Source organism: Felis catus, chromosome C2 (genome assembly GCF_018350175.1).
Source record: "Felis catus isolate Fca126 chromosome C2, F.catus_Fca126_mat1.0, whole genome shotgun sequence".
NCBI lineage: Eukaryota > Metazoa > Chordata > Mammalia > Carnivora > Felidae > Felis > Felis catus.
Genome location: NC_058376.1, coordinates 64,557,205 through 64,701,383, shown reverse-complemented (window position 1 = coordinate 64,701,383; position 144,179 = coordinate 64,557,205). Strand labels below are relative to the sequence as shown.

The window sequence follows — 144,179 nt, the reverse complement described above, 5'->3', positions numbered from 1 at the left end:
TTGAAGGTTCTGTTGCTACAGAAGAAGGAAAGAATGGGTATTAAGGGACATTCAAACGTCTTAGTCACAGTGCCTTTTCTGTGATGCAGAAAGTGGAAAGTGAAGACTCTAAGTAGTTTTAGTTTGTCTTCATATTTAATCCTATTTAATCTTATTAACACGATTCTCTGTAGATCCTTCAAAGTTACTCCACATTCCTCTTAAAAGTTGGTTATCAAAACTAGGCACAGAGTTGTAATAAGGACCTCACCAAATCCTTAATCTCTGTTTCATCATTTGCCAAATATGAGCCTTCCTGTTACCATCATTGGGATTAGAGTCCGGTCTTTTAAAGAGCATGAATGAGTCATCTGTTTTTGACAGCCTAATTTTTCTGCTGTTGTTATTTTTGTGTTGTGTGACTCTAATAATGTTTTCTTGGAAGACTGTCTCATATATTCTTTTTTTTTAATTTAATTTTGTGTTGTTTCCCTTCAAGCTCTTTTTAATGAGAGCATTAAATCTGAACAAGAGCTAAATTGTAAGGGATTTAACAGAGTAAGTATCATAACAGCATTAATAAGGCCATTCTGTGAGAGCCTGCAGGATATATTTGGTATTTGCCTAGATATAATGATTCCTTGATTCTTTTATTCATTCAAGAGATATATGTTGAGTGCCTACATTTTGTGTTTATACAATACCTGCCAGGGCCTGGAAATTTAAAAGCGTCAAGAGACATGGCTCCTGACCTCATGGATCTTACTTTCTAGCAGAAGGGAGATAATAACAAATAAAAACAAAGAAGTTAATTATTTATGTCTTGTAATAGGAGTTCTAAAGAAATGAAAAAAGGGTTCTGAAAGAGAGTAATGAGGATGGAGGTCTACCTTAGGGAGGATGATATCCACATAGGGCTCTCTAAAGAGATGGCATTAAAACTGAGGCTTGAAAGATGAGAGAAGCCAGCTGTGTGAAGAACCTGGGGAGAGCGATCCAAGCAGAGTGAATAGCAAATTTGAAGGGGAAGACTTTGGCCCGATAGAGATGGTGAACACAGGACAGCACGGATGGTGTGCTGGGAGGGTTAGTAGCTCTGCTGTGATGCTTGCTTTCAAAATGCAAATTTGTTCCAACACGATCCAGAGGGAACAACTTGAACATAACACGGATTTTGCATTTGCCTATGTGAGGTTTTGTCTGTGGGGAATACTAGTGAATGTAGAAAACTGCGTCCTGGTTAGCCAGTGTAGGAATATCCTAAGTGCACACATGCTTATACCTCAGACATGTACCAGCTGCCTCAGTTCACCGCGTGTGTGTGAGTCACACCCATCCATCCATCTGGTGTTACAACTTTTCCTTCCGATTTCAGATAACTCTCCTGCCGTCTCTTGGCAATAGTTCACAAGCTGCAGCTCTTCTGCACCTACTTTCATAAGCAAATTTCAAGTCTTTGCAAGGTTAAGTGTCGTATTTATTGTAGTATTGATGTGTCTCTTACCCATTTAAGACGTGTAAAACTGTGCCACTATTTTTATTTGTTCCTACCTTTTCTTAAAGTGCCACTGATGATGTTTTTTAGTGTCTTCTCCATCCACATTTCCCCCATAAGCTCTGCGGTTGTTTTTGCATGATTTTGCATAGTGTAGCAAGTTTTAGGAGTACATATGTACCAGGGGAGGTTGGAGTTGGCAGGGGCCAGATCCTTATACATAGCTGTACATACTATGTAAAGAACTTGTATTTTTTTCCTCGTTGTAATGAGAAGCCCTCAAAAGATTTTAAGCAGAGGAGTAACATGATCTGACTTGTGTGGTGGTATGGTTTAGAGTTGAAGCTAAGAGTTGAAGCAGAGAGAATAGCTGGGAGGCTATTGTAATGGCCCAGGGGAGAGATGGATATAATTTGGACTAACGGGGAGCACTGAAGTTGGAGAGGAGTTTTTGGAATTCAGCTCTGGTTTGACTAATTGTATGGGTGCTTGTCAGTTCTTGCTTAAGGGTCAACACCAATTTCTAACATCTGAACAGCATCATTGACTCAAAACCTCTACAATCTGTGGTTAATGTGGCCCCATCTAAAAAGAGACACCAGCCATTTATGAGGGAATCTAGGGCATTCTATTGTTTCTCTGCTCCTGTATTACTACACAATGCAAGATCACTTTCAAGAAATGAGAATGCCCTTGAAGGTATCTTTTGTAATCAAAAATGCTAATTTATTTTCATTAATTTCTATCCTTTTTTTTAAGATACACTCAGGATTAATAAAATAAATTACAAGATACAATGACTTGAATCCTGGGATGCTTAAGGAATTAACTGAAACAAAACCTTCTGAAAACTCTGAGAGGCTTGCCAAGGGGCCCATGATACCAGATGCCATAAACCAGGCAACATAATGTTCATATCTAGAAATACAGGAATAATAGGAGGATTAATTTTCAAAGTCTGAGAGGGATTACAGAGTAGTGGGGGAAAATCAAAATGACTCTTAAAAGAACTAATCTTGTCAAACTAATATAACTTTTTTCTACAACAGCATGAAAATTATAATGTGCCTTGGTGCTTATTGTGCTTTTGATTAGGCATTTGAATGGTATTTTCCTCAACAGTCTGGGCAAAGGGAATTTAAATATTTTCTCCCTTGGGGGTACCCGGAGTGGAAGGAGGCCTAGCCTCACAGAGTGAGGATTCCAGTCATCAGCGGTGGGAAGGTCTGGCTCTGAATAAATGGAGAGTAAAAAGTCTACATTGAGGATCCACTTTGTGAGTAATAGCAGGCAGGCCAGAGTGGGCTGTGAACATCTATAGTTATTGAATCTCATTAAGGTAGTAAGGAGTTGAGATGGAAGTCATGACTGGGCTCCAGGGTGTGGGGAGTGGGCAACAGGATGTCAAAGACTGAAGATTCTGCCCTTTTGGGTTTGGCCCACTGTCCTCTAAAAGAACAGGGAATGCTGTTGTGGAGAACTAGATACGCAGAATGTAGGAACTTGGGATGACCTTGGCATACTTCTAGGGTGTACTTGTGTTTTCCCCCTATGTAGTTGAAATTAATCACTAATAAAGTCAGGCAGGATAACAAACAACCTTAATGAATAAGTAAGAGTCATTTGTGATTAAATTAACACTATCCGATTACATACAAATAATTAAAGTGCAAAGGATTTTTAACAGTTTGTAATCTGTACTCTGTAACAGGGTAAAAGAAGGGAAAATACTGCTTTTTTCATTTCTTCATCTCTTCTTTTTCATGCTTTAAGTTAAATTTGTAATTGTGATTATAACACCTGGTTTAAATCATTCTTAGCAACAATATTATATAGTCTGTAAGATGGGGTTATGGTTTTCATAAAACAAATAAATGCCTTTTGGGGGGATAAAATAAGTAATAATAATTACAATTCATTAAATACTTATTATGTGCTATACCCTATGTTAAGCATGTGTTACTTATTATTTAATTTAATTTTTATTCCCTAATATAGGGATTAGGACACTGAGGCTCAGAGAGGTTCTATAATGTACTCAAAGTCCCAGAGTTAGGAAATGGCTAATGTAAATGAATTCACAACTGGTTCACCCCAGCATGCAAAGTAAAAAAAGAAAACAAGCCTCTTCTCTGAATACTGTGAACACTTTTGGCAGTGGTACCAACTATTGGTCTCTTCCATTATTCTGAGGACACGATACTTTTAATGTCTGGGAATTTTTTTTTTTCTTGAGAACAGAAGTAGTTTAGGGCCCATGTGATATCTATGACTATTTTGGGGCCATTGTTTGGCTATTCTGACTCCCTATTTTCTGGGAAAGTCAGAGGCTTACTGTTTGGCCTTAGGAGTGAGTAGTCTGAAGTGTGGAAATGTATATGGGTAATCCTTGCAGCCTGTGCTTGCGATCAGGTTCAGACCAGTCACAGTCAACACCCCACATCTCATACCTCACCCCACCTGAGAAATCTTAACCACACACCAAAAATCTTAACCACACGGTCCTGATTGGTCCGTCTTCTGTAAGGCTGTTCTAAGGAGGCAAGAGCTGCTTGCTGGTGTGCTTATTTCCTGCCAAAATGCAGTAAAAGGAGTAGAGGCAGTAATTCCTATTTGTTCAGCTGTTTTATCTTTTTTGCTAGAGACAGGATTTTGATTTCTAAGGGTTTGTTAGGCCTTAGGAATAAAAATACTCTTTTAGGTAGGTGTTGCTGAATAATGCAGAGTTATCTGTTTATTTTAAACTAACTCATATTATGTTTAAAATATATCCATTGTAGGGGCGCCTGGGTGGCTCAGTCGGTTAAGCGCCCATTTCGGCTCAGGTCATGATCTCACGGTTCGTGAGTTCGAGCCCCGCATCGGGCTCTGTGCTGACAGCTCAGAGCCTGGAGCCTGCTTCACATTCTGTGTCTCCCTCTCTCTCTGCCCCTTCCCTGCTCATGCTGTGTCTCTCTCTGTCTCAAAAATAAATAAACATTAAAAAAATAAAAAATAAAATAATTTAAAAAAAAATTAAAAAAATATATCCATTGTAAATATTAGTTCTAAATATGGTCACTATGGTTTCATTTCTGGCGATACCTGCCCATGTACTCCCTGTCCTCAAACCTGGAGAGATGATCCTGAGAAATTTTTCCAAACCCAAGAAGCCATCTATTTTTATTTGTTGTCATTCTACCCTTATTAAGAGATTATGGTTACAAAGAGAGTTTTAAGAATTCTCTTTCAAGTAGCAGAGCTGGGGGGTTTGAACTTTGGTGTAGCTAATGTTGAAGTCCTGTTATTAACTATTATTCTTTTCTACCTTCTGATGAGATGACTGTCCGTTAGGTTCCTTAGATTTTAGATTATATAACTAGAAGTTGAAGCTTTCATTTACTGAATATAAGTGAAACCAAAACTGAACATTATATGAATATGTGTATAAAACTCTTCATGTAAGTTTATGACATATTGGCAGACATGTGTATATATCAATGCAGAGGTTCTCTCCCTCCACCTCCTGCTAGGATAGTGTGTGTGTGTGTGTGTGTGTGTGTGTGTGTGTGTGTGTGTGTGAGAGAGAGAGAGAGTTAATTCTTTATTCTTTACATGCCAGGATTTTGAAAAACAATGAATTTTATTTGTAAAAGTGCACTTAGATTTGTTTAATGAATCAGAGATTTATATAAAGCTGAACATCTTTTTAGCATTTTTCTAAGTATACAAAATGAGAGCAAGGGAGCCTCTTTTTATTGGAATCTCAAGATTTGAGTTCTTGTTTGGCTAAGCCACTAACTGGCTGGAGGAGTTTGAGTGAATCATTTTACCTTTATGTAGGCTAGTAAATTTTTAGAGTTAGATTAAATGTTTCTAAGGTGACTTTGAGTTCTAAACATTCATACATTTGTGGAAATAATTATCTCCACCATGAACAAAAGAAACCTATTTTGATATAGGAAAGTGAGGTTTATTGACACAATGCAGGAAAGGGGACACCACAAAGGCAACTTTGAAATGGCAACACATTAGGGAAATAATGTTTTTTATTGCTTATGAGTTGGGGGTCAGAAGTTCTTAGGGTAGAATATCAGAAGTGGGTCTTTGAAGTGATTGATTTCTGAAGGTGAAGGTTGATGTCAGTGGATAAAGAAGTTAGTGTTATACAAACATCTGTAGTGTTATACAAACATCTGTAGATGTTTGTATAACTGATGTACATGATTGTTCCAGTTTTCACCTATCCTCTGTAGTAGTCTGGGTTCTCCAGAGAAACAGAACTAATGTATACACATACACACAAAATATATGCTAACATATAATGTATACTTGTATAATATGTTTATTATAGAATTAATTAATTAATTCTAAGGATTTGGCTGATGTGATAGTGGAAGCTAAGAAATCTTAAGACCTGTGATTTTGCCAGCCACAGGAGGGCTGGAAATCCAGAAGGGTTGATGAGATAAATTCTAGTCCTAGTCTGAGTCCAAAGGCAGAAGACAGATAGATGTCCCTAGTCAGTCAGATACACAGAATGAATTCTCCCTTACTCTTCTTTTTTGTTCTCCTCTGGTCCTCAGTGGTTTTGATGAGGCCCATTCACCTTGTGGAGGGTCTCCTGCTTTACTCAGTCTACCAATTCAAATGTTAATCTTATCTGTAGTCATCTTCATTGACACACCCAGAATATTTAATTAAATACCTGGGCACCCTGTAGCCCAGTTAAGTTGACACATAACTTAAGCATTGCACATACTATGTTTTGACAAACTGCACATTTCTCTGTGACTTCTTAGTGACATAAATTGTGACTGGCTAATACCTAATGTGTGCATAGGACCTGGTGTATCTATCTGTAGTAGGTGCTTAATACATATTTGTTAAAGAGGAAACAAATGAGTGAAAAGAAATTGAAAAGAGTGTTTTAATTTAGGTTAGATTAGGGATGGGTAAGTGTGGGAGTTGGGTGGAGGTTGAGTTTTTTGCCTTATAGCAATTTGATTTCATTATCTTTTAAGGAAGGGGAAACCTTTCAAAACTGCTTCATTTACTGTTGCTTATTTGAATAGATGTGACATTCCAAAGTTGATATTCCTTAATAGCTGTGATTAGCATATCTAAATACTTCTCCAATGACTTCTGAAGCATTTTTCTTTTGTTTGAAGTTTTATTACAATTTCAACGGGTAGTTTTCAGGAGCCAGGCTGTAAATTTTATTCTTATTCTTGGTGATTGAAACATCATTGTGTAAATAGATGGGGTATTCTCTCCTCCAAGGAAAAGAATCAGTTCAAAATCCCTGTAATTGAGAAAACATAATTTGAAATACAATTTATGATTAAAAAAATCCTGGTAGGTCCCATAAGGAAATCAACTCTACTCAGGGTCTCCCCTTAAGCATAAATTGAGTTTAATTTTCTTGGCCAAGCTTTTCTCCATGCATACTGCAAAGGGAAACTTCAGATCAGCCCAGACCTTGTCACAGTGCTCAATTAAAAGTCTGAACTAATAAAGCTGTCTTAATTGGTCTGACAGAACTAGCAATATGACCTCATCACCCAGCTACACCTCTCTGATCTCCTGGATTTAAATTTCCGTAAAGGACAGATAGGAATTAGCAAATTCCTGATTTCTTAATAACATACCACATTCACAGTTATAACATTCAGTGCCCCAGCTCACAACTTTATCTACCAATCTAGAATATGTTCTGGAGCTAGTTCAATTAACTTAGCTATCAAAATGCTAAGCTTGATAGCTCATTTATCTTTCTGTCCCACAACTCGACATTACAATACGGTGGTGATTGATCTTGCATCTTCCAGGTACCATATAGTATAAAAACTAAGAGAAGATTAATTAAAAGCTGTCTTACCCAGACAGGTTTTTAAATAAGTTTTAGATTTACACTATATATCAGCTGAAGCAGAAAGAGATTCTAAGACCAGGAGCTCTGTAACACCAATTGGATTTTTCTTTTATGTAGAATATGTATGCAGTAGTCCTGATGACCATTATTATTCTTTCATACGTCTTGAATACCAAAATAAAGCAGAAAGACCCTGCAACAAATGTCCTCTAGCTGTCTCCGTTCCAGTGTAGCATAACACATAGCACAAGTGGAGAACGTGTTGCACAAATAACCCACATGCACAGTTACCACCACCTAGAAGTTAGTCCTGTATTTTTTCTAGGAATTTGGAAGTTTGAGAAATGTTAAGTGAATATGGGGGAAAATGAAACCTAGCACTGGGAAAAAGGAAAAACTCAAATAAATGTATCTTACATTTAAGGGAGAGTCTTTTATGAATTGGTAAAAGGTACCTACAATAATCATTGTAGCTACCACTGAGTGATTTACTGTGTCACATAACTTATTTACATGTTCTCCAATCTTTATAATAATTAAGGGTTAATTATTTGTGCCCATTTTACAGATGTCCTCAAGTGTTAAGTTTCATGGCCAAAGCCTAGCAGTCAGTAATCAGCAGAATGGGGATTTACATTACAGGCCAGTTTACTTGACTCCAAAGGCCACTGCACCATGCTACCTTCTACCTCCCTGCAGAGCAGCAAATGCACCCACATTCATTTTCTGTGTTAGGTTGTTTGGGCTGTTATGACAAAATACCACAGATGGGGTAGCTTATAAACAACAGAAATTTATTTATGATCTGGAGATTGGAAATCTAAGATTATGGTGTGGTGAGGGTCCTCTTCTGGGTATCTCATTGTGTTCTTACGTGGTGGAAGGGGTTGGAGAATCTCTCTTTTATAAGGGCACTGATGTCATTCATGAGGACTCCACCCTCATGACCCAAGAATTTCCCAAAGTCCCTACTTCCTAACACTGTGAGATTGGGGGTTAAGATTTGAGCATGTTAATTTGGGGGTAGGAGAACATTCATTCAGACCAGACCAGCACCAGCATATCACCAGCAGAACTTTTGAGAGACAAAAAAATATTTGATTCATTGTAGGCTATTCAAGCTTAAGTTCTCTCTTTATAGAAGTTTGTGGCTTCAATGGAATATGCCTCATCTCCAAATCAGTGTTTCTTTCTAGTCACCCAGGGGATTCCTTGTGGACTTGAGACCCCCAAATTATATAACAGCCTTAATGGGTGAAATTTTCCAGTTTTCATTTAAATGCTTTAAGTTTTTTGACAAAAACATCACCAAATTCTATTTTTTTTCTACATTTAAAATGAATAGCTGAGCTTTCCTTACAAAGCTTTAAATTTATAATCCCAAAGATTCTTAAAAATTACTGTATAGGAAGTACTGTTAACAGTCAAACCCTTACAATCATAAACACTTATCATATGCCTTGAATGATTACACTGATAACATCTATAGGTTTTACTTTTAAGAAGGGAAGCCACCTTCTGTTGTTTTTATCTAGAGGGAAAGGGAAGGAAAATAAAATTTAATGTTAACACCTCAGAATAGTAAATAGTGGTCCTTGCAGCCTAATTAATGCCAAATAATTAACTGAATTCATCAAACATTTACTGAATATCTTCTGAATGTCAGGCACTGTGGTAGGCACTATTGTGACCACAAAGATTTTTTAAGGAACAGATCTTTTCCTGAAGGATCTCCTAGTCTAATAGGAGAATAAGTTTAAATTTGCACATAAAACAAATAGGTAAAATAATTATTCAAGGATATGATCTATGAGAAAATAATTTTCTTCAATAACCTAGACATTTGTCATTAAAAAAAAAATTAACGTTTGTTTGAGAGAGAGAGTGAGAGAGAACGAGCTGAGGAGGGGCAGAGAGAGAGGGAGACACAATCCAAAGCAGGCTCCAGGCTCTGAGCTGTCAGCACAGAGCCTGAGGCAGGGCTTGAACCCACAAACTGTGAGACCACGACCTGAATCAAAGTTGGACACTCAACCAACTGAGTCACCCAGGTGCCCCTACCTGGGCATTTGTCTTGTTGACTTGAGTCTCAAGTTAGAATTTGGATGCATGTCCATGAGGTAGTGAATCCTGGACCCTGCCCACAGTAGGATTTCTTCTTAGGGACGAAGCTTACCAATAGATACGGTGCAGCAAGGGTGTAGAGCAAATCCCAGGGTTCTCTGGAGATAGAAAAATAGTCCCCAAATTATGTGTATGGATAGGGGGGGTATGATAACATGTACATTTTAGGAATCATTGACCTTGGGAATCAAGTGAAATTCTAACCTTCTGTGGTAAGCAGAATTCTAAAGATGTCTCCTTTACCCCACCTCCCTGGAGAGATTTCTAATCCCTGTTTATTCAATCAAATGCTAATCTACATATTTCTGTGAAGGAACTTTGCAGATATAATTAAATCCCCAAGTCCCTTGACCTTTAAACACAAGAGATTATCTGGGTGGACCTTTATCAGATGAAACTTCTAAAAGCAGAAAGTTTTCTCTGGCTAGCAGCAGAAGAGGAAGTCATTGCTGGCTTAAAGATGGAGGGAGCCAATGACAAGGAGGGGGTATGACCTTTAGAAGCTGTAAGTGGTTCCCAACTGACAACTAGCAGGGAAATGGGGACCTCAGTTCCAAATCACAAGGAACTGGATTCTGCCAACAACGTGGATAAGGATTGGAAGATTTATTCTCAGAATGTCAGCAGAAGAGTCCAGCCTGGTTAATACCTTGATTGCAATCTTGTGATACCCTGAGCACAGAACCCAGTGGAACCCACCTGGATTTTTGGTGTACAGAGTTGTGAACTATTAAATGGAAATTTGTATAGATTGCTGGGGTAATTTGTTATACAGCAAAGGAAACAGATACACCATTAAAACTCATGGAGGCTCTGTGCCTAATATTTCCAAGTTAAGGAGATGTCAGAGCCTCTGCACTCAGGGACTATGTTTTCTCTGATGAATGGGAGGATCAAAGCTTTGTTTTATGTGACAGTCAACACAGAGTAAAAGGAAGATCCTAATCTTTGGGATCTCACAACCTGGATTCAAGTCCTAGCTCTGTGATTTATCAACTGTGTTACCTGGCACAACCTCTCCCAGTCATGTTGGCTACATCTGCAAAATAGGCTTAATCTTTCTTGGGCAGCAGTATCAGGCAGATGAAATGAGATAATAACATGAAATATAGTAAATGCTCAATAAAAGCTATCTTTAATAGTGTTATTTGATTAATTGATTTTCAGCATTTCTTCTTGAACTGTGTAACTGTGTGGAGAAGCACCTCATCAAGGTGCTGATAGCTAGAGAGTCAGTATCATAAAGTTCTCAGATTTCATGGGAATAGGTGGCCAAGGGTAACCTCTTTAAAATTTCCCCCCAAGGAGGAAAGGCAGTTCATTTCCCTGTTATTTATGATACTTCTTATAACTAGTTTAATCTGGGTATTTACCAGGTGCTGGGTGGTCAGGATTTACATTGTTTCATTTTCTGAATTTACGTCTGAGTTAGTCTCCTGGTGGGTGGTGATAAGGGTTTATTAAATATGTTTTTGAGGAAATAACTATTTTTTGAATTATGAATATATCTCAGCACAGTTTGAAAATTGAGGAAGAATATTGCAGGGAATTTTTATTCATCTCTACTCTGGAAATTCCCTAAGCAGTGGTCTTCAAAGTGCATTCCCTAGAATTCCTTTAAAATGTCCAATCTTGGGCCTGACCCCAGGCCTACTGAGTTAGAACTCTTGGGGGTAGGGCCTTGCAATCTGTATTGTAACAAGGTCTCTTTGTGATGCATCTCAGACTTGGAAACCACTGCCCTAAGAGAGTAGGGTGACTCCTAGCATGTCCTCAAAATTTTAAGTAGAATTCTTATTTTTATTTATTTATTTTTTTTTAATTTTTTTTTCAACGTTTATTTATTTTTGGGACAGAGAGAGACAGAGCATGAACGGGGGAGGGGCAGAGAGAGAGGGAGACACAGAATCGGAAACAGGCTCCAGGCTCCGAGCCATCAGCCCAGAGCCCGACGCGGGGCTCGAACTCACGGACCGAGAGATCGTGACCTGGCTGAAGTCGGATGCTTAACCAACTGTGCCACCCAGGCGCCCCAAGAATTCTTATTTTTAAAATGATGAACACAATTACAGAGCATTAATGAGAAAGATAATGAATGATGCAATCCTATAAGAAACTGAGCACAATCTTAGTTGATATGCCTCCTAAATTTTGCATGTGTATTAAAATTTTGTAAAATGAACCACTGTATAAATGTATTAGGAAACTAGTTTTTTAAAGAAAAAAAATTAGGTGGCAAATTCTTTTGTAAAGTTAAAACTCTGATTTATCTGTTTTGTAAGCAGATTTTCATGTATTGAATTTTCTTAGGAGAAGGCAGATTGTATCTGGTGGTTTTATGCATTGGAAATGCTTCTGAAGAAATATTTGATTAGTTGATATGGGAGTCAAAATATGCTAGGTTGTAGAAAACTGAGAAAATTGCCATTTTTACTGTAAATGCTTTTAAAATGGAATTTGATACTTCTTCCATAGTTTAATTTCCAAAGCTTCCCCTACCCCCTCTGAAAGTGGTGCAAAGAAGGGTAAAGTAGCATGATTTACTGCTAAGAAGGTGAGCCAGTGTTCTGGGTTCTCCCACTTACCAGCTTTGTGACCTTGGGCAAGTTCAATAAGGAGATTGTCAGGTTGTGGTCAAGCTTCTCTAGGCCAGTGTTTCTCAAATTTGAGCATGCATCAGAATGACTTGCTGAGCTGGTTGAAGCACAGATTGTCTGGGGGGGGGGGGGTCTGTAGCAGTAGCCCTCTCTGCTCATGTCTCGGCATTGGCTAATAGCCCAATTTTAGTTTGAGCTGGAGAAAATAGCTGGTTGCTGTGTTCCATGATCTGCCTCAGGAATATGGCAGGAGGATGAGTCACAAACTGGTTTAAGGAACCGCTTCCTAAGAAAATCCCTATGGTTAAAGGAGACACTGTGTCTTTTTTTGTGAATGAAAGCAGTTGATACAGGAAGTATCTCTGTAATACTTTGTCCTTCAGGGGACTGTGGGCTGAATAAATACATGTACAGTAACCTTTCCAACACTATTGTAGTGCAAGAAGTGTAAAATATATATGAAATTGTTTCAACAAGTCAATTGATAATAATGTGTAATATATTTTTTTTTTAAATTACTTATAAATTTTAATTTACATTTAAGCCTTACTTTGAATTGGGAGATTCTAATTTACTGACCTGATATTACTAAGGAAAAAGCAGAGAAGTAAAGGTATCTCCTCCAATATAGAAAGCACATAGGGTTATTAGGCATTGCAATATAAAAACATAAATTCCTGTGGCTAGGGTTCTATTTACTAATCCATTGCTATCTCTCACAAATAGTATCAAGTATGCTAATAAGCAATTATAATAGCTCATATAGAGTGCTTACTATGTACCAGGCATTTTTCTAAGTGTACATTTGCTCATTCATTTAATCTATGCAACAACCCTTTGAAGTAGGTGCTAGCCTTACTTCTGAGAGAAGAAGGGTTGAAATATTTGCCCAAAGTCACAGAGCTGCTAAGTGACAGAGCCAGGGTTTGAACTCAGAGAGTCTTTCTTGAGAGCCCCTGTTCTAAACCCTTGTTCTGTATCAAGCTCTTGTAGCAGAATGATTTCTGCTTTAGTGCTCTGTGACTTGGTCAGGCAGATCTTCCATCTCCAGGAGGCCAGCGTGCCTCACAAAGAGCTTCCTTTTCCTGGCCTGTGCCACACACAGACCTTTCCACTGCAATGCCATCTATCAACTAGTGATACTTAACATATGTACATATGTACTGTTCTCATCACATTATTTTACTGCATTAATTTCTCCTTTTGCTTTGGAACTTTCTCTAACTTTGGGAAACTGTTCACCTCAAATCTATGTCTAAACCAGGCCCCTTGCCCTGTGGGGTCAGGGCGCACAGAACAGAGCCAGTATCTCTTGCCTGTCTCTATGACTCCTGGGGTCTTTTCCCTTTATTTCACCCTTGCTTTTACTCACGCTGCCATCTCACTGACTGCCAGCTCTTCTCTCTGGTCTCACCCCCTGTATCTACCTGCGTCCACCTGCATCCTGGCCCCCCCGGACTTGAAGATAAAAATAGCTCCCCTCATTTGCCTCTTGATCCTTGGTAAAGACTTTGGATTCACTAACTGAATCCTGTCCTTCTGAGCCACTTGAGGGAAATATCCACACAGGACCTAGTTCTGTCCCATTGTGGTCCTATGCAAGGGGCAGGAATGAGACAGGGATGTAGAATCTCATTCAAACAAAGTTGTTAATAACTTCACAGCACCTCCTCCCTGCGTAAGTACATGAGCATTTTAACACTGGCCTGCCATGGTCCAGTGGTTTATTGGAGGCACAGAACAGACTCCAGGAAGGTCAAGTTAGCGGCACGTTTTCCAGTGAGTATCCTTCAATTCAGACATAGTCTAACATGCATAAGGCATCTCTGAAGCTGACTCTTAATATATGTATATTTTTTAATTAATGGAAGTGGAAACAATCTAACATCACGATTTAAATGATTATATTTTGTTAAATTAATTTGTCCTGTAGGTATTCTCTGATAGATCGAACAAACCTGGCCTAGGAGCAGTCTTTCCTAAATCTTTTGAGTCAGGCATTCACAAGACCTGGAAAAGGAAATGATGGACAAATTACATCTAAAGTTCCTTTGTTTGTTCAGGTCATTCAGGATATCATTATCACATTAATGGAATTTTCTTATTTCTATTTGCAGATCCTTTTGTGTGCACACTGTGATCTGATTTGAAGCGAAGAGGGAAAAAACCCTCCTTCATTTTCATCTTTTCTGAAAGCTTAGCTCAACCTAGATGTGTTGAGCCAACAGATTTATTGGTTATCATGAAAGAGATGCCCTTTACTTTTTCATTTCTGCTGCCTCTAATTTTCTGACTTTTATTTAATTCTTATTTTGTCAATTGATTATAACTTATCCATGTCCTGGTGTATGCTTGGGGGAAGACCTTACAGGTCCCTTTAGTCTAAGGTAGGAAGTAAAAGCTAAACCTAGTTTCTTCAGCGTTTAGGGATAACTCAGGCAAAAAAAAAGTATGCTTAATTTTAACTGTATTTAAGTGTGTGCCTTCTCACTCCATCAAAGTAGTTAAATTGACTGTAAGGATAGTCCCAGGTTCACTGCAAAAAAACTTAATTCTTCATTTGATGTTACCCAGAGAGAACATTTTTATAGTGTTGTGATTCAGGAATGATCATTTCATTCGCAAATGGTGTGTTTTAAGCAGTAAACAAATATTACTTTCCAGACCCAAAGATAAGTTTAGGCAAAGCTCAAATCATCTGGTGCTAAATCTGGAGCCCAATTTCAAACAGGTTGACTGTGTTTCTTTATGGTGCAATATGACTGTGTCAGGATGTGGAAATTTTATCCTGTGCTAGCAATGATAAGAGGGAGCAACAACCTTAACAAGAGTTGATCAAAGGTTCCAATCAAATACCATGTCCGCACTCTTGGAAAATTACAGCTCATATAACAGATCTTATAGAAAATCTTTTCATTTCTATGAATTTCACTAAATCATAGAATTTCCTTGCTACTTTATTTGGTTTCCTTCCTTCCGTAAGTAATTACTCTTTATTTTAAGTGACAGAATCACTTTAATTTTGCATTTTTTCATCTTTATATAGACTTTGGCAAAGATTAATCTGTCCAGAATATTCTGGGTACTTGGCTCCAGTGTTCCAGGACTGTAAATGGGATACAGCAAGCAGCTTGCCTTTCCTGCCTTTTAGTTTTATTTGAATGTAAATTATATGACAAAAGGGTGTCTCCGTGCACCTTCTCAGTCCTTCCTGAAGACAGAAAGAACTATGCTCAGAGTTGCTGCATGTCCACCAATAAACTTGCTACTACCCTGCTGGGGCTTAGGAAATACCTGATGCTGTGAGAAAAAAAGTCAGTAAAAAATTCACCCATGGCTAATTCCTTCTCTCGTCCATTGTCTTGACTGTTTGTCTCTCCTCTTGCCATCTCGTTCCTCTTCTCATTCTTTTTCCATTTGATCTCCTCGTTAGTTTTCCTTTTTAAAAAGTTTAAGTTTATTTATTTTTGAGACAGAAAGAGAGAGAGAGAGAGAGAGAGAGAGAGAGAGAATCCAAAGCAAGCTCCAGGCTCCATGCTGTCAGTGCAGAGCCCTATGCGGGGCTTGAACCCACAAACTGTGAGATCACGACCAGAGCTGAAATAGAGAGTCAGACACTTAACTGACTGATCCACCCAGACACCTCTGGTTTTCCTTTTTAAAAGATTTTTTTTCTGAATACTTTTCCTGTCCCCTTTAAGTTAGTCTTTCTTCTCTTTGGGCCCCATCTCCCATTCTTCCTCCTTGATTCTGTTTAACCCTTTCTCTTAATCAGGAGCAGAGATGCTTTTACTCTTGTGATCTGAAGTGAACTGGATTGGTGTGAAGGCTTCACTAAAAATCAACTTCCATGCCCAAACTCTCCCCAACCAGTCTGTTCCCTCTATGGTATTTGACCAGTCTGTTCCCTCTGTGTGTGCATATACATGTCCTAAGGAGCGTGTGTATGAGTGTCATGTGTGCATGTGCATGTATGTGTGTGTTGGGAAAATGGGAATCAAGGAAAGAAAGTAGCATGAGGTTGATTGCACCATCTCCTTTTGGGTACCAATTAAGTGGGTCAGAGTCCTTGGAGGTAGTTAGTAGCCCTAGTCTAACATGTTTATTTTGCTCTTGGGGTAAATGGGAAGAGGACGACCCTTTAGCCTCTTCTCTGTATCTTCTTGGCTTTGGATTTATACGTGTCTTCTTGCTCCTACTCAAGCCATCAAGATGCTTCATCATTTAGAAGCATGGGTTTAAACTTTAGATAATGCTGTAGTTTGTATACTTTGGAAGGTGCTAGAGACAGAGAATAACTGCCTTCCTTGAACTGGTCACACTTAATGGCTTTACCTCCTGAGGTGGTTTTGGCTTTTGGGAGGTGGTCCAAACCTACAGAATCCCATCACTTTCATTTTCCTTTACCCTCAACCCGAATCTCTCTTTTTTTTTCACATACACATAGTTTCACTCTATGTCCTTATAGAATTTTAGAATTTGAAGGCAAGAATAGAGTTAACTTAGAACTTCATTTTATACATAAGGATATTGATTTATATAAAGATTAATTTATCTAAGATCATTCAGGAAATTGGTAATAATTACAAGGACTATACTTTCCAATCTAAAACTGAGACTCATAATCTGACAGTAATGGTCATAATAACAACAAAGACAGAAACAACAACAGTAATTATCACTGTTAATTGATCATTTATATTGCCAGGCATTGCACAAGGTACATGTTTTAAAAAATTATTCATTAGGATGCCTGGATGTTAAGTCAGTTAAGTGTCTGACTTTGGCCCATGCCATGATCTCATGGTTTGTGAGTTTGAGCCCCACGTCGGGCTCTGTGCTGACAGCTCAGAGCCTGGAGCCTGCTTTGGAATCTGTGTCCCCATCTCTCTCTGCTCCTCCCGCTGTTTGCACTCTCTGTCTCTCTCTCAAAAATGAATAAACATTAAAAAAATATTCATTATTATTATTATTGATTTAAAAATTTTTAAATTGAGGTACGGTTGACATATAACATTGTATTAGTTTCAATAATTATTATATTGAAATATTATATTTGTATAAGTTACAAATAAAAATGTACTGATTTGTTATTTGTATACATTGGGAAATGCTCACCACAATGTCTAGTTAACATCCATCACTACACATGGTTACAAAGTTTTTTTTTCACGTGATGAGAACTTTTAAGACCTGCTTTTTTAGCAACTTTCAACTATGCAATACAGTATTATTAATAGTAGTTGCCATGCTGTACATTATATCCCCACAGTGTATCTTATTTGATCCTCCTCCAACAACCCTCTGTGTGGTAGGTTATTATTTCTTATTACAGTTTTATAGATAATGGAGGCTGAAACAGAAATCCACTTCATAAATAATAAAAGAGCAAGTCTATGTTGTAAACCCAAGTCTCTCCAGTTCTAAAATGCGTGTCTTGGTATATGTATGGGAGCCATCTCGTACTCCTTCATAAGAGCAGATTGTTGGCATCTCCTTCCAACTCTCATTGTTCAGTGGCTTGAAATCAACCATGATAGAAGCACTTACACCATGGAAATTGGCAAAAACCACATATCAGGGCATGATTTTTATTTACCATAGAGCTGAGACTTGTTAAGCATTTATCAACATACTGCTGCCTACAAGTGTTTTTATAATGTGCTTTTAACAATGTAATGAGATTTTTAAACATCATGACTTACCTAGAAAATATGGATTATCTGATCAGTGTAGTGTTGGTAGAAAAATCTAAACTAAAAATCACATGTCTGCACACTCCTGAGTTAGTGCTGTTTTTGCCATCCCTTGCTGGAATTTATTTTCTGTTGTGATCTTAAGTCCACTAGTTACGTGTTAGCCAAGGCACATTTGGTTGAAGGAACCAGGAACCCATTGAATAAGTGTAAGCTGATCAGGGAAAATGTATTGGGAAGATCCAGGGGCCCTGGGGATCTGCCCCATAGGGTCCTACCACAGGAAGTATAGCTTCCTAATGGAGTGGGGCATGGACTAGAAGGGCAGTCCTGCACCTTTACTTCCTTACTCCTGAACTTCCTGCTTTGTGTTGTCGTATCTCTCTGTACATCCATGTCTGTGAGCTGCCTTTTCTGCTTTGGTGTGACATACCTTAACACCCTGATTCACCAAGATTCTCAGTCTAAGCAAGGACAAGCAGCCTTAGTCTTTTTAACTCCATTTCCCATTTTCTAGGAGAGAAACACCTTTCAGCCCCACACGAGTCATTTGTCTAATTGTCACGGACAGGTGTAAAAAAAACAAAAAACAAAAAACAAAAAACCAGAGCATCTTATACACCAGGCTGTGGACAAGGAGGTTTCTCTAAGAAGAGAAGACAGGAACAGGGAGGAGAGGATTCCCAACTTTAGTAAGTTTGCTTGGGAGGGGGAGGGTGCAGAATGAAGAGGAAGAAAGGCTACATTGTAAGCCATTTGAGGGGAGAACCTGGGTTTTTACTCATTTCAAAATATCTGTGACCTTGCCTTATACTTGTATTTAAAAGGAAATAGGGGCTGAAAGAGAAGAAGTGACTCTTCTCGACAAGAATACATTTCTCCAAACTCTGAAAAAAAAGCCCCTCAGTAAGAGAGAAAGAAGACTTAAGAAATATTCTACAAACAAAACTGTTTTGGTGCTTGGTGTAGATTGTTACCAATCTGCATGGATCTGTATTGGTCATCAAAGAGCTTGTGATGTCACTTCCAACATTCAGATGTGACTTTCTGTTGGGAGTCCACTTCAATATAAATGTTTAATATTTTCACATACCCTCCCACATTGCTTTACCCCCTTACAAGGTTATGACTAAAACAGAACCAGTCTAAATATAATCATTTTATGAAATTACATACAAATAGAAGAAATCATACCCAGATTGAGGAAAATGACCATGTTTTTCATAGTCAATCTTTAGAAAATAGCTTTTAAAATAAGTGCAATACCACCCTTACTTTTTTTATAAAAGTTAACGAGGAGCAAAATAACGTGCCCTCAGGATCAGGAGCTCTAGAGTTCAAATGATCAATGCAATTGGAAAAACTTCTTAGCCCGCATATTGGACTTAAAATCTCATAAGGATTTGTTTGTGTTGTTAGAATGTTACTGCCTAATGCTTTCACTTGTCCTGGGAAGTGTTGTTAAGATTAAAAATAATTGCACAAAAGCCAGTCTGAATTTTCCAAGATTTTAGGAAGAACAACAGTTTAGTCTGAAGGCTTGAATTTATTTTATCCTTTGCAATATATGAATTTATTATTAATACATTATCTTTGAAATGCTTTAAATATAATACAATCGTCTGTTAATTTGGGAGGTGCTGATTATCCACATCGAGATTTACTCACAGCACATCTTATTTCTAACGTCTCCGTAACGTAACCTTTTCTGCTTAAGCAACTCCTCTAGTGACATTATCACGATCTCACTAAGTTTATTCTTACATGGAATTGCAGCCTGCTAGGAACTGGAGGAGGTACGTTCTGGTTGACTTGTCGTAAGATAAAATAAAACAGTGACTCTAGTTTTACTAATTTCTCTTTCCGTTTCTCTTCCTCTTATTCCCCACCTTTTCCTTGCCAGATGTGAGACAGATGGCCATGCAGTGGGGTATAAATAAAGGTCCCTATAATCCAGCTGGTGCTTTTTTTCTTTCATACCTGTGGTGTTGCATTTATCCAGCCACTAGTGAGGATCAGGGAGAACTGCGTGGCAGGAATAGGTGGGGACACATACTGGACTGATATTCCCCCCTGTTGTACACTGCAATGGCCATGCAAGTTGTTAAAATACTGAAATACTTTCATACTTACTGACAAACACTCATTGGTCTCAGCCCCTTCGCATATAACTGCTCCTTTTATCTACCACTCTGGCTTCTAGTGTTCCATCTCTGGGATATCCTGAACTTTCCCACAGTCAGTAGGATTGATCTTTGGTATAGAAAGGGGCCTTAGGACTTCTTTGACTGCTTTTTAAGCTACTCTGTTTGTTTTTATCCTATGTGCAATCCAACCTAATCCTTGTATATTTCAGACACGTGGTCAAAGCGTAACTCCACTAATATGCATGATTGTTCTAGTATTAAGTCCAGTTTATCTTCTTCAAGGAACTGAAGAAATACTTGACCATGTTTTAAGTGAAATATTTCTGCCCACACTCTGTCCAGATCATCTCTTTCTTGCGCTTTGGTTCTGACTTGGTCATTATTTCAGCTAGAACACTCTCCATTGCAAGTGACAGAATGCCTAATTCAAATTCATCTGTGTCATGCAAGTAAGCAACTACAGGGAAAGGCTTAAGTTGTGGCTTGGTCCACATGATGTCACCAGGATTCATATTCTCTTTTTCTGTTTTGGCCTCACTTCCTTTGTAATAAGCCCCAACCTGTTCTCAGGGTCATTATAGCAGGTCTCTCATTTATTTCCTGAGAGAGAGACCAGGAACATTCCTCTAATGTTTCCAAATGAATGCTTTAAAATTAATTGAGTCTTTTTGACCCTTCTTGGCTTGATGTAGGTCCAGTGTCCATCCCTGAACTAATGTGACCAGAGGAATGGTGTGTTCTTTTTTTTTTTTTTTTCAACGTTTATTTATTTTTGGGACAGAGAGAGACAGAGCATGAATGGGGGAGGGGCAGAGAGAGAGGGAGACACAGAATCGGAAACAGGCTCCAGGCTCTGAGCCATCAGCCCAGAGCCTGACGCGGGGCTCGAACTCACGGACCGTGAGATCGTGACCTGGCTGAAGTCGGACGCTTAACCGACTGCGCCACCCAGGCGCCCCAGGAATGGTGTGTTCTGATTGGTTTAACCTGGTTCATGTGGTCCACTTTGATATCTGGGGTTGGAGATGCTTCACTGAAAATACACAGATTGATGTGGGGAGGGTGGATCCTTAAATGAAGGGGGTTCTCACTGACTAGCACTTGAGGGTAGTAGATGCTGATAGGAATGTGTCCTGTGTTGATAAAGAAGTCTCTTTTTTTCCCCATATTATTTATATCCTGTCTCTAAGGACAGTTGTTTGTATGGGTAATTTTACTCTAACTATAAAGAATTTTCAGTCTGTTATAGCCACTCAGAATAATACCCTAACTGAAAAACTTCATAAACTATGTTACTTTTTTTTAATATGAAATTTATTTTCAAATTGGTTTCCATACAACACCCAGTGCTCATCCCAACAGATGCCCTCCTCAATGCCCATCACCTACACTCCCCACCCTCCAACCCCTCATCAACCCTCAGTTTATTCTCAGTTTTTAACAGTCTCTTATGGTTTGGCTCCCTCCCTCTCTAACTTTTTTTTTCCTTCCCCTCCCCCATGGGTTTCTGTTAAGTTTCTCAGGATCCACATAAGAGTGAAAACATATGGTATCTGTCTTTCTCTGTATGACTTATTTCACTTAGCATCACACTCTCCAGTTCCATCCTGGAGGCCGTATTTCATTCTTTCTCATTGCCAAGTAGTATTCCATTGTGTATATAAACCACAGTTTCTTTATCCATTCATCACTTGATGGACATTTAGGCTCTTTCCATAATTTGGCTATTGTTGAAAGTGCTGCTATAAACATTGGGGTCCAAGTGCCTTTATGCATCAGCACTCCTGTATCCCTTGGGTAAATTCCTAGCAGTGCTATTGCTGGGTCATAGGGTAGACCTATTTTTAATTTTTGAGGAACCTCCACACTGTTTTCCAGAGTGGCTGCACCAGTTTGCATTCCCACCAAAGGTGCAAGAGAATTCCTGTTTCTCCACATCCTCTCCAGCATCTGTAGTCTCCTGATTTCTTCATTTTAGCCATTCTGACTGGCATGAGGTGGTATCTCAATGTGGTTTTTTTTTGTATTTCCCTGATGAGGAGCGACGTTGAGCATCTTTTCATGTGCCTCTTGGCCCTCTGGATGTCTTCTTTAGACAAGTGTCTATTCATGTTTTCTGCCCATTTCTTCACTGGATTATTTGTTTTTCGGGTGTGGAGTTTGGTGAGTTCTTTATACACTTTGGATACTAGCCCTTTGTCTGATATGTGATTTGCAAATATCTTTTCCCATTCTGATGGTTGCCTTTTAGTTTTGTTGATTGTTTCCTTTGCTGTGCAGAAGCTTTTTATCTTCATGAGGTCCCAATAGTTCATTTTTGCTTTTAATTCCCCTGCCTCTGGAGATATGTCAAGAAATTGCTGTGGCTGAGGTCAGAGAGGTCTTTTCCTGCTTTCTCCTCTAGGGTTTTGATGGTTTCCTGCCTCACATTCAGGTCCTTTATCCATTTTGAGTTTATTTTTGTGAATGGTGTGAGAGAGTGGTCTAGTTTCATTCTTCTGCATGTTGCTGTCCAGTTCTCCCAGCACCATTTGTTAAAGAGACTGTCTTTTTTCCATTGGATATTCTTTCCTGCTTTGTCCAAGATTAGTTGGCCATACTTTTGTGGGTCCAGTTTTGGAGTCTCTGTTCTATTCCATTGGTCTATGTGTCTGTTTCTGTGCCAATACCATGCTGTCTTGATGATTACAGCTTTGTAGTAGAGGCTAAAGTCTGGGATTGTGATGCCTCCCCCTTTGGTCTTCTTCAATATTACTTTGGCAATTCAGAGTCTCTTGTGGTTCCATACAAATTTTAGGATTGCTTGTTCGAGCTTCGAGAAGAATGCTGGTGCGATGACATGATATTATATACGGAAAATATGATAGACTCCACCAAAAGTCTGCTAGAACTGATACATGAATTCAGCAAAGTTGCAGGATACAAAATCAATGTACAGAAATCAGTTGCATTCTTATACACTAATAATGAAGCAACAGAAAGACAAATAAAGAAACTGATCCCATTCACAATTGCACGAAGAAGCATAAAATACCTAGGAATAAATCTAACCAAAGATGTACAAGATCTGTATGCTGAAAACTATAGAAAGCTTAGGAAGGAAATTGAAGAAGATATAAAGAAATGGAAAAACCTTCCATGCTCATGGGTTGGAAGAATAAATATTGTTAAAATGTCAATACTACCCAAAGCTATCTACACATTCAGTGCAATCCCAATCAAAATTACACCAGCATTCTTCTCGAATCTAGAACAAGCAATCCTAAAATTCGTATGGAACCACAAAAGGCCCCGAATAGCCAAAGTAATATTGAAGAAGAAGACCAAAGCGGGAGGCACCACAATCCCAGACTTTAGCCTCTACTACAAAGCTGTAATCATCAAGACAGCATGGTATTGGCACAGAAACAGACACATAGACCAATGGAATAGAACAGAGACTCCAAAATTGGACCCACAAAAGTATGGCCAACTAATCTTGGACAAAGCAGGAAAGAATATCCAATGGAAAAAAGACAGTCTCTTTAACAAATGGTGCTGGGAGAACTGGACAGCAATATGCAGAAGAATGAAACTAGACCACTCTCTCACACCATTCACAAAAATAAACTCAAAATGGATAAAGGACCTGAATGTGAGACAGGAAACCATCAAAACCCTAGAGGAGAAAGCAGGACAAAACCTCTCTGACCTGAGCCACAGCAATTTCTTACTTGACACATCCCCAAAGGCAAGGGAATTAAAAGCAAACATGAACTATTGGGACCTCATGAAGATAAAAAGCTTCTGCACAGCAAAGGAAACAATCAACAAAACTAAAAGGCAACCAACGGAATGGGAAAAGATATTTGCAAATGACATATCAGATAAAGGGCTAGTATCCAAAATGTATAAAGAGCTCACCAAACTCCACACCCGAAAAACAAATAATCCAGTGAAGAAATGGGCAGAAAACATGAATAGACACTTCTCTAAAGAAGACATCCAGAGGGCCAAGAGGCACATGAAAAGATGCTCAACGTCACTTCTCATCAGGGAAATACAAATCAAAACCACACTCAGGTATCACCTCACGCCAGTCAGAGTGGCCAAAATGAACAAATCAGGAGACTATAGATGCTGGAGAGGATGTGGAGAAATGGGAATCCTCTTTCACTGTTGGTGGGAATGCAAACTGGTGCAGCCACTCTGGAAAACAGTGTGGAGGTTCCTCAAAATTAAAAATAGACCTACCCTATGACCCAGCAGTAGCACTGCTAGGAATTTACCCAAGGGATACAGGAGTACTGATGCATAGGGGCACTTGGAACCCAATGTTTATAGCAGCACTCTCAACAATAGCCAAATTATGGAAAGAGCCTAAATGTCCATCAACTGATGAATGGATAAAGAAATTGTGGTTTATATACACAATGGAGTACTACGTGGCCATGAGAAAGAATGAAATATGGCCGTTTGTAGCAACGTGGATGGAACTGGAGAGTGTGATGCTAAGTGAAATAAGCCATACAGAGAAAGACAGATACTGTATGTTTCACTCTTATGTGGATCCTGAGAAACTTAACAAAAACCCATGGGGGAGGGGAAGGAAAAAAAATGAGGTTAGAGTAGGAGAGAGCCAAAGCATAAGATACTCTTAAAAACTGAGAATAGGGGCGCACGGGTGGCACAGTCGGTTAAGCATCCGACTTCAGCCAGGTCAAGATCTCGCGGTCCCTGAGTTCGAGCCCCGTGTCAGGCTCTGGGATGATGGCTCAGAGCCTGGAGCCTCTTTCCGATTCTGTGTCTCCCTCTCTCTCTGCCCCTCCCGCCGTTCATGCTCTGTCTCTCTCTGTCCCCAAAAATAAATAAACGTTGAAAAAAAAATTAAAAAAAAAAAAACAGAATAAACTGAGGGTTGATGGGGGGTGGGAGGGAGGGGAGGGTAGGTGATGGGCATTGAAGAGGGCATCTTTTGGGATGAGCACTGGGTGTGTATGGAAACCAATTTGACAATAAATTTCATATATTAAAAAAATAAAAATTTAAAAAATTAAAAAAATAAAAAAGAATGCTGATGCAATATTGATTGGGATTGCATTGAATGTGTAGATAGCTTTGGGTAGTATTGACATTTTAACAATATTTATTCTTCCAATCCATGAGCACGGAAGGTTTTTCCATTTCTTCATATCTTCTTCAATTTCCTTCATAAGCTTTCTATAATTTTCAGCATACAGATCTTTTACATCTTTGGTTAGGTTTATTCCTAGGTATTTTATGATTCTTGGTGCAGTTGTGAATGGGATCAGTTTCTTTATTTGTCTTTCTGTTGCTTCATTATTAGTGTATAAGAATGCAACTGATTTCTGTACATTAATTTTGCATCTTGCGATTTTGCTGAATTCATGTATCAGTTCTAGCAGACTTTTGGTGGAATCTATCTGGTTTTCCATGTATATCATGTCATCTGCAAAAAGTGAAAGCTTGACTTCATCTTTGCCAATTTTGGTGCCTTTGATTTTCTTTTGTTGTCTGATTGCTGATGCTAGAACTTCCAACACTATGTTAAACAACAGCTGTGAGAGTGGAGATCCCTGTTGTTCATAAACTATGTTTCTATATTGTTAATTTGCTACTGTGCAGATTGCACAATGTCAGACCTGCAGGAGCTAAAATAATAAGGTATATGGTGCAGAGACCTTGTCCAAGTGCTTCTCTGTTTTGTCCCCAGTACTTAGGGGACAAATAAATACTTGAGAAAATACAGGTTTCCTCTCTCTCTGCACTTTCTGCAAGTGGAATGCTGCTGCAGTGTATGTTGTCTGTCACTGCACTGGGAGTTGGTGGTAGGATGAGTTATATAAATCGCTTTGATGTTTGGTAAGAAGGACACACTTCTTATAGGCGGGGATACTTGAAAAGTGCTCATTTTATATGGAAGTCACTCACTTTGTTACTTCTTGTGTCTTAGACATAACAGATAACTATCTTTCTTGTAGTTCCTCTGGGGTTTCACTATTTAACTTTCTCATGTCCACTAACAGTGAGCTATATCACCTGGGCTCAGATCCATTGCTAGAAGGAATACCTTTTGTAGTGACACTGATGGTTTTCTGGACTTGAGGGCAGGAAGAAAATGGGACCTTGCACTTTTGAACGTATTGTCAGTAAATGCAATTATTTATATGTAGGGTTTGTGTGTGTGTGTATGTGTGTGTGTGTGTGTGTGTGTGTGTGTGTGTGTGTGAATCTTACAGTTTCATATAATTTTCTTCCGTGTATCAATAATAGGCCAATAAAGGAGTGCTGGAGGAGGCATGTGGTTTTCATCCATAGGTTGGGAATTCATGGAGGTTTCTTTGATTTCTGGTTGTGTAAAATCTTGCCACTATTGTCAGCCCCAGAATGAGCCACAAAGTGGCAAACTGCAAGATCTCTCTTGTTGATGAGCTGTGTCCCTGATTGGCACATGGCACATCATGGCTTACACAACACTCATACACCACTGCACTGGTTCTTTCGATCCTTATAACAGCCTCATGAGGGAGCTGGGGGCAGGATTGTCCTGCTCATTTTACAAATCAGAAAACTGAGATTCAGACAGAAGTCATGTGATCTACTGGAACCTCACAGTTAGAGCTGTGCAGAACTGGATCCAACCCAGGTTTTTAGACTTCTAATCTAGTAGCTTTTCCTTGTTTCATTTGGCTTCAGACTTGGGTCTTTTATTTCTAGAGCTGAGTCCATGCTGCTGAAAGAAGGGCCCTGTGGATATTCACTCTGTAGCCCTCAGGACATCATACCTAGCTGTTTATGCATCTGAACTTGGGTCTCTGCTGCCAAACTGGAATTGGAGCAGCGGGAAGGTCTGGAATGAGGTTCTGCTTGGTCCCAGAGAAGACCCACTCACTGCTTCTCCATCATGTCCACCTGCAGTTCGAAACCTTTGCACTGATCATCTTCCATGTGAGTCCATATGCTCTGTTTGCTCTTTCTTCCTTCTATTGTGTGATCTCAGGTCTCCCCCTTCGTTTATTGTTGGAAGCCAGTGTGAATGAGAGAGAGGTGTGGCAATGCATTCTTACCTATGGCCTAATGGGATATCCAGCTCACTGACATCCAGGGAAATATGTTGGTTCATTTATTTTTGAATTTTTCACTATAGTGTGAATATATCGAAAAATTCCCATTACTGAGAATTTAGAAAATTGACTTTCTTTTTCCATAGACATACTGTCAGAGTTGTAATAAGCAAGCATGCGTATTTGTGTGAGACATATTCCGTCTAATTTTATTTTGTAAGCATTTTTATACATTTCTATGCAGTTAGCATTGAGTGCCTACTATGTGCGAGGTGCTGCTCTGAGCTATTTTTACTGGTTTCTTCAGCCAATGGACTATGATTTACTCAACCATTTATCTATAGATGTACATTTTCCTCTCAATTTTCCTTCTATTATAAATAGATGTGCAATGAATATATTTGAGTATACAGCTTTTTCTACATTTTTTAAGGATAGATTTCAATAAGTGGAATTATTGGGTCAAAGAGCATAAATATTTTTATGGTTCCTTAGTACTTATTGGTAAATTGTTTTCCAGAAAGGCTGCTCAAATTTACAGTGCCATTGGCATTGTAGAAAAATATCAATTTCACTGGACCCTCATCAACATCCAATTTTATCATTTAACAGAATGCTAAGAGGCAAAAACAATGGCATAGTATATATTTTTAAGGTTGCATTTTGTTACTTAACTTGGAAAGGGTTGAACATTTTTTGCACACTGTGCTTTCTAGCTTATGAATTGTCTGTTTTCTTTTAGGACCGTGGATGTATAAGTTGTGCCACTGCAGGTCAGATAACTGCAGCAGCCAAGTTCTTGGAGGTGACTAGCCTTCCCAGGTTACAATATTAGTTCCTTCCCTTGCCCTCCCCCTGTTACAGGCTAATAGGACAGTGGCATTTGTTGCATCTGATTATTTCTAGAAAGATGTTAATGGTCTCTTTACCTTCTGCTTTGACAAAGCAGCTGTGAAGGAGCCAGGATGCCAGTGTGCAGGGCTGCTGTAGGATAAAAACCCACAGTGGCAGGAAATTACCCTAATAGGGTGAAAATTAAGAAACAACCAATGGCACAGCCTGTTTCCAGGATACGGGTAGTAGTTTCACGCCTTGGAATTATTCCCTGAGAATCAATTTGGTGGTTCTTTAAAAAAAATTAGATTTGAACCTGAAGGGGGTTAAAGAGAAAAGAATAAAAGCTTGGAAAATATTTAATATTGTTTCATAAAGAAATTATTCTCATCTTCCCCATTGAATAGAAAATGCAGCTCTTTTAAACTTTTTCTTGGTCTTCCCTATTTTGTGCAAAAGCAGATTGTCTCATCTTAGGTTATACATTTTTGGAGCTTAGGGAGAGGGTAGACACCTGCAAAAGGAAAGGACCAGAGTCTTTTGATTCTTCACTTGCAGGAAAAATACCAAGGGTGTCAAGCCACTGATTGGCACAGGTGTTTGGTGGCCCACGAATTAGCTGTCCTTGGGTTGGGAGGTGGAGTGGAGGGTGCTGAGTGGCCCGCTTCTTCAGCGGTTGAGGGGTGTGTTTGCATCTACCTTCTTGTGTGTCAGGGATGTAGGGCCTGAGTCCCTAATGCTCTCTCTCCTCATCCCCAATCACTGTCTTGCACAAGTGCCATTAAGACTTATGTGGAAAGGGCCACTCAGTTGTGTCTATTTTATCTACCCCTTTTTGATTTGGGTTTATAAGTCTTGGACTGACTGAAGAATCTAGCAAGCACTGAAAAAATACTTTTCTCATATATGGAAAATAGTCAATACTTATTTTTTATTTCATTTATTCTATGAATTTTGGGGGCACACAATAACTCTGAGGAGTTAAAAGTGAAAGCATCCTTCCTTCAGCTTCTAAGATAAGATCTATTTTGTTGGTTAAGGATGTAGATATCTAACAGGGGATACTGCTAGTAGTTACTAGATGAAGGAAGATGCTTCCTTGAGGCAGGTCATGCCTTGCTTATCTCTGTGAATCTACGTTCTTGGCACAGAGGAGATGCTCAGTCCTTGGTTATTAAACTGAGGGAAGTACCATGAAGGGCTTCTTTTTTATACCCTGAAGTTTTCCTCCAGAGAACAAGGAGACCGCCATTAGTGTAGTCAGTAGATCCAATTTGATTTTAACAAATTTGGAGAAATTCTGCCCACTTATGGCATCACTGATTTCAGAGTTTGAAGAGATCTTGGAGCTCCAGTTCTTTAAATTTGCAGTCTGTGATCTGTCAAAACTGATCTAAAAAAAAAAAAGTCTCAGAATCCAGAAGCAATGGGTAAAACTAACAAGATGGGATTTAATAGGGATTCAGCCAACATTTTGTAAACAATTTTTGAATATATCCTTTGTGAAAAAAACAGTGGGGAATGACATTGCAGTCTTTGATGTCAGTTTCTTAATAAGAAATAATAGGGGTAGATATAAAAAATTTGACCCCAATATTACAAAAGAAAAAATCAGTTACACTCATTTGTTAATTTGTTCATGTACTCAGTTATATGATTTACTCATTAACAATGTGAATTGAGCATTTAATAATAGAGGCCCAGTAGATGATGGAGATCTGCCCAAGTAGGTAAGAACCAGGGGCTCTAGTCAATCAGTTGGGCTTGAATGCTTTCAGGGATGGGCTGCTCTTTTTTATATACATATAAAAATTTATATATTATAAATATATAATTTATTGTCAGTTTGGCTTACATACACCACCCAGTGCTGATCCCAACAAGCACCCTCCTCACTGAGGGATGGGCTGCTCTTTGCCTCCCCGAGCGGGCCATTCATTTTAAAACAGCTCCCTAAAAAATTCTTATTAAATATGAACTTTAATACATTGGTCGTAATTCTACCATGTGAAAAGCCACAAAAAATATAATTCCTTTCTAAATTATAGCCCTGAAAATAATTGTCTGAGGCTCCTGCTTATCTTTAAAAACTTAATTTGAACATCATCTCCTCCATGAAACTCCTCAGGAGTTGTTTCTTCTCCTTTATTACTCTAGGCATGAAGTCCTAAAACTTACTGTTCTTATTAGAACATCCTAGGGGATAATTAAAAATATAGATTCTAGAACTACATTCCAGTATATTAAGAAAGCTCCCCAGAAAGTCCTGAGGCACTTGGTTCACAGGCCAGCATTTGTTAACTGCTGTGTGGATGGTATGAACTTGTACTTGCGGAGCACTTACTATGTGCTTTGGTATTTCTTTGTTTAGTTATCCTATCTATGCATTTTTATTTTCCTGTAACTATTGCTACTTTACCTATTAATTATAATTTCACTGTCTTATTATCTATCTATATTCTCCACCATACTGAAAGATTTTAATTCATTTTTTATATTCCCAAGGATTTATCACAGCGCATTGTACCTGATAGGATCACCGTAAGTGATTATCCAATGTATGAATGAGTGGAGTGTCAGGAACAAATTTGACAGTAACATTTGTACCACACTCTGAGGTGGGAAAATTAAATGAAGGTTTTCATAAAAGCTTTGGGTTACATCTTCATTACTGCATCTAGGTCAGAGGGCTAGAGGGAATAGGACATCGCCGTAATTGGGAAACTTGGCTCATAGTCACAGCTTGGCCAAAGAATAACTGCTGAGGCCCAAGGTTTTTTGTTTGTAAAAAGAAGGGATTTGCCTGTATAGTCTGTTGGCTTCTTTCTAGCAACATGATTTCTTTAGAGTCCCTGATATCAGTGTCTGGACCAGTGTAAGGAAGAGGGTAACTTGTTCAGTGGAACAGATGGTATGGGCTCAAGGGGAGGGAAGGGAAGTGATGTGAGAGAGGGGGTAGGGGTAAGATATTGATAGAGGAACGTTCTTGAGGCTTTTGGAAGAGTGTTAGTAAGAGGTATTGACCCATGTGTCTAATGGCATCCTGCTGCAGACAGAGGAGTGAAGAATATTCAAAAACTCTTCTCTCTCCCCTTATTCTAGTAGAGGGAGTAGGAGGGAGAATGTGGATTGGTCAACTAAATCAGGTCTTTCTGAGATCTTTAGATATTCTTTATCATCTGTGGGTCATCAGATCAATAAAGATTCACTGAAGGTTTCACGGAAGGTGCAGTGGGCTTTTCATTTCAGAGACTTGCTTCGAATGGCTTGAAATAGTTACCACCTAATGGCTCTGCTATATTCCTGGAGCCCTGAGCATCTGTTTAACATTCAAGCTGCGTTGTGCCAGTGAGAGCTCCCAACAGAAAAGGGAATTAACTGTTTGGTGTGTTTTAATAAGTGAGTGAGCAAAGATCATGTGAATCGATTATCAATTTGGCTAACTTTCTTGCAGGGCTTGTGTAGAAGAATTAAATGCAAACAGACTGCATGTTTACCAAAGAGGAATACACCTTGAAGTGGATATTAGGATTCTCAAAAGTGATTTTTGTAATGTGTTGGAGCTTTTTCTCCCCTTTCCTTATTTCTGTCAAGAACATGTATTGGAAATGAAGGTGGAAATCACTTTAAAAATGATTAGATACAGGACTAGCATACAAAGGATCTATTCCTCCAATAGGTTTGTTTGAGACCATCCCATTACCTTCCTGTTAGTCCAGAGGTCATTGCCAGAACTTGAGGGACACTTGAGGATGACACTTAGTTTGTACTGACACTGAGTGCTTTTACTTAAGAGTAGTCCCATTTATTTCATTTTATTTGCTTTAAGGAAAGGAAGAGAAAGAGTACTTGGTTGGCAAAGACATACCACTGAAAAGCTGAATTGATCTGGTTTGATCTACAGGATGTTCAGTGTTAGATAATAACTAGCAAAGTGGACTTAGAGTGAGCTTTGATTCTAGTTCTTCCTGCCTCTTTCTCCTCTACCTCCCTCATCTTCATTCTTTGCTTTCTAACAGGGAAACACCGTTGTTTGTGTATTTGTGGCTGGTGAACGTTTTTCCTCTATTTGAGAAGCCAGCTTGGGGAGAGAGAGAGAAGGCAAGAGAGAGACATGGACCTGTGAGAAGGAAGGACCCAAGCCCTTGGCCACGTACTTTTTTGAACCAGCATCCTCCTCTGTTTCCCCTTTCTACTTGGGGACATCTCTGTGATGACACCTGTCATCTGTCTATTACTTACTGCTATTCTCTGAGCACAGTGCCAGGCACATAGCAGCTACTCAATCACTGTTGTTGAATGACTGAATGAATAACCTCTCTTGAACTATGAAATGCTTTTTGTTTTGTTTTGTTTTGTTTTCAACTGTTGGATCTTTCCTGGTATTCATAAATTTCTGGGCTCTGTTGTCAAGCACTGGCTTTCAGCTGCCTGTCAAGTTGAATCTTAAAAGTGCAAAGATTTAATGGATTATTTCATTACTATTGGGTCCAGTAAACTGGAAGGCCAGAAACTTACTGGGTCCAAGGAGGAGAAGCTGATCTTAATAAAACATGAGTGTTGAACTGACAGCAACATGTTGCATTCTTTGTATCCTCGATAAGTAAACACAGATAACCTAAAGCAGCAAATTCACAGTAAAGTGATGGAATTTCCAAAAGGAGTTTGGACAAGAGAGTGGAGGAAAGGAACTATTGTATTTTTGCAGGTGGATAACATAATGGAGGTTGTGTGCAGGGCTGGCTCTGGACAATGGAACGGTCAGGGTTTGCAATCACTGTCCTGTCAGCATCCTCTGCTGCTCCAAGTGCCTGTTATGTCAGGTCCCACGGGTCATAACACTAATGCCCAGAAGGCTTGGCTCCTGTTTCCTGAATCTTTACTACCTGGCTTGTCACAACTCACCGACTTGTGTCTGCCTCCCTAGGGCCTGCTTGGTTGACCAAATTGCTTATATTTGATGAATTAAATTGTAGTAAGACCTGAAGGTTTGGTATTTTACTTTCTAGGGTTATTTGCATTTTAACTGGGTATGCATGGACTCTTGGTCTAGCTCAAAGAAATAAATTACTGATGCTTGAATTCCCAACCAGGCAGGTAGGTGAAACAGATATTTTTCTTGGATTTGTGTTCCATTGTCAGCCCTAAAATCGTTTGAGGGCTAGCACATTTCTTTGCCTTCCTCTTCTCACTTCTTCTTCTCCTTCTTTACCTTTCCTTCTTCTACCTCCTCCTCTTCTTCCTTCTGCTCTTCTTCTTTTTCTTCAAATTATTCTTCTTAAAGATCTAAGTAGACCGAGTCAGAAGTTTTATTCAGTATTGCTTTGTAGTTAAAGGAAAGCTTGCCCAGTGTCCTTGGCTTTAGAACTATACGGGCAAATGAAGGTCGTTGTGAGCGAGTTGGCAGAGGAAGCCCTGAGACTGAATGCGATTTGGATTTGGCCCTTCGAAATCATCATCACCTTTGTACTTGGGTGAATTGAGAATGTCCTTGGAGTTACCTGCTTACTGATGTGGAGAGTTATTATGTGGAAGATTTGGGTCACTGTGTCTCTCCTCTGTGGAAGACAGAATCAGAAGAATGGGGTTAAATTCAGCAGTATGGAAGGTTAACACAGATGGAAAACTTTGTGATAGGTAAGGTTTGAAGACATGATTGTACATGGTACTGATAGCATAACCATTTCTATTCTAGATCTATATCGTTCAGTAGAGTAGCCACTAGCCACAGTGGTTGCTGAGCATCTGAATGTGGCTAGCCCAAACTGAACTGTGCTACAAGTGTAAAATACACTGGGTTTTGAAGGCTTTCTTTTAAAAAAAGTAAAACATAGGGGTGCCTGGGTGGCTCAGTCAGTTAAGTGTCTGACTTCCTCTCAGGTCATGGTCTCATGGTCTGTGAGTTTGAGCCCCACGTCGGGCTCTGTGGTGACAGCTTGGAGCCTGGAGCCTGCTTCTGATTCTGTGTTTCCCTCTTTCTCTGCCCCTCTCCCACTCCCTCTCTCTCTGTCTCTCTCTCTCTCAAGAATAAACATTAAAAAAGTAAAATATGTTGTTTTTTAGTTGGATTATACTGTGTAATGTTTATAATATCTCTGACATTCAGTTAAATAAAAGATACTGTTAAAATTATTTTTAATTATTTCTTTTGCTTTCTTTCAGTGGAGTTACTAGAAAGTTTAAAATTATGTATGTGGTTAAAATTCTATTGGACACTACTGATATGGATCAATCATCTTTTCAATGTACATGTTTTCTTTAATCATTGGTAAGATATTAAGTTATATTTTACATTTATCCATTTTGTTGGATGAGTTTCCTCATTACCCCTGAAGTTTGCTTTGTAATCAGTACAAGGACTCTGGTGACAGGCCTGTTGGATATCACTTCTTGGAAATGTTTTGAGACACAGGATCTCTTGGGTATACATAGGGGTGTGTGCTCAGAATGATTTGATGGGCTTCTCTGTCCTCCAGGAAGCAGCATGGAAACTTTAAAGGACAGGATTGTGCCTGTGGATAAAATATCTTATTTTGTGGGGAAGAGAACATCTTATTTTACATATTACAAGATAGATTGTATCTTTAATGAAAATGACAAGAGTTCCTTAGATCAACAATGAAGGATGAGAGACTCTTACCTCAGGACAATTCAGATCCTCATTCCTATTCAGGATTTCTTCTCTGCTATAGGTCATTAAAATTATTACCTTCCTAGATAGCCAGTTAGGCTACAAGAACTATGCTATAATCTCTGTGTATTACTTAAGATTGAATTTGGCTGTAAGTAACTATAAAACCCAACAAATAGGGGCTTTAAAAAGATAGAAGTCTACTTCTCTCCTATATGAAACATGGTGGGATGGAGTCCTGAGTTGGTATAGTGGCTTTTGTTTCATTGTGTCCTCAGGGACCTAAGCTCTTTTTAGCTCCTGCTTGGCCATCCCTACTGTGACTCTCTCTCTCATGCTACCAGATGACATCCTCTACATTCTAGCAGGTGAGGAAGAGGAAGGAACAAAAGAGAAGGACAGACTTTGTGTAATAGCTGCTTCTTCAAGTTTCAGAAGCTGCCACACGACAATTGTACTTCTATCTTATTGGCCAGACCGTAGTCTGAGTGGCCATATGCTGAGCTAAAATTTCACAGCTGTGAGAGAAAGGCAGAATGGATATTGTGGGACAATTAGTAGTCTTTGCACAGTGCGTTGTTACACATAGGCATTACTTTATTACATATTGCATGTTCTATTACTTCAGTGTTCTGCAACATGGCTACTTCTTATGGCTCAGTGTAGGAAAGCAGGAAAGCTTGTTTCATATTTGGCCCTGATCTTTAAGAAGAGCCAAGCTACTTCTGGAGAATAGCTGTTGTATATGGTAAAATAATAGTAACAACATTTTACATCTGGGGAGGGATGGAGCTGTTAACCTGAAACCTAATTTTGTGCACTCAGGAAACCAGGATCTTGACATTAATAGTCACGTAGGGTCTACGTAGTCCCTATTAATATTTAGAGGGGATCCTTTACCATGGGAATTAATGAATATGACGAAAGGATTTGCTGAGCATGCCTGAACTCACCTTTTAGAGTGAGAAATAAATGTATTTGGCATGGTTACTGGCTTAAGCCTAGGTCAGGCAAGCTTCGACACATCTATCAGACTGATGGGACCAGAATGCCAAATGTCTTGTGTTTGCATGGAGGTTTCAGGGTCTGAGAAAAGAGTACTGAATACGTGTGGGTTCATCCCTGCTGTCGGTGCAGGTTCCATGTGCATAGCCAAGGGCATTGTGTTGCTACTAGGAAGGAGACCCATGTTACAGGTCACCAAGGTTCCACTGGAACCTTAGTTTTTTCTTTGTACTTGACTTTCCTGGGAGCCGGGGCTTTCTGCCTATGCTGGCTGCTGTACACAAAGTTTCCCATAATTCCATAAGCATTTGTAGAATTTGAACTTTCTTTTCAATAGGACTAAACCCTGGAGTTTCCTTTCTCCAGCTTCTTCAAAAGGACTCTAAAATCTTATTCCTGAGCACTTTGTTAAGGGATCAGGTTTTTCTTTCCCACTTGCCAAGATTATTTTCTTTTCATAAATTATTGCATTAAAGCTTTGAAGGAAAAGCCATACCCTTTAATGTTACATAAAGCATATTTATAGCTCCTTTAAAAGATCCCCACTTTAACAAATTTGTGTGATTTCACAAGCTTCACACACATTTTCCCAGATATTTATTATAGTGTATGTCGAGAAGTCATGTGGAATTTTGAGTCAGACTAATTTTGGTTTGAATACTCTACAGTTTTACTGGGTTTGCTACCTTACTAGCTGTGTGGCCTTGGTCAAGTCACTGAACTGTTCTTAGTCCTCGCTGTGAAGTCATTTTCCTGATATCCACCTTGTGGGTTATTGTGAAGATGCAACAGATCTGTGTGATGCATTTAAGGTAATGCCTGGTATTAAAAAGAAGCTCAGTGAGCTCTATAGTTATTCTTTTATGCACCAGTTCCCACTCTACATGATTTTACAGACTCCCCCCACCCCCAGTTTATACACTGATATTCCTTTCCTCTCTTTCGTGTTCCTCCTTTTCACCCTTCATTTCTTCCTTTTTTATTTTTCTTTCTCCTTTCTTCTCTTCCTTTTTTATTTTTTTACTTTTGGGGTCTCATTCCAGATATAAGATCCTCTTTTTTTTTTTTTATTTTACCCCAGTGGTTCAGTATTTCCTTTATCACAACATCCCTTTGGTATTAGACTAGGACTCCATAACTGGATTTCAGATACTAAGAACGTCAGATCATCCTTTGATTTTATTCAGCTGTAATTGTCAGTTTACACTTTATAACTTCATGGTGTAGGGGTTAAGCTGAGTGAAGCCAGGCTTGGATTTTCTCCTGGTATTGACGAAAAGATCAGACCCTGAGCCTTTAGTACTCTCCTGCTTCTTGTTTCTTTGCCTTGGGGGTTGGGGAAGCAACTAGCAAGTTAAGGCAATGGATGGAGCAGGGTAGGTGTAAAGAGCGAGAGCCCAGGCGCTGCTGAGTCCCGTTGCTAGGCAACAGCATACAGGGAGCTGACACTAGCACATGCCTGCTAGCATCCTGTTGTCTTAGCAACAGAACATTTGGGTGGAGGACTGGGGGAGGAGGGGAAACTGGGTTCAAATTATTCAAAGTTCCCTACATCCTAGGGTACCCTCAGGCCTGATCCCCATGTATTCATTGTCTTAATCTCACCACATTGACTGGAACTGAGGTTTCATGTTTTTTTTTTTTTTTTTTTTTTTTTTTTAGTTCATTGCCCAACATTTGTACAAGGTTTTTTCTCCGAGCTCTACATTACCCAAATCACATGGCAGCTCATTAGAGCCCATCCATTTCCAAGTTCTCTTGTGCTCTGCATGGCAGGGCCTATTCTATGGAATTTTAAAATGATCCCTTGCTCCAAGTACAGCCCTGTGGGACATAAATTAAATGTTCACTTGTATGAAAATTTAAATTCTAGTTGTTTGGTATGTGAAATGTTGCTAAGTCATTATCATTAGATCCAAGTACTGTCACGTGTGAACTTTGCATTTGGTTACAAAGAATAAGGAAAAGAATAGAGGTTAGGATGGCTTCTCTTCGCCTGTTGAGCTCCGTGATATTCAGGAACTATTGCATTTTGTCCTGTCTACCCATCAGTAGTTCACACATGACCATCTTCCCCTAAGTGTTGGGGCCATGATTTCTTCATCTCTAAGCTCTTTGTCTCTACGTGCTTCATCCATGCCATGGGTTCTAGCCCATGCTAAGTGAATTTATTCAGTGAATGACCTGGGAACCCACACAATATAGCTAAAATTTTAGCTTTGCCTATCTTCTCCAGAGCCCTTGTAACCAGCCGTTTTCTGAGATTCTACCTTCAGTTTTCTTAATGTTCCCTTTTGGCTCTTCTTCTGCATTTTGCTTTATCCTAGAACCACCACCATTTTGTTCCACAGTCCCATATATATCAGTAATCACAGGACTCTTTGAAGCCATTTGCTTGTCTCGGCTCCCACCTGTTGTCTATTTGTGCATCTTCTGTGGATGCCTGGTACTCACCCTGGGAGGTACTTAATGCTTAATTTTAGATCTTTTTCCACTGCAGCTAATCCTTACATTTTGGGGTGTGTCTAATCTTCTTTTATATTATGATAGCAACTTTGGCCCTGACACCTGTCCACTTACCCTCCTTTTCAATGGAGGAGGTCATGCAATTTTATTTTGTTTATAAAACAGAATAAAACAAAACTTTTCAATCATATGATCTAGTTGAGAACTCAATTGTTTACTGCCTTATGCTATTGTTTTTTTTATCACAAAGATATATGCCATTAGATGTAGAAAAAAACACCATGTTTTAAAAACACTTTTGAATATCTAGCACAGGGTTAAGCATATAGTATTTAACTAAGATATGGTTTTTGAATTAAATTGAATGTAGGTTTTAATATTTACCATTGAGATAGAACTTTTACTAAGACTTTGAATTTCTTCCAATGTGGAAGTTACCAGCATATGGCCCAATATCTCAATGAAATGATTTGGATCCTAGATAGCAGAGAAAAGACTAGTTCTCTTGAAGTGGTATTTTTTTTTATACCAGCTTTACATTTGGGTTCTATATGCCCTGAATTGGTGTGCATCTTTGTAATGGAAACTACTGATATTCTAGTCTAAACATGCCTGAGTGATTCTCTCAAATAGCCCTAATGGGGGCCCTATCATAAATAGCTGCATGTAAGGTAAATTGTAAGATAAGACAACATGTCTGGAATTAGTAATCCTGGCAGGCTGAGAATCCAATGGCTCATTCAAGGGAGATTTTCATTTAGAACAAATTGGAAGTTGTGTAAACCATAATCATATCCCGCTAAATAGTAAAGATCTTCTGAGTCAACTTTATACAGACACACACACACACACACACACACACACACACACACACACACCAAAACATACATGTCAGTATATATATATATATATTTCATATATATGTTTCATATATATATTTCATCTATATATACACTTCATATATATGTGTATACTTCATATATATATATATATATAGCATGAAAAATTATTTCTTCATTAGACTTGAACAAGAGAAAGGCATGTATCTGTAAGTAAACTACTGACTCACTGATTACTGAACATCTTAAAGGAGGAAAGTGAACCTGCCGCAGGCTGTCCAGATATTCCTGTTCCTCCTTCTTGACCTTCTTCTCTCTCCTACCAACTTCCTTATTCTAGTGGAATAGATTCCCACTGCAGTTTTTCTTAATCCTTCTTCAGATGATCCAGCAGATACTCTCCTCGATTATAAAGAGACATTAGCTCACAAGTAAGGGTGAAGCTTGAATATTGTCCATGATCAGATCCCCTAAAGGTGGCCTATGGGGTCGGGTAAGCCAGAGTTGGAGCAAGGTGGAGACATTGATACTGTTTAGGCAAGGATTGTGGTATCATTGGTCTGGGTAGGAGTAGGAATTTTTCCTACCCTAACATTGTGCTAACCTTAAGGTCCCTTCTGGAGGACTCTATTTTGCAGAAGAATGCTTGAAAGAAGTAGGTAGAACAGCTTTCTGATGTTGTTGATCTACTGAAATAAAACAAGGCTCTTCTCCTCTGGGTACTTATGTACATACATAGCTGATGTCTCCAAGGAATTTGACTAGACAAGCTGGAATCGCTCCTGTTGTGAAAGGTCTGTTCTGCTCACTCAGGGGAATATGTGACTCAAGGTCACGGCTGCTACCTGCAAATCACCACCACATTTTCACTGAAGAAAGTACCCTGCGTGACCTCAAGTTCCTGCCTTTCAAATGATGAAGAGAATCCAAGCTTGTGGCCATCATTAAAATCTCCTTTCTGTAATTGAAATATGATTTGAAAAGATTTCCATGATTCTTCTTATCAACAGCTATGAAATAAACCAGGGCTGTCTCTTTGTTTGTTTTCCAGTCAACTAAGACTGCTCAGGGTGGTAAGGAGGAATTAGGCATGAATGCCAGGGCACTCTTGAGAGTCCTCCAGAATGATGGAGAATCACATTCCCTGTCCCAAACTTGGGAGCATATTGTACCTTTGCCACATAACAGTAGAGACATTTCCAGGGCATGGTGTTGCTGGAGTGGTGGTGGGGTTTCCTTAAACCCCCTGCTTCCTTACTTCTTCCCAATGCGCAGGGCTCTGGCAATACAGACAGGGCTCTGCAATGCTCACCTCCAGAATAGAGCTGTAGGGTACCCTTGGTGGGTAGTGCTGTCATAGATACTCCAGTTCATGAATTGAAGATCCTTAGAGGATGCCTGTGTCTTCAGTACTCAGATTTGGCTTTACTTGATGCTCTTCTTAAGTTGCATGTAGGACATGAAACAACTGCTGTGTGGGATCAGGAGCACCCACAGTAAGAGAGAGACCCTCGTCTCTTGGAAATGCCTTTATGTACCTAGTGATAAGCTGTGACTTGTTCTCTGTGCAGGACCTGGGAAATGTGACCACCTTGTTGCTTGTCACATTCCATCCAACTAACTGTAGTACGCATGGAGATCGCTGTCCACCATAACGTTTCTCTCTCCTGATTCTGTATGACGAAATCACCAGTTCATTCATCACTCATCAATCATTTCCCTCAGTGACTCATCATCGGAAAGTTTCATTCCTCAGTCCCCCTTTCTGAGGCTGGTAAATAACATGTCATTCCAGCAAAAGGCAGAGGGGGCGGCAGCCCATCTGGACCCTCAAGTTTGATTTCATATTTATGAAACAGCTTAAATGTCATTTTGAGTGAAAAATGACACCTTCTCTAGCTTCTCCCAGTAGTGCCTGTGGCTGCCACTGAATGATTCCTTCTTACTCTTTCTTTCTTCCTTTTTTTTTTTTAAAGGCAGCACTTGGCTTCCCTACTTGGTTCCTTCAAGGCAACAATGGAAATGGAATGGATGGATAGATGGATGGGTGAGATCCCCAGTAGGTATCCTCACCAGAGAGGAGAAAGATAGAAGGTGGGAAAAAACAAAACAAAGATCAAATAGAAGAAATATTTTGGTTTTGTAGGGAATTTTGAACAGTGGTGAGGATCCTGAGACATTCTTGTGTTATTTGCTCTCTATGCTTTAGGTTGAAGAAAGTAAATATAAAAATTCATAAAATAGGGATTCAAAAAATAAATCACCTATAATTTCACTACTCTAACAATTGTAATGATCATTTGGATAAATTTCTTCCAACTCATTTTTTAAAATATACATGTGGTTTTCTAAAGTTCAAAATAAAATGTGCATATAAAGGACCTGGGACTCCACAACCGCTCAGGATTTTAGTAATATCTTAGTTTTTGACCCAAGGAAGGCTGCCTGGGAAAAAGGCAAGCAAAGTCTTGAGGGAATGTCTTCAACAAAGTTTCTATGTGGCCCCCTAGGAGTTTAAAACAGTCTCATTAATGAGGGATTTTCTTCTTGCCAGAGGCTGGGAAATTTGTGCAGCATTGAAAATTGACCCAGTAATGATGCATAGGGGTTTGCATATCCAGGTGCACACCTCCTAAATGGGGTCTTTGTATTTCCTGGACACCCTGGCAGAATGGGAATGAGAGGGAGCTCAGCCTTGCTGGAGCCTCAGCAGGTTCTGAGTTCTATTAACATGAATGAACTGCCTTTCTTCAGCCATCCACTGGGGGGAAGCCTCAACAGGGAATAGAAATACTGTTTCTCCTACAAGTACCTTGAGAAATAGAAAAAAGCTTAGCTACCTTAATGAGAGGTTTTAAGAACTTTCTGGTGGAACACAGAATAGAACAGCAAAGCTAAGGAGTGAAGAACAGAGGAGGCAGTAGGTCTGGCAGTAGGCCTGAAAGGGATCCCTCCACCTTTGGTCAAAGCAAGTCTACTCTCATTCAGACCTTTCCCAGTGGTAGCCCCTGGCATTGCCAGACAAGAGATATTAGCTCCAAGAGGCAGTGGAAAATCCCTTCCTGCATGACTGCCTGATTGGAACATACAGGTCCCTGAAGACTTGCTAACTCCATTGTACAAGACAGCTGGGGTGGGAAGGAATAGTGTCCGCCCAAGGTGCAGGCAGATTCAGGGAGAGACTCTGTCACAGATTGTTGGGATAGTGGTAAATTTTGGTTTTGAATTTTCTTTGTTCAAAGTAGAGCTATTTGGGTGGGAGGAAAGAGAGAGCCTTCGCCATGTTTGTGTCATGGAACTGTCTTTGTCTTCTCTAGGAGGAGGTCACCATTCTGCTGGGGTGGGCTAAGAGAGAAGGAAGGAAACTTCCCCTCAGTTCACAAATGGGTAATAAGATCCTTCAATACTGGAACTTTTAGGACTGTTAATTTAAGCATCTTTTTATTGGAGCTTGCATATATTCCAAACTAATGAAAGTAACTAACTGGAGGGAAAAATGATGCTTTACTTTATAATCTCTACTTGTTCTTCCAGATTTTTCTTGTGCCCTTTTACTTGGAAGTCATTTAAGCACTGTTTTTTTCCTCATTTGAATTGTATTTAAATATTTGCCCATTGCTACCTAGTCTTAGTCATTAATTTTAATATCTGTAATTAAAAAATTATTTCATGGATGTGCCTTATTTAAGTATTTCCCAATGGCAGGTCCCTTTTGTTACTTTAATTTTTGCTATTACAAATTATGCTCAGTGAATATCTCATAACATACTCCATGCTTCTGCCCCAAGTTTTAGACCTTTTTGGGAGCTCTATTTCCAGAAATGGAATATTGAGTCAAAGGGTATAAATATTGTTGACTTCTTGATATATAAGAGATGAAGGGGCCAAAAAAAAAAAAAACCTCACAGGACTAGTGTTTGTTGAGGATATTTGCATAAAGGAGCCAGAGAAGGTAAACCCAGAAAGTATAATCAGTATCAAGCTTTAGAATTCTGACAGAATTCTTTCTTACTTAAATAACCATGTTGGCCCCCAACTTCTACTTGCATGTGGACCCAGGAAGAAAATTGGCTCTTGGCAGTTGCATGGCAGTGATTAAAACAACATTGTTAAAGCCAGCATTTTGCTAGGGCAAGGCCTGACAAAGGAAAAGAAAAAGAGAGAGAGCCCCTGGCTTATAAAGGCCTAACAGAAGCAGAAATTAGACAATAGCAGCATCAGTGGAAAAGAGAAAACTATACCCTTTGCCCTACTTGGTACACAGAGGGGTGCAATCTTGAGGAGCAGGCAGCACAGCAGGTGGCAGGAGTGGGGAAGAAGAACCAAACTGAAGCCAAGTCTTAGTGGGACACACCCAATAAGAAAGGAAATAATGGGGCACCTGGGTGCTGAGTCAGTTAAGCGTGTGACTCTTGATTTCGGTTCAGGTCATGATCTCACAAGTCGTGAAATCAAGCTCCACGCTTAGTGCAGAGCTTGCTTAAGATTCTCTCTCTCCTTCTCCCTGTCTCTTCCCATCTCATGCTCTCACTCACTTGCTCTCGCTTGCTCTCTCAAAGAAAGAAGGAAAGAAAAAAAGAAAGAAAGGAAGGAAGGAAGGAAGGAAGGAAGAAAGGAAGAAAGAAAGGAAAGTTAATCTAGCATCATACTCTCTGGAGTGATTCAGAGATTAGGGTATTCTGATTGATATTTTAAGAAAATGAACAGGCAATTTATAGTATCATTTTTTATGATATCCATATCCATTCTACAGGGCATTTAGAAAGTATAGACAAATATAAAGAAGAAAAACAGAAAATATCACAATTCTCATACCAGAAAAAATTGTTAGGATTCTATTTATTTCCTCCTCAGTCATGTATGTGTATACTTACACACAAACACATACACAAATGAAATCATATTGCATATAGAGTTCTGTAGATGATTATACCTATAGATGCACTAGAAGATATTTAAACTTGTTATATTGTTGGCATTTATGTTACTTTAAAAATTTTATTATATCTAGCAATAAGATGAATACTTTTACATTAATTTTTAAAAATCTTTTGAAAATTTCTGCAGACTATATTCGTTAACTTGAAATTATTGGGTCAAAGAATAAAGGCAGTATTTCTTACGTTAATTGATTAATTAAAAAAAAATTTTTTAACATTTATTTATTTTTGAGACAGAGAGAGACAGCATGAATGGGGGAGGGTCAGAGAGAGGGAGACACAGAATCTGAAACAGGCTCCAGGCTCTGAGCTGCCAGCACAGAGCCTGATGAGGGGCTCGAACTCACAAGCCACGAAATCATGACCTAAGCTAAAGTCGGATGCTCAACCGACTGAGTCACCGAGGCGCCCCTTAATTGATTCATTTTTAAAATTCAGGTATGATTAACATACAGTGTTATATTTGTTTCAGGTATGCAATATAATGATTCAACAATTGTAAACATTACTCAGCGCTCATCATGTTAAGTGTATTCTTAATTCAGGATAAGGGCAATTTTAAGGCTCTGTCATGTTTTGGCCAGCAGTAGGATGAGCACAAGGACCTTACCACACCCTTGCCAACAAAGGGTTTTGTTTGGTTTTCAAAATCTCCAAAGGTGGTGGATGCTAATCCCCTTCCTACCCTCTACCTCTCCAAACCAGTCTTGACTCTGAAGTTAATTTTTTTTTTAAGATAAAAGGGAAAAAGAAGTTTCAAGGAAAGCCAGTGTTAGATGGCTATAGCAAGAATATGTGCTGGAACAGGATTGAAAGTAGATTAAAAAACTCAGAAGAGGTTGATTTCCTCAATACTTTAAATTATTGAAAAGCTTCAAGTGACAATAAAGAAAAGGAGCTCTCAAGACCTATTCATCTTGTTATATTATGGAGGGGGGGGAGGGAGAGAGATTGAGAGTCAACTTTGATCTATAAAAGAATGCTGCCTCAGATCCATTTTGGAAATGGATGGGATATAAACCACAGAAAATATCAATAAGTAATTATTCTTGTAATTTATGTAAACTCAGAATCTTCTGGCTAACTAGCATTTTTATTAGGAGATCCAAATGTTAGAAAATGCAGCCCTCACAGTTTTGAATATCACCACAATTATATTTAAATATGGTCTATAACACCATTCAGAGTTATGCCCTTTGTTTTCATTTTACAATTTTTGTTTGTAAGTCTAATACCAAAGGAGTGCTTTTCTGGAATTGGCTGACTTTTTCATCTGTTGATGACAGATCATTTTATTTATAGTCTTGTTTGAGAAACAGTTCTCCAGGACTTTGACCACACACACACACACACACACACACACACACACACACACACAACGTGCATGCCAGCACTTTCTCAAAGCAACTAAATAAACACAATAGAACTAGGATTACTAATGTGGGTCCCTTCTCACTTTCCTTAATTGTTCTCAGTCACCTTGGTTTCATCCCTAGACTTTGATGACAATTTTCATTTCATACTTATGCAATCCAATAATATACTCACATGTCTCTTTGGATCACTGTATGGTTCTCTGTCTTCAGGCTAAATTTGTCTTCAGAAAGCCTCTGGCTTCTTTCTACTGCCTTAAGGCCAGAGAAGTACACCATTCAGAAGTAAGATACCAAGTTGCTGATTACTAATTTTTCTGTCCTGTGGTGAAGGCATGTCAGCTGTTGAGAGCAGGGATGGTGCAGGAAGGTTTCCCAACCTGTTAAAAAATATCCTCTCCTGGGGCGCCTGGGTGGCACAGTCAGTTAAGCGTCCGACTTCAGCCAGGTCATGATCTCGCGGTCCGTGAGTTCGAGCCCCGCGTCAGGCTCTGGGCTGATGGCTCAGAGCCTGGAGCCTGTTTCCGATTCTGTGTCTCCCTCTCTCTCTGCCCCTCCCCCGTTCATGCTCTGTCTCCCTCTGTCCCAAAAATAAATAAAAAACGTTGAAAAAAAAATTTAAAAAAAATATCCTCTCTTACATTCTACTAATAACAGATTCATTTAAGCTAGTGATTCTCAATCTTGTTCAGTTGACAAAATACCTGAAAAAAGTAGTGTTCTGAGAAGAACTCCATGAAGTATTTATATATTTAATGCCATTTACAAACTAAGAGCACTTAACTAGCAGAAAATATGACTGTATTGTATGCTGCAATATGAAGTAATTTTCATAATTGTATATACCGAGGAACTAAGGATGATTCTAACTTTTTCTGGTAATATTGATGTAGAACTTAATTGTCTTGTCATTTCCTGGGACTCACCAATGGACTCAAAACTATAGCAGTTATGAAAGGTTTAAGAAAATCTTTGGTTTTCCAGTGGGATGAAAATTTTAAATTGAGAAAATTATATTCATTGAAATGTCTTTTCATTGTGAATATAAACAACTACCATTATTTGATTTCAGCAACAGAACACCTCAAACTAGCACTGCTTTGAGGGCTAATAATTTGTTCTGTTAACCTCTTCTTTCAAAATGTAACAATTCCCTTAGAGGTTAAGCTGGGCTCTAGTAACATCTTAGTGTGAATTACTTTAATCAGATAATCACCTACTGTCTAACCAATATCAGCTTCTCTGTTACCTATTTGCTTTGCTTTAGTCTATAATTGTGGTTTTTAAATTTAAAAATTCTGGCTGCAGTTCCTTAGCTTTCACTATATGATTTATTTTCCAATCTTATGAGCTTGAAATCTTCTCTTTTGCCTTTAGCTGTTTTGATTACTTCATGTTTTATAACAAACTGTTCTAACACTTGGTAGCTTAAAACAATATAATAATTTATTTTATTCATAAACCTGAAATTTGGTTGGGGCTTTGGAGGGGAAGACATGTCTCTCTCCACTCAGAGTCATCTGGGGCTGCTGGACTGAGGGCTGGAGTTTGCTTCTGACATGGTTCACTCACATGGCTGGTAAGTCAGTGCAGGCTGGGGGCAGTGGTGTGCTGGAGCCAGCTCGTACTGATGTGCAAAGTCAGTTGTGTTCCATCTGTTTTCCAGATCCATTTTCAGTGGCATCGTTTTCTAGTTTGAAATCAACCGTAGAAGGAACATTTGCACCATAGAAATTGGCAAATACTACAAATAAGAGCTCCTACCCACCTCCAGAGAGTTGGTGGTTCAGTATTTAGCAGAATGTCACTAGCTGAGATCTCATGTAGGGGTGAGGGCCAGGGCCTCAGAATCTGTCCTGTGGGCCTTTCCACATGGGCTTGGCTCCCTCGCAGCACAACTGGGTTCCAAGGATAAGCATCCCAGACAGGGAGAACTAGGTGGAAGGTGTATCACCTCTTGTGGCCTAACCTCAGGAGTCATATGGCAGCACTAGCATTGTACTTTGTTAGCTCAGGTAGTCACCAAGACCTTTCTGGTTTCAAGGTGAGGGGAATAGACTCTACCTCTTGATGGGAGAGTGGCAAGTTACAGATGGGTACGTGGAACCAAAAGTACCGTCATAACCATTTTTGGGAAATGCAGTCTACCGCACAGTTAACCCAGTCAGTCAGGCATGTGTACTTTTGCTCCACGTGCCTTGGAAATTATAAGGGTAATTTGTATAAGTGAAGAAAGGGCATGTGATTGTTAAAAGGGATGAGCTGTATGAGCAAGGCTGAGGAGATGGCAAGGGACAGAATGTACTCAGCAATAGGGGAAAGATTGCCCCATTGGGAGTAGTAAGTTTGCCTTGGTAAGTACAGAGTTCTAAAGTTAGGTAAATAGGTTATGACAAATTGACCTCTCTATCAATTTTTGATTGCTCTGTAATAAGTTACCACCAACTTAGTGTTTTAAAACAACACACATTAATAAATAGCTTTATTTCTATTTTAAACTATTTCTCATAGTTTCTGTTGGTCAAGGCTCAGCATGTTGTAGCCGGGTCCTCCATTCAGTCTCTTATAAGTGTGAAATAAAAGTCCTTGTCTTGATTTGGTGATCTGGTTCCAACCTCCCTCAAGCTGTTGGCAGAATTCCTTTCTTTGTGACTGTAGGACTAAGGCCCCCATTGTCTTGCTGGCTGTTGTCTGGGGGACTCTTCTCAGCTCTGTGAGGCTGCTCTCAGATCCTTGGAGAGGTGTCGTATCTCTGCCCATCTCAGCAATGGAGACTCTCCCTCAAGTTGAATCTCCCTGACTTCCCCTTCTAGGACCGGCTGGAGAAACCTCCCTGCTTTTAAAGGCTCATGTGATTAGGTCTGCTCACCTGGATAATCTCTCCTTTTTTAAATTTTTTTTTGATGTTTATTTATTTTTGAGAGAACAGAGACAGAATGTGAGTGGGTTGGGGCAGAGAGCGGGGAGGCACAGAATCCGAAGCAGGATGCAGGCTCCGAGCTGTCAGCACAGAGCCCGACGCGGGGCTCGAACTCACGAGCTGTGAGATCATGACCTGAGCCGAAGTCGGACGCTCAACCAACTGAGCCACCCAGGCACCCCTAATCTCCCCTTTTTAAAGTCAACCTTGCCATCTAATATAACCCAACTATGGAGTGAAATCCATCACAGTCCTGTGGACTGTTTGAGAAGAGGGGCTGGGAAACCATAGGGGTTGTTTTAGAATTCTCACCACAACCTGGACAGACTAAAGATCCCTTTACTGTGTGGTTACTGAAACTTGTCCCGCAGTGTGCCAGTCTGATGGCTTTGGGTATGTCATTTAAATTATCTAAGGCTCAGTTTCTTCATTCAGAAAAAAAAAAAAGAAAAAAAAACAATATTACTAATTTCTCTATCCCACAGAGCCATCATGAAGCTCAAGTGGGTTAATGAATGCAATGGTGTTTTGAAAAACTTAGTGCTCTGTTGATTTGGTGTTAAAGAATCTTCATTTGTTATAATCCTACTCTTTCATCAAGTCCTGGTTCAAATTCTATGTACTCCAGCTTTCCTGTTCCTTCTAGCAATCCCACCAACCCCTGATCCTAGCAGTTTATCTGTTGGTCTTTTCTTGTGCTGTTTTGTATATTTTCAATTTAATGTAGTTATTTATACACATGTCTTATTTTCCGTTTTGGCCTGTGAGCTCCTTGAGGGCCTTTGCACTGCTCACAAAACCTATAAAAACCCTAACAAAGTGCCTTCCACACAGTAGGGGCTCCTTAAATATTTGATTGAAGAATGAATGGAAGATTAATTTACTGGGATAGAAAGTAGCATCGGAATGTTTATTAATGAAAGAAACTAAGCTCCAGCTGGAATTGTTGTTCTGTATTTCCAACATGGATGATAGCTAACTGAACTCTCCTGGAATAAATGCCTTAGCTCTGAAGAAACAGGAGCTCTGGCTGAACATGTTTCATCAGATGGCTGCTGGAGAGTGTGAGCTCTGTGAGGGCAGCTTCCCTGACTCTCTCTAGTCTTGGTACTTGTCTGCCTATCATAGCCAGAGGAATAGTGAGTGAGTGAGTGAATGAATGAATGAACGAATGAGTGAATGAACCAATATTGGCTCTGTTATGGCCCAAATGGAAAAACATTGGCTCTGGTATGGCTCTCTGATCCAATTCCATGTCCTCATCTGCCTTATCTAGTTCCTAGTCACTGAGTGAAGTCCAGCAAGCTTTACAATCCTAGTGGGGTGACTAACCATGCATCCATATTCTCACCTCTAAGGATCAAAAAGTCCAAGTGCTGGTGACAGTGCCAGTGAAACCAGAACTGTCCCAATTTCTGAATGCTGAGATGGTCTTCTTTCATAGGAGCTCAGACTCCCAGCAGGCAGCAACCTCAGATGGATTTCCAGGCAAGCTCATCTCTCACAGACTCAGGGCTGGCTTTTTGTCCGGGGCAGTATGGTTAAAATTGGCACAGGGAGCCAGTGTCAGAGAGGAAACTTAAAAATCACTGTTCGTTCTGCATTGTCTGTAATACAGCGCAAATCGAGCAAAGGTGGTGGTGAAGGGATAAAAATAGCAGGGTTATTATGCTCATCTCTAATGCATTTAATGTAACAATAGATTATTCCATTGTCATTAAATGAAGGGAAAGTAGGAGGATCTAATTCTATCTCTAGATTCCTTAATAAGTACTTCATTGTCAGTAAAATCATTTACATTGTTCAATCTCCAAATAAAAGAGAAGGATGTACAGTGACATGTACATTCAGTAGAGAGCTGGGAGCTGGGAAGGGACTTTAGACCCCGTTGCCGAGTTAAACTGCATCCAGGAAGGAGGTTGGTGATGAACTGCTATTTGTTCTGAAATGAAGTGCTTCACTGTGGTGGAATCAGGGAGGTAGTGTTTTGGTGAGATGGAATTGACAAATGCTTCACTTTATCCACCTCCTCACACCCCCATGAACGTGTGATTTTGTGGCAGCATTTGGAGATGAGATTTTCTACTGTATAGGCTTCTTGTCAGGATGAATGAAGACCCTGTGTTAGTGAGACTGCACTAGCTGCCGTGGCCTGTAGGCGGAGCTTTTGCTCTAGATTGAATCCCCTACAGGTTCAAGGCTGGAGCCGATTTCCTGGCTGACGTCTGCTCTAGCCATGGCAGAGTGCAGTCATGTGAAATCTCCGCACTCAGGGACGCCTAATGGAAGAGCCCCGGCACAGATCTCCTCATGCCAAATCCACAAATCCTTACTATTTGCTAATCAGCCATTAATGTTCTTTTGATGGGCAGGGCCAAAGCAGACTCATGGGAATGGGTTGTGGATTTACTCAAGTATATAGCCTGAAAACATTTTTTTTTTCTCTTACTTGCTTCACTGTTTCAGTTTTCCTTTTTCTTCCTTGAAATTTAGAAATTTCGATCCTAGGGATTTTTAAAACAATTATCAGGGGCCACAGGTTTGTTGAGAAGTGAAGGGGAGAAATCATTTGAGAGCCACATAAATTTAATTTCTTACTTTTAAGATATCAAGATTATATACACACATATGCATAAATACTGTAGTGCCTAAAAATATTAATTCCAATGTTAATTCTCTGTATTAGAATTCTGTGATGTGATAACTGCTATCCATAGGTAACTATTTAAAATTAAATTAAATGAATCAGAATGAAATAAATTAAAAATTCACTTCCTCCCTTGCATTATTAGCCAGATTTTTAAATGTTCAATAGCTACTTGTCATTAGTGGCTACCTTACTGGCAAGTGTAGATATAAAACATTTTCATTATTACAGAAAGTTTTATTGGACAGCACTGGGATAGATAAAAAGAAAAACAGGGAATGAGAAGAAAAGGAGGGAAAATTGGATATGGAGGGGCAAGATCAGACTGTGGGGTAGGCCATCGGAGAGAGAAGGAATGAGAGGGAATTAGTCAGATAGACTCACACTCAGGATGGGAGCCACGGATAGACTGGCGTAGCTAGAGATTATTATACTTAGACACAGAGTAGGAGAGATTTCAGAAAGACCTGCAAATTTTATGGGGGATCTAGGATTCTAAAGATAAAGGTTTTTAAAACCATGGTGCATTGATGCAACTATAAACAAGAGTAGGTCTGTGTGAGATCACTTCTTGGTACTTTTCGTGTTGTCCGGATGAAAATAAATTGAGAGTTTCTCTTGGCTCATTAATCACAGATTATCTGTACCTAATCTATGCAATGACAACCCAGTTTGTTGGAAAGTTAAAAAAAAAAGTACTTCAGGTAGTTCTTTTGTGTATATAAAATAAAATGAGCAGTTTATTTGTATTGAATCAACAAGTCATTTTGATGCCATTCAGAGTCATGGTGCTAGACGTGACTAAGAGGAGAGGTTTGAGTGCTAATTATGTTCTGCCAATTACTGTCTACCTTATACTGAAAAATCTTAGGAATTTGGGTTTTAATAGCTATACTTTATAATCTGATATCAATCATTCCTTTAAAAGTTCTACCTTTTATCTAACCAATAGTTCTTTTACCGTAATATATATCTATTGCCTCTTGATCTGTTGCTTGGTGTCTGTTGAGACAAAGGAAATTGTTTTTGTTGTTGTAGTCCATATAATGCTTGCTTGAACTCTGAAGGACCCAGTGGGGAATAATAATGCTGAAGGTTGGGCTTCCTTCCAGCCCTTAGCTTTTCTTGTAATATTTGCTGTACTTGTTTAAGTAAAATGACAGGTAAGGGTGGCAGGCTTGGACCTTCTCACTTTTACATCCAATCCGCAGTTTTATAGCCCTAGCAATTTTATTGTATTTATCTTTTTCCTGGCATGATTAGGCACTAAATAATTGGTTCATGATATCACTCCCTCCTGCCCCAATTCTGATCTCTAAGTCGGAATGCAGGTTTATTAACTTGCATTTGGAGGAAGACCTGGCCTGAGACTGTGAGTTCACTCAGGAAAACGCATGACAGTTCAGAAAGTTTCTTGGTGAATATAGAATCAGAGCTGGATGTCCTCAAGGGACAGTCCTGTCAAGCCTTGGTAGCTTGATGAATTGTCTCTTTCATCCCAAGAGATGTTTCTGTCTGAAGAGCCAGAACATTTCCAACCTGAGCACCCTCATGCCCGAGTGGAGCTGGGGAAAGACAAAACCCCACTTCTCAGCTGTCCTCTCTGGTGACCACTATTGCTTGCCTTTCTTGTTGAATCGTCCTTCCTTTTCTTAGTAAGCATTCTTTTGTAACAGTTTACACTTGACAAGTGTACAGATCACTTCTAATTAATTACAGTTTAAGTTGGCTACCTCCTAGTGACATTTAGGGAAGCATTATAAACTAATTTGGTAGTACATCTCCAAATCAACCTGGGATCAATTTCTGCTGAGGCAGTGGGTTTGTTTTTTTTTGACAGCTTTTCATTCATTCAGAATTTATTAATTAATATTCTTGTTAAGCATCAAGAGAAGCTTGTAGACTCTAAAGATAAATAAAATTGTCCTGATTTTGCAGATCCTACATTCCAGTTCAGCGGCAGATTCCTAAGTAAAATTCTGCTGATGGACGTTCTATGGTAGAGATAGGTACAATTTGGGTGCATGAAGCGGGAATTAGTTGAAGTGTTATACAAGGACATGCTGGTGAACTTCTTGCCATGAAAAGTCTTCTCTGATCTCTGCTTTTATAATTTTTTTTGTTCATTATTTTTGAGTTAATAACAATAATGATAATAATAGTGACCTTTTTATTATTATTTCTTGAGTAACTGTCGTGTGCTCAACAGTATCTCTGGCACTAAATAAGTGTTATATAATTTAGTCTTCATAACAACACCTGGAAGAAGATATTATTTCTATTTTATACAGGAGAAAACCAAGGCTCAGAATAGTTAGGTGCTTGCCCAAGGTCACGCAGCTAGAAAGGGATAGAGTGGTGCTTAGATCTCAATTCTGGTGTCCACACTCGTGTTCATTTCACCATATTACATGCCATCCACCAGCTGTTAGTCCTCCAACTGTGAACTCTTCCAACTGGAATTATAGGAGAAGGGGTGTGTGGTTTTGCTGGAGGATCCCCATCCATACTCATGGAATATAAGTAGATCATCTACATGGATGGATCTGCTAAGATTGAAAACCCTCTATACCCTCTCCACACCTGTGGAGGGAGGCAGACACACTACAATTGTGTTGGGAAAATCAGATGATGAAAGCTGGAGTAAACACATTGAAATTACGGGGAATGGCAGTTTTCAAGGACATGTCAGAAACATGTGATGGGTTAAATGAATTTAGAAAGCATTTGTGGTCCTCAGTGGGACTCTGTATTTGTTGGGTGATGGAAGCAGTACCAGGAACAAAGTTGCCTGCTACTATTGTGTCTGTCCTGGCTGACACTATCATGGTCCCACTTTTCTCATCTCAATTAGGATAACTCCGTTTTCTTCATTGTCTCATACCTTGTGGATTTGCTGCTATCTCTGAGGCTAGGACAGTGGAATTGGGCTTCCCTCCGTAAAGCAGCAGAGCTGAGTGATGAGAGGAGCTTTTAGCTGAGTGTAAAGCACATATCTTGGAAGAGTTGGTGGGTTTGTGGAAGATTTGCCATTTCCTCTGAGCCTCAGTTTCCTCCTCAGTAAATATTTGTTGCCTTCTTTATCTCTTTGATACTAATTCTTCGTTACTGCTTCCCTTCCTGCCCTTCCTCCCCTTAGGGGTTTTTGTTGTTGTTTGTTTATTTGTTTTAATGTCCTTTGCTATCCTCTCTAGTGCTGACTGCCTCTTGGCTGTCTTCTGCCACAATTGGGAAGTGAAACCTGTGGATAAGGGCTGCCCCTGATGCTGCCTCCAGGGCAAGATTCTACTATCTATAGGCAAGACTGGAAAAGCACTAGGAGGAACTCAGCCTTCTTTTCTCTTATACCTTCTACTTCAGGTTTGGGGGAACAGGGGAAAAGGAAGGAACTCATCATCTACAGGCACACTTGCCAGGCAGTACGGAATTGGTGGCCCCAACCTTAATGAGCACATATATCCCCAAGAGACACACGCGCGCGCACACACACACGGACTTGGGGCACCATGTCTTTATGTCAGTATTCTCTTCCATGACCAGTGCCCCTGTACTCAACAACATAGCATCGTTACTGTTCCACCATGCCCTCTGGTCTCTCACAAAAGAAAAACATAAACATTAGGGACCAAAGGACCCAACAGTGTTACCCCTTACCACATTGCTTCTTAGTGAAAGCTTGGTAAAAACCCAGATGGATTTGTAAGGTGGAACCCAGGGTTTAGATTCAGGGAAACATGAGTTCTAGTCCTAATTTGGCCTTTTGTTAGCTGTGAAACCTCTGCCATTTACATCCTTTCTTCCCACCTTAACTTCTTTTCGGACAAATGAAAATAGTAATGCATTTTTGTTTTGCCTTGCCTTGGTGAAGCTAGAGTTAGATAATTGACAGGAAAGCACATTGCATATTCTAACACACTAAACTAATGCAACATAGCAAATGAGAGAATGATTAGTTCTCTCTTTCTGCTTACTAGGAACTCGTCCTGTAGTAAGGACACAAAGGAAGATTTGCTCTTTTCTTCTTGGGCATGAACTAATTTCTGGGCTGAAAGTAGGAAAGGTGTATTTGAAAGAAATTTGTCTCCCTTTGGGGTTCCCTGGGAGCTTACTAATTTTAATAATCCCTTACATTTGGAAGTCCGCAAAGTGGTTAAGAGCATGGACCTTGGCACCAGACATCCTAGGTTCAAATCTTGGCTTCTGTGTGGCCTTTGGCAAGTCTTATGACTGTTCTATGCCTCATTTTCTGGAACTGTAAGATATGAGAATTATAATAATAGCTCCTCACAGAGTTATTGTAAGGATTAAGTGAGTTAATATGTGTAAATTACTTAGAAGGTGGCTTGGCGCATATTAGTTTTTATTATTATAACTATTATGTCACTTGAACCTTTTCCAAGGATGTTTACATATTACATTTCATTTGATTGCCATCACAGCAACCTTGAGCAGTAACAACCACGTTTTATAGCCAAGGAAATGGATGGCTGCAGTCCCTTCCTCATGCTCACACAGCCAGTGAATGACAGCACTGCAGCTAGTGCCCAGGGCTGCTCACAATGTGCTCTGCCTGTTGTTCCCTTAGATCCTGAAACTGGGAAAAAGGCTGATGACTCAAATGACAGTCAGTTACGACAGACTCACTGCTAAGCTAAGAACTGAGATTTTGGATTTGTGATCAGAATGTGTAAGCAGACTTCGAGCTTTATTAAGTCATTAAACATAGGAAATTAACTCTTAAACGAGGTTTTATTTTTAACATTAAATGGTAATAATGCCAGCTTTTAAAGTAAAAAACAGTTGTCTTTTCACTCTTTAAAATTTGTACCCTGCCTACTTCCATGATGCAGATTCCTGTCGAAACATAGGACTCAAGACGACACTTAACGATTGAAAAAAGAGAAAAGTTCCTCTAACTCAGGGCTGATCAACCTTCTTTTCTCTGTGAGAGCTATTCCAGGACAAAAATACATATTTATATATAATTTTTATTTCATTCAACATGAAAATAGGTTTATTAGGTTCCTCATGGGAAATGTATATTTTTATAACTTCGCTTACCTACATTATTCAATATGAGAATGTCAGTGAAATAAATGGCACCCGAGTTTTAGCCATTAAAATGTTAATTTTCGGACATAGCTAAGTTGATCCTGAGATTGACTAAAAGGTGGGAATGTGAGCCTAGAAGGACTGCATGTGGCTGAAATATGGGAGTCACTCATTTTTTTATTTAGAGAAGATGTGAGAGGCGGAACTCCTAAGGCAGCAGGGACCAGTGGTAACTCTCAAGAGGCACTGAGTCTGGCTAAAACTTTCTTTTTTTTTCCTAATGCAAGAGTAGAAGTTTGTGCATTATTTCATTTTCCTTTTATGACAAGAGAAAGTATATGGATTTACCTGAAGAGACCTTATTATTCTGGAATCAAACCTAAGCAGACATTCATGGAATGAGAATTTATCTAAAGAACTTTGAGTAGCACAGTGGACAGTATCTTCAATGACAGCCCTGTAAAAGACACTAAAATCCTTCTTAAGTAGACAATTCTTATTTAAGCTTTCTATAGAGGCAGAAGGCATAATATTAAATCCTAATTTAGTAAGGGCTCTTTTGTTTTCTTTTTCTGAGAAGGTGATGAGAGTAAGCTAAGCTAGTACATGGTAACTATGCTTGCTGAAAACTTACCTTAAGCTTCAGTGGGACCAGAGAATCTAGATGATGGTGAAAAATTCTAGTGTCTGTGGGGGAGTGATAAGTAATATTGGTGAGTGAGCTAGGCTGGGTGGTGGCAGTGCCATGCGGCAGAGCATGTTGCCCATCTGACAGGGCAGCCAGTTCCCAGCTCCAGCTGATGGGTGCCACAAGAGAAGATGGGCATCATCAGACCTTCTGATCTTCAGAAAAAGTAACAAATCTGGACTATATGTGAGATCTTCCCATGTTTTTTTTTTTTTTTAATTTTTTTTTTTCAACGTTTATTTATTTTTGGGACAGAGAGAGACAGAGCATGAACGGGGGAGGGGCAGAGAGAGAGGGAGACACAGAATCGGAAACAGGCTCCAGGCTCTGAGCCATCAGCCCAGAGCCTGACGCAGGGCTCGAACTCACGGACCGCGAGATCGTGACCTGGCTGAAGTCAGACGCTTAACCGACTGCGCCACCCAGGCGCCCCAAGATCTTCCCATGTTTAAAAATTGGCAGCTCATTCATATTTTTAAAAGCCCTGGGGTGAGGGTGCCTGGGTGGCTTAGTCAGTTAAGTGTCCACCTCTAGGTTTTGGTTCGGGTCATAATCTCGCTGTTCGTGGCTTTGAGCCCTACATTGGACTCTGCACTGACAACGTGGAGCCTGCTTGGGGCTCTCTCTTCCTCTCTCTGCTCCTCCCTCCCCCAAATAAATAAAGTAAAGGGGCGCCTGGATGGTTCAATTGGTTAAGCATTTGACTTTAGCTCAGGTCATGATCTCACCATTCATGAGTTTGAGCCCCATGTTGGGCTCTGCACTGACAGCTCGGAGCCTGGAGCCTGCTTCTGATTCTGTGTCTCTGTCTCTCTCTGCCCCTCCCTGCTCGAATTCTCTCTCTCTCTCTCTCTCAAAAATAAATGAACATTAAAAAAAAATTTTAAAATAATAAACTTAAAAAAAAAAATCCCTGGAGCACCTGGGTGGTTCAGTCGCTTAAGTGTCTGACTCTTGATCTCAGCTCAGGTCATGATCTCACAGTTTGTGAAATCGAGCCCCACGTAGGCCTCTGTGCTGACAGCATGGAGCCCTATCCTCTCTCTCTCTCTCTCTCTCTCTCTCTCTCTCTCAAAAGAAAGCCCTGTGTGGCATATGCAAAATCATATATGTATGAGGGTTATTTATTGCAGCATTGTTTGTGTCAGCAAGTTTGGAAGCAGCCTAAACATTCTGTAATAAGTGACCAGTGAAATAGATTGTGATACCCGTATTCAATGGAAATACGCTGGTGTTGGAAAGAAAGAGAGAGTCTTTACGTCTCCATATAGCAATCTCAAAGACATTGTTAGTCAGAAAAATCTAGGTGCATGCAAGGGTGTGCATAGTATCCTTCCTTAAGAAAAAAAGAGGGAGAAGGGCATATGTGTATATATGTATGTATTCGTGTGCTAGGGGTGCTATAACAGACTACTACGGGCTTGAGAAAACCAGAAGTTTACTCCTGCAAAGTTATGGAGGCTAGAAGTCCATGATCAAGGTGCTGGCAATTTGATTTCTGGTGAGTGCTCTTTTTCTGGCATGTAGATAGCTGCCTCTTACTGTGTCCTTATGTGGTCTTTCCTGGGATGCTCTTTCAGGGAGAAAAAGGTTTTTGGTGTCTCTTCCTCTTCTTATAGGGACATTGGGTCTCTTAGCTTAGGACCCCACCCTTATGACCTCATTTAGCCCTAATTACTTCCCTAAATGCCCCTCTCTAAATGACATCACATTGGGGGTTAGGGCTTCAACACATGAATTTTAGGGAGATACAATTCTGTCAATTGTTTTTACATGCATATAATATATTTAGAATGATAAACAAATACTAATAACATTATTTCACTAGGGATGAGGAGCTAGAATATGCAGGACAAGCGCATTCCTTGTGTACTCCCTGGAGGAGGTAGAATCACTTCTACACTGTCCACGTTTAAGAATTAGACTTGTCATCTCACCTAGAGAGAAGGCCAGCCTCTCCTTCACAGGAAGTTTCTGCAGGGCTACTCACTTCTACAGGCAATATTATTTTTCAGAAAGGAGTTATACAGTTTAAATGCTGTATAACTGCTTGCTTGCTTGAGACCCCAGAGTTCTGCCCCATATAACACAGAATATAAAAGAATACCAAACACTAAAATCAAAGGAATTGTGACTTACTGAATTAATCATCCATATTCCATTTGATTTATCAATGAAGAAACAGGAATATTTATGCAGCATATTAAATGTTCAGCTTGAGTCTCCTCCTCCATGTAGGCAGAAAATTCATTTCTTGAATACAAGGAATTCCATTTTCTCTTTTCCTCATTCCTCCAACCGCCCATTCCTCACGTATTCAAGCAAACATGTTTACTACTAGCTTAAGTATATCCTTTCTCTGGTTCATAGGATGGGAGGTCCAACTGGGTAAGCAACTTATACTGCAGTGGAGTTGGAGGAGAAGTGGGCCGGGAACAGCTACTACTCAGGTACTCCCTGCAAAGTACTCTGAAGCTCCTTTAGTTGCTTCTCTCCAGATTTCATGTAAGCCAGGAAACTCTTGGTGACAATTGCTTATCCACCCACAGACCTGGGTGTGTAGGTATGAAGAATGATAGTTCACTTCCCAATGGCAATAAAAATGATTTTTTTTGACAAGTCTCAGCCAGGATAATTTGTTGCAATTTTAGCTGTTCTCTCTTTCTCTTTGATCTCACTTACATTTCTGCTCCCAAATGTATCTTGTTGGTTTGCAAATGGTGTTAAACATGGCAAATACCACACTGGTTCTAGTCCTGGGTCCTACCCTGTGTAATTGTTTAGTTTAGGCACTGGGAAGCCTGAGGGGTTCCGTTAATGTAGCCTCTGACCTAGACTGTACTGAGGACCACATGCCACTCAGAGGGAGGGGTCCACTTTGCAGCCCCAAGCACTACTATCCAGAGAAGCTGTATCCTGATCCCCGGTGTCTAGACAGGCCCAGTGAAAGTGAGTAAGGACCTTGGTTCTTAAATGAAAGTGAGCATTTGGGTGGCTTTCTCTACAATCCCCACTCTCTAGAACCTCATGGGACCCCAGTTCCCCTTTAGGAAGATGACAGTCCCCTGTGTCCCCCACCATATGCAATCATATGGAAGGTGTGTTTCTTCCCTCCTCCTCCTCCTTCTCTTCTACTCTCTATAGTAGTGCATTTCTTTTGGGTTCTACCTGTTCCCACCTGGGTTCCACCCTTCGTTCCCATTGGTTCTGATGGGAAGTGGGGGTTTGGTTTAAACCAGTTCCACTTTGGGAACTGGGGGAAAACTAGGGATATCGGAACAATATCTATAGTTTAGTTTGTGGTATTATTTCCTAGTTGTCATCATTGTACCATGGTTATGTAAGGTGCTAACACCCAGGAGGACTGGGTGTAGACTATATGAGAACTCTCTTTACTATCATTGGAACTCTTCTGCGGGTCAAAAATTATTTTAGAATAAAAGGTTTTTTTAAAAAAGGATCTGGGGAAATGAATCTACATGCATGATCCAAAAAATTTCTCACAACCCAGGCCTTACTTTGTGAGCTGCTGCCACATTCGGGTGGTTCTTTGAGCAACACCATGTCTGCGTATGTGGGTGGGGGGCTCACATTCCCTCCCCACCACCCATGTATAGGCTGGCTCTGTTTATGCTAATTTATGTCAACCTGTACTGAGATAACTGTGGGCGACAATAGGAATGAATCAAGGTGAGATGCATTGTGAAATCTCAAATGGAATTGGTTGCAGGGCAGGAAGAACAATTATATATCGAGTTATAATTTTAGTGCATTTGAATTGAGAATATGAATGTGTATGTAATCTAAGGAATCTAGTAATTTCCAGACACTTTTCCTATTGTTATATTAAAGTAGGTTTTCATTTTAATAAGACAGGTCTCTTGGGTGTCCTCGGGAGCATGTCCAATGATAGCAGAGGACAAAGGAGACTTTGCTGGATTACTTTTCAAGGATGTGGTCCAAAGGCATCTACAAGGGGGCAGCAGTTACTATATCTGGTTACCAGTGATGCCATGTTACTGGACTCCTCTCAGAAGTTCTATGAGTAGGTCCTTGGGGGTTGTTACCTAACTGCATTCTCTCCATGGCTTACAGAGTCCTGAGTGATCTGGCTTATGCTTGCATTTTCAGCCATCTGTCATATTCCTTCTTACTAAGCTCTAGTCACACAGGACCTATTCTGTCCCTAAACTATAACCTTTTCACCCTTACAAGACTTTTGTGTACTTGGTCTTCCTTTTTTGGGGGGTAACTCTTCTCTTCTCTTAGGACTTCTCATGATACTTTTCCATCCTTCAGTTTTCTGCTTAAATTTCACCTACACAGGAGGTATTTTCTGATGAAGAGTCTAAAGTTGTCACCCTATTACTCTGTCACATTATCTTTTTTCTTTCCTAATGCTTACTATAATCTATGATTATTGTGGCCATTTTGTGTGCTTGTTTGTCATCTGACTGGAATGTAAATTTCTTGAGAACAAGATTTGCTTTTTCACCACTGTACTTCAAACATCTGGAACAAAGCCTAGAAAAAGTAGTATTTGTTGAATTAAAGAATGGGAAAAAAGTGTCTCCTCTGCATTCGCAACTTTTGGGGTGTAGGAGTGGAACCCTGGCCATTCCTGGAGTTGGGGGTACTTCCTGTGGTGGTGAAAGAGTCTCAGTGCACCTTCAGTCTACAGAGGAGTCAGCATGGCCCTATTGCCAAGGTAGGAAGAAGGGCATTGTGTAGACCATGCTGAATTCCCAGGGGTGTTTTTCTCTCTGTGAAATATAAGCCTAGAGGACATATATTCCCTAGGTGTGAAGAACATGAGTTATCTACTCTTTCCCTTTCTTTCTGTCTTCCACTAAGTGTGTTAGTACTTAGCAGAGTGCCGGACCCATAGTTAACACAACTTTGAACAAGGCAGACTCAGTCCCCAGCCCTTCTGTTACTTACAGAGTAGTAGGGTTGACAAGATAAGAGGCAGTTGTGATTCAGCATTAGAAGTGTTTTGAGAGGAGATGGACTTGGAAGTGGATTTTACTCCTCACTTGGATTCATGCCAGGTCAAGAAGAAGATGACGAACCTTTCAGAGCTCATAGCCTAGATACTCAAGAGCCCTTAGGAATCCCAAAATGTGTTATGTTTCACCAGGCAGTCGTTGGGCTGGGTTCAGTTACAAATAATTGACTTAACACCTGTTGATTTGTATCTACCTTCTCCACATATTCATTTTACCTGCCTGGCATGTGGAGAAGTTTTCAGGGTATCAATAGAGCAACTGGGCCTGGAATCAAAGGACTAGTGTCCAGATCATCACTTTGATGAGTATCAGCCTTTAGAATGTGTTTCTCTTCTGATTTCTGGTAATAGGGGTTCAGCAATGTTACCAAAAACCTACAGCCTCAGATAACTCTTACATACACCAAAATTTATATGAGACAATGGAACTGGGGGGGGGGTGCCTCGTTGGCTCAGTCAGTAGAACATGTGACTCTTGATCTCAGGGTTGTGAGTTCAAGCCCCATGTTGGGCACAGAGTTTACTTAAAAACAGACAAACAAACAAACAAACAAACAAAATGATGGCATTGGACTTTAAGCCCCTGGAGTTAGGGATTAAATCTTTCCTGTTCCCTGTTTATTTCTAGCAAGCCTGGCACATGGTAGGTATTCAGTAAATACCTGATGAATGTTAAATAAATTGTTGTGAGGCAATCAGTGAGATTCAGAATCTTACTTAACTTCCTTTTTTTAATGTCTACAATAATAGATATCTTAAAAGGTTGCTAAGAATATGAATAAAATAATATTGGAGGGGTCCTATAGTGCTTGGCCCATATAAAGATTTCAGTAAAGGTTAGTTGAATCTGGATCTGTGTGAGGAATTAGGAGTAGACACTTTGGTGTCTAGGGCAGTTCGTTTGGACTCCAACCTTTCTAATTGTGCCTTCATTGTTGCAGAGGCTGGAGAGTTTAACCCACATTTCTAGATTCATTTCAGATTCATTCTAGATTCATTGCAGCTAGATTTTATGATTCATTTCCATCCATCTGATACCCTTGGTAGAGACTTAAACTGGGAACTAAATTTAAAAAGGAGAGAGGCAGAGCATCATGTATGCTTTTTTTATTAACATCCCATAGTGGCAGAAACAGTGTGGTTCTAGAGCTGTTAGATATGGTGGCTTCCTGTGTGAGGCAGGAGCAGTGGCCCCTTTGGCTAGCTGCTTCCATGTTACATAGCTTTAGGATTATCCCCAGAAACTAAGCTGAGCATCTATTTCTTCAGCAGTCTTTCCTTACAGTGTTTTTCTGAGCCATTTTATAGAGTGTGCATTTATTTTCTAAGGCTACTATAATGAATCAGCACAAAATAAATAGCTTAGAACAACAACAACAAATATACCCTCATGGTTCTGGAGGTTAGAAGTTCAAAATCAAGGTGTCATCAAGGTCATGCTCTCTCAGAAGGCTCTGTCAAGAATCCTTCCTCGCCTCTTCCTGCTGGTGGTTGCCAGAAGTCTTTGCCCCATTCCAGTGTTTGCATCTATTTTCACATGGCCTTCCTTATGTGTGTCTCTGTGTGTTCACATGGTCTTCAAATATGGACACTAGTCACTAGTCTCTAGATTTAGTCACACTCTATTCCAGTGTGACCTCTTTTACTTAAGTAATCACGTCTGCAAAAATCCTATTTCCAAATAAAATCACATTCTGAGGTTCTAGGTAGACATGAATTTTAGAGGGACACTGTTCAACTCAGTATACAGTGTAATAATGTCATGTTGCTCAAACTGTCTAGAGTGAATTCTGTTCTCTGAAGCCTGACTTATTTGGATGACCTCTGAGGCTCCCAGCCATCTCTGATATTGTAGGATTATACTCTTAATAGTGAGGTGTTTGACCAGTGTTGTGATTGACAACTCTCAGGCTTGGGCATCAGCAACCATGAAGAAAACTTCATGGAAGGAGGAGCTTAACATAGTTAAAACCATCTATGATGATTCACTTGTGCATCCCCCCTTCTCTTTTACAAAACCCTACAGGGCCATTTGTTAAGGCTTACGTGTTGCTTTCCTTTGCCCTTCCCAACCCTCTTCATGCACAATAGAGACAGTATGCTTTGGTAGACTGAGACTTTTCATGCAAAAATGGTCCTTCAGTGTTGATTCTATTCTCAGCATGAGAAACTTGCCTAAAAAATTAATTCAAAATTAGGCCCATAGGGAACACTTCATTGCAAAATCAGTGAAATGATTAGGACTAGGCGGTTGAGGAGGAACTTGGAAATTCAGATGTAAGCCATGCAGATTGCCTGGTCTAGTTACCACTATTAGTACTTAGAATGGGTTAGACTATATATATATATACACATATATATATACATATGTGTATATATATATAGTCTCTATTGCTGTTATTATCTATTGCTATTCTATTCCTATTAGTTTTTTATTGCTGCCCTAGCAAATTACCACACACTTGGTGACTTAAAACCCAGCCATTTATTATTCTATATTTCTCTGGAAGTCTGGGCATAGTGTGGCTCAATTCACAAGGCAGAAATCAGGGGTTGGCTGAGCTCTGGAGAAGATTACACTTTTAGAATCATTCAAGATGCCGACAGAATTAAGTTCCTTGTGATCGTAGGACTGGAGTTTCTATTTCCTTGACACATGGCCTCTTTAATCTTCAATCCAACAATGGCCCATCAAATATTTCCTCTGCGTTGAACTTTTCACTTTCCTTTCAGCTACCAGTTGGAGAAAGATCTCTCCTTTTAAGGGTTATTTTGCGATTATATTAGGTATACTCAGATAAATCAGGATAATCTCCCTATTTTAAGATCAACTGATTAGTAACCTTAACGACACCCGCAAAGTCCCTTTTTGCCATGTCATGTAACGTATTCATGGGAAGAACACCTAGGAGTGAAAGTCATGGGGACAAAATTCTGTCCATGACAATACATATTGTCTGAAAAAAACTGAATCTAGTAAAAATTGAGACTAAGTATCTTGCCTAAGGTTACACAGCTGGCAAAAGGCAGAACTGTGATTTCATACATTCTTTTCACAAATGTTTATTGAGGGCACGTGATGTGCCAGGAACTTTTTTAAATGAAGAGGATGGGGCGCCTGGGTGGCACAGTCAGTTGAGCGTCTGACTTCAGCCAGGTCACGATCTCGCGGTCTGTGAGTTCGAGCCCCACGTCGGGCTCTGGGCTGATGGCTCAGAGCCTGGAGCCTGTTTCCGATTCTGTGTCTCCCTCTCTCTCTGCCCCTCCCCCGTTCATGCTCTGTCTCTCTCTGTCCCAAAAATAAATAAACGTTGAAAAAAAAATTTTTTTTAAATGAAGAGGCTATAGCAGTGAACTAAATAGACAAAAATTCCTGCCCTCATAAAGTTTATAGTCTCATGACATTTATTTGACTCTTGCCTATTATGTTTCCCTGCCTCTATGTTTTGTAGCACTTGCATGGAATTTTCCAGCTGCTCATAGCCCTAAACTCAGGACTACCCCTCTTCCTGAACCAGTGATGCCTGGGATTTATACAATATTAATCAGACCTGCTTTCTGTTTGGTGAGCCAAACCTGGGCACTCTTGTGGGCTGCCATTTATAGCTATACCATATACCTATGTGTGGTTTCCACACATCCCATCTTGGCTGGTATCCAAGACTTCCAGGAGGAGGTGCTGTTCTTCCTAGCTCCTGTTGGCCCTTCTACAGGAGACTGGATCCTTCCCTCTGATCCTGCCCTCCCTCTCCCAAGTACCATCGAGGGATGCTGCTGTGAGTGGCACCTTCTCAGAACCAGGTACTACTCTTCTATTCTGCTGTATTAACCCCAGTAGGGATGTGCCTGACTGCCGCTCTGCCAGATGGATCAGACCAGCCTTAGCTCTCTTTCTCACCTGGCTCATGGCCAGCCACTGGCTCTTCATCTGAGCATTGATGCTGCAAAGTAGTGTTAAAAATGATTAAAGAAAACACTTTAGGTTATACAAACAAAATTTATTTAACACTTCATGAAGTAGACAGTTTCCTTCCAGAAAACTGTAAAATGTGGTAGAAGACAAGAAGCTTTTATAGGATAAAGAATAAAGAACAAGGAAGAGATAAATAGAAAATATCTGGTTGGCTGGGGGCACATTGTTAGGCTAGAGTTGGCTTGATGTTTGGGGATTGGCTGACTGGGAATAGTGCATTTCTGGTCATGCAGAGTATTTGCAGGAACATAAAAGTTCTCTACATTTTGGTTTGATGACCTAGCATCTGGGCAGGGGCAACTCCATCTTGAGCCTAGAAATTTATTTCAACAGGATAGACAGTTCTATTTTTCCATTATTTAGAAATGGCCAGTTTTGAGAAGGTGCCTAATGATTTCATTAATTTTCATAAATAAAAGCTCAAAAGCAGAAAGGTTTTGTAAAAATGCAAATAATGAATCCTATCAATATCCCTCCAATTGCCTTCAAATACCTATAAGTATACCTTCAAATACCTTCAGATACTATCAATTTACCTTCATAATACCGCTCACATTGCCCCCTTCAGGTCTTTCTCCACTACTGTCTCAACAACGCCACACCCTATGGTGCAGGGTAAGAATGTTAAGTATTATCCAAATTGTTTCTTATTCTGATTTCATTTTTTTCTCTCCCTGAAATTTTGCCACATTCAGTTAGCAGCATTTAATATCTGAGAAGATGATATCACAGAAAACAAACAGGAGTCGAATAACCAAATCTGCAGAGAACATGAGTCAAATTATTGACTTTTGATGATCAAAAGCTGAGCTTTCTGTACAAATAAGAGTATGCGGTCACTCAAGTTTTTTCCTGCTTCCCTAGTTCCAGCCCTGCCTGTCTAGATAAAGCTTCCACAGGCTGAGGGAGGCAAAATGTTTACAGGGAGCTGGCAAGGAATAGACATTATGAGATGCTGTAAATATACCATAATAGAAATACTGAATTCTTTGTGGGGACCTGAGGTGGACATGACTGTGTGTCATGTTATAGGCAGATCCTGAGAAGATGATAGCCATGAAGAGCTCTCCAGCCCTCCAGTCATGGAGCATTAGAGCACTGGGGCTGTGTGGGGTATGTAGGCTAGGAGTCTGAGGCAGCCTCGCCAAACTTCTTGGCATGGGCAGGAGAACAGTCAAATGCTTCCCAGATACCTTGGAAGGTTATGGGAGAGGCTGTGAGAGCAGGATCTGGGACCTGTAGCGATTGGATCATTGGAGTGCAGTGGTCATCTGCAAGGTCACCTGCCACGATCTTGAGTCCCTGGTTGTTCTCGTGGCAATACAGGACATGGAGAATGATGACCAACTGTCTCCTCCTTCCTATCTGTTGGCCCTAAATAAGTGCCTCTGCTGCTACTCCCAGGGTCACAGTCACCCTATCAGCAAGGTGTGAGAGAAGTCCCTGCATATTCTGGATTCTCCAGAGAAACAGAACCAGCAGTGTATTTAAGTATCCAGAGAAAGGCATTTACTATAAGGAATTGACTCACACAGTTACAGAGGCTGAGAAGTCCAAGATCTGCAGTAGGCAAGCTAGAAACCCAGGAGAACCAATGGTATCATTCTAGTCTGGTCCAAAGGTCTGAAAACCAGGAGAGCTGATGGTGCAAGTTCAAGCCCATGTCTGAGTCTGAAGGCAATGGAAGACTGATGTTCCAGCTCAGACAATCGGGCAGAAAGAAAGACTCCTTTCTTGTTCAGCCTTTTCTTCTACTCTGGCCTTAAACAGAACGGATGAGGCCCACCCCCATAGGAGAAAACAATCTGCTTTGTTCAGTCTACCCATTCAAATGTTAATCTCATCCAGATGCACCCTCCCAGACACACTCAGAATAATGTTTAAGGAAATATCTGGGCACCCTGTGGCCCAGTCAAGTTGACACAGAAAATTAACCATCATACACTGAATGGGCTGAGATTACACAACCTGACAGAAAACAGGCTGCTGCTTCTCTCTGTAGAGGGGGCTCACAATAGGAATTGAGTTGAAGTATAAAAAAATGATGCTGCATTTCTTACAGAGCTGAGTCTGTAGCCCCAACTGACTTACCTGCTCTTATACCCAATCTTCACAGGCGCTGTTGAGATCTGCCTTTCAGAAGCCTTTCTGCAGTCTCATGAATGGATGGACACACTCTGACTTCCTCTCCCACAGATGCTACCTCTCTCCAGGCGTATCATGGCTCCTGCAGCCATGTCTGGCCTCCACAGAACACTCAGCACAGAGTTACCAAAGTAGGAGTTCAGGAAATACCTTTGAATGAATGGATGATCTGAAAAACCTTTCTTTCAGGTATATTAAAGTCACAAAGAAAGAAATTAGAAGGTAGGGGAAGGAAGCGCAGGAAGATGAGTTGTTTCCTGGGAAGAGCACTGGGTAGAGTATCTGGGGACCCAGGACTTGATCTGGGTTCTGCCTCTGTGGGCCTGGCACATTGCTCAGTCTTTCTGAGCATCAGTTTCCCCAGCTTTATGATTGCTGTGATAATATATGTCCTGCCTAAGCACTGGGAGCTTTGAAGGAGATTTGAATAGAGTATTTCAAATGAAAGCACACAAAATATTACAGACGTGCTATAAAATGTGTGGTGGGTTTACTGTTTGTGTTTCATGGGTGTATGTGCTGTGTCCACAGATGCTAAATTCCTAGTGATCAGGAACCCTGGACCTTGCATATCCCTCAGAGTTCCAAGGACAGAGAAGAGCTTGTCAGGGGGCTCAGCACCTGCCTGCCAACCTGAACTTCATTGCTGTCTGGGCTTGCTGAGTCTGAAAGGGAGCCTGTCATCATATAAGTAGGAAAACCACCAAACTGGTTTAGTGAAGGGAAGTCAACATGGAAATGACTCCCTGGCTCCTCTGGGGGAGAGGTCAGGAGCAGGACACGTACTATATATAAGGTCCTGTTCTGAGTGCTGGTGAGAAAAAAGGATGTGTTAAGCATTCCAACCCTGCCATTTCTTGAGCAGTTGAGCACCTGCAGCATGCCAGGTAGTATGCTTTTTTCCTGTGTTCATGCAAGTAGTTCTCATGATAACCCTGTGTGGTAAAGGTTGTTATCCCCATCTTGCAGTTGAGGAAACTTGGAGGGTGACAGAGTTGAAGAATTGTGCCCAGCAAATGCCTGGTAGAACTGGGATTGAACTCTCATCTCAGTGAAAAGCCCTTGCTTTTTCCATTGTATTATATGGAGCATAAATCTGGTTTATAATCTAGGATTTTATACACCCCCCTCTTTTTTTTCCTTGAAGAATAAAAAAAAGAAAGCAGACCGATAGGTAGATTTTTTTAAATGGCACTCTTAGAAATTATCATGTTAGAAGGTACTAGTGCATTGTCAGGCTCTAGTTTTTAATTTTCCATGAAAATTGCTTTGCATTTATAACCAATTTGGCCTAATGTGCTTTCCTCCCTCTTTAGCGAATATTGCCAAATATTTGCAACAATCCCCTAGATGTTTTGTGCTAACCAAGAACTTGGTTGTTCTTATCGTTTTTTAAATGATTAAATTAAAATTTACTCTCGAAGGGTTAGGACTCTGAAAACATACCATTTTGTTGGTTTCAGGCCCAGGAAATGAATCTACATGGAAAAAAAAAAGAGGTCAGATTAATATAATTGTAGTGCCCCCTATATCTCTGTGGACCTGGGCTGGGGGTTTGGGCAGCATACAGCCTGCCTGAAAAAGGCTTTCTGACCTTGGGCAAGAGGAAAGAAGTAGAGCCTAGGGAGAGAAAGTAATACAAAAAGAAGAAGAAGATGAGTTGTAGGAAAAGAAGGGAAGATTGTAATTGTAACTGTAACTGTTTCAAACATTTTGGAAGTGACACAGGAAGATGTCCCTGAAATATAAGGTTCCTATAACATATCCCATGAATGTGTCATTTAATTCACGAGTATTTTCTGAGCCTCTTGTCAGTGCCCAGCAAAGTTTTCATTCTAGTGGTGAACAGGCACCGCTGCTTTTCTTTTTCCTCCTGGTCACCCAAGATCTGCTATTTCATTGAGTCAGTCAGTCCTCAAACATTTAAGGAGCATACACTGTGTATAAAATACTGCCCGAAGTGCTGATAAAAACATGCATTTAGAATCCCAACCTGGGGGCGCCTGGGTGGCTCAGTGGGTGAAGCGTCTGACTTTGGCTCAAGTCATGATCTTGCTGTTTGTGAGTTAGAGCCCTGCATCAGGCTCTGTGCTGACAGCTCTGTGTCTCCCTGTCTCTCTCTGCCCCTCCCCTGCTCACACTCTGTCTCTCTCTCTGTCAAAAATAAATAAACATTAAAAAAAATTTTAAGAATCACAACGTGTCCTCTTACAACTACCAGTTCTGCAAAAGGAACTAATTAACAAAACGTAAGGTAGATACTATACAAACAGAAAATAGGGGACTTTTGTAGAGAAAAGAGATTACTGTTTGTGGAGACATGAGAATACTTCCTACAAAAGGTGATATTAAACCAGTGTTTACTTATGTGAATTCTAGCAGGGGGCTATGTTCTGGGTAAGAAGGATATGGATCTAGACAGTGAAAGAAATATGTGAGAACCTGTGATTTGACTGGCTGGAGTATAAGGTGCTTGAAGACAGTAGACAGGAGCAGGGAAAGTCTGGGCTGGGACCAGATCACTGAGAGTTTTTAATACTATGTGTGGAAGTAAGGGTTTGCTTGGAGAAGCAAAAGCATTACAAATATTGTGGAATAATGATTTCTCACAGGAATTTGACCTCACATGATTTTAAGAGGAGTGGGAGTATTTTGACTTTTCATTGTCTAACAAACTACCCCGACACTTTGTGGCTTAAGAAGAAAACCAGTTTACCTGTTCATGATACTATGGATTGTCTGTCTGGGGCTCAGCTGGGCGGCTCTTCTGTTGGTCTCACTTAGGATCTTATGTGGCTAGGTAGGAATGTCCAAGATGGCTTTACCTGTCTATCTGGTGCTTAGCAGGGATGTCTGGGAGGCTGTAACTTCTCTCTGTCTATGTAGCACTTTCCTTGGCTGGTTGGGATGCTTTACATAATGGCTGGGTCCCAAGAACAAGCGTTCCAGTAGGATAAGCCTCCGTATTCCAATGCATATCGAGCCTCTGCTTGTATCATGCTTGGTTGCTAATGTCCCGTGGGTCAAGCCACTGTAGGAGGGGACTGCACAAGGGCATAACTACTGAGGGATGTGCTTCACTGGGGACCATCAGAGTACCCATCTACCATACCAGGCAAGGGGTTTAGAATTTTTTTTTTCTGTAGGTAATGGGGAGATATTGAAAAACTTGGAGAAGAAAGTGACAGAATTAGATTATTGCCTTAGGAAGATTCATCAGGCAGTAGTGTTATAGGATAATGTAGAGACACATGGGGCAGGAAGACCAATTAAGAGACTATTACAAATAATCACGGTGAGAGGGAACGAGGGTCGGAACTAAGGTGTATGTCAGCCAACTGCTTCTGTGCTTTCAGATCTCTTCAGATCACTCTCGTCCCCTGATTACAAGGGGACGAGACCCCTTGTGCAGTCAGTGTTTCTCAGCCTCTGTCTCAGCTTTCCTCTGGCTTCCTGATGGTTTTAACCCACTGAGAGGCACTAGTGGAAGAATGGAGGGAAGGGGGAAGGAAGAGTAGTTATCTCACTCTGCTTCAGGCGCTCCTTCTGCAGTGGCGGTAACTGCTTTGTGGCTCCAGTTTTGGTAACTGTTTTCGATGTTTGCCTCTGCAAGGAAGGGACGGTAGCAACTTACCATTGCATTCCTTTCTGGATTGCTTGACTATCCCTTGTTTAGCTTTTTACTTCTTCTGTGACCTGTAGAGCTAAAATTCTGTGTTTAAGTGTCTCTACAAGCCTTGAGGAAAAGGAGATGAGTTCAGTTTTGGACATCGTAAGTGTTTTTGGCCTGTGGGTTATTTAGATGGTGATGATTGCTAGGTAGTTGGGAGAAAGGTCAGAGACAGGAGTTTAGCTTTTGGCACGAAATGAGTAAAAGTCATTGGGGTTATAAAATCTTAAGAGATTGCCAGGTGGAGAATAGGAATGAAAACAAAAATTTAGGAAGTACCTATATAGAGGGAGAATGGAAGTAAAAAAAAAAAAAAAGAAACAAGAAGAATTCACGGGCATAGGGGTATTAGAAAAGTGTTATTAGAAAAGCCAAGGAGAGAATTCCAGAAAGGAATAGTTTAATTTTCTATTGCTGTCGTAACAAATTACCACAAACGTAGTGGCTTCAGTAACACAAAATTATTATCCTCAGTTCTATAAGTCACAGTTCTGGCAGAGGTCTCTCCTGGCTGAAATCAAGATGTCGCAGGGCTGTGTTCCTTTCTGGAGGTTCTAAGGGAGAATCTTGTTTCCTTGTCCCTTAGGGCTATTGGCAGAATTCACTTTCTTGTGGTCGTAGGTCTGAGGCCCCATTTTCTTGCTGGCTGTCACCTGTGGGCCCTTCATAGGTTCCAGAGACTGCCTGCATTCTTTGGCTTGTAGCTGTTTTACTCCATCTTTTGCAGTGGTGGATTGAGGCCGTCTCATGTTTTGAATCTCTCCTATTGTGTCTTCCATCACATCTCTGACTGGCTCTTGGCCTTAAAAGGCTCCTGTGATTAGCTTGTACCCACCTGGATAAACCATGAAACTCTCCGTGTCAAGGTCTTTAACCTTAGTCACATCTGCCCAGTCCCTTTGGCCATATGGTATAGTATACACACATGATCCAGGGGTTAGAAGCTGGTCATTTTGGGGGGTTCAGTATTTTGCTTGCCACAATGAATAAACCATTATGATGCAAAGGCGAAATCCAAGAATTTAGGAGTTGAAGGTTGGGAGTCCACATGTGCCCTTTGGGATAAATGCTTCCATGGAGTGATAAGGTGCAGGACTTGATGGAGTTTGAGAGTGGACAGGAGGTGGAAGCAGAGTTATGTAGTAGGCAGAGCTGCGAGGTTGTTGTTAATAAATGTAAAATGCTCGGCACAGTGACTTGCAGGTAACCAGAGCTCAGTACTTGTTTACGACGTGCAGACCTCTTCCTCCAGTAGTCTGATGAGAAAGTAAGACAGAAGCACACTTGAAGTCTAAGGGGAATCCTTAGGTAAATAGATTAATATGGAAGATGAATATGGGTGGAGAAGAGAGTAATTGAACAATAGCTATTGTGGGTTGCTCAGGAGATACAAGGGAATAGTCTCAAGTTAAATTGAAGGGTTAGCCTTAAAAAGGAGGTGGGCATCTTTGTACTTAACACAAGAAGGAAGAAAAGTATATATAAAAGCAGTTATTTGAAAGAGGAAAGGAGAGGGGAGCCTGGGTGGCTCAGTTGGTAGAACGTACGACTTTGGCTCAGGTCATGATCTCATGGTCTGTGAGTTCAAGCCCCGCATTGGGCTCTGTGCTGACAACTCAGAGCCTGGAGCCTGCTCAGGATTGTCTCCCTCTTTCTCTGCCCCTCCCCCACTCATGTGCGGGCACGCGCTCTCTCTCTCTCTCTCTCTCTCTCTCTGCCAAAAATAAATAAACATTAAAAAAATTTGAAAGAGGAGAGGAGATGGCCATGATTATGTCAGAGATGCAACAGTCTCCTTCGAAGGATGGTCGTGGTTATTTGCATATTTCCACGGGTGGTGTGATGGGGTGGGATGGGGGAATAGGAGCTTGAGGTGAGATACTGCCAGCTGTTCACCTTTTCCCCTCTGAAATCAGCTTTGTTTGTTTCTGTTCCTCCATCACATGCCACGTGGAAGGTATAGCCAACTTAGACCTCCCAAGTTTGAAAGTACCTCATTCAAAAAGCAGGTCAAACTAACTCTTAATTCTTAATTCTAAATTTTAGGAAGATATAATTTGACTAGGTCACCTTGGTTCAGATCCCGCTCTTAATTTAATCATCCATGACTAGAAGGAGCCCAGTGGTCATTTCCCAAAGGAGGTGGTAAGTACCCTATGAGCAGCAGTACTGCTGGGGTAGTTTTAACCAGCCTAATAAAACCAGCAGGCATGGAAGCAGGAGCAGATGAATGGCTGATGGTTGTAATAACAACACTGATAATAGCTGGAGTATAACTGGAGCTTGGGTTCAGGGATCTATCCCGAGTGTTAGCAAATGGAAGAAAGCTGTTTTTAAAAGGACTGTTTTAGATTATATCAAAATTAAAAAAAAAAAAAAGCACCAGGGAAAAGAGGAATTTAGAATGAGGAAAATGGAAAAGGGAAGGCAGCCCATTTGACTGTGCCAGCCTGTTGGCTAACCTCTATGACTAGGGCAGAGATCTCTTCCCTGGAGGTGGGTGGTGTTCACCCAAGATGCTCCAATCAAACCTAGGATGGAGCATTCTAGAAGCCAGAATATAGCCTGTTACATTCACAAATCTGGAACACATTAAAATAATGCCAGGCTTTAATGTGGCTTTGCTCAGTGAATTTCCTTCCTTCAATTAACCTGATTACTATCATTGTTATTAAATTAAGTTATTTCATGTGTGAAGAAGCCAATTTTCAGAAATTAAATTGCCTTGTTGAGTGTTTTCTAGGCCAAAGACATTGAAGATCAGAGTTCTGAAGATAGTATCAAAAAGGCAACCCCAAATGCATAAATATTTCATCCGGGAATGTAAACAGGATAATGGAAGGCACATGTACTCTACACTGCACAATTATTGTGTTTCATTTTCATGGCATGTATATAAAAGTCTCCATGAATATTGAGGGCCCATCACTGTGGGTACACCTGTTATGCTCCTCTTTGGAAACATAGTCACAAATGTGTTGAGGCCCTCTCATGAATGAAGGGCAAGGAAGAAGCTCTCATTTTAGAAGTAATACCCCTTAAATATTTATGATGACTTTCAAATCACTGAGAATATTCATTCTTAATGAGACCATCAGTAGGCCCATAGCCAGAGTGAGGTGAAAGCCACTACTAGTCTCCTAATGCATCAGCTTAAATGGTTCCACTGATACAAAGCCCACACTCAAATTTGTTATACATTGTCAAAAAGAAGAAATAAATCATGGCATGAGGTTTGCCAAAGCAGAGTATTTCACCTCAGTCGTGTCTCTGTTACACCAGACTTCGTTCTTTCCCTGATAGTCTGCCACATCAACACACACTGATCATCTTTGACTCTAAAGCCAAAAATTTGATGGATTTAACTTCTTTTCATAGAAAGTTTCTCAAGTGGAAAATTTTGTGCCTAACATCTTACCCTACATTGTTAAAGACATTGCCTAACAGTATTACAATTAATGTATTAATTCAAAACCAATTTAAGATTAAGTATCAAGTTGGTTATAGGTATTTTGTTAAGTATACATAGTTTGCCTTTAGTTGATAAGATTTCTCCTTCGAGTCTTGTCCACTATCTTTTCTTTTCGTAATGATTTCAACTTTCATTAAAGAAGGCCACACGATTAATGCCTCTTAAAAATATGGGAATTATGCTTTTCTCTTCTGACATTTTCTAGAGCAGCTCCATCTACTAGAACTTCATGTGATGAGGGACATGTTCTGTTTGTGACATCCAACACAGTAGCCATGAACCAGGTGTGGCTATTAAGCACTTAAAGTGTGAATAGTATGCCTGATGAGCTGGGCTTTTAAGTTTATTTAAACTTGGTTAACATTGGGGCGCCTGGGTGGCGCAGTTGGTTAAGCGTCTGACTTCAGCCAGGTCACGATCTCACGGTCCATGAGTTCAAGCCCCGTGTCGGGCTCTGGGCTGATGGTTCAGAGCCTGGAGCCTGTTTCCGATTCTGTGTCTCCCCCTCTCTCTGCCCCTCCCCTGTTCACGCTCTGTCTCTCTCTGTCCCAAATATAAATAAATGTTGAAAAAAAAATTTAAACTTGGTTAACATAAACTTAACTTTAAGTGGCCACATTTGGCTCCTTAGCACTTGAAATGTGGCTAGGGTGACTACAGAACTGAATTTTTGAACTTACTAAATTTAAACTTAAAAGTAAAAAGCCACATGCGGCTCTTGTCTTCCATATTAGACAGAGCAAATGTAGGATATTTTTTATCCCTGCAGGAAGTTGTATTGGACACTTCAGTTCTAGAGATTATAAAATGCTTCAAGAGCAGGGAGCAAGTATTTGTCTCTGTAATCCTCAGCTCCTAATGTGGTATGGAGAATGTAGTTGCTCGTGTGCTTACTGCTCATGTATTTAATCAGCTTTTGAAAAAAAAATTTGTTAACTTTAGTTTTGAGAGACAGAGACATCATGAGCAGGGGAGGAACAGAGAGACAGAGAGAGGGAGAGAGAGAGAATGCCAAGCAGGCAGGCTCTGCCCTGTCAGTGCAGAGCCTGACACAGGGCTCAAATTCACATAACCATGAGATCGTGACCTGAGCCAAAACTGAGAGTTGGAAGCTTAACCGACTGAACCACCCAGGTGCCCCCCTTGATCCACTTTTTAATAGAAAAGCCTACTTTTTGAAGGGCCCATTTGTCATTTTGGCCTTTGATTCATTATGAAACGTACTTCTAGCTCTTGTCGTTCCTTGTTGCTTTAGGATTGCTGTATTTCCCTTTCTTTATGTCTAGCCAGCGCTTAGAGCTAGTTACAACCACACAGAATGATGCATTTGCTGGTTTGCTCTGTCACATTCCTGACAGATATAGGTAACTAATTAAAAATGAACAAAATATTTATCAAAACAAGTATAATATTTTAACCAGAGAAAATAATTCAGAGTACAATTTAAAGAAAATATAATATTTAGATACAGTGGGGCACATCTCAGTACATCTTACATGTAATGGATCACTGCATAATATAATTCTATTTTTTCCAGGGCATGATAGAATGAAATCTCTCTGAATTGCTGTGGGTTTTACAATGTCTGTGTGCTTTAGGTCTTCAAAAAAACTTGGTATTCAAAACTCCTGCAGATAGTCTGACTAGCCTGTTATTTGCCCAGCACATCTAGTTTTCTCTCTGAAGGTGGTGGAAATGTGCTTTTCTCCACATGGAGAGAGGAGTTTGAATGGAATTAGAGGAAATCAGTGTCCTTTGTTACGGCTATAGGAACCTAAAAATCAGATTTAGTCATTGTTCAACTGTATAACTGTGCCATGTACTTTAAAGCTGTATTGAAAAACTGACATCTGTGGGAAAGGATATGGGTCTTTAAAAAGAGGTCATACTAGATCAGAGATCATGCTTAGATCATGTAAGTTTATTAAAGGTGGTCAGTGAGAGTAGCTTAGTATATTTAGTGGTTTAGAACAAGGGCTTTAGAATTAGAACGTCTGTCTGAATTTGAATCCCAGACTAGTAAAGATGTGCCTTTGGACAAATTAATTTTTGTCTCCATGCCTTAGTTTGGTCATCAATAAAATGAAGATATTAGGAATACCTATATTATATGGTCATGTGATAGTTAAGAGGCTTACAGTAAGTGCTCAGAAAACCCACCTATTTATTATTACTATTATTATTATTAACTTCCAGCTATACTTGACAAGGAGTGGAGAATCTTCAAAGGCATTAATTAGATTAAGTCAGAGAAACCACCAACAAAGAATGAAAGCATTGTTTGACGCAGACGCGAGAAATCATGTTACTGCAATAAACAAGGGAAGAAAATTTGTAGAATCCTTTTCTTGGAAGGAATATTTCTGTGCATTCAGGTCTTCCAAGTCTCTTATCAGTGTAATTCTCCTTCTAGAGGAAAACCTTCCCACTGTGCATTCTATCTATGTCTGCCCAGCTTCCTCTGTTCTACCTTTCTTTCCAATTTTATTTCCTTGATCAGGGATTGAGTGGAAGAGTTACATTGTAGAATCTGAGGTGGAAGCGCACAGATGATCTGTGGTATTGAGGGAGAACAGAGACCAAGATAAGGATACAGGTTATTGCAAGTCTGGACCTCTGGTTTCTGAATCCCTTTATTCTTCATTACCAGGTTAAATGAGCATACCAAGCATCTAGGCTTATCCACAGTTCAGGTATAGAAGATGTGTAAGTCTCCCCAAATCCACACTGTGGGACTTGGTATGAGGTGCTTACCATTTTGCTAATCTAATCCTCATGGTATGCCTCCATTTTGGAAATGTGAACTTGAGGTTTGTTGGTTTAAACCTAGCTCTTCTTCCCAGCTTTTTAAATTGGAGCTTTGGCCTGGATTTCTGGAATGCCTTCCTGGTAAGAGGCTTTCTTCCAGGAATTTAGTGGCTGGTGTTTTTCTACTTTTAGTGGCCATTTTCCCGTCTGGACTTCTGAATATACTACAGCCTAAATTCCTTATTATTTCTTTCCTATTTCACATTGTAACCCCCTGTGCCCCTCATGTTGGGACCCATTATTTGTTGCTTCACCTCTGATAGGAAATTTCTATAGTCCCTAAAATCATGCTTTATGGGAGGTTATTTTTCCCAGATCTCCTCCACTTGATAAGGAAGAAAGTGTCGGATCTGGTTTCCTTCCATTGGCTCATCTCATCACTTGCCGTGCCCTACCCATGAACCAGAAACCTTCAGTGAAAATTATACACATTTGTTTTCATTCAACTGATAGGTATTGTGTAGCTACTTTGTGTTATTCTGGACACAGGAAGTGTCACAGAGAGCAAAATAAAGTCTCTACCCTCATAAAGCTCAGATGACACGTGATACCAACATTTTGTGTGCATGTGAGCGTGTGTGCGTGTGATTGGATTTGGAGTTTTCTGCCATTGTTGTGTGCTTGCCAACTTGTAGAGATTTTTGCAACAGATAAAATCTCCTTAAAATGTAATATTTAATAATAATAGGAATTCACTTTACAACGGTCCTGTATTGTTTATAATGCACCACTTTATCACTGTTACCAAGTTCAATAGCCTAGTAGTGTGTGTGGCAGCAATGAAGAATTTTGGCTGATTATATTCATTTAGAGTGTACTTGGTCTAAATGACACTCCATTGTGCACATTCAAAACTCAGAAATTTGCTTTTGTGGTGAAGTAATAGTCTTGTTTTTAACAGAAAATATTACATAGTATTTGTTTTAGATTAATATCCAGTATTACCAGTTTAGCAGATTCTGTATATCACATGCATCAAAATAATGGTTTACCTCACCCACAAAAGGGTGAACATGCATGCACATTTTTATTGTGTATTATGTGCCAACCACTTGTGCATTAGCATCTTCATATCATATTCTCCAAGAAACCTTTCTTATATTCAAACCAAACTGGCCGACAGAAATCTCAGCTAATGGTTGTATTTCAGTGTCACCTAAAATAATTGGTCTGAAATTCAACAACTTAACTCTTGTCTTCCCTGACATCAATCAACTATGTAATCTTAGTTGGCTGGTTCATTATCATCAGGATGGAGGAGGTTTGTTCAACCAACTGACATGTAACAATTACTTCATGTGTTTACCAACTATTGAATGAGTGTTCCTAATTTGAATAGAATCTGTGTGTGCCAGGTTTTTTTGTTGTTGTTTTTTTGTTTGTTTGTTTTCTTTTTAGTTGTGGTTAAATACACATAATGTAAAATTTACCATCTTAACTATTTTTTTTAAGTTTATTTTTATTTATTTTTGAGAGAGAGACAGAGAGCAAGTTGGGGAGGGGCAGAGAAAGAGGGAGACAAAATCCCAAGCAGGCTCTGTGCTGTCAGTGCAGAGCCAAATGCAGGGCTCAAAGTCACAAACCATGAGACCGTGACCTGAGCAGAAATCAAGAGTTGGATGCTTAACCGACTGAGCCACCCAGACAACCCCCCATCTTAACTATTCTTAAAGGTATATATAGTTCATAGGAATGCAAGCTGGTGCAGCCACTCTGGGAAACAGTATGGAGGTTCCTCAAAAAACTAAAAATAGAACTACCCTACAACCCATGGGATACAGGTGTGCTGTTTCAAAGGGACACATGCACCCCCATATTTATAGCAGCACTATCAACAATAGCCAAAGTATGGAAAGAGCCCAAATGTCCATCGATGGATGAATGGATAAAGAAGATGTGGTATATATATACAATGGAGTATTACTCGGCAATCAAAAAGAATGAGATCTTGCCATTTGCAATTATGTGGATGGAATTGGAGGGTATTATGCTAAGTGAAATTAGTCGGAGAAAGACAAAAATAATATGACTTCATTCATATGAGGACTTTAAAGGACAAAACAAATGAACATAAGGGAAACAAAAATAATATAAAAGCAGGGAGGGGGACAAAACAGAAGAGACTCATAAATATGGAGAACCAACTGAGGGTTACTGGAGGGGTTGTGGGAGGGGGGAAGGGCTAAATTGGTAAGGGGCACTAAGGAATCTACTCCTAAAATCATTGTTGCACTGTATGCTAACTAATTTGTATGTAAGTTTTAAAAAAGAAAAAAAAGAAAGGAGAAAAATTAAAACTTAAAAAAAAAAGAATACATTCTGATTCAATGAAATGTAGTTTATATTGACTTTATATCCTCATCCATTTTCATTAGATGTCTTAATAATTACAGAAGTTTATTGAACACATGAGTCATCCTTTCTTCCAAGCCTCCATTTCTTCAGGCAAATTATGATTTTCAGTATTCAAGTTCTCATTTTCCATCTGATGATTTGTATATTACAAATAATAAATTATTGAAAGCTAAAAAAAAGGTATATCTAGTTCAGTGACATTGAAGTGTATTCACATTTTTATGCTACCATCACCACATTCATCCACAGAACTCTTTTCATCTTGCAGAATTGAAACTCTGTATCCTTTAAGCAGTAAACCTTCCATTTCCTCCTACCCTCATTTTCTGGCAGCTACCTTTCTTTCTGTCTCTTTGACTTTGACTACTTTAGGTCACTCATGTAAGTAGAATGATATAGAATTTTTCCTTTCATGACTGGCACATTTCACTTAGCATAATGTCCTCAAGGTTCATCTATGTTGTAGCATGTGTCAGAATTTTTTTCCTTTTTAAGACAATAATATTTTATTGTATGTATATACCACATTTTGTTTATCCATCCATCAATGGACATGTGTTGGCTTCACCTCTTGGCTATTGAAAATAATGCAGCTATGAACATGAAATCCATCTTTGAGTTACTACTTTCACTTCTTTTGGATATGAAGAGGTGAAATTGCTAGATTATATGGTAATTCTATATTAAATTTTTTGAGGAACTGCCATGCTGTTATTTACAGCAGCTGTACCATTTTACATTCCCACCAACAGTGCACAAGAGTTCCAATTACTCCATGTCCTGCTGACGCTTGTCATTTTCTGTTTTTTTTGATAGTAGCTATCCTAATGGGTGTGAGGCGGTATGTGGTTTTAATTTGCATTTCCTTAATGACCAGTGATGTTGAACATCTTCTCATGTGCTTATTGGTCATTTGTGTATTTTCCTTGAAGAAATGTCTATTTAAGTCCTTTTTTACTTGTTTTGTTGCTGTTGTTAATGATTTGTAGGAGTTCTTTATATATTCTAGATGTTAACCCTTTATCAGATGCAGGATTTGCAAATATTTTCTCCTTATTTTATTTTATTTTATTTTATTTTATTTTTTAAAGTTTGTTTATCGAGAGAGAGAGAGAGAGAGAGAGAGAGAGAGAGAGAGAGAGAAAGTGAGCAGAGGAGGGGAAGAGAGAGGGGGAGAGAGAATCCTAAACAGACTTTGCACTGTCAGTGCAGAGCCTGACATGTGGATTGATCTCACAAACTGTGAGATCTTGATATGAGCAGAAACTGAGCCTGGTGCTTAAATGACTGAGCTATCTAGGTGCCCCACAAATATTTTCTCCTACACTGTAGGTTGCCTTTTCACTGTTTATTATGTCCTTTCATTTACAGAGTTTGAAAAGTTTGATATTGTCCATTTCGTCTATTTTTTCATTTGTTGCCTGTGATTCAGGTGTCACATCCAAGAAATCATTGCCAAATCCAGTGTCATGAAGATTCCCCCACTATGTTTTCACCTAAGAGTTTTATAATTTTAGCTCTTACATTTAGGTCTTTGACCCATTTTGCAGTAATTTTTGTGTATGGTGTAAGGTAAGGGTCCAACTTTATTCTTTTGTATACAGATACCCATTTTTCCCATATCATTTGTTAAATAGACTATCATTTCCCTATACAATGGTTTTAGAACCCTTGTCAAAAATCATTTGGCCATACATGTGAAGATTTATTTCCGGGCTCTCTATTCCATCAGTCTGTATGTCTGTCTTTATTCTAGTACCATACAGTTTTGATTACTGTAATGTTATAGTAAGTTTTTATTTTTTTCAACTTTTTTTTTTTTTATTTATTTTTGGGACAGAGAGAGACAGAGCATGAACGGGGGAGGGGTAGAGAGAGAGGGAGACACAGAATCGGAAACAGGCTCCAGGTTCCGAGCCATCAGCCCAGAGCCCGACGCGGGGCTCGAACTCCCGGACCGCGAGATCGTGACCTGGCTGAAGTCGGACGCTTAACCGACTGCGCCACCCAGGCGCCCCTAGTAAGTTTTTAAATAAGGAAGTGTAAGACCCCTGACTTAGTTGTTCTTTTTCAGTATTGTTTGGTGAATTGGTGTCCCTAGAGATTCCTATATGAATGAATATTTCTATTTCTGCAATAAACCTTGATGGGATTTTTTTTTCAACGTTTATTTATTTTTGGGACAGAGAGAGACAGAGCATGAACGGGGGAGGGGCAGAGAGAGGGAGACACAGAATCGGAAACAGGCTCCAGGCTCTGAGCCATCAGCCCAGAGCCTGACGCGGGGCTCGAACTCACAGACCGCGAGATTGTGACCTGGCTGAAGTCGGATGCTCAACTGACTGCGCCACCCAGGCGCCCCATGATGGGATTTTGATAGGGACTGCACTGAATCTATAAATTCCTGTAAATAAACTTTCCAATCCATGAACATGGATGTCTTTTATTATTTGTGCATTTAATATTTTTCTTCAACATTTTGAAATTTTCAGTGTGTAAGACTTTTGCTTCCTTGTTTAAATTTATTCCTAAATATTTTATTCTTTTTGATACTATTATAAGTGAAATTTTTAAAAGTATACTTTTGGGGCACCTGGGTGGCTCAGTCGGTTAAGCGTCAGACTTCGGCTCAGGTCATGATCTCGTGGTTCGTGAGTTCAAGCCCCGCGTCGGGCTCTGTGCTGACAGCTCAGAGCCTGAAGCCTGTTTCAGATTCTGTGTCTCCCTCTCTCTCTCTGACCCTCCCCCGTTCATGCTCTGTCTCTCTCTGTCTCAAAAATAAATAAACATTAAAAAAAATTATAAAAAAAAGTATACTTTTTGGATTGCTTGTTGTTAGTGTATAGAAACACAACTGATTTTGTGTGTTGATTTTGTATCTTTAAATTTTGTTGACTTTGTTCTAATAGTTTTCTGTGGAATCTTTAGAGTTTTTTGCATATAAGATCATGTTATCTGTAAACAAAAATCATTTTACTTTTTCCTTTCTTACTTGGATGGCTCTTATTTATTTTTCTTACCTAATTGCACTGGATAAGACTTGGTCTTGTATCCATAGATCAGCAGTAGTTTCATTATCCTAACAATCTGTTGTGCTCCACCTATCTTTTCCTCCCACCCTGCTAACCCCTGGCAGTCACTTATCTTTTTACCCTCTCTGTAGTTTTGCCTTTTTTCGAATGTCATATAGATGGGGTCATGCCTTTTCAGATTGGCTTATTTCACTTAGTAATATGCATTTAAGTTTCCTCCTTGTGTTTTTTGACTTGATAGCTCTTTTTTTTTTAAGTACCAAATAATATTGTTTTCTGGACTTACTAGAGTTTATTTATCCATTCACCTACTGAAGGACATCTTGGATGCTTCCAAGTTTTGGCATTATAAACAAAGCTGCTATAAACATCTATGTGTAGGTTTTTCTGTGGATGTAAGTTTTCAACTCCGTTGGGTAGATGAAAATGTTTAATGTGTAGTCTAGGTTAAGCCCCTCTGGCATAGATTTGGTAACTCTGGAGAAAGGCCTGGGTACTGTGCTTATAAGTCAGAGGTGAATCAGTAACACAGAATCACATACCACCTTCAGTTATGAAAGGCAGCCTTGGGGCTTGGAGAGGTTACATGGAGATGGCTATGAATATCATAGACTTTTATTTAGTCTGTCAAACTAGAAGGAATCTTGGCCAAGATTTTTTTATCAGATGAGAAAAATAAGCCACCATCACAAAGGAATAGATGTATGCCTGCGTTTTAATGAGAGGGTAGTCTTTTTGGCCACGTATATTATTACTACATGATAGGGAAGATTAGCTAGTGCTGATGAAAAGGCAGTAAACTTTCTGCTTCCTTACAGAGAGAAATCTAGGTTTGGTGGTTCATTTCTATGCTCACCACAGGGATATTGTCAGGGAGAAATAAGGGTAGCCAAACTTATATTCCTGCATTAGTTTCTCCAAAAGTCACTATGGTCTTTAATCCCCTATAAAGTTTTCCTAAAATGCTTTGCAAAATTTCCTCAAAGAAATCTTTCTGCAACATAACTGTATCAAAGGAATATCTTTACCTGCTGATTTATTTTAGCAGGAAATTTAAAAAGGATGAAAACTTCTTACAGTAGACCTTTATGGTAGGCCATATTAAATAAAATTTTATTTTATAGGCTCTATGTTGCCTTGTTTAATTGATTTATATACACTGTAGAAAGCTTTATGCGAGATAGTGTAACAGGTGTAACATTTATAATTGATTAAATATCATGCTTGTGACCATATAAAGAAGTTGGGCATCAGGCCTTGGTTAAGAACAGAAACCAATTTTATGAGATTGCTTTTATGGGAAAAATAAGATTTAACTTACTTCTCTTAGGCTTACAGGATCTGACTCAGTAAACCACCTGGTAAATAACCTAGTAAAACTGCTATAAAATGAAGAATTAACTCTTTCAAATTTTGAGTCTTGCATTTGACTAATAAATTAAGTGACAAGTTCTAAATGAGCATCTATTACTAATTGTATTTTGGGAAGCATAGCGATAATGGGGCTTCTCATCTAAAAACAAAAGATATTATAAAATGAAAGAGAACATGATTCACATCACAAGGGAAATACACCTGGAGTTCTGAGTTTCAGGAACTTAGTGTATCATTTTTGGTTGAGTTTCTGGAAGAAATAATATGTAAGTTAACTCTGAAAGGTTTGAGTGGGTAGAGACAGACAGCACATTCCAGGCTAAGAAAATGAAATGAGGAAAGAAGGTAGTAGTAAAGAGTAAGATGAGTTTGGGGAAACAGTGAGAATCCCATTCGTTAGAACATAGGCTATATGTGGGTCATTAAAGATTATGCCTTTAGGCAAATAAGACTGATAATTAAAGACAAGCGGCTACCATGTGAGGTATATTTAAAGGGAAAGAGAGGCTGACAGCAGAGAGGCAGCATTTAGTTAGAATGGGCAGAGAACAGAGAGATGGCTAGATAGGAGATGGCTTACAAAGCAGGAGCATTAGGTAACTACACTGGTTCAGTCGTCTGAAAGGTGTGTGCTGTGAAAGGCAGCAAGACCTAGGGCTTTAACCCCGGCAAAGTGAATGCCCCACCCGGGGCTACAGCTTCTGGGGAGACACCTCCTCAGCACTTCCACATTCACAGACGGATATAAAGAAAGGAACTTTTCCTTTGAACATGAACTCTTTGAGTTCTGTGCTATAGGGGATTGATTCTCAGAGCAGCAAACTGGGAAAACTGGGCATCTGCCAACTGTAAATGGAGCTGAGACCTTAAAAAGCTCCGTGTTACTGCAAAGGTTGTCCTCATGATGCCTGCACTGAGTTTAATGTACCCTGAGAGCCTTTCCAGCTCTAGTGGATGAGATGGCACGAAATCAATATGGGGTCCTGCCTACTTTCTTTTTTTTTTTAATTTTTTTTTAACGTTTATTTATTTTTGAGAGAGAGAGAGAGACAGAGCATGAACGGGGGAGGGGTAGAAAGAGGGAGACACAGAATCGAAAGCAGGCTCCAGGCTCTGAGCCATCAGCCCAGAGCCCGACGCGGGGGTTCGAACTCATGGACCGTGAGATCGTGACCTGAGCTGCAGTCGGACGCTTAACTGACTGAGCCACCCAGGCACCCCCCTGCCTGCTTTCTAAACTAGGTACCAAGTGGGGAGATACAAGCTATGCGATCCAAAATGTCCTCATTATCTCCACTGACTTCCTAGGCGGTTTTAGGTAATTTACTCATTATTGAAACCCTCATTTCAGGTGGAGAGGATCATTCCAAGACAATGAAGTCTTTCACAGTGGGCCCCTCTGAGGATCCTGACTCAGCTTGCATCCTGTGGAAAGTTCTGGGTTGTTTGTCTTCTCATAAAAACAAGTTTCCTGCACCAGCCTTTGTAGTTTCCTCACCAGCTGTTTCCACTTCCAAAGTGGATCCTTCAGAATGCCTAACGAAGAGTTCAGGTAAAAAATCGTGGGGTTGTGTGACTATTCTTGATTTCTCCCAGCGTATTTTTCTGCTTATTTTCTTTTCCAAGGTAGGCCTACCAACCTCCCAGGGCTTTGAAGTGAGAAAGAAGCCTTCTCTCTTCATTTGCTTCCCAAGACTGTTGGCTGGAGCCAGGCTTTTACCTGATTGTAATGGAGATTAACTCCTCTGGCTGACATGGAATGAAAATTCAAAGACAGTTCTGAAAATAGCAAAGAAGGTTGTAGAGGGTTCTCAGTGGCAGCAGCTCATTTGTCAGTAGAAACGCGGAGACCATCCCCTTAGTAGGGACTGGCAACTATGTTCTAGGATCCATATTTTCACTCTACCTGCCATCTCTACAGGACAGTATCACGCAGGAGTTTGTAGTAGGAAAGGAGGAAGCCAGGGATCCTCTTACATTCCAGTGAAAATGGAAAAAAGTTTTTCATCTCTTCTCAAACTTGAACAATCCCCAACTAACTTAGCTTTATGAAATATGTATTGTGTGCAAATTCCCTGCTCTAAAACAAATTATCCCCCATGCAGAATAAGAAAAAATGGGTTTAGTTTATAGAGTGAGGATCTTTGATAATATCATGTGCCTTTTTAAGAAAAAAATATTTTTTTTTTATTGAGGTATAATTCACATATCGTGATGCATCTTTTAATCGTGAAAGTTGTTAAATCGTAGCAGGAATTAACAAGGGAGGTAAGGAATCTCTTGAAGAGTTCTTGCTCAAGCATCTCAGACAAATGGAAAGCCACCCTCTATCCATTTCCTAAAATTCATGGGTATCTACCAGGGCTGCAAACTATTACTCTTTGGCAGCTGCCTTTTTTTGCATATAAAGTTTTATCGGAAAGTGTCCACACCCATAATTTACGTATTGTCCATGGCTGCCTTCATGCTACAGTGGCAGAGCTGAGTAGTTGCACAGAGTGTATGGCCTATGAGGAGGGGGAAAATTGTTTCTCTACCCTTCAAGATTATTCTAGGTGGTTTAAGAATGAAACTGATGAGACAGCGAGAGAAAAAATAAAAAACAAAGTTAATTACATGCCCAATAATGAAATTGAGACTCAAAGAAAGGCAGTTTTTATACATTTTTTGACAAAGGGACAATAAATTTGTGAGGCACTAAGAGGACAAAGAGCACTTATGTTCCAGAGTTTCAATTAGCAAGGAATTCTAAATAGCACTTGAGCTAGGATAGTAAATTAATAAAAAGTAGCAGGGTTTGTTTAATCAGTCTTCTTGGCTCTAAATTCCCTATCTCTGATGATAATGTCTCTTTGCCTCTTGGTACAAGGAGGATACCTTTCACATAGGAGATGTATTTCTTGCTTTCTGGAGACACAGGGGGATCAGAGTGTTCTTTTTACACTGGCTATTTTCTTAAGTAACTTTTATTTGAAATAATCAGTATGCCGTAGTAACATATTTTGGGGAAGTCTGTCCTCAGCCTCTACAAGCCCAATGCACACAAAGAGTATTGTCCTCTGGTAAGAATTGTAGTAATAGCTTGTACCGAATAATACCTTAGAGCTTACAAAGAACTTTGCCATCTATTAACTGATTTGGGTTCCACATCAACCCCATGAGATAGGTAGAGAAAACATTATCCCTTTTTATAGGTAAGGAAACTGAGTTCCAGAGAGATATCCCTGACACTAGCTACTAACTGGTAAAGAACCAGTGATGTCTAGAGAAACTCTTAGGAGGCCCTAAGAACTGAAGACATAATGGTGCATTATTGTGATAAGTGAGACTATTGACCCCAATTCTTTACCTCTCCCTGTATCTACATTCTGTGTCATGTAACTCTGTAGCATGTCTCTGGAAAAAATGTACTCTCCTATCTCTTGAATTTGGGTTTCACATTTTGACTTACTTTGTTCAATGAGATGTTAGTAGTCATGATTCTAGCAGGGACTGGAAATGTGCTTGCACACTAGGGCATGCCCTTTCTTGCACTTTCGTCAATGCCAGGAGTACAGTATGCCGGAGCTAACCTGAGAGTGCAAGGAAGAGGTGAGACAAATGTAGCAGAGCCATCGGCTTCCTCAGCCCCACTCAGCGAAGCAGAGCTGGCCCAGCTACTCTGGCCTAAAGCCAAGCTGTCTAGCTGAGTCCAGCCTAGGGAAGACAGTGCACAACTGATTTATAGATCACTGATGGCTTAACTCACTGGGTTGGTTGCAGGATATTTTTGTAACAATGGCTACTGATTCAAAGCACATTAAACTGTTACATAAGTATAAGAAACTCTTTCAGATTCCCTTGCTGATTACTTCAATTATTATTACTTTTGAAATAGCAAGTATTACATTCTATCGAAAACTCTTTTTTTGGTCTTTCCCTGTTTTGTTGGGTACATTGCTGCTCCCTAAAGTCTGCCAGTTGGGTAAATATAGGACAGCTACAGTGTCTTCTTTACTGACATGAATGAGGGATTTAACAGCTCTGATTACAGTCACGAAAAAAAGACTTCTATGAGACTCATAAGTCGCCATAAAGCAGCCTGTGGGTGCTGCAGTCTCCAGCTGATTTTCAGGACAAATTCACTTGTTCTCTTATTTTTTTTTAATTTTTAAAATGTTTTATTTATTTTTGAGAGAGAGAGAGACAGTGTGAGTTGGGGAGGAGCAGAGAGAAAGGGGGAGAGAAAGAGAGAGGGAGAGAGAGAGCTCAAGTGGAGGAGGGGGAGAGAGAGAGGGAGACACGGAATCTGAAGCAGGCTCTAGGCTCTGAGTTGTCATCACAGAGCCTGACACAGGGCTCAAACTCATGAACCATAGGATCATGACCTGAGCCAAAGTTGGATGCTTAACTTTCTGAGCCACTCAGGTGCCCCTCACTTTTTCTCTTACTGAAAGTCTGATGTTCACCAGACCAGAGGCAGGGAGACTGCTTAGACATCTCCCATGTAAAAACAGATTTCTTTCTGGATCAGAATATCTTATGTAAGTGCCGTCCCTGTTCTTTTTAAGGATCAAAGAATCCCAGCAAGCCAGGAGATATAGAAATCCTCAGCTTGCAAATACACTCATTTCCTCAGCTTTCTTTTTCTTTCATTCTCTACCCTTCATCCCTTTCTGTTCTGGTTTACTTTTTATCGCATAGCATAGAACTCTCCAAGCTTCAAAAGAAGGTTTTTCTTGGCATAGAGTCAATTCAGACAGTGAGTGTAGCATCTTGGAGAGTAATCAGGGAGGACTGGGGGCCCTCGAGCCTTTTCCAAGCAGAAGCCAAAGCTGCCTGCCCCTCCCTCTCCCACAAGCCCCTCTGGTCCTCTCCTGGGATCCTGCAGAAGTCTAACTCATTCATCAACATGTCTTTCTCTCTTTAAAAAAATAAATCAACAAAACAGGAGAGAGCTTTAGAAAGCCTTTGTAAAGACTACTTAAAGAAACAGGCTCTTTTTATTCCAGTCACATGCTCTTGAAACCAAGCACCTGTCTATACACTTAATTATTTAGATAATTCAGGCCCAGACCACATTTGACCTGAAGTATTCAAATCATTTCAGATCGAAGTATTTGGGAGTGAGGAGACCCTAGGTAATTCATATGGTATCTATGGCATGTGATAGAGCAAAGCATTTCTTTGAAGGGGCAAAGTTAGGCAGCTGGTGCTGCCTCTAAGACTCAAATCTGGAAACTCGTCCAAGGAGGTCTGGAGGGTAGGTGATAGCTGTATTACTCTTGAATAAAGTAAATTGATTAATGAGAGAGTCTTCTTTCTGCTGTTGGTTGATCTGAGCCAACTAAGATTTGGGTAAGAGATGCCCCTCAGCCCCAGTTCTGACTGAATTCTTATCTGCTGGCCTGCACATAACCCATAGAGTTTCGAATCAGGGCAACAACCATGGCTAAACCTGATCTCCAGTTTTTTTCTTCCTCTAAAAGTAGGCATCATCCAGGCTTTTTTTTCACTCAACCCTATATTTATGCATGCTGACTCCTCTTAAAATGTAAACTCTGAAGCCACATGGGTTCTGGAAACAGTAACTTCCTTCCACTGATAGCATGTGACATCTTTGTCAGCTGTGTGGTTGTTGCTGCTAGGGTGGAACAGGTTTCTCACTTGAGTAGGGAGAGTTTTGCAGGTCACACAGTGGGGAGGCTTGGATGTGGCTTAATAGGTACTATATGTGGTCACCAAAATTTTGCAGCTGAGGACCAGCTCAAGGAGAATGCAGTTTGAGATTATCCCACAGCAGTATCCAGGATGGATTGGAACAAGAGAGACAGAATGCAGAGAAGATGGCTAGGGGGTAGTTATTGAAGTTTAGGCCAGTGTTCCCCACGTGAATTTCAGGTAATGCTATGACCACAGGGGTTCCACGATCAAATATTTTATCTTACCCTTGGAGATTCTCAGTACACAGGAGCACATTAAAATCTCTGAGAGATCCTACGGAAAAAAAATTGTAACTTTGTTTACCACAGTGTTTCCCAGATGTAACTAACTACAGAACCATCTTCACACATAGCCCCTAGTTCTTGATGGAAGAATGGAAGAAAGGGATGGGGCCATGGGCTAAAGGGGGGCAGTTCTAAGGTCCAAAGACACCTGTGGTCTCCAGTCTGGGAAGGAAGAGTATGGGCAAATATGGGCAGTAATTGAGGAAAATGAGATAGGGAGTGTGATGTCAATTTTTGACATGTTGGAGTTTTGATCATGACACGAGTGACTGAATAAACTCCCCACTTTAGTCTTTTATATCTACTCCATTAGTCCAAATTAAAAATAACAAACCAGGGCCCAGACCCAATTTATCCAAAGGTTCATAATATTGCTTGGATAGGAAAGCCTCTCTATGGAATATTTTAATTGGCTCAGCCAAAATTTTTACTCTTCTATATTTTATGCCATTGCCAATTTAGTAGTCTGACAGAATCAGAGTAAGTCAAAGATTATAATTTAAAAAAAGGGAGAGAACTGCCAATTTTCCCCTCAGCTGGGATGAATGAGATAGTGGATATTTGTAACTTCAGCTCAGAGGGAAGGCTTCACTTACCTACCCTAACACATCTCTGGGTCATTCCTGCCTGGGACAGTTTTACATGCACGCCCTTGGGCTGTGCCTACTGTCACTTCCCACCACTGCTCTTCCTGGTTTGCAGAATCTGACAGAGAAAATGACAGAGTCTATTGGGGCCCGCCCAGTGCAAGCCTAATTTTTCCCTACCTCAGGGAGGGTCCTTGTTTCTGCCCAGAGGTTCTTTCTTATTTCTGTTGTGGAGCATTCCAGACTCTCCTCATGCTCCAGCCCTACTCTAACAGGCAGTCTGACCTCTACTCAATTGAGAAGACCAAGCTGATGAAACATAAAGCCCTTGTGACCACCTACATCCCTTTCTTCACACACATTTGCCTCTACAATTACCTTTTAATTCTTCCCTCTAGTTTCAGTCAGTACAGCCTTGTTTCCATCATTCCCTTCTAGTGGTTTCGATTTGTGCTTTTCAATAGCATCCTTGCCCTGGGCCCTCTTATGGGTCAGCTCCCTCCTGTTCACTCAAGGTCATGGGCAAGTTACTTCACTGCTCTTAGTCTCAGTTTTTATAATAACTCCTACCTTGAAGGATGCTCTCAGGACTGAGTGCTGATATACACTAGCATCCTGTAGAACACTGATAAGTAGTAGCTATTCTTATGCTTATTACTTCTGTTTTCATTTTTTAAAAAACAACTTTTTGGGGGCATAATTAACAGGGAATACAATGTACAAATTTTATGTATACAGTTTGATGAGGTTTTGTAAATATGTGTACCATGTAACCACCACCCCCATCAAAATATAGAAAATTTCTATTACTCTAGAGAGTTCTTTCTTGTCCATTTACAGTCAGTTCCCTCCATCCCCTGCTCTAAACATTGATCTGACCCCTATCACTTCAGATAGTTTTACATGTCTGGGAATTCATGTGGTTGGAATTATTCAGTATATACTTTTTGTGTCTAGTTTCTTTTGCTCAGCGTAACTAAAAAATTCTTGCATGTTGCTGAATGTAACAGTTGTTTATTCTTTGTATTATGAAATAGTATTGCAGTGATGACCCTATGCATTTGTTTATGTGTGAGTACATGTAACTTATCCTTTTACTCTTGATGGGTTTTTGGCATGTTTGAACTTAAAAAAAATTTTTTTCCATAAAGCTGTTATGAACAGTCATCTATAAGAGTTTTCTTGGGCATATATATGGTATATGGTTTTTTTTCTCTTGTAGAAATACCTAAGAATAGAATTCTTGGGTCATATGGGTAGTGTATATTCAACTTTGTAAAAACTGCCAAACTGTTTTCTAGGGTGACTATGCCATTTTACCCTCTAAACAGCAATTGCTGTTTATGGTTCCCAAACCATATTACATTTGGCATTATCAGTTTTAACTTTAGTCATTCCAATGACATGCATTTCTCTGGTGACTAATGATGTTGAGCCTCTCTTCATGTACTTACTGGCCATTTGTATACCTCCTTTTGTGAACTTGCTGGAAAATATTACCCCCACTTTTATAAATTGGTTTGCTTTTCATCTTGTTATTGAGTTAGACAAATTTTCTTTAATATGTTGTGACACAGACCCTTTGTTAGATATACATGTTGTACACATTTCCTCCAACTCTGTGGCTTGCCTTTTCATTACTTGATGGTATCTTTTGAAAAACTAAAGTTTTAAATTTTAACAAAGTCCAATTTATCTTTTTTATCTTTTCTGATAAAAGTGCCCCATCTTTGATAAAGTGGGAAGATTGGCTTATGTATTTTCTTATAGAAATTTCATAGGTTTTGATTTTATGTATAGGTCTATGATCTGTTTCACATTAATTTTATATTCGTTGAAAGGTAGAGGTTGAGTTTTATTTGTTTTCCTTGTTCTATTTGTTTACATTTATTCCTATATCGTTTGTTGAAAAGAATGTCTTCCTTCCTGGAAGCTTTGCCAGGTGCGAGAGAGAGGGAGAGAGAGGGAGAGGGAGAGAGAGAGAGAGAGAGAGAGAGAGAGAGAGAGAGAGTTTGTGTGTACTATGCTTCTGGATATTCTCTTCTGTTCCAATGACCTGTTCATCTACATGTTAGTACTATACTGTTTTGACTACTATAGCTTTATAATAAGTCTTAGAATAAAGTAGTGTGTATTCTCCAATTTTACTCTTCTTTTACAAGATTGGTTAGACTATGCTAAGTTCTTAATGTTTCCATATAAAATTTTAAATCAGTTTGTCAGTTTCTGCAAAGATACCTAATAAGATTTTGGTTAGAGTTGAATCTATAGATCGATTTGAGAAAAATGGACATCATAATATTGAGTCCAGTCCATGAATGTGGTATATCTCTATTTAAATTTTCTTTAATCTTTTTCCTAGAAATATTTTGTAGTATTCAGAATCAAGGCCTTGCACATCTTTTGTTAAATTTATTCCTAAGAGGGGTGCCTGGGTGGTTCAGTCGGTTAAGCGTCTGACTCTTGGTTTTGGCTCAGGTCACGATCTCGTGGTTCATGAGTTCAGGCCTCTCATCTGCACTGTCAGTGCAGAGCCTGCTTGTAATTCTCTCTCCCTCTTTGTCTCTGCCCTTCACATGCACACTCTTTCTCTCTCTCTCTCAAAATAAATAAACTTAAAAAATTAAAAAAAACAAGAAAAAATTTACTCCTAAGAATTTTATGATGCTTTTATAAATAGAATCTTTTAATGTTTCAATTGTTTTTTTCTAGTACACAGAAATGCAATTAATTTGTGTATATTGACTTTGTATTTTGTGACCATGCAAACTTTATTTATTAAGTCTCAGGGTTTTTTTGTTTGTTTTTTGCAGATTCCTTAGGATTTTCCATGTAAACAGTCATGTGGTCTATTAATAAAAACAGATTTATTATTTTTTTGCCCATTATTAATATCTGTTATTTCATTTAAAGTTTGTGTTTTACTGCTTAAGACTCAAAGCAATATTGAATATAAGCAGTTGGAATGGATAACTTTATATAGTTCCTGATCCTAAAAATAATTCAGTATTTTGAGATTAAGTCTATTATTAGATATAAGTGCTGTGTTTTTTGGTTTGTAGCTGAAATTACTTTAAATTGAGGAGGTTTTCTTCTTTTCCAGGTTTGTTGAGAGTTTTTTTTTAATCATGCATAGATTTGAATTTTGCCAAATACTTTCTATTGAGCTGATCATATCCATTTTCTCCTTTATTCTGTTAATGTGGTGAATCGCATTATTGACTTTCACTTATTGAACCAATTTTGTATTCCTGGTCATGATGTAATTTCCTTTTACCTGGATTTTATTTGCTAATAATTTGTTAAGGAGTTTTGCGTCTATGTCTAGAGGGCTGTTAGTTTGTAATTTTATTGTAATGTCTTAATCAAGTTTTGGTATCAGGGTTATGATGGCCTCTTGCAGTAAGTTGGCAAACATTTCCCCCTTGTCTGTTAAAGGGAATTTGTAAATTGGTATTATTTCTTCCTTAAATGTCTGATAAATTTTCCAGAACAGACATCTGGATCTGGTGCTTTCCTTGAACTTATATTTTATTATGTATTCAGTTTCTTTAATACATAACTTGCTATTCAGATAGTTGATCTTGTTTTGAATCAGTTTTAATAACTTGTGTTTTTGAAGTAGTACTCATTTTTAAATTTTTGAACTTACTGATATAATGCTGCTCATAATATTAACTTTTTAAAAAAATTTTTTTAATGTTTATTCATTTTTTGAGAGACAGAGACAGAGCATGAATAGGCGAGGGGCAAAGAGAGAGGGAGACACAGAATCTGAAGCAAGCTCCGGGCTCTGAACTGATAGCAGCACAGAGCCTGATGTGGGGCTCGAACTCACGGACTGTGAGATCGTGACCTGAGCTGAAGTTGGAGCTTAACCGACCGGGCCACCTAGGCGCCACCATATTAAATTTTAATGACTATAGGAGCTATAATGATATCACTCTCTTCCTGATGTTGGAATTCTTGATTTGTCATGCTAGGTACTTACTAGTCTTAACCAATATGTCCAGAGACCCAAATCTAGATATTGTTAATTTTCTGTTTGTTTTTTGTATCATCAGTTACTACTCTCATCTTTATTATTTATTTCTACTTATTTTCTGTTTGTTTTTCTCTAGCTAGCTTCTTAAGTTATAAATTTAGAAAATTTAAACATTTTCTCCTCAAATACAGACACTTAAAAGTTTAAATTTCTACTAAACTATGCTTTAGCTGAATCCCACAAATTTTTACATTTGTGTTTTTACTATCATTTTGTTCAAATATTTTCTGATTTCCCTCGTGAACTCTTCTTTCATGGATTATTTATAATGTATTATTTATTTTCCAAATATTTGGAAATTTTCTAAGTCCTTTTTTTTTGTTATTGATTTCTGGCTTAATTCTGCTATGGCAAGACAACGTACTCTGTAAGATTTTAAATTTTTGTAATATATTGAGACTTATTTTGTGGCCTAGCATGGAAACTTGATTAGAATAGTTGTTGGGTGGAATGTTTTATAAAGTGTTCTTTAGTTTGTATTAGCTATTAGTGATGTTCAGACCTTCTATAGACATACCAGTGTTTGAAAAACTGTTCTGTCAATCATTGAGAGGTTTTGTTAAAATCTCCAACCATGATTTATATATATAAAATATATTTATAATATTATATATTACATATAACATATGCATTTAGTTCTGCTAGTTATTAGTTGCATATTTTATTAAAATTCTTATGGCTTCCTGATAAATTGATGCTTTATTTCTCTGTGAAATTTTCTTTTTTATTTCTGATAATGAGCTTTGTCTTGAAACCTACTTTTTCAAATAGTAATGCAGACACAACAGCTTTCTTAGGCTTTCCATTAGTGTTGTATATGTTTTCATATTTTTTTTACTTGTAACCCATCTTTCTCTTTATATTTAAAGTGTATTTCTTATATATATATATATATTTCTTATATATATATATTTCTTATATATATATTTCTTATATATATATATATATTTCTTATATATATATATATATATATATATATATAAAGTGTATTCTTATATATATATATGTATATATATATATAGTTTCTTAAAAATCTGGTCTAAAAATCTTTGTCTTTTACTTGGAGTGTTTAGTCCATTTATATTTCATGTAATTATCAATATGGTTGAGTTTAAATTTATATTTTGGTATTTGTTTTCCATTTGTCTCTTTGCTTTTTGTTCCTCAGTCCTTTAGAGGCTACTTTTGAATTAATAAAATATTAACATTCCATTTTATTTTTTTCTGTTGGCTTTATAACTGTGCCTCTTCTTATAATCTTACTTGTTGCTCTAGAGAAAAAAATGTGCATTCTAACCTTTCAAAGTTTACTTTTAGTCAATGTTATTTCATTTAAATTTCTCATTTAGACTTCTCCATTCTTCCTTTACACTTATTTTTGTCGTTTGACTAATATAAAAATATTATAGCAACATAATTCCATTTACGCACCCCCACCATATTTAGTCTTAAAGTTGTCATATCTTTTAATTGTATATATGTTATAAACTAACCTTACAAAATTGTTGCATTTGCTTTAATCAGTAAGTTGTTTTTTGAGGAAATTAAGAAAATATTTATCTTATTTTTACTGATGTAAAAAACTGTTTCCATGTCTTCATTTCCTATAGATAATGAGTTTCCATCTAGTATCACTTCCTGAAGAATATTTCTTAAGATTTCCTGGAGTGCTGGTTCATAGCCAATACATTTTCTCAAAAATTTTTTTTAAAGAAATGTCTTCACTTCATCCTCATTATGTAAAGAAATATTTGCAGGCTGGATATATAATTCTGGGATGACTATGCTGTTTCTTATTTTTTGTTTTAGCACTTTAAAGATATCATTTCTTACTGCTAAAGTATGGCCTTTCTGAAGTCTCAGCTGGATGCTGAGTGCTGATGAGGTATTAACAGAGTATTAAGGACATCTCTCCACTCTGGTCCAGAACTGTAATATAACTCATAAGTCTGCTTGATTTCTGGTACCTGTATTCTACTCTCAGCTCCACAGCTGTTACTCTCATGTAAGCCTAGGGTAGTCTCTCCTTGAACCTTAGCAGCCCAGCCTTCAACTAAGGACTCACTGAGGTACTCTGCTTAGAATGCTGGGGCTCACTTCTTGCATAGGTCCCACCTATTTACTATGATGCCATTTAGATTCCAGCCCTTTCTGTATCTCCAAACTGATGCGAGACTTCTTAGGTCAGGTAGAATGCTGTACCCGACAGTATTTGGACTCTGGCCCCAACTCCACCTGTTATGGGAAGTTGCCTGTAGACAGAAAGTAGAGTGGATGGAAGGTGGTACATATAGTACTCAACTTGTGAGCTTCCCCTGTTTCTAATGCCTAAACAGTTTCCTTTCATAGTCTGCTCAGTTTTATAGCAATTTATCATGTGCTGGAGTCCATTCATACCAAGGCATGAAAGGCAGCTTTTAAATTTTTAGGATTTTTTTTCAGCCAGTTGTTAAATCATTGGTAGCTTGAAGTCAGCCAGAGGAGAAGTATTTTTGCTGTGGAAACAGGGAAATGTTATAAATTGAGGCCTTTTCTTTTTGTTTATTGGAGAACTGGTTGTTAAACATTTACCAGCACAACACTGCTTATAGGGGGAGGACTAGTCAGGTACTAATTACCCCATCATGGCTAGAAGATGAGGTTTCATTTTCTTTTACGGCACCTATTTCTTAATCTGTTTTCAATTTGACTTTAAATTGCTTCCACTCTACTTAAAAAGACTATTTTTAAAAATAGTTGTATAAGAGTCATTTTTTTAAAAGTTTTTATTTATTTATTTTGAGAGAGAGAGAGAGAGAGAGAGAGAGAGAGAGCGAGCATGCGTGTAAGAGGAAGAGGACAAGAGAAAGAGGGAGAGAGAGAATCCCAAGGAGGCTCCACATTGTCAGCACAGAGCCTGACACGGGGCTCGGTCTCATGAACCAGGAGATCATGACCTGAACCGAAATCCAGAGTTGGACTCTTAACTGACTTAGCCACGTCTTTTAGGTGTCCCTAAAAAGACTACTTTATACCTAAACTTTTCTGTATTCTTTTTATTTTTAATGCCTCTGATAACTTGTCTACCTTGCATACTTGATGATCTTTCTTGTGACTTTGGCTACTGTAAGTATACATTAAAATTGGCATTTTTCCTGCCTTTTTGATTCCTTCTCCTGTGCTATATGTACTGATCTCTTGCTTTTTAGTGGCAGTCTTTCCCGGCTGTTCAGTTTCTACTTCAGATGGAAGAAAGAAAGAAAGAAAGGAAGGAAGGAAGGAAGGAAGGAAGGAAGGAAGGAAGGAAGGAAGAGGTTCTACCACCTAATGAAATTTGAATGACATGGATAAACAATAAGCTTGCCCCTTCCTGTTGATATATATATACTTTAATTAGGCTGGTGCACCCTATTCTGATTTCTTTGCTTTTTTGTCTCTCTGACCCCTCCACTGAAGGTGAATTGATAATTGAAGCCAGAAACCAGGAGAAGTAGAGATGAGAAAGAGAAAGGAAGGAGTCCTGAAGGTACTTGTGTACCTTCCAGTCTTTTTTGATTACTCGTGCCTTCTACAAATTCCAGTGAATGTTTAGTATACTTTTTTAGTATACTGGATTTTGTCACTTGAACAAATGTGTTCTAATTTTCAATTCTACCCTTAAAATTTTTTTTTTAACGTTTATTCATTTTTAAAAGAGAGAGAAAGACAGAGTATAAGGTGGCAGAGGCACAGAGAATGCGGGAGACACAGAATCTGAAGCAGGCTCCAGGCTCTGAGCTGTCAGCATAGAGCCCGACATGGGGCTTGAACTCACAAACCATGAGATTGTGACCTGAGCTGACGTTGGACACTTAACCGACTGAGCCACCTAGGCGCCCCTCAATTCTACCTTTAATGCAGTTAAAATTCCACATCCTTAATAAACCTCCCTAACTTTTCCTGGTAAAATCCTATTTCTTCTGCACAGTAGGAATTTTCTACTCTTTCCCCAAATTAAGCATGAAGTGATATTATCCAGTATATTCACTGGTGTGTTCTATATCCTCAATTCAATTGAAAGTCACTTACGGGCAGGAATAATTTTCTCTATATTTCTTTGTTTCCTACCTACTGTCTAATAATTGTAGATACTCAATACATTGACATGTGGAAACTCAACAGATTCCTAGTGTTAGCTTGACTACTACATCTATTTTAATACACATATTATTTGCATTAAAACCTATTTAATTTTTGTTCCTCTCCAAATCAACTCATCCTGTTTACTTGACACTACATCATCAACACAATTAATCACTTCTTTTAGAAGAAATGAGTTTAATTAGTTAAACATCAATCCATGAATTTAGTAAAATGGCTAATCTAATACATTTATCTTAACAAACAAGATAATTTGATGTGGCCTAGTTATTTTAGGGACTAGTTATTATAGTTTATCAAATGTGCTGCTTCTACCATGATGTGATTGGATGCTTGTGATTAACCTTCAAGTACCCTTATCATCTCTCCACTTGCTGTGGAAACTATCAGGGATCTAAAAAAGCATCTATGACTGTGTTTCCTCTGTTGAGGAAATTCCCCTGGCTCTTTATCTACTCTTTCCCTGGAACTTTCTCATGCTGGCCTGATTTCTTCTCTTTACAGCTTATTTTTACATAAGTAGAATTCTCACTCTCTGTATACCGTCTTTTGTAGAGTAATCAAGCAGACTTGGCTTGCCATTTTAATACTATTTTTATGATACACATAAACCAAATAATTGAGAGACACAATAGATAAAACAAAATTACCATTCATTTTTAAGATGTAGGCCTGACATATTAGAGACCAGTTTCAGTATGAGACCTGCAGAGAACTCATAGAAGTTGAGGGATATTTAAATTGTGTTTTTTTTTTTTTCATATCCACTCCAAGACATCAATTTACAGATAAGAAAAATGAAGCTCAGAAAAAGGGAAGCGACCTGCCCTGGGTCATGTAGTTGGTTACCTTTAAAGCTGGAAACAGAACCTTGGTCTGGTCATTAGTCTGTAGCTCTCTCCACTCTCATGAATAGTGTAAGTCACATTGTCCTCTTTTCCATTTTGTTTTACTTACCTGGAAAGAGTTAGAATACTCTTAGCTTATTGTTTCTTGACTCCTCTCCAGCCCTATTTCTTTGCTACTCTTTGTGAGAAAAATCCTGTAACAAGTTGACTATACTTGCCTTCCTCTTTCCCTCACTTCCATTCTGTCTTTAATGCACTCCAACCTGCCTTCATTCCACCCCACCTCCATCTCCTTGAAAGATTCCTGTCAATGTTTCCAGTCACTCCATGTTGCCAAATTTATTGCCGCTTCACTCCATGTTGCCAAATTTATTGCCGCGTTGTGGTCCTCATCTTACTGAGCTTGGCAACGTTCAGTGTGAAACACTTCTCTTTTTTTTGAATTGTATGAACCACAAACTACTGATTTTCCTCTTTCCTTACAGGCTGTTCTCTTTTAGTGTTTAATTGCCTCTTACTGTCTGAACCAGTCCTGAGATGTTAAAGTGTCTCAGAACTTCTTCTTAGCTGTCTTTTCAATTTATACTCTTATCATAGGTTCTCTTATCCATTTCTGTGGATTTAAACATCAACTAGGTACTGATAACTCTCACACTTCACTCACCAGCTCTTTGAATTAAGCTTTAAATTTATTTATACAACTATTTACTTGATATTTTTCCTTAGATATTTAACAGGATTTCAGCTAAACAAGTTTAAGATGGAACTCTTGATTTCCAGCTTCCCCAAGCATGTTCTTGCCAATATTTCATAGCTTACAAGATTATTCAACCAGTTGCCAAATGTAAAAAAAACTATGGGGGAAACTCTGATTGGAAAACTTAATGAAGCATTACAAAAAATAAAATTACTGTCCCCTGTACCTCCTGTGCATTGATACAAAAAAAATCCTTAAAATATCAGGAAATAAAATCCTACAGCACATAACATAGATAATACCAAGTGGAGTTTATATCTGGTAATACTTTTTTTAATGTTACAAAGTGAATCAATGTAACTCACCATACTAATAGGATAAAGGAGAAAAAGCACATAGATGAAAAGAATCATTAGACAAAATTCACTACTATTCATTGATAAAACCACTCAGCACTCTAGGAAAAGAGAAAATTTCCTCATTCTGATCAATGGCATCTATGAAAAGCCCAACAGTTAACATTCTTATTAGTGAAATATTTAATGCTTTCTCCCAATGCCACAAAACAGGTAAGGAAGCCCACTTTCATTACTTCTATCACCATTTTATGGGAAACCCTAGACACTGCAATAAGAAAAGACAAGAAAATAAAAGACATATAGATGAGAAATAAAATAAATATGGCTTTATTCACAGATGACATGATTGTCAGGGTAAAAAAGCCTAATCATAACTAGTATGTGAATTTAACAATGTCTCAGGTACAAGGCCAATATACAAAAATTAATTGCATTTCCCATATCTAACTGCATAAAAGAAGAAAATAAAATTTAAAAAGCAATTCAATTTACCGTAGAGTCAAAAAGCATAACATAGTTTAGGAACAGGTTTAACAAGGCTACTACGTTAAAAATTACAAAACACTGTTAACAAAATTTAGAGATGGAGTGATACACCATGCATATTGACTGGAAAACACACTACTATTAGTGTGGTAATTCTTTCCAAAATAATTTATAGATTCAATGCAATCCCACTAATATGCCATCAAGCTTTTTTTTTTCTTTTAAGAAATTAATATGCTGATTCTAACATTTATATGTAACTGTGAAGAGTTGGAATACCCAAAGCAATCTTGAAGAATAAAGTTGGAGGGCTTAACTGGCTTCGAATTTACTATCAAATTACAGTAATTAAAAAAGTATGGCACTGGCAAAAGGATTTACAAATAGGTCAGTGGGACAGAGAAGGGAGTCCAGAATTAGACCTATACTAATATACTCATTTGATTTTCAACAAAGTCATCAAAGCTATGTTATAAGGAAAAGTTTTTTTTTTTTTTTGACAGAATGTGCTAGAACAAATGGATATTTATATAGAAAAAAAGAATTCTGGCCCATACCTCACACCATAAAAAATAGCTTTAAATAAATCATAGGCCTTAATGTCAAGGCTTAAACATTAAAGATCCTAGGAGAAAATACAGAAGAATATCTTTGAGACTTTGAGAGTGGGCAGAAGTTTCTTAGGACACAGAAAATAACAAACAAAAATAAGGAATTGGTAAATTTGATTTTATCAGAATCACTGTTCATCAAAAGACCCTACAAAATTTATATTAAATTATCCTACATAAACTATGAATAAAACATACATTAGACAAAGGACCAATATCCAGCATATATAAATATCTTATTAATAATAAAACCTAACTCAATTAAAAAAAAATGGGCAGTCAAAGGGTGCCTGGGTGGCTCAGTCACTTGAGTGTCTGACTCTTGGTTTCAGCTGATCAGACATTTTGTGAATTCAAGCCCCACATCGGACGCTGCACTGGCATCGTGGAGCCTGCTTGGGATTCTCTCTCTCTCTTTCTCTCTCTCTTTCTGCCCCCCTCCCTCAAAATAAATAAATATACCTTAAAAATGTTTTTTAATGGGCAGTTTAAGTGTGCCTGGGTGGCTCAGTCACTTGAGTGTCCAACTCTTGATTTTGGCTCAGGTCATGATCTCACAGTTCGTGAGACTGAGCCCCACACTGGGCTCTGTTCTAACAACATGGAGCCTGGTTGAGATTCTGTCTCTCCCTCTCTATCTCTGCCCCTCCCCTGCTTGTGCTCTCTCTCTCTCTCTCTCTCTCAAAGTAAATAAATAAATTTTTTTTAAATGTGCCGTTTAGATACTTCACAAATAAAGCTATATGAATGACCAATAAACACATGAGAAAACACACAACATTAGAGTTATCATGGAAATAAAAATTAAAACCACAATGAGATATGCTAGACACCACCAGAATGGCTAAAATTAAAATTACTTCAGCACCAAGTGTTAGAACGGATATGGAACAACTGGAACTCTCTTACATGGTTGATGACAGTGTAAAGAGGTATAATTGCTTTGTAAGAAGGTCTGGCAGTTTCTTAACAACATAAACCTATCCTATGACCTGGTAATTATGCTCAAGAGAAATGAGAACATATTCACAAAAATAATTATGTGAGATTTTAATATCACATTTATTTATAATATATAAACCTAGAAACTGCCCCATTGTCTACAACTGATTGACTAAACAAACTTGTATAGTCATATAATGGGGTACTGCTTAGCACCAAAAAGGAACAGACTTGATATAAACAGCAACATGGATGAATCCGAAAACATACTTATTGAAAAAAAGCCTTCCTTGGGGCGCCTGGGTGGCTTAGTCGGTTAAGCGTCCAACTTCGGCTCAGGTCATGATCTCGTGGTCCGTGAGTTCAAGCCCTGCGTCAGGCTCTGTGCTGACTGCTCAGAGCTTGGAGCCTGTTTCATAATCTGTGTCTCCCTCTTTCTCTGACCCTCCCCCGTTCATGCTCTGTCTCTCTCTGTCTCAAAAATAAATAAACGTTAAAAAAAAAAAATTAAAAAAAAATGCCTTCCAAGGGCACATGGGTGGCTCAGTCGATTAATCGTGGAACTTCGGCTCAGGTCATGATCTCATGGTTCGTGAGTTCAGTCCCACATCAGGCTCTGTGCGGAAGCTCAGAGCCTAGAGCCTACTTCGGATTCTGTGTCTCTCTGTCCTTCCCTGCTCATACTCTGGTCATGATCTCATGGTTCGTGAGTTCAGTCCCACATCAGGCTCTGTGCGGAAGCTCAGAGCCTAGAGCCTACTTCGGATTCTGTGTCTCTCTGTCCTTCCCTGCTCATACTCTGCCTCTATGTCTGTCTCAAAAATAAATAAACATTAGAAAAAAAAAAAGCCTTCCACAAAAGAGCACACACGGTATGATTTCACTTGTATGAGGTTCTAGAATAGGCAAAACTATTCTGTGTGGCAAAAAATTAGATTATTAATCCTGTTGGAGAGAAGGGTGTAGATTTTCTGGGTAAGGTACATGAGGGATTTTTTTTTTTTGGATGATTGTATTATTCTATATTTGATAAGAATTGAAGCAGTGGTTATCAATTGAGGAAAGTTTTGTTTCCCCTCCCCACCCCCCCTCCCCACCCAGAGGTTATTTTTTGCAAAGTCTAGAGATTTTTGTTCCATCTGTTGATTAGAGGACAGGGTTATTGCTAAATACCTAACAATGCCCAGGACAGCCCCTACAACAAAGAATTGTCTAAGGTTGAGAATGGTGTCAAGATTTAAAAAACCCTGAATTAGGGTTATATAAGTGTTGCATTTCATCATCTGCAAATTTTCCTGTAAAAATGAAAGAATCAAAACCACATATTGATTCTAGTTAATAACATGGATACAGTAGTAGGGTATAGGAGTTGGAGTGTTCTGATGTTCTGACTTTCTTTCACCCTAATATCATAAAAGAAATAACATGGATTGATACATGGATAGTGGAATGGACAGATGGACAGTTAAGTGATAAAGTATACATAGTGAAGTGTTAATGGCACAGTCTACTGGATGAGTGTATGGGTGTTCATTATTCCGTTCATTCGACATTTCTATAAAAGTTTGAAAATTTTATGATAAAATGTTGTCCTCCTTGATTTTTTTCATTTAGGTTACCCATCCACACTCATTCTGTCAGTATGTCCTGTCTATTCTATTCTCAAAATATAACTAGTTCACATTTTTCTACTTCTATGCCATCAACTTTGTCTAACCTACCAACAGCTCTCTAAACCACAGCAGTAGCCTGTTAACTGGTCTCTTTCTGCTGCTTCTTATGCTTCTTCATAATCTGTGCTTCCCACCACAACCAGGGTGGGGGGGGGTCTTCTTAAAACAGAGCTGACATGGAACACGTGGGTGGCTCAGTAGGGTGAATATCTGACTTCGGTTCAGGTCATGATCTCATAGCTCGGCTCATGAGTTTGAGCCCTGTGTTGGCCTCTGTGCTGACAGCTCAGAGGCTGGAGCCTGCTTCAGATTCTGTGTCTCCCTCTTTCTCTGCCCCTCCCCTGCTTGCACTCTGTCTCTCACTCTCAATATAAATAAACATTAACAACAACAACAAAAAAAAAACAACAGAGCTGACATGTAACGCTCCTTGAAGTAAAACCTTCCAAACTAGCTGCTCACTACACTTGAAGTAAAATCTTGTGAGGCTCTACTAGACCCAAAATTTGCCTATTTCTTGAATTTCTCTATGTCACCCACTCTTTTACTCTAAACAGGCACTCTGGCCAACTTTTTATTTCTTGAACGTGTCATACTTTTCCCCCACGTCATGTCTTTCCTCCAGCTGTTTCCTCTACCTGGAATGTGCTTCCCTGGCTCTTGACATTACAACTCTTTTCTATTTCCTCTCTCTCCATCTAAATTACCCTCTTCCCATCAATTCCTTTCACATCACTTGTTTTACTTTTTGTCATAGCAGCCGTTTGAATTTATCTTATTTACTTGTGTACTCTACTTAGATTTTAAACTCCCAGAAAGCAGAGACCATATCTGTCTTGCTCATTGCTCTGTCATCAGGCACCAGAATAGTGACACGTGTTAAGTGTAAAATAAATACTCATTTTCTGAGTGAATAGATGGGTGATATATTCAGGAGCTTGGTAACATTATTTTCAGTGCCCTAGAAGTGCCCCCAGACTGGCAAATGAGATTCCACAAGGCATTCTCTTGGACAAAGAAAACACCGTATAGAGATTTATAGAGGAATATGAAACAGATGGTCGTAGAGCTGGTCCTTAGGGCATACGCACCTCAGGGCTCAACTCACTCTCTTGATTTTTCATTGACTTGTCTCAGGAATAGAGGATTAGTTAAATGAATTATGGAATGTACTTCCTGACAATGGGATCCCTGTAGATATTAAAAATCATGTTGTAGAGGAATATTTATTGACACAGAGAAAAGTTCATGATATATTGCTAGGTGGGAAAAAAAAAAAAAAAAACTAGCTTCAGAAGAATGTGCCTAATATTATCTCCAGACTACTGAGTGCCCTGAACAACCTCATCCTTTTCTTAATGACACTTTTCCAAGATTGTTAGGAAATTATTTTCTTTGGCCTAAATCTTCTGAGGGCATGCACCTTTGGTCATTTTTGGAATCAGAGGGACTAGGTATTTTTGGAAACCCCAAATATAGAAATCCTTGAAGTAGGTGTAATTCTCAGGATATTTATTTAATATTGGATGCCACTGGCCTGCTGGGAACTAAAGTAAGGTGAAATTGACCAAGAAGGAGTTTGTGTCATATTATATTGTATTATATGCCATGAAAGAGTTTAATTCTGGCTGGTCATTCCTGTGATACAATAAGAGAGCTGAAGTGCTCCATTTTGAAAGCCATAGGGAGAGATTCATCTCTCTGAGTATTCCTAAATTTTCTGCTCTTACCTTTAATATCTAAATTACAATAATCTGAGAATTCTTCTTGTATAACTGCAAGAGTCCAATCTTATGTCCAGTTATCTCTGGAGTTCACTGGAGAAATATTGTATTTGTTTCCTGGGGCTGCCATAACAAAGTACCATAAATAACAGAAATTTATTGTTTCACAGTTCTGGAGGCTACAAGTCCAGAATCAAGGTGTTGGTTCCTTCTGAGGGCTGTGAAGGAGAGTCTATTTCAGGCTTCTCTCCTAGCTTCTGGTAGCCTTAGTTATTCCTTGGCTCATGTATGGTGTTGTCCATGTATTCTCAGGCCATTTTCCTTCTATGCATGTCTCTGTGTCCAAATATCCCCTTTTTATAAAGACATCAGTTATATTATATTGAGGCCTACCCTAAGATCTCATTTTAACTTGATCATCTACAGAGACCCTATATCAAAATAAGGTCCTGGGGGTTAAGCCTTCAACATCTTTTTGGGTGGCACAGTTAAACTCATAACAAATACCATCCTGAGTATGGCTATGTTCTGCTCACATCAACCCTCTGTTCTGGCCCCATCCCCAGTCATCTCCTTGTCACCTCCTCTTCATGCTGTGATAGCTCACTCCTATCTCATAGCAAAAGGCTGTCGTCTAAAATAATCTTGACTAAGAGATGAGGATGACATAAGTAAAATTCAATGCAGAGAAGGAAATCTTGAAAGTGGATGTTATATATATTAGCTTTCCAAGTTCAGGGTTCACAGCCTCTCACTGGGATTCTGGCATCTCTTGCCTGAATTGTTGGCCTATTGCCAGTTTGTGGGATCTTGTCATCATTCTTAGAGGAATTTTCTCCATTTCAGTTGTTTCTTCACCCAGTCTAGGGCCCCCACCAGAAGAAACACAAAATGAGTGAATATCAAAATAAATACTCCAGAGATACGCCATTTTCTCTGTGCTCTTATTAAAAAGATTGCTTGAGACCAGGTGTGCAGCATCTGCATTTTGATACGTACCTTTTTACTTAAGAGTGGGTAGGCGCTTGCCTTATAGCTGCATGACTAGAAACTGTCACCAAAGTGATCTTGCCCTATATGTGAGGCCATTCCTGCACAGACGGAGCTGCTTCCTGCATGAAAGCCATGAGACAGAAAATAGATGCCATGGGGTGCATTGAAATGGAATACTGGCAACATACATCAAAGTTCCCATCAGAACTGTTCCGAAATCAGGTAGGCTGATGCAACGGGGCACATAAGCACATGTTACACTTCACTCCTTGCTCTACCCATCTATGGTTATACACATTAAGTCCACCTTGTCGCTGACACTTCAGGACGGTAGTGGGTTGCAGTGTCTCAATCAGTTTGTGAATGAGGAGCAAAGGAGAACTCCACTGGGTCAGGGGAATAAAAGAAGGCATCACAGAGAATACAATTTTTGAACAGGGTCATAGGGCTGAGATTTACGCATTTGTGCCCTTGGGCTGGTTATATCCAACAAAACATGTTGATCCAACCTTCTTCGAAGATTTTACATAAAACTAAGGATTTAGGTTTTATCTTGAAAATTGAAAGATCTCTCAACATTACATACTTATAGAGCAGTAATAGTCTAGCTCTGAGAGTTCTCTGGGCCCTAGAGAAAGAGTGTGTGCTCTTTGGTGATCCATAGGCCCTACCACACCTTATTGTGTCCTCAACAGACAGCTTTAGTCACCTGGTCTCATCTATTGATCTTAATCTGGCTTTTTAAAATGTTTATTTTGAGACAGACAAAGAGCAAGTGGGAGAGGGGCAGAGAAAGAGGGGGACAGAAGATCCAAAGCTGGCTTTGCATGGATACCAGTGAGCCCAATATGGGGCTGTAACTCATGAACCACAAAATCATGACCTGAGTCAAAGTTGGATGCTGAACCAACTAAGGCGCTCCTTAATCTCACTTTTTTTAACAATAGAGAAGTATTTTTTTTTGTTGCATGGTTCTGTCAGAAGTGGAAATCAAAAGATATACTAGGACAGCAATATGATTTTTCTTATACTACCCAGTTTTATTCAGTCATATTGTTATCTATCAGAGCCCAGTAAAATTTCAATTTTTAAGATCTCTTATTCAAAACAAAACAACAACAACAACAAAAAGAGGATTTAATAGTCAGAGAAGGAGGGTAGAGTAAACTAGTGGGAAGGACATTGCAGTCAGAAGAAACTAAATGAGCATAGTCCCAAAGATATGAAAATGTATATTCCAAGGAACAGTGTGCCTATTCCTACACAGAAATTGTGTCTAGGAATTACAATATAGCTAAGATATTGACCTTGTGGTTGGGATCAGGGAGAGGGATGGGAAGAAAATGGCTAAGGGCTGGTGGCAGAGTACAGGAGGACTGTAAGTTGGCTTAAATGTCTTGCTAAGCAGTTTAGAAATCTGTGAGCTCCCCAGTAGAAGAAATGACACCACTAGGTGACCAGCTGCATGGCCAGGTTGTTGAGAAAGAGAATGAGTAAATGAGTAGGGGCTTTTTGAAGTCCTTGATGACATAGCATATATTTAGGACTCAAGCTAAACTTTGTCACTGTGGGGCAGGTCACCACAGCAACTAGGTAAAAAAAAGAATTAAAAATGTGGTTAACAACCTGGAAGACAAAGTCAATTAGACTGGTTTTGTTTTGTTTTATTTAATTAGCTGATTTTTTGGACCTCTTTGGGCTCTAAGTTCATACTAGACATAGATTTCTTACATTTTTCTTTCTTTGCCTAAATGACGGCCAGCATAATGCCAATTAACATGTACCATGTTATCATGGGCACAGCACATTTTTCAGTGTAGCTGGCTCCTGACCTGAGATAATGCTGACTTCCATTTCAGTTTTAGGAACCTGATGCTTTATAGCAGGTAGGATATCAACATCCTTAGACCTATTTTAGATAACTGGGGAAAATGAGACTGGTTCTTAATGTGAGACTAACATCTTTAAAGGCTTACTAAAAAATATGAATATTTTAGTAGCCATTTCATTCATTTAGCACTTCAGATTTGACAAATTACTCCACAATTTTTTTTTTTATTTTCATTGCAAGGCTATGATATGGGGAGGGGGTTAGGATTATTATCTGTATTTTTAGATGTAGAGGATTTGAAGCTCAGAAAGATGAAGCAATTTGTTCAAAACTCTATAACTAATAAGTGTCAAAGCCAGACCTGGAAAACAAGTTTTATGGATCCTGTTCCATTACTCTTCACCTGTTCAATGTCCAGTATATTCTATCCCTTAAGACACTACATTTTTAAAGATACAATTTTTGGAAAAGAATTTTAGCATTATATCAGTAGGGATATTTTTTTCTGTATCAAATGACAGGAAATATAACTCAGACTGACTTTAATAAAATGGATTTTTTTGACATACGTTTTTAGGCAGTCCAGAATTCAGTTTTGGCTTGATTCAAGAGGCTCAAAACATGGCAGGGAGACTTAGTTTTTCTCCATTTCCTGGCTCTGTTTTCTATGTGTTGACTTTCTTCTCAGGTTCCATACAGTAGCAAGATAGCTGGCAGTAACTCTAGCCCTTAGATGTTTCCATGTTTGTGTCCAGTGGACATAAGAGAACAGGTCTTTCTGGCAACTCTTGAGTAAAGCTCCAGGGTTCCTTCCAGTTGGACCAGTTGGACTGTGTGCCTATCTCAGAAGCAGTCACTGTGACTAGGGCAGTTTGGTATGCTGACGTATCAAGCTGAGTAACAGACTTCTCTGCTACTGGAGTACAGCTACACATGCACTGAAAGTGGGCATAGGGTGGTTCTGCAAAGAAACTGTGGGGTGATATATCATTAAAAAGGGCTAGGGCGCCTGGGTGGCTCAGTCAGTTAAGTGACCAAGTCTGACTTCGGGTCAGGTCATGATCTCACAGTTAGTGAGTTTGAGCCCAGCATCAGAGTCTGTTCTATCAGCACAGTGCTGGCTTTGGATGCTCTGTCCTCCTCTTTCTCTGCCCCTCTACCCTACTCTCTCTCAAAAATAAATAAATGTATAAAAAAGGGGACTGGACACTGGGTGGCCAAAGCAACACATTTCAGGAGCCACTTATAATCCTGGCTCTAGTCTCTGGTTGCTTGAGGAAATGAGACCTTTTATTGAAAAATAAGCCCATTGTCTACCAGGCAATAGCTCTCTTCACACTGTGTGACATAATGCAGGGAGAGCTGCTGCAGGTAAATTGTGAGGAGGGTAAAGGCTGTTTTATTGCACCATAGTTCCCCATTTTGAGCCCAAGTCCCCTAAACTAAGGCTGCTAAGTGACTTATACCAGGGAGGCAGCTTGCAATGCTCTTTCTCAATTAACTTCTAGTTAAGGCTGAATGTCCTTCTGTCTGTTTTGTCTCAGCTTCATGTTTGCCATACCCCACTGTATCCTCTGCCAGAGTTTTCGTACCTGCTTGGTGCTTCTGGAATACTCTCTCATGTTCCTGTGCATTTTCATGGGCTCCATCTTCTCTGTGGTGTGCTTTTTCTATCTTTGGCTCCCTGACAGATTCAAACCTAATTATTCTTCAGGACTCTGTTTCAGGTGACTTATTCTATGAACTTTTCTGACCCCCCAGGCTCCAGGCTGAAATAGTGTCTCCGTAGGATCTTACACATTTAACAAATAATGTACTGATTATGTTGAACTGTAATTCTTTTTTCTCTTTCTTCTTCTTCTTCTTCTTCTTCTTCTTCTTCTTCTTCTTCTTATTGAGAGAGAGAGAGAGAGAGAGAGAGAGAGAGAGAGAGTGAGTACAAGTCGGGGAGGGGCAAAAGGAGAGAGAAAATCTCAAGCAGGCTACATGCTTAGCCCAGAGCCTGATGTGGGGCTCTAGCCCACGACTGTGAGATCATGACCTGAGCTGAAATCAAGAGTGGGATGCTTAACAGACTAAACTACCCAAGCACCCCTTGAATTGTAATTCTTGATTTCCTTGTCAGTCTTCCTCCCCTAGAGCTCCTTGAGGACCATAATCTGACCTATTTGCCTTTTGTCTGTTAACTATCCCAAGATTGTCCCGTAGAAGGTTCTCAGTGTATAGTTACTAAATTGATGAATGTAGAAATGAATATATGAATAAATCATCACAGTAATAATTAAAAGGTAACCTCATTCAAGGGCTTTTATCATTTACTCCCCTTTCTGATATCAAAACTCAGGCAGAGGAAGTGGTCTGAGGCCAGTTGCCCAAAGCCAGCATGAAAAAAAGGAAGCAGAGAGCTGTCCCCTGGAAATGAACTTCCTGGGATTGCATTTGTGGGATACAGTACTTTGCAAACAACTTGCCACTTGCCATCTTTGCAATGACGACAGGAGCTGAAGTAGGCTCGGAACACTCAGAAATCTGCAGCCCAATTAATGGCTGTGGCTGCTCATTATGGTGGGAAACCTGTGCCCACACTGCAGCAGAAGCTGCCCACATCTGAGTGCCTTCATTAACTCCCTTCTCTCCCTTGGATGAGACTGCCAAGGGAGATGGTGTTGTCATCTAACAGTAGATCAACAGCCAAGGCAGCCCCTATCTTGCAAGCCATTATCAGAATATTGTGACCAACCTGTAGTTCTCAGAATCATAGAATGAGCAGAACATATATAGCTGGAAGTCAGGCACCAAAAATAATTGCACAAGATTGAAAAAAAAACATAGCCTATGAGAAAAAGTTATAGTAATTAGCTTATTTCACCTGGAGAAGGAAAATACAGAGAAAATTTACTGCATTAACAAGGCTTCAAGTCCATGAAGGGTAATTCTAGAGGATGGTGAATTTATAGTTGTACATGTGAAAGGTTTTTTCCTGTTGTCGTCTCTCCATTTCTTGCTTGATTTCTCTGTGATCTGTGATGAAGATAATAATGTGGCGACTTCAGAAAACGTATGAGAATAGATACTTTGAGTCTGTGGCATTATTGCAGCCTGTGGCAACCACCTCCCTCCCTTCCCCCTCCAAAAAGAAAAACGCAGAAAGGAGTAAGTATACCATCTGCAAGAGCTCTTTTCTCTTTTACAGCCATCCTGTCGCCATCTGCTAAAATCCTCAGCCCACCTGCGTAGTGAACAACATTAATTGTCTTCCAGAAATGCACAAGAACCACAATCTCCCCCAAGACTGAGGGTAGGAGGAAGGAGACACTTTATAGCACTTTTAAGTGAGGTTTTCACCCTGAAACCCACCTGGTTCCCTTTGTTAATCTGCTGCATGTTCAACCAAGCTTACTGTCTGAGCAGAGGATAGTTCTTGCGTTAAACAGTCTCTTAGCATTTGTTTATTCCTTGGCTCTTTTCCTTGAGGTTTCTAATGTCTGGAGCAAATCGGAGGTGCTGTTTCTAAAGTTGAGAAGAGTTTAGAGAGGTTATTGCTGGAAGCAACAGGGATTTTCTTTGCTTCGGCTCGGGAAAATTTTTTTAGCCAAATCCTGGCATGTTTCCTATATGTTATCATGGCTAGAGTTTGGGTCTCCTTGCTGATTCTGAACAAGTGGCCTGTGAGGTTCCAAAAGAGAATTGGCTAGTATTTCTCCTGGATATTATTATTTGGGGCAGGAAGTTTCTTATTTTTGAAAGTCCTTTTGCTGTTCTGTATGTTAAAGGATGTTTTCCTTTTCTGGATCTTCTCCAGCAAATGCCATTGGTGCTTCCTGTCACTGTGGCAACTCCAAAGCCCCCAAACATTTCCAAGCACTCCCTCGGAATTCTGCAACACCCCACCTGAGAACTATTGAGACTGTCTTTCTTCCTTACCTTTTTCTATTGCAAGAAAGAGGAGACATTTATCTTCTGCTTCCTGCTCAGGTGAAGAGAGATTGGTTTGTGTACCTCCGAACTATGTGATGAGGGCCATAAGCTAGCAGAAAGAGCCTAAAGTTGTGGAAACTTAAGAGTGTGTATCTGGCAGAAGTGCTTCTTTAAGCTAGTGTCTCCCTACCTCCAACACCCACCCCCTTCCCTCCTTCTCTTTCTCACACATGCATATATACACACAGCATGGTTCTTAAGTCTGAATCTAAAGTTCATAGCAATCCATGTGAAGCAGGAAGCAGTTGAGAGGAAAAAGAAGGCTTAATTCAAATAACCAGTTATCATTAACAAATTTGAGATATTATTAGCCATTGTTTGCAATTGGTCTATGTGTACATATTCTCCTGACAAGTTCCTTTTGCAGTTATATTGCTGGATATTAGTTTGACAGTGCTTATGACTAGTTTGGGCTACTATTTTTTATAATTTATTGATATGTCACATATTCAGTCATTCATTCATTTGTTCATTTACCATTTATAGGCATCACTCTATATTAGTAACAATCCATAATCAAATTGGGATTAGCCTTATACAAATTAGCCTATACATTGAGGATATTTTTTAATGGATTGATCAGATTCAGCCTCTTTCAACCAGTTTATCACTTTCCTTATGAGAAAGAGCTTATGCTGGCTACTTTCTGTTTCTTAAGCAACATTCCCTTCATAGAACAGAGAAATAAAAACGTGCTATATAGCACACCCTTTTAAGGCTATATCTATACAGAAGATGAGTTTTGCCATTCAGTGGCTGATTGCTAGGCAATCAGTCATATTGCAGAGTCAGGCTGATTCAGTTGGCTTAACATCTAGAATAATCACTTATTGGGTAACTCCTCTATTGCATAGCAATCAACAAACTTGGGTTGACCATCATAATAATCAGTCCAATAGGCTATATTGTCTCTTTTCCATGCCAAGCTATTACATTTGTGAGTCAAAGCTATTTTTAATCAACAACTACAAACTCGTTTCAATATCTGTCTATGTACTACATACTGTGTTGACTAGTGAGGACCCAAAGATAAAGGGATCGGGTTTTGTGGAAAGAAAATAGGCTTAGGAGTCAGAGAAATAGGCTTAAAATCCCATAGGCTCTTTGGACAAGTCACTTAACTTCTTTGAATTGCTGCTTCTAGGCTGTGCTGAGGATTAACACCACAGCATAAACTGCACAGGGCCTAAGAGCAAGAATTCGACAGTAACCATTGCCATTATTACAAGTGAGTCACAACACACATTACTTGTTGTAATTATGTAAAGCCATAAATTACAGGTATACATATTATCAATATTAACTTTAAATCATTTAAAAATGTAAATTAAGCATATATATATATATATATATATATATATATATATATATATACACACACACACACACACACACACACATACTGTATTAACCACTGCATATCCACACTTGGTGTCCAGACTTTTTCCTTGATAACTGAAGACATATTACAAGTGTCATGCAGGCCAAACATGACCCTGCCACAGCTCTGTTCAGAATATTATTTCACAATTATTCCATATACTCTGGAACTGAGTCATCTAATGTAGCTTACAGGAAAACAAGCTGTATATTATTGTAGGTGACCTTAATGTTGTGGAGTTATTTAAGAATCCGGTATTCACCACTTCCAGTTGAAAGTGCATGAGCAAATTAGGAAGACAGTATAATTATATATGCTGAAATTAGGTTAACATAGATACTCTAATAGCTCAGTCTTACCACAGACAAGGATTTCAGTATCAGAGTGCTGCCCCTCTTTGTATACATACACAGCCTCTCTCACATGCATGCATCTATTCAAGATGTGCCTCACAAGCAAAACTTTATAGTAGATTTTATAAGTGCCTATTGTAGAATGGCAACTATTTGGTTTTATAGTTGCTTTCCACCCTAGAAGGGAAAAACAGTCCCTTGAGGTCAGAGGCTCTTGTCATTATCCAATGTTTTGCAGCAAACCATCCCCAAACTTAGTAGGTTATTATAATAACAATGTCTGCTCTGCTCACAAATCTCCAATTTAGGCAGGGATCAGCAAGGATACTTCATTTATTCTATCCAAAATTAGCTGGGGCAGCTCAAAGGCCATGTGCTAGAATCATCTAAAAGCAGTGGTTCTCAATTGGGAATGATTTTTCCTTCTTCACAGGGGACATTTGGCAATGTCTGGAATTGTTTTTGAATGACACAACTTGAGGGGAGGATGCTACTGGCATCTAGTGATAGAGGCCAGGATGCTGTTCATCATCCTACATCTTCCCCCTCCCCAAACAGAGAAACTTTTATACAAAGACTTGTTCATTCAAATGTCTGGTGGTTGACTCTGTGTATTCACTGGAGGGCCTCAATTCCTCTTCATATGGATCTCTCTAATGTGGCCTCTCTGTTCTCTATGTGGACTAGTTTTATATAACAAAAATTCAGCTGAGTACATTTGAAGATCTAATTGGTTTTATTCAACAACTCATGAATTGGGCAGCATCCCATCAAGCAAATAGAAAGGAACTCCACCAAGCTGTAGAAAAGGAAAAGTTTTTAAAGGGGGCAGAAAAGGGGGATATTAACAAGGAGTGCAATGTTTTAGGCAAGGTTGCCCTCCTAAGGGGAATGGAAAGGGTCTGTTGGGCAGATCACCTCAAAGTGCCGGGTAACTCTTGGTTGACTGGTTAAAGGTTATATGCCTGGAAGCGATTGAAACTGCAGTTAGGTTAGGTATTAAGTGTTGGTTTGCTAATGTGAGGCTTAGTACAGGTGACTCCATTTTGGGCCTATTGTCTCTTTTTTAATGCTAGTTTGGGCTTCCTCATGGTGTGGTAGCTGGCTTCTAAGCTGGGGAATGTCATGATTAGAGAGCAAGACAGAAGCTGAATCCTTTATATGACCCCGCCTCAGAGGTCACACAGCATCACTGTGAGATGCAACAGTCAAAATCCCACTCATGTTTACGGGAGGGCATGGAAGAGTGCCAGAAAATCACACTGTAAAAAGAGCAGAAAATGAAATTTGCCACAGGGACCATATCTCATTCTTCTTTGTATCTCAACACCTTATCAGTCAATGGAAGGTAACAGATGCTCAATCTGTGCACTTTTGAATTGTATCAAATTAAGTAAACTTGATATATGAAATATATGATAAACAATGAGGAGATGTGACATTATACATAACAATTTTCCACAGAGTACCTTTAAATAGTGACTTGTTCCACTTCATTATAAAGTATGATTTAATTATGAAAATTTCAATGGCATATTTATTCACCTGGGTAGTTCAGTATTCATTGAGCACATACTGTAGGCAAGAGAGTGTGCAAGTGCTGGAATACAAAGACAGGTCAGACATGGAAATGCCCTCAAGCCGCTCACAGCTTAGTGAGGAAGGGAAGCAATGTGTATACACCCCTCCATTAGAGGCCAGAGTTCATTAGATAGACAAATAAAGAACTTTGGTGCTAATAAGAAAACATGCAGCTTTTCAGAAATAGAAAATGAAGACTATTGAAGATGCTCACTTTAATGAATACTGAATCTTTTTACTTCTTCACTCTACACTTCTTTACTTGCAAGGGGAAATTGGCATAATTTTATCCAATTTTATAACATTCAGTTGAAGCAGTCACCTAAATCATGACTGAGGTCCATCTGCTGTGCAGCCGTTAAGTCTGTCTGTCTCGGTCAAAGTCACTGCTATGGGAAGACCTGTCTCTTCATAAGGATATGGCCGATCTTCTTACTGCAATCCTAGGACATTCCAATCTGAGTGACAGAGAAAAGTAGAAAAGTCACAGATATCCATAACCTGTCTCAGAAAAATAGACTTGTCGTAACTCGGTAGGAGTATTGCATATCTCCTTATGGCCTTTTAGGGATCTTCAGGGACATTTTTGGAAGTCTGTGTGCAGTGGTACCTCTCTGCCTTAAAATACCCGAAGAGGGAATTGGGAACTCATGCCAAACCCACTAGTTCTTGGCACTCAGACCATATAAATTTGTTAATCAAGTTTATCTCATCTGAAAAATTAATATACTTAAAATGCCATTCTAAAATATATGTGGCATTTGAAGAAATAATTAATGGTATTTTAGAAATTGCTGATGACATTTTATAAAATTCTCTATCTGTAATTGAGAGAGAGAAGAAGGTCTAGCCATAAGGAAACAGTTATAAATCTGTGATATAACCAAGAAAGAGATAGTGACCTGGTTTAGGGTAATGCCAGAAGGTGGAATCATAATAGCTAATATTTATTGAGTATTGGCCATGTGTCAGTGATTATATATGGCTTCACAAGAATTTTCGGTGTTAATACACACAATCATTTGAGATAGGTACTATTCCCATTTTACAGATGAGGAAACTGAGTCATAGTAAAGCGTAATCACTAGAACTAGAATTCAAGTCTAACTGAGCCTGTTTCTGCAGTCCACTGTTTTAACTGTCATTGTATCTGATACAAGGAAAGAGGTGGGCAGGATCAAGGAGGAAGCATCTAGAGGGTTCAGTAATGGGACTGAATTTAGGGAGAAAGAAAAAGTGAAACATTTGGGATAACACCCAGGTCTTAGCCTGAGTTTGGCTACCTAGGTGGATTTGAGCTTGGTGGATGAAAATGAAGTGCCTTAGGGCTCTTCTTAAGGAGCTATTCAGTAGGCCATTGGATATATGGCTTAAGGTTCAGTAAAGAGATCAGGGTAGGAGATACATATTTGAATGTCATCAGCCTAGGTATGAAGCATTGGGAGTGATGAAGAAGAATGTTTGGGAAGAATATGAAGCTTAGAGAGATAAGATGATATCACTAAACATATTAAATAGAATTTGCTTTACTGGGTGCTGAGGGGGTGGGTAGAGTTGGACAAAAGAACACATGATTGCTGACCAAAAACTGCTCAAAATCTAGATGTGTTGGGACGCCTGGGTGGCTCAGTCGGGTAAGCGGCCGACTTCAGCTCAGGTCACGATCTCGTGGTCCGTGAGTTCGAGCCCCGTGTCAGGCTCTGGGCTGATGGCTCAGAGCCTGGAGCCTGCTTCCGATTCTGTGTCTCCCTCTCTCTCTGCCCCTCCCCCGTTCATGCTCTGTGTCTCTCTGTCTCAAAAATAAATAAAATGTTAAAAAAAAATAAAAAAAAATCTAGATGTGGTGGCATAACCAGGGTATATGAAACAGCCTGAGAATGATTACTGTGAGAATAAGAAGGACAGCAACATACCTTACAGAATTAGGAAAGAAAGAACAAAACTGGAATAGGATTTATCCAGAAAACTTCCTGGAGTTCAGGTTTGAGCTGTTTCTGTGAGATGCAATAGTATAGAGGAGAAATTGCGGCCTCATTGAGGCCTGTGGAGGGGGGCAGGGAATCTTCTTCCTGTGCCTCTTGCCCTCACCTTTGCTGTAGGGGAAGAGACATCTGCCTCACTTATGGCCCATGTGATGAGGCTGTTCTCTTTGATTCCGATACAGGAGATGGGAGTCTGTAAGACATGCAGTGAGGAGAAGAAGCCAGGTATGAGATAGAACAAAGACAATTTGGAATCCACAAACTGAAGTGGTTTTCACTTCCTCTGACCTTGATGGTATGAGTGTCCACAGGAGAAGCTGGGGCCCTTCGTTTTGGAGTTAAATGCCCATCTGGCCCAGGAATTAGAGAAGGCGAGGGAAGAATCACGGGGAGGTGGATTGGTTGCAGACCCAACTGCTGACCCACACCCGTAGGTGATTCAGCAGGTGAGTGACACATGTGTGGGCTACACACTGTCGGCTGCCTTACTTCCACCTTCCAAGTCTTGTACTGAAATCTGTAGTGGCCCAGCCTGACCAAACACCTACCTGTAAGGAAATTCTGGGAAATGTAGTTTATCCTACCCAAGATGATTTTTTTTTTAATTTTTTTTCAACGTTTTTATTTATTTTTGGGACAGAGAGAGACAGAGCGTGAACGGGGGAGGGGCAGAGAGAGAGGGAGACACAGAATCGGAAACAGGCTCCAGGCTCCGAGCCATCAGCCCAGAGCCTGATGTGGGGCTCGAACTCACGGACCGCGAGATTGTGACCTGGCTGAAGTCGGACGCTTAACCGACTGCGCCACCCAGGCGCCCCTACACAAGATGATTCTTTACAAAGCTCCCATGCCATGTATGAAGGCAAGCAGGTATGAATGAACAAGTATGGTTTGAAGAGAGCCAGCAGGTTAGTTTAGCTGAGTCCTTAAAATTAGCTCTCAAACTTTAACATGTCTCACAAACACCTGGAAAGCTGGATAAAACAGTTTCTGATTCTGTAGTCTAGGGTGGGGCCAGAGAATGCCATTTCAAGTTCCCAAGTGATGTCGACACTCTTGGCCCAAAGGACCAGACTGTGAGAACCATTGGTTTAGCTGAAACACAGAGGGCTCATGAAGTTTTAGTGAGAAACAGGAGTGGAGAAGAAAATATAGCAAAGGAATAGTTAAGAAAAGATACTGAGCAGTGGACAACTGTTGAGTGATATCCACTGTGACAGGGCATCATTATAAATGACTGAACAGGAAGTTAACTAGCAAAGATAATGCTCGCAGCAGGATGTGTTCTTGCTTGTGTGGGAGGCACAGCCTCAAGTAGAGCTTGGAAGTGAGGAAATAAATTGCAAGACCATGTTACAGTAATCTAGTGATACAGAGTAAGTGACTGTGGAAACAGAAAGGAGAGTTGCAACAATGAAAAGCTACTTCGGACATAGCTTCAAGTTCCCTACTCCTTCCCACTGAACAATATGGTCTTATGTATCTTTTCTTTATGTCACCAGAGTCCCAGTGAAGGGACTTCAGCCTTTAATTTTTGTCTCTCATACTTTTGTAACTTTTTCCCTGATTATATTACCAATACCTGTGCATTGCAGAAAATTTGGAAATCAAAAAAGTATAAAGAATAAAGTAAAAGGTGTCCCTCTGGCCAGATGTGATCACTGTCAAATTTGAGATGGATTGCTCCCTATTCTTTTCTCATCTTTGTGTGTGTGTGTGTGTGTGTGTGTGTGTGTGTGTGTGTGTGTGTGTTCATATATTTTATTTTATTTGAAATTGGAAGACTTTATCATGACCACATGAAGGTGATCTAAACTGGGAAGTTGAAGGGGCATGCTACCCGTGTCTCAGCCAAGGTAGCCCTTGTGGCACTCGATGTTCTTGTCAACTTTCATCTCCCTGAATGATCTCCATCTGGCCTTTTCAGACAGTTCACTGCTGGTGACATCAGTGTCTGGGCTGTCAACAGCTTATTATATGGCTTCAGACTGGTGTCTCCTGAGACATCAAATGAGTGGAGACAAGGGTGATAGAACAGGTTGGGTAGCAAAGCTTAAGGTCTGAGAACCAGTGAAGCCAGGCTCCAGGCTTGCACATATTATCTCACTGATTGGTCTGCACCGAATCCCTGCGAGTTAGAAATAACAATAAGAGTAACAAAATGATCAACAGTGAACATGCTCACTGTATGCTAGGATTTTATATCCTAGGGTTATCTCATTTAATGGGTTATCACATTTAGTTCTTGAAACTTTACAATGAGAAAGATTCTGTTATTTTATCTATTTTGCAGATTAAGACATTCTGGCTTGGAAGTCAAAAACTTCCAAGTTTTTAGAGACTGATGCTTAAATACTAGATAACTTGTCCAAGATCAAACATGTAGTAGATGACAAAGTCTAGCCTAGAAGCCATCTTCAGATTTACAGGGTATTACTTTTTCTGCTTCAATCCTTTGCTCTCCCTGAACACATCTATGATTCTTTATGATGCTGACCACAGCTTAGAAACTCTCTCTTTCCTGTCCATGTTTCTGATTTTGGATTTTACAATCTTTTCTGATCTCATTGTCTGTTTGCTGTGTCTGTGTCCACTCAGATTTAAATGTCGGCACTTGTGACCCTCCACTCCCCAGTCTGGTAACCTGACCCCTAAGTGTGTCTTAGCTCAGACCAGCTGTTCCCCTGGGCATCTGCAGGAAGGCCCCAAACCTCTTCACTTGACATTGCTGAGCTAATGAGAGCTCTGAAGGACAGTGATAACTTATTCTGAAGCCACTTTGTAAGTGCTCAGCAGGATGTGACAAGAGCAGTTTACCTCCAGTTCAAGCACTCAGCACCCACCCTGTGCCATCTGTCTCCTCCACACTCCAGCTCTTTCTTCCTCCTGCCGCCCTCCCCTCCCTGGGGCCTCCCTCCTCTCCCCTGGAGCATAGCGCAGGGACCCTTTCCTCCTCTGTGTAAGGCATAGAGGACACGGAGTTGCATCCATCCCCATCTAGTTCCTGTCTATTCTCTGCAAGTGGCAGTGAGCTATTTTTACATCTGTTTCCTAGACAAGATACTGTGTGAAGGCAGGAGGTAGGTTTTCAAAACAAATAACTTCAATGATTTTTATAAATAAATTTATACTGGTGAAAATCTGACACCTCTAACTTTATCAGGAAACTTTGTTTTTTAGCTTCAACTTTTAAATCTGCCGTTTATTTCATGCTCTTTGCTAAATCATGCATCCAGGGCAAATTTTGCTTCACTTTGTATTTTTGTTTTACTTTGTTTATTTGTTTTGGTTCATTTTCTCTAATTATTATTCATTTGCCGAGTTTTCTATTAATCCTCATATCAAGAGTTATACTGTTTTCTTGTAAGTGGTCCAGGAATCTGAATCAGTTCATTAAAGTGGGCATGAAACATGTATATCTTCAGAGTATGCAAGTCACTTAGCAACATAAATAAAACAGGGGATTTTGTCCCTGATGATTTATCTTCATGTCAAAGCGTATCCTGTAATATAGATAGATAGATAGATAGATAAAGTGTAGCATACATAATGTAATATATATAGAAAATATATTTGTAATACAATATGTGTAATATATATAATGTAATATAGATGTATTTGGTAATGTAGCATAACATATGTAACTATATGTAACATGTACATAACTATATTCAAGTATATATACTATGTACAACCATATCCATATGTATACATGTATATAACTATATATATACTATGTATAACAATATATATATACACATATATATGTTTTAATATATATGTAGATATATGTTTACATGTGTGTATATGTACATATATGTGTGTGTATATATATGTATATGTATATATATGTATATATATATAATGCCAAGAGGAAAAGCCATTTGTTTTAGCAAAAACAAAGCAATCTTTTTCTTAAGTGTATTTATTTTGAGAGAGAGAGTGAGCATGAGCAGGGGAGGGGCAGAGAGAGGGGGAGAGGCAATCCCAAGCAGACTCCATGCTGTTAGCACAAAGCCTGACACATGGCTCGATCTCTCACATGAACCATGAGATCATGACCTGAGCCGAAACCAAGTGTCAGATGCTCAACCAACTGAGTCACCCAGGTGCCCCAGCAATAAGCCAGTTCTTACAACTTGCCAGAGAGGTTTCAGAACAGGGATGGAGACAAACACTTGATGGTAGGCAATTGAAAGGTGAGAGGGTGGTGAGGAAACAGGCAGTGGATATGGAAAATTCATTTGAGAAGCTGAGAAATGTGTGAGGGAGAAGGTTGGGAGAGAGAGACAGAAAGAAGAAAGAGCAGAGACACTGAGAGAAGAGAAAAGCATCAGGCAGAGATATGTTCAAGACTGGAGGGTGTGTGTGTGTGTGTGTGTGTGTGTGTGTGTGTGTGTATGATTAAAGGGCAAGACACAATGAAGATGAAAGATAAAGGGTGTGCAATTTAGAGAACTAAATCTTAGAGGAGAGGACCTCTTGCAAGGAGAGCCCAGGCAAGAATATGAGGCATAGAAGGTGAACTCTTTGCTGTATACTTAGCAGAAGACAAGAATGGAAGCAAACCAGCATTCACTAAATACCTCCCACATGCCAGGGGTTTTGCCTGTCTCTTTGATTTGAAATGCTCACTCCAGAGCATTACCTGAATTTATGAGTACACCGATGTTCAGAGAGATTAGGTTAGTTACCTGTAGCCAGATAGCCAGTAAGTGGCAGAACTATTAGATTCAATTTAATGTTTTCAAAGCCACAGTTTTTTCCCTACACCTCTTCAACCTTTAAAACTATATCTAGTAGAAGACAAGGGTAGGCAAGTATCTCTGCCAGGACAGAAAGAAGGTTAGTGGTGTAGCAGGACCCACGTTTCATAGCAGCTGAGGAAGCCCTAGGGCATAGTTACACACGTAGCATTGCAGCAGGTAAGCTACTGTGGGGGGCTGGCCAGTCCCAGGAATGGGTGAAGTTAATAAAATTGGAGGAATGGCTCCTACATTACTCTTCAGTATTACAGGGGAACAAATGGAGTAGATTGAGGACAGCAGCCCAAGGAGAGGGACGTGTCCAGAGTAAGCATCTGGGGTGTTGAAAGAGGCAGAACCTGAAGTTGCAGCTGGCCATGGGTTCAGGTGCATGAGACATGATAAAGGCCAAAAGATCAGACTCTGCAGGAAGCAAGCTCAGGAGGTGTGAGGATGGCATATGAGGCCATTTGTTCCGAGATTCAGCTACTTATCTCTCCACCACACCTCCTCTCCCAGGGCTCCGTACTCTGGCCCGAGCAGACATCTTTCAGTACTTCCTCAAGGGAGCAGCATTCTCTTCTCTGAATGTGCTCTCCTCTACCTGGATGCCTCCTGTGTCATTCTTTGGCTTTTTTCCCCCTCAGGCTTCAGGTTGGAGAACGAGTCTTCCTGACATACTTGGACTGGAGCAAGTGCTTTCTGTTGAACTCTGTTGAACTTTATCATACGTTTATGATTATATTGCACTTGTTTATTTAGTTGTCTCTCTGCCTGCTCTGGATGGAAAGTTTCATGAAGGCAGACCATGCTGATTGTTACCTCTTTCAGCTCCAGATGTGTGGGGTAGCTCCTGGCACGTAATAGGGGCTCCATACATATTTGCTGAAAGAAAGAATGAATGAATGAATGAATGATTTAATAAATTACTTGAAAGATATATTTTATTCTACCTCTTCTTCCTGTCTGAATGAAATTGTTCCCCTTGGTATTGTTTAAGCTCTAATTTTTTCCTCTGGGTAAAGTACTTAATTAGCATCTTCATGAAGAATATTCCCACATTACATTACCATTATGCATCTTCTCAGATCTTCTGTATATTTTCATCTGGGCAATGCAAACTCAAATGTCCAAAATGGAGCTTATCTTACTCCCAAAACTCTTTTCTCCCCTGATTTTCTTACTCATGTCTGTGGCAGTAACATTTTTCTCCTGGATACGCAGCTGTAACCCTCCCTTGCCTCTTCATAGCCTGGCCACTAATCCTTATTTTTTATAATGCTTTCCTAGTGATTCTTAGGATATAACCCTTGTCCATGACCTTATTAATTACATGCCTTCATTATATTGAAAAAATCAGGTATTTCAACAAATGGTGCTTGTACAACTGTATTTTTAAGGTTTATTTATTTATTTTGAGAGAGAGAGAGAGAGAGAGAGAGAGAGAGAGAATATGAGAGTGAGGATGGGAGGGGCAGAGAGAGAGGGAGAGAAACAATCCTAAACAGGCTCCACAGGGCTCGATCGCACAAACCACACAATCATGACCTGAGCTGAAACCAAGAGTTGGATGTTTAGCCGACTGAGCCACCCAAGTGCCCCAGAACTAAAACTATAAATCTTCTAGAAGAAAGTGTAGATAAGTATGGTTTCCTGGGATGGACACCTAAAGCAAAAGTGATGAAAGAAAAAATAAATGTAGCTGAGCCAAAATTTAAAGTTTTGTGCTTCAAATGTTATTTAATGTTTATTTATATTTGAGAGAGAGAGAGCGAGCGAGAGAGCACGAGCAGGGGAGGGGCAGAGAGAGAGAGAGATGGAAACAGAATCTGAAGCAGGCTCCTGGCTCTGATCTGTCAGCACAGAGCCTGATGCAGGGCTCGAACCCATGAGCTGTGAGATCGTGACCTGAGCTGAAGTTGGACACTCAACTCACTGAGCCACCCAGGCGCCCCTGAAGTTTTGTGCTTCAAAGGACACCATCAGAAAGTAAAAGGGCAACCCAAAGAACAAGAGTAAATACTTGCAAATTATATATCGGATCATATATCTGACTTGTATCCAGAATATGTAAATATATATAACATATAAATAACTAAATAACTCTTAGAACTTACAATAAATATTATTTATATTACAACTCATAACTAAATAACTCTTAGAACTTACAATAAATATTATTTATATTACAACTCATAAATATTATTAGTCATTGGGGAAATACAATGAGATACCACCTCATACCTACTAGTATGTATACTAGTTATAACCTAAAAGACAGACAATAATAGGTATTGTCAAAGATTTGGAGAAATTCAAACCCTTATACAATGATGTTAGAAATGTGAAAAAGTACAGCTATTTTGAACAAATTGTGGCAGTTCCTCAAAATGTTAAATGTAGAGTTACCATATGACTCAGCAACTCCTCTTCTATGTATATACCCAAAAGACATAAACACATGTGTCTACACAAAAAGTTTTGCAAGAGTGTTTATAGTAGCATTATTTATAATAGCTTGAAGTGGAGTTCACCTAAATGTTCATCAATTAATGAATGGGTAAATTAAATGTGATCTATCCATATAATGAAATATTTTATCTGGAAATAAAAAGAAATGAAGAATTGACCCATGCATACTACAACATGGATGACCCTTGAAAAATTATGTTAAGGGAGCCAGTCACAAAAGACAACATACTATATCATTTCATTTGTATGAACTGTCCAGAATATGCAAACCTATACAGATATTAAGTAGATTAGTTTATTAATCTATGTAAGGGCTGGAGAGGAAAGGGAGGGAATGAGGATTGACTGCTAATGGATACAAGTTTTTTCTAGGGCGGAGCAAAAATTTTCTAAAATTAGATCATGAGGAATGCACAACCTGAGAATATGTTAAAAATCACTGACTTCTACACTTTCAATGGGTGAACTATTATGTGATTTCCATCTCCACAAAAATGTCTCCTAGATTGTTCTCTTCATCTCTTCCACTTTTAATCCATCCCGCTCATTACTGCAAACGAAACCATCATTTTGTGCATTCATTTTTCTGCTCAGCACCCATTGATTGCTCTCCATTGACTCCAAGGTCCAAATGCCTTCATTTGGTATTCTTCATGTCCTAATCTCAGTGTACCTTTTTGACACCCTAACCTGCTTTGTCACATCAATTCTCTGCCTCACCTGGATGGGCTTACTCCCTTGTTCTGTCCTGTACCATGTTGGTCCCCTTCTCTAGAAAGCCCTTTCTTCTTCTTTTTTATGAATCTAAATCTTGCTCTTCTTTTAGCCACCATCTGGTCAATGGTATTTCCTTGGCACATGGACTTCTCAGCAATTTCTCTCTTCCATGATCTCTACTACTCATTTTGTACCTATGATATTTTACCTCTGTGGTAAATGGAGTGCAAAGTTATGTTAAAATTATTTAGTAACAAAGGCAAGAAAATCAACATGCGTATTCAGAACCCTCCCCAGAAAGAATCCCATTTTATGTTATGATTTGGAAATAACTTAATGATGAGTTTAAGGTGCCAGGAAGTGATAATCCTAAAACATAATCGGTTTAAAACAGACTTGTTGAAAACCAGATAGCATCAGGTGGCAATGTTGTAATTGACAAGATAACTTAATGACTGATAATGAGTATTGGAAAAGAGGAGTTAGAAAGAAAAAACCTGGTAGTCGATCTTCTGGGCTGTCTCGGCCCTAATCCTTTATTTCTTATATAAAATTGTCTGTTAGTTTAGAGAAAGAAGTGGCCTTAGGTATGAGGACCACAGTGATTCTGCAAGACCATTTACATTTTTTCTTATAATGTCTTAGTCTGAGAAAGTGCCTCAAATATAATAATTCCTGTATAAGGCCTAAGACAAGAAAATTGTCCTCATTAGGCAAGAAATACTATCATTATACTAATAATAATGGAAAATATATAATTCTTATTATCCAGGCCTTGTATTTACATGCATTTTCTCATTTAATCCTCACAATATACCTCTGAGCTACATGTATACTATTATTATTCTCATTTTATTCAACTTGTCTGCATTAGTTCAGATTAGGTTTGAATGCAAATATGAGAAAACCTTAAAATAACCATTAAGTTAAAAGTGTATTTCTCTATCATGGAAATGTGCAGAGGGGTGTTTGCCCAGGGTTTGTATAGTATATTGTAGCTCTGTCTCAAGTCTTCAAAGGCTGACACTCCTACCAGTTCTCCATTCTTTTCTCCATTGGGTGTTCCCTTCAGCCATATCATCCAGGGTAAGACCCATGTTTTAGGCAGTAGGATTGAGGAAAGAATGAATAACAAATGCAGAGAGTATACTAGCTTACTTTTTGGGAAAGTTCTCAGAAATTGCTCATAGTGCACTCAAACTGGGCAGAATTAGACATATGGGACACATTAGAGAATTAGCTACAAGGAAGCCTAGGGAATGTAATCTGTATTCTGGGTGGCAATGTGCCCAATTAAAAATCCTGTTATTGTAAAAAATTAAAAAAAAAGTGAGAAGGGATCCTGGGGCACACCCAGATGTTCCTAATGTGTCATCTAAGGTCAAAACAGCTAGTAGGTCAAAACAGCTAGTAAGTGATGGGGCAGGAATGAAATCTGATCTGTCTCTTCAGAGCCCATGAGCCTCCTAAGCACCTACATCCTTCATGATGAGATGTTTAACTTGAGAAGAGAGGCCAAGATGAAGATTAGGGCACTCACAGCCTTAGCTAAATGTACTTAGTAGCCCATAAGGCTGCTTTTTTTTTTTTTGGAACAAAGGCTTTAGGTCACCCCTGCACTCAAGGGGGGGGAATTGCAAGCCCCCAGTGTTCTTATGCAGATCAGAAATGAGATTCATCATCACTTGTATCTCACTCTTGTTCTTGATCTGATTTGACTCTGGAGACCAAGTAGTGGTCATACATTTTTCATGTTCCATTATCATTTATCATTATGGTTATGTGAGTCACACAACAATTGGTCTTCTAATCATTAATAGTAAATACAATTGCACTGCTCAGTTTCACGCCAAACAAACTATATTGCACAGAGACAACATAATTTCTTATTTATATCTGGAGACTTATATTAAGTCTCACATAGGAAAAAGAAATTCAGCTTTAGCTTTATAGAATCGAAGAAGGTACTTTAGAGATCTTTGAGACTGGTGTTTAACAAAGTTATTTTTGTTAAATAAAAGTTGCATGTCTTGGTGTGGTGCTCACTTTGTCCATTCACACTTCCACTTCCCTGGTGCTTTCTTTGTTTCTCTGTTCTTTCCATTTCAGGTGATTTTTTAACCTTCCAGGGTTCAGAAAGGGTTAACCCTTCCAGGGTTAAGATTTTTTAACCTTCCAGGGCTCTGAAATAAGACTTCCACTATTTCCTACTTGTGTGATTTTGAGTAGGTCACCTGAATCTAACAGCCTCCCAATCCTCATCTATAAGAGGAACTCCTTACAGATTGTAAGAATCTGTAGTTGTAAGAATTAAACAAGAAAATAGTCCGTAAAGTGTGTGGAATGGTGTCTGGCACAAATTATCTATTTTTAATTATTATTATTTTTTCTGACTCTTTCATCCTGCTTTTATGTCCCTCCCCTATTTACCAATGAGTGGTTTTTCTAACCATTGAGTATTCTGGACACCCATGAAGGACACTCTTTCTGTCCAACAAACCAGAACACTTACTGATCAGTTTGGCCAATTGTATGTGCTGGCTGGGAATGCGTCATTCAGCTCCATCAGTCAGTCTTTCTGTATTGCGTGGGAAGAGCAAAAGCTTTGGCATCACCAGGACCTGGGTTTGATTTCTGGCTCTGTGTCTTATTAATAGTGTTATCAAGGATGTATTGTGCATTCTGAGCTTCTGTTACTTCATCTGTTTAACAAGAGTGATGATCACCCCTAATTTTCAAGGTCATAGGGAAAATTAAAGACAATGAATATGAATACTGAATACTGGTACCTACTTGGAAATATTATCAGTGCATGGTATCCTTGGAGTAGAGGCAACTAGTTGCACAAAGTGGGTTATACAAAAACACAGTCAAGTAATTTGGCCAAATTGCAATGGGTTGAGCTAGGAAAATATTCCAAATTAGAGTCATCCCAGGCTGAAGGGAATTTCTTGTTTCTCTTATAAATACTGTGAATATTCTGCTCTTATTGAAATTGTCAGGGAGGCTAACAGGAGGGAAACATTGTGTTTTCAGCTTGTTCTTGAAGCCTCCCAGACCCCTGTTTATTTGTTCCTCTTTCCTCTACTAGGCCTTTGCCATTCTTCTCTAGAGAACTGTGGAGACATTAATCCTGCCTGCAGAAATCCCTCTTTAGTCTACAGATCATAAAAAGTGAAATCATCTATGGCTGGGTACACATAGATACTAGTGTTGTAGAAAAATGAGTATTAGGCTGGGAATTAGAGTAATCGGATTTCTGTTACCAGCAAACCATGTGACCTTAGATAGGTCCGTCGGTCTTTCTGGGGCTCCATTTATTCATGTTGAAACGGAGAGGCAGAATCAATGATTTGCAAGGTCCCTTTAGCATTCAAAATTCTAAAATGATATGATTAGTTAAGTAATTCAGATTTTAACTTGCAAACAGTATTTCCTAAATCATTGAGTTTTCTTGTGCAGATGCTTATTCTATAATACCTTTTGGGTGGTCAGCACTGGGTTGCAAGGCTAATGAGACTTTTCTCTCCCTGCAGCCAAGATGTCAGATTTCATCTACATAGATAGCTTCTTTGACTATTTTTGTGGAAGTCTGGATTTTACCTTTTGGTAAATTATTACAAAACATTACAAAGAGCTTTACAGTCGAATACATCCCAAATTCTGTATGCCTCAACTCAAATTGAACTCTTGTTTTCTTTTTTCCTCATCTACCCATTCATTTGTTCATTCTCTCGCTCTTTCAAAAAAATGTATTAGATGCCTACCATATAATTGTATTCAAGGTGCTGTATGAGCACTGATAACTTCTGCCTTTGTGGGGCTTATAGACTGGTAGGGAGCAGATAAGGCATGCATTTAATTAAATGGATCTCTAGGGTCCCAGAGGCAGTATAGCCATATGGTCAATAAACCAGATTTGGAGTCAAATCAAGGGTGTGTGACCTTGGGCAAATTTCTTAACCTTTCTGAGTCAGATGTCTTTATCTGTTAAATAGAGAGGCATCATGGTACCTTCCTTGCTGGCTGTTCTGAACGTTAAATGAAATAATGTATGTAAAGGATTGGGATAGTCCCCAGAACACAGTATTATTCACTTCTTGTTATAATCTAGTAATTTATAAACTTGATAAAATATACATTTGAATTTTGTGCTGAATAAGGTGGATATATGCAAGCCACAGAGGGAGTGAGCCCTGTAGTTTCATCCCAATGAGATAATAGGTTTTTTGTTTTTTTTTTTTACCCATCTCATGTATAGTAACTTCCATTAAGTATATTAAATAGTCACTGCATCTTGCTTTGTACTTGACTAGATTTTTCATAGAAATTGACAGGTTGATTCTAAATTTAATACAGAAGTACAAAGGACTTGGAGTGGCCAGCACAACTCTGAAAATGAAGAATAAACTCGAGGAGCTAATACATCCTGATTTCAAGATTTATTTTACAGCTATAATAACAAAAACAGTATGGTATTAGCATCAAGAGAAACAAAGAGATCAATGAAAAATAATACTGAATCCAGATGTACAGCCATACAGAAATGGACAGCTTTTTTTTTTGCAGTGATTAGTTATTTTCAAAAATAAAAAATTTATACTTGAATACATTAAAAACTCTTAACCATATAACTAAAAATAAACAGTGGCCTTTTACTCATGTATAAATATCCACACATGAAACTTCCCAAACCAGTATATTCCTTCATGCAACAGCCAAGGAAAGCACACCATCCACTGAATATTCACACAAACATATATAAAACACCAGATATAATTTGCTTTTCATTAATGGTCTTTCTTGTTATGGTCTTAAATGTCCAGATCTGAGGCACTGAACTGAAAGCTTCCTGGCTATGTTACCAAAATATTTTCTTTTCATTAAAAGTTGCCAATAGAGGAAAAGCCAAAGCTACAGAGAAAACTAACAGGCATCTTCAAAATATCTGAATGTTAATCGTCCTTCTCACCTCCCTTATGACACTGTAACATTCTTTGGGACCAGGTAGTGGAGTGGAGTCAAATTATAGAGCAGTTAGGTTATAGTCAATTCATCTATGTTGGGATTTCAGTGTTTATAATTTCTTATATCCCAGTGCGCCCAGTGAGGTGTCTTTAATGTGGTATTGGACAACTTATTTTTGACAAAAGTTCACATAAAGGCAATATTACATAAAGGGAGTATTTTCAGTTGTTGATGCTGGAACAATTGGATATCCATATGCAAAAATGTTGCCTTACTTCATATCTCACAGTATATTCAACAATTAATTAAGAATGGATCACAGACTTAAGCGTAAAACCTGAAAAATGAAAGGTCTAGGACAAAAGAGGAGAACATTTTTGTGATCTTGGGTTAGGCAAAGACTTCTGAGATATGACACCAAATGCACAATCCCTAAGAGGAAAAAAAATGATAAACTTCATCAGAATGAAAAAAGTTTTGTTTTTAAAATACATTAAGAGACTTAAAAGACAAGCACAGACTGATATAAAGTATTTGCACATCATGCATCTGATTAAAGAATTGTATCCAGTTGATATTTATATATAAACTCTCAAAATGCAGTAATTTTTAAAATTAAGTTTAATAATGTACAAAGATTTAAAGATAATTTACCAAAGATGAATGGATGTCAAATAAGCACATAAAGAGATAGATTCTCAACATCCTTAGTGATTAGAGAAATTAAAACCACTGCATACTTATTAGAAAGGCTTAAATTAAAAAAAAACAAACTGAAAATAACAAAGTGTTGGCAAAGATGTGGAAGTAATGGAATTCTTACACATTGCTGGTGGTAATATAAAAACAGTGGATCTAGTTTACAAAAGCAGTTTGGTATTTTCTTAAAAAAGCTAAATGCTACCAGGCACTTGGGTGGCTCAGTCAGTTAAGCATGTGATTCTTGGTTTTGGCTCAGGTCATGATCTCAGGGTTCATGGGTTCGGGTCCTGCATAGGACTCTGTGCTGATGGCACGGAGCTTGCTTGTGATTCTCTCTCTCTGTCTCTGTCTCTCTCTGCCTTTCTCCTGCCTGCTCACTCTCTAAATAAACAAATAAATAAATAAGTTAAACATTACCAACTGTATGACATAACCATTCCACTCACAGGTATTTACTCAAGAGAAATAAAAGCATATATTCATAGAAAGACTTGTGCACAAATGTTCATGACATTATTTGTAATAGCCCCAAACTGGAAACAGTATAAATGTCCACCAACAGTTGAATGTATAAATGGATTGTAGTATACCCGTATAATAGCAATGGAAAGGAATGGACTATTGATCCATAAAGCAATATAGATGATTCTCAAAATAATTAGGCTGAAAGAAAGGAGCCAAACAAAAAAAGGGCACAGACTATTGCTGGAAGCCGAGCTATCCCAGCCTGAGTGGCAGGGCCCGGGCTGTGGACAGATTGGTGACTGCGTCCCACCGACAGTGAAGCTTCTTGTACTCCCGCTTTTAGGTAATTTGGCCTTATTAAATTGGGTATTGTCTGTTGGGGAATTGCCCTCGGCAGGCCCCCTGGGAAAAGAACCATTAGGGAAGAAAATAAGGTTCCGCAAGAAATTGTGCAGCCTGGCCTTACATTTAGCCCTTGCCATCCTCTATGGAGACTCCTCTACTTACAGGAAGGATAGCCTCATACATTTGCCAGCAAAGAGGGCCTGTAAAGGAGAGACATATGGATTTGCAAGCCCCACTCCGGCAACTAAGGAGTGTATCTCTGGGCACAGGTGACCTCAACCCCTAGGCCCACCTGGCCCCCCGGAGGCATTCCAGATGATGACTGAACCTAGTCGGTTAAGTTACAGAATGGTTCATTGGTTCCTAGGTGCATTCTCTCCCTGAGAATGTAGGAAGCATGGGTTTCTAAGGCTTTTTCAGCCCCTTGCTGGCACCTCTGACTGAGGCAAACACATTGTTCTTCTGGCCTCATGTGGTTAGGAGGTCATGTCCCTGTAACTGTTCCACTTGGGGTGTTCAGAAATGGAGGGCCTTTCACGAGAACAGCAAAGCAAATGCTTTAAAGATTATAGACAAATGCAGATGCATAATGGAATAATGTAAGAAATTATAATCAAAGGTATGCGGGAAAGTTAGGGGAAAATCACCATATTATTTCTTAAAGGTTGTTTATACATAGGAACATTTTCAAAATTAGGTAATGTTAGAAAAACATAGATGACGTATGCTACAAGGAAATCACTAGCATATATAATGCCACATTTACTGCAATAAATCAGCCAGTTCAACACACTGCTCTTGTCTGTGTCCATTTTTATTTTAATTTTAGTTTTTTATTTTCTAGTTTTTTATTTTAGTTTTGTTTTACTTTCACCAACACCGTTCTTCCTTCAGGTACCCCTGGTTGCTGGAGCTGATCTTCGGCAGACTATATGGCTCGATTTGCATGACATTCTAAAAAAAGTGCAAGCAAAACTATAATAACCAAAAGCAGTCCAGTGTTTTCTTGGGCCTAGAATGGTGATGAGAGGGGGCAGGGAAAGAGCAGTTCCAAAAGGGTGCCAGGAGACTTGGGGAGGTGATGGATATGCTTATCTTAAGTGTGGCGATATGTATATGTCAAAACTTAACAAATCGAATACTTTCAATATGTGCAGTATATTGTATATCCACTGTACCTCCATAAGGTTGTTTTAAAAAGCTTCTATTTCTAATTTGGTTGGTTTTCATCATAAATGGATACTAAAAGTTACCAAATACTTTTGCTACATTTTTTGAGATGATCATATGCCTTCTCACCTTTGTTTTGTTTATATGGTGAATGATAAAGAAATGCCCCCCGTTTTTGGATTATTTTTTATTATTAATCTGTTAATAAGGTGATACATGCATTTTTAGTGACAGCTTCTTTAGTGGTGTCCTGCAGATTGTAACATGTTTTTTTCAATTTGACAATGTCTAATGTAAGTTAGGACTTTTACCTTTTCCTGCAAAATGAAAGAACTTAAAAAGCTTTTAATGCCTTTGCTCTCCCTCCCAACTTGTGTATTATAGCTTATGCTAGCTATTTCAGATCTCCATACTGAAATGTCTAGGAGAGAGGTGATTTGAAACTGAAGGCCTGGTAAGGCCAGGTCTATTTATGATTTACCCCTTACTCCTAGTGCCTAACCTCACGTTACCAACCCAAAGCCTGGTGGTTTTATTGAGCTTCTCATAGAAGGTGCTGAACTCCCAAGTGCTGTGCCCTTGATGGCTTCTGAGCTGTGTAGCTACTTCTTTCAGCATTGGTACATACAGTGGTCCTAAGTACCCACTTTGTCGTTGTCCATTTCCATTTGCTTCTTGATTGTGGCTTTGTAATTTTTCATTGTTTTGTTAACTCTTGATAGTGTCAAAGAGATCGTTTTTAATATTTTGTCCAGATTTTTTTAAATCGCCATTTCTCTTGGGGTGTTTCATCTCAATAACTTAGACCATTTTTACCAGAAACAGAAGTTTTTATTTTACTCTGTATTTTTTTTCTTAGACATCTGAATCTCAGTTTCTCAAACTTTCCCCCTGCAGAAGTCTTTAGTTCCTAGAAGTATATTTTAAGATAGATTATGGGAAATGCAAGGAGCTATATATGGCAGACCTTCTTGGTTTTCTACCCAACGGATATCTTCCCTTCCTTATAAATAAAACCTTAATCTTATTCTTGCAGTAATGTACTCAACCCCAGGGGATGAGATTCTGATTGGTTTAAGGCAAATGGAACTGTTTCCTGTGATAGATAAGTCAGATTTGGTCAATGGGATAAAAGAGGAAGTCTTCTGGGAAATTGGTATTATCCCCACCCAACCACCACTACTGAAAGATCCACATCCTTTATGTTCCAACCCACTTCCTTATTTTTGAGATACTTTTTTTGTGAGAATAGGACACAAGAGTTGTTTCATCTAATTTGTGATAATGAGAGAAACTGCCAACGCATGAACAGTTATATAGAGCAGAAAATCAGAATTAAACTGAGGTTTTATTTGTTGACCTTGTTAAACTTCTGCACCAACTTTTGAAGTCTCCTAATCCTGGATTTCTTATCATTTCAGATAATGGATCCTTATTATCAGTTTTATTCAGGAATCGTTATTTGCTACAAAATATATCCCAAAGGATATATACACTTCCCTGATTTGCATCTTAATGTTTCCAAGGTGTGCATATCACCTCTTGGGGCTAATCACCCACATTCTATGCAGACATTTTAAGGCACAGCTCTGACGGCTTCTCTTCTCAAGAAACAAGTACACCTTTGTTCCTTCAGTACTTACTGAACTTTCTTTTCTCTTCTGTCCATTCCATTTCTGTCTTCAATGCTAAAACTGTCAACTTAGTTCTCCCCAGGGTTGAGACCCATTACGCTTCTGTCAAATCCTGGGCAATGTCTTCTTTCTACGTCAAGGAGCTTTTATTTTTCCCTCCAGGTGAATATACCCTCTCTCCTAAAATATTTCAAAGAGGCATCCAATCTTTTGCCTGAAATTCAGCCTCACTTTGGTGACTAGCCAGCCTGACCTCCTCCAACGTTAAGGCCTGAACAAGGACAGGATTCTGCACACAGAAACATTCTTCTCAAAGTTATTGCTGCTTCCCTCCTGTGAGAAACACTGAAGAGTTGCATATAAATGAATCAAATTGCATGACAAGGTAAAATTAGGTATGTGAATTCTTTTGTTTGTACATACTAAGTGGGGCTTTGCTTTTGCTTAGAAATGCTTGCCTAAAAGCAAGCAGGAGCCAAGCAAAGTTGCCTTCTAATCTTGTTTTTGCCTAGGGGGATATTGCCTGGAAGTGAGAGACTGGGCTGGAATGAGCACAGCTGTAGTGTTGGGATTCTTTCCCTTTCAGCCCATTTAGAGCAAGCAACCCCTGTGTTCTTTTCAAAGTAAGCTTTGTGCCCTGATTGTTAAGCAGTGTAAGGGGACTCCTCAGTTGACCCCTTGAAGTGGCCTGGGGGAGAATTCAAGATGTGGACAGCAACTGCTGGCACCAGCCCAGATACATGAGGGACAATTTAGTTCAATATGTTTAGGGAATGTTCCTCAAATTATCTTGTTAAAAATCTGTCATTCCCCCTTCCGGGCTGACAGTTGTAAAGAGTTTAATGAATATGCATTTTGATAGGCAGACAGCCTCTTCTTCATTTACTGCATTTGTCCTTCATCAGATGAAGTCTGGACAAAGAACCCTTGTCATCATTCTGTGTCTATTTGGCCAGAGAAGCAATCTGAATTAATGTTCCAGCTGACCCATCTGTAGAGGCCACGCGAGGCTGGACTCTAGAGGGGAGGGGAGGGTGCTGGCTATTAAGCAACTGCACTTTCCTGCTTTGCTACTGGGCCGGGGCTGGGCCTCAGGGCTGGCTTTAGGCAACTTTGTTAAGTAGGCTTATTATAATTAACACATGACTAAGTGTCTACTTAACATTCTCAAGCTGAACTCCAACTCTGGATCTGTCCCCAAACTTGCCTCTTTCTTCAAGTTCCCATTGCAGTCAGTGGCAACAACTCCTTTCTTCCTGTAGCTCAAGCCAAAAACTTTGCTACAGTCCTTGACTCCATTGTTTCACAGACCACCTCCAAGCCACCAGCAGGCCCTGTTGGCTTGGTTTTCAAAGTTTATCCGGAATTTAGCTGCCATCACTCTCGTCTCAGCAATCATCACTGCCTTGGTTATCTTAAAGGCACCCTGAATCATCATCCTGCTTCCATTCCAGACTATGCTCACAGCAGCAGATTTATCTCTAAAACTTCAAGTCAGTACAGATTATTCCTCCGTCCAATCCTCCAGCTAACTGGCCAGTTCTCTCCCCCTCATTCACCCTGCTTCATCTTCCTTGCCTGCTTTCAGCTTCTCAAACACTCCAGGAGTGCTGTTATCCCAGCATGCGTTTCTTTTGCCTGGAATGCTCTTCTCCTAGATATTAGCACTTCCTTCAGATCTTTTCTCTAGGTCACCTTCTGTATTGTTGAGACTTGTTTATATAGCAGTATTGTTTGCCTAGCAATAGATGCCTTCCCTAACCCCGTAAGTAAAATTTTACCTCCCTCAGTGTCTCCAGTTTCCTGCCTTATTTTTGCCCACAGCACATATTATCACCTGGCAAACTGTCTTTTACTTTTTTGTTTTTTGACGCCTTCTTCTAGTAGAATATATGGTGGTGGGGGTGGGATGTTTAATCTGTTTTATTTGCTGTTCTAGACGCATCACCAGCATCTACAGCAGCATGTGGTATGTAAATAAGAGGTGTTCCATCATTCTCAAGTGGAGGCCAGCCCCCTGTTTTATAAATAAAGTTTTGCTGGAATATAGTCACATCCATTCTTTTACATATTTTTCTGGCTTGTTTTGAGCTATAATGGTAGAAACTATATCGTCTATAAGCCTAAAACATTAATTAACCTGTTTAGAAAATATTTGCCAAATCCTGTTCTCAAATATTTTACAGTGTAGTTGGGGAAATAGGACTAGTAGCCTTTGGAAGGTAGCTCTCCATGAGTCTCTCATGTTTCTATCTTTTGAGTAGACACTGATTGCCTTTTTGTCAGCTATGTCTTTTCGAGGAAGTTTGTAGAGCAAGCAGCCTTGGAAGATATAGACAGTGTCTTCCTCTAGAGGGAAGGGCAGGTGTGCATACTATTATAAAAGATTCAATTTTCCCAAGCACAGGGTTTCTTTCCTGTAATGTAACCCAGAGTGTATTCTAGTGTTACATGACCTTCTGCATCATCCAATAGGAATTGGGGATCAGGGAACCAGAACAAGAAAAGTGGATATTCTGGCTGCTGCTTTTACTTTTGAGTAATAAAATACTTTAACTAGGCATCTTGTGTCTTCTGCCAATATCAATGGAACTATGGGACACTAACTGACTAGCTTGCAAGTAGGGTAAAATCTTTGACTCTTCACAATTCTTGACAGTATCTAAAAAATTTACTGAGAATGCAAAGGGGTAGATGCTGAACCCTCAGAGTTGACTGGGAGAGACTTGGTAAAGGAGGTTTTATGGGTGACAAAGGAATGCAAAAAATATAATGAGTTAAAAGAAAATGGGAAAGTTGATGGAACATATTCCCGGAGGATGTGGGAAGAAAAGGGCCAAAGAATATGTATAGAGGAATAGCCCCAGATAAGAGAGAGGGCCATACATTTGACCCTCTGAGGTAGATTTGAAGGGCAAAGGATGGGTGGACTAGATATTGAGGGCAAGTAAGATTTAAGTGAACAGGCTGGAAGGGAAAGGATAGTTCAGGTAAAGGAGTAAGGAAGATGGGGACAGGGAGGGTTTCAGGTTCTTTGGAGCTTTGAGTGACATGCAAAGAGCATGGAGTTTATTGTATAGGCCTTAGAGAATAGTTGGGAGACTTACAAATAGGAATGAAGCAAAATAGTATTATACGAAGGTTAGTTTTACCAATGTGCAGAATATTTTGTCATGGGGAGAGTCTAGAATAGAGAAATTAGTTAGGAGACATTTAAAAATTTTATAGTGTATCACTATTTCTGACAGATTAAAATCATCAAGAGCAAAAAAAAAAAAAAAGAAAGAAACAAAAAACAACCAACCTTTTGTATCTACAGTCCATCTTAAGAAGTAAAACATAAATACAGTTGAACCCCTCCATGTACCCCTCTCTAGGTGCATTCCCCTTCTCACCCTATTCCTCATCCCCTGTGGAGTAACCATGATAGTAATTATTAATTCCATGTTTTTAAAACATACTTTTACTAAATTATTTTATTAAATGATGATATTATTTACATTATTTGAAATATTTATCAAAAAGATATCATGCTGGGGGCACCTGGGTGGCTCAGTCGGTTAAGCGTCCGACTTCAGCTCAGGTCACGATCTCGCGGTCCGTGAGTTTGAGCCCCGCATCGGGCTCTGGGCTGATGGCTCAGAGCCTGGAGCCTGCTTCCGATTCTGTGTCTCCCTCTCTCTCTGCCCCTCCTCCATTCATGCTCTGTCTCTCTCTGTCTCAAAAATAAGTAAAACGTTAAAAAAAATTAAAAAAATAAAAAGATATCATGCTGAATATATTCTTGTGACGTTGCTATTTTACTCTGTATTTGGTTGTGAAAATCACCCATGTCGATATGTGTAGCTTTAGTTTATTTATTTCGCTGTCGTATGCTATGTTACCGTATGGCTATACCAGAACTGATCCGTTCTTATGTCAGTGCGCATGCGCATGGCTTTCCGGTTTTTGTTATTCTAATCAATACTGAAGTGAAAATTTTTGAAATCTCTCTGTGAATGTGAGAATTCTTAAAGGCATTACACTTAAGAATGAAATTTCTGGTTATGAGATATGACATCAAGAAACGTATAGAAATAGTCTAGGTGAGAAGTTATCTCAATCAGACTAGATTTAGGTAATGGGAAAGGACAACATATTAATAAAGGTTATTGGGTAGCACTTGAGGACTCACAAGATATGGGGGAAGTAAAAAAATAAGATTTAAGAATGCCACTGAGGTTATATAGCACGGGATGGATTAGGAAAACAATGCTACTTCAGGCAGAAATAGGAATGTAGCAAAGAGTGCTTACCTGAATGAGTAAGTTTAAGGTATGTCTAGTGAGGTGGTGATGGGAATTTTATGGTGGTGCAATGTAGACCATGCAGATTTCCAGCAGTTGATTAAAAATTTTTAACTTTTTAAAAAATGTTTATTTATTTTTGAGAGAAAGTGAGTGGGGGAGGGGCAGAGAGAGAGAATCCCAAATAGGAGCACACTGTAGGTGCAGAATCCCATGTGGGGCTGGAACCCATGAACCACAAACTGTGATATCATGACCTGCCTGAAGTCAGACGCTTAACCAACTGAGGCACCCAGGTGCCCCTAAAAATGTTAAATTGAATATTTAGACAAACAAATAATATCAGAGATGTAATGTGTATGCTGTTTTTACAGATGTTACAATTAAAACCACAGGAAAAGAGGGACCCTATTAAGGAAAGGTGAGAGCCAACAAAACAATGCTGGGATAGTGCTATGGCGCTGTGACAGATTATATTACTGCTCACAATTCATGTCTACTTCCTTGTATGCGGATCCTCACCCACTGACATGTGACCTTTTGTGCCTCCTCTGGGAGTGTATTCCAGCCTCATTAACTTTGGGTTTGGCCATGTGATGTGCTTTGGCTAATGGTATGTGAGCACGTGTAAAGAATGTCATGTCTAAGCAGAAGCATGAGAGCTATTCCTTTGGCCTAGGTCACAGAGCTGCAACGTACATGCAGTCTGTACATGACATGAGAAAGAGCAAAATATTTATTATTGTAAGTTACAGGGATTTGGAGATCTTGGTGGGAGATCATTACTTCACCCAAACTGACTAATTCAAGTTATTAGCACAGAAGCAAATTTGCAAGGAGTTAAGGATTGAGTGTTGGTGAGAAAAATTAACATTGATTTTGGTCTAATTTCTTGAGAATTCTAGTGGTAAAACAAAGGAGAGAGATGTGGTAGAAACATCAAATACTCATCCATATCCAATTATCTCTCCCTTAACCAGAGTCCTTGAAGTTAGCCATGACCATAGAAGTTGCCTCAGCAAGTAAAATGTCTGCAAAAGTGACATGTATCAGTTTTGAGGCAGAAGCATTCAAGGAGCTGGTATGCGGTTCTCCATCCTTTTGTGTCCGACTGGTGCTGGCCACAGAATATGCATGCACTACAATTGCTGTGTACCGTACAATTACACTATGCTGGAATATTATTTATTTGGGACATTGAGTTGTCAACATGGAAGATATTTGTTCTGGAGGGTCACCCTGCTTTGTAGTGCACTTATTATGAACAATAAATAGGCCTTTGTTGTTTGCTGAGATGTTGGTCTTGTTTTCTCTTGCAGCATAGCATACCTGGACTAGATGACTTGGACTAGATGCTGAGGCAGCAACAAGGTCAAAGAAAGGTATTTTTAGACTAGATGAAACTAAGATTGTTTGAGGATAGAGATGAAAATACCTAAAGAAAGGGAAGAGAGGGCAGATCGGATAAACTGATGGAGTAAGTCAGCAGAAGAAATGAGAGAGGATCACAAAGGAGACAAGGAGGAAGGGATGAGCTCATCTCTTTCTCAGGGTTATGAGTGGATTCTCATAGTGTTAACAGTCTGTTTATTTTGATGGGGGTTCTATTTCTTCTTAAAGATCTGGGAGAAGCTAATGGAAATTTCATTACTGAGAACTTTTTTACCTGAATATTACATGATTCTCATTCGGGTAAAGGAGAATTATTTATTGCTCATGGAACACATCACAGAAAAGGTGGCATCAGCCTCAAGAACAACTGGATCCATGGGCTATGATGCTGTCAGAATTCCCTCTTTCTTTGCTCAGTTTCTCTCACATGTTGGCCTCATCTTTTCTAAATATAGACAAGTTTTTCTCCATACGGCAAGGAATATGGCCACTTTCATCCTTGAACTCCCTTCCCAGAAGCTCTGTCATCACAGAGGAAAGATATTATTTCTGCTTCTTCAAGCCAGAAATATTGTGGAGCAGGTCTAGGCATGGGTCATGTGTCTATCCTAAGCCAATCTCAGTGGCCAGACAGTTGAATGATATTGTGACTCACCTTGGTTCATGTGCCCATTTCTGTGGTCAAAAGCACAGAATCTCTTACCAGAAGAGGTAGAGTAGGTTCTATACAGAGAAATAAAATGATTGCTGCAGGAGTATTAAAGAAATCAGTGTAGTAAAATCTTTCTCTATCTACATTGGGGGATGCAGCTTGATTGTTGAATCAATGTCCTCAATTGCACAGCAAGTCCAAAATCCTCAATTTTGAATTATTTAATTCAAATATCCTATAATCAGAAACAGAGATTTTAGGAAAGAAAACTGCAAAAACTTATTTGTTCAACAATGAAAGGAAATGATAGGAGTGATAGGAAAGAGTGGCCACTGAAGTTCTTAATAGTAGAGCTGTCGTCTTTTATTAGCTAGAGTAAGGTATTTCCTAATGTCAGAAGCATTGGCAAGGACTTGGTCCAAAATTTGTCCTCAGGCAGAATCCTTCTGAGTCTTTGTAGAATCATCCTGTTGAGAAAGACACTGTATACTCCTTAAAATAACAAATTTCCTGGAAAGGAGAGATAGGACATAATATTTATTGGATACCTACTACAGAAAACATTGATGTATTACTATTACTGCTGGGAGATGAGAAGTAAGTATGTTCATTTCATGTGATGAATCCAAAGATGAGGAGGTTCCCTAACTTGCCCAAGTTTAAATAACTAGGGAGCCTCTAAACCAAGACTAAAAGCCATGTCTGTATGAATATAAAATTCTGACCAGCCTGTTTCCAGTTGTTAACATTTTATCATGAACTAGTCCATCAGATATTTGAAAGGGATTATATGCACTTCTTGGGGAATAACTCAGGAAGGTAAACAAATACCAAGACTTCCCCAAAGTTGTTTACCTTCCCTTGGAGCAGCTGAGACACTGTAAATGTGGAATTTTAAATGGTAAGTGTTGCTGGGGAAAGGCACTACTGGGGGGAGTTGGTGTAGATGTAATTGGACTTTAGTGTGCTAATGCTTGCACAGATCTGAACTAAGTGGTATCCAGGTGGGCTGCCGGTGCTGGCTGGGTTATTGAGAAGGAACAGTGGGAGTCTGAGAAATCCTAGGGCTACTTGGAGAAAAGTGAACCTCTGAGAGGTAAATTAAGATGGGAGGACCTTGTTAGCTAGTCTCATGGAGAGGACTTAGCAAAAGGACCAACAGGAGGGATATCATCATGAAGGTTAAGAGAAACTCAGAGATTAGAGGCTGAACTTAGTAATGCTATGTAGGAACAAGGAAAAATCTATTCAAAATCTATTTGAGTAGATTCTCAGAAGCACCAGCTGAGTAAAGGAATTTAGGAACCTGTAAATAATTTTGATCTTGAGCAGAAAGCATAGATCTGGGAGCTCAGAGAGGAAGGATCATTGTTTTCCTTGATTCAAAAGGGAGCTAAAGGAAACAGCTTGACTTTGAGCACAAAGGCTTTAGGAAGTGTGGTGTCCTTGAGTAGGGGCTTTCTGCCTCGAAGAAAATGATGTGGAATAGAGAGCCTGGTTCATGTTTAAATGAATGCCAAGATAAATTAGAAACACAAGACTATCTACCTGAGACATATAATCTCAGTGTAGTTAATGCAGAGATTCTAACTCAATGCATAAACACAATTTATGCACCTGAGCTGATTATACAGTGGAACACTGCTAGAGAGAAAAGAAGCTGTGAATCTCACGGCATTGTCTTCAATCTACACACCATGACTTCAGCATTTCCCTTATCCAAAATGCTAATAGAGCCATGCTGAGGGAGACTTCAGTTGACTTTGTCATATAACAACAAATATAGGGAGGGCAGGGAAGAGAGGGAGAGGTTTGTCTAGATCTAAGTTATTTCCATGGGATAGAATGCAAGCTTACCTGAAGACTTACACTGAGGGACCCTGATCAGTCTGGTGCAATATGAGGTCATTGTGTTGCATAGATAGAAGACGAGATGCAAAGAGGAAAGGAAGGTCAAAGAGCATAATTTTCTCTTGAGTTGGACTGGGTGAGAAGTTTCATAGAGCCAGCCAGCATGGGTAAGGCAGCCATTAACACTTTCTTGGCCATGGCTATAAGGTAACTCTTCACTTATTATGGTTTATGTAAGGCCAACTAGAGTAAAGACATGACTATTAAAATGAGGAGAGAGAAAGGCAGAAATAAGAGAGGAATGTAAAAGGAAAGACCAGGGACAGCACTGCCAAGGGTCAGACTGTCTTCTCAGAGCAGACAAAGAAATTTATGCAAAATTTATGATGGACTTAGATGTAGGACAGTGCATGCT

At 39.3% G+C, this 144,179-nt stretch overlaps 1 long non-coding RNA gene across 2 annotated transcripts; it reads left to right on the top strand.

Annotated features, from left to right (window-relative positions):
• Positions 1-26,223: 26,223 nt before the first annotated feature.
• Positions 26,224-141,162, top strand: LOC123379961. 2 transcript variants are annotated; one of them, XR_006585081.1, is made up of 4 exons: positions 26,224-26,840; positions 85,540-85,740; positions 135,746-135,978; positions 140,850-141,162. It is a non-coding gene; the product is annotated as an uncharacterized LOC123379961 (long non-coding RNA). The 2 variants fall into 2 exon arrangements; XR_006585082.1 differs by lacking the exon at positions 26,224-26,840 and adding an exon at positions 64,656-67,666.
• The last annotated feature ends 3,017 nt before the right edge of the window (positions 141,163-144,179 follow it).